Source organism: Oreochromis niloticus, linkage group LG3 (assembly GCF_001858045.2).
Source record: "Oreochromis niloticus isolate F11D_XX linkage group LG3, O_niloticus_UMD_NMBU, whole genome shotgun sequence".
NCBI classification, from domain to species: Eukaryota; Metazoa; Chordata; class Actinopteri; order Cichliformes; family Cichlidae; genus Oreochromis; species Oreochromis niloticus.
In genome coordinates, this window is record NC_031967.2 from 80,199,604 (window position 1) to 80,341,189 (window position 141,586).

General features: G+C 40.6%; 12 protein-coding genes, 1 long non-coding RNA gene and 1 other non-coding gene across 19 annotated transcripts in view; 12 read left to right on the top strand and 2 right to left on the bottom strand.

Moving 5' to 3' along the window:
- Window positions 1–3,198: 3,198 nt before the first annotated feature.
- Window positions 3,199–10,459, bottom strand: LOC100710444 (7SK snRNA methylphosphate capping enzyme). The gene is given in 9 exon segments (XM_003457406.5): window positions 3,199–3,678; window positions 4,386–4,494; window positions 5,667–5,879; window positions 5,951–6,521; window positions 6,604–6,901; window positions 7,369–7,501; window positions 7,504–7,636; window positions 7,757–8,167; window positions 10,035–10,459. Coding segments are annotated over 8 exon segments (1,893 nt in total). The 5' UTR covers window positions 8,140–8,167; window positions 10,035–10,459; the 3' UTR covers window positions 3,199–3,625.
- A 135-nt stretch (window positions 10,460–10,594) lies between these two features.
- On the top strand, window positions 10,595–12,391 carry LOC112846144 (uncharacterized). Of its 2 annotated transcripts, none has more exons than XR_003218989.1 (3): window positions 10,595–11,781; window positions 11,863–11,968; window positions 12,269–12,391. It is a non-coding gene; the product is annotated as an uncharacterized LOC112846144 (long non-coding RNA). The 2 variants fall into 2 exon arrangements; XR_003218988.1 differs by having other exon boundaries at window positions 11,916–11,968.
- A 3,820-nt stretch (window positions 12,392–16,211) lies between these two features.
- On the top strand, window positions 16,212–35,673 carry LOC100710185 (RLA class II histocompatibility antigen, DP alpha-1 chain). 2 transcript variants are annotated; one of them, XM_025905411.1, is made up of 4 exons: window positions 16,212–16,371; window positions 17,015–17,260; window positions 18,358–18,639; window positions 35,392–35,673. In XM_025905411.1, the coding sequence occupies exons 1-4, from the start codon at window positions 16,308–16,310 to the stop codon at window positions 35,505–35,507; spliced, it is 708 nt and encodes a 235-aa protein (XP_025761196.1). In that variant the 5' UTR covers window positions 16,212–16,307; the 3' UTR covers window positions 35,508–35,673. The 2 variants fall into 2 exon arrangements, with proteins under 2 accessions (XP_025761196.1, XP_019212320.1); XM_019356775.1 differs by lacking the exon at window positions 35,392–35,673 and adding an exon at window positions 19,268–19,723.
- LOC109194176 (H-2 class II histocompatibility antigen, E-S beta chain) lies at window positions 21,921–31,336 on the top strand. The gene is made up of 8 exons (XM_005462187.4): window positions 21,921–22,026; window positions 27,988–28,260; window positions 28,622–28,835; window positions 29,408–29,475; window positions 29,558–29,665; window positions 29,985–30,131; window positions 30,502–30,601; window positions 30,798–31,336. Exons 1-8 carry the CDS (start codon window positions 21,972–21,974, stop codon window positions 30,817–30,819), a joined length of 987 nt encoding a protein of 328 aa, XP_005462244.3. The 5' UTR covers window positions 21,921–21,971; the 3' UTR covers window positions 30,820–31,336.
- Window positions 35,674–36,971: 1,298 nt separating the features above from the next.
- On the top strand, window positions 36,972–41,430 carry LOC100709378 (RLA class II histocompatibility antigen, DP alpha-1 chain-like). Its single transcript, XM_019356776.2, has 4 exons — window positions 36,972–37,062; window positions 37,479–37,724; window positions 38,974–39,258; window positions 40,980–41,430. Exons 1-4 carry the CDS (start codon window positions 37,005–37,007, stop codon window positions 41,093–41,095), a joined length of 705 nt encoding a protein of 234 aa, XP_019212321.1. The 5' UTR covers window positions 36,972–37,004; the 3' UTR covers window positions 41,096–41,430.
- Window positions 41,431–44,268: 2,838 nt separating this feature from the next.
- Window positions 44,269–59,649, top strand: LOC100709109 (H-2 class II histocompatibility antigen, E-S beta chain). 4 transcript variants are annotated; one of them, XM_025905409.1, is made up of 9 exons: window positions 44,289–44,404; window positions 45,012–45,084; window positions 45,727–45,999; window positions 46,377–46,590; window positions 58,014–58,081; window positions 58,164–58,271; window positions 58,581–58,727; window positions 59,167–59,272; window positions 59,469–59,649. In XM_025905409.1, exons 2-9 carry the CDS (start codon window positions 45,039–45,041, stop codon window positions 59,488–59,490), a joined length of 984 nt encoding a protein of 327 aa, XP_025761194.1. In that variant the 5' UTR covers window positions 44,289–44,404; window positions 45,012–45,038; the 3' UTR covers window positions 59,491–59,649. The 4 variants fall into 4 exon arrangements, with proteins under 4 accessions (XP_019212318.1, XP_019212319.1, XP_025761194.1 ...); XM_025905410.1 differs by having other exon boundaries at window positions 45,012–45,066; XM_019356773.2 differs by lacking the exon at window positions 45,012–45,084 and having other exon boundaries at window positions 44,269–44,404.
- Window positions 59,650–62,074: 2,425 nt separating this feature from the next.
- Window positions 62,075–75,516, top strand: LOC102081993 (C-type mannose receptor 2-like). The gene is made up of 4 exons (XM_019351535.2): window positions 62,075–63,275; window positions 63,431–63,787; window positions 74,486–74,777; window positions 75,498–75,516. The coding sequence occupies exons 1-4, from the start codon at window positions 62,957–62,959 to the stop codon at window positions 75,514–75,516; spliced, it is 987 nt and encodes a 328-aa protein (XP_019207080.1). The 5' UTR covers window positions 62,075–62,956.
- On the top strand, window positions 68,790–70,508 carry LOC100709920 (uncharacterized). The gene is made up of 5 exons (XM_019356772.2): window positions 68,790–68,942; window positions 69,025–69,132; window positions 69,442–69,588; window positions 70,028–70,133; window positions 70,328–70,508. The coding sequence occupies exons 1-5, from the start codon at window positions 68,897–68,899 to the stop codon at window positions 70,347–70,349; spliced, it is 429 nt and encodes a 142-aa protein (XP_019212317.1). The 5' UTR covers window positions 68,790–68,896; the 3' UTR covers window positions 70,350–70,508.
- Window positions 71,346–73,522, top strand: LOC100705369 (uncharacterized). Its single transcript, XR_002061230.2, has 3 exons — window positions 71,346–72,667; window positions 72,847–72,969; window positions 73,158–73,522. It is a non-coding gene; the product is annotated as an uncharacterized LOC100705369 (transcript).
- A 13,444-nt stretch (window positions 75,517–88,960) lies between the features above and the next one.
- Window positions 88,961–91,511, top strand: LOC109197382 (uncharacterized). Its single transcript, XM_019352371.2, has 2 exons — window positions 88,961–89,901; window positions 90,292–91,511. The coding sequence occupies exons 1-2, from the start codon at window positions 89,077–89,079 to the stop codon at window positions 90,616–90,618; spliced, it is 1,152 nt and encodes a 383-aa protein (XP_019207916.1). The 5' UTR covers window positions 88,961–89,076; the 3' UTR covers window positions 90,619–91,511.
- A 5,819-nt stretch (window positions 91,512–97,330) lies between these two features.
- Window positions 97,331–100,910, top strand: LOC109201202 (macrophage mannose receptor 1-like). The gene is made up of 5 exons (XM_019356771.2): window positions 97,331–97,923; window positions 98,080–98,181; window positions 98,370–98,747; window positions 98,896–99,252; window positions 100,021–100,910. The coding sequence occupies exons 1-5, from the start codon at window positions 97,836–97,838 to the stop codon at window positions 100,365–100,367; spliced, it is 1,272 nt and encodes a 423-aa protein (XP_019212316.1). The 5' UTR covers window positions 97,331–97,835; the 3' UTR covers window positions 100,368–100,910.
- Window positions 100,911–108,730: 7,820 nt separating this feature from the next.
- LOC102081418 (C-type mannose receptor 2) lies at window positions 108,731–111,568 on the top strand. Its single transcript, XM_019356770.2, has 5 exons — window positions 108,731–108,768; window positions 108,907–109,029; window positions 109,218–109,595; window positions 109,756–110,112; window positions 110,737–111,568. The coding sequence occupies exons 1-5, from the start codon at window positions 108,753–108,755 to the stop codon at window positions 111,081–111,083; spliced, it is 1,221 nt and encodes a 406-aa protein (XP_019212315.1). The 5' UTR covers window positions 108,731–108,752; the 3' UTR covers window positions 111,084–111,568.
- Window positions 111,569–117,220: 5,652 nt separating this feature from the next.
- On the top strand, window positions 117,221–121,093 carry LOC102081514 (putative C-type lectin domain family 20 member A). Its single transcript, XM_005462186.4, has 5 exons — window positions 117,221–117,391; window positions 117,546–117,647; window positions 117,836–118,210; window positions 118,365–118,709; window positions 120,369–121,093. Exons 1-5 carry the CDS (start codon window positions 117,304–117,306, stop codon window positions 120,713–120,715), a joined length of 1,257 nt encoding a protein of 418 aa, XP_005462243.3. The 5' UTR covers window positions 117,221–117,303; the 3' UTR covers window positions 120,716–121,093.
- A 14,424-nt stretch (window positions 121,094–135,517) lies between these two features.
- The window catches only part of LOC106096786 (NACHT, LRR and PYD domains-containing protein 12), a 7,074-nt gene continuing 1,005 nt past the window's right edge, over window positions 135,518–141,586 (bottom strand). Inside the window, exons 2-5 of the mRNA XM_025905243.1 lie at window positions 141,059–141,136; window positions 137,470–137,640; window positions 136,150–136,283; window positions 135,518–135,525 (exon numbers count right to left, since the gene is read on the bottom strand). Coding sequence (XP_025761028.1) covers window positions 135,518–135,525; window positions 136,150–136,283; window positions 137,470–137,640; window positions 141,059–141,114 — 369 coding nt within the window. The 5' untranslated portion in view covers window positions 141,115–141,136. The remainder of the gene's footprint in view (window positions 135,526–136,149; window positions 136,284–137,469; window positions 137,641–141,058; window positions 141,137–141,586) is intronic.

A 141,586-nucleotide genomic window follows, 5' to 3' on the forward strand; every position in this document is an offset into this window, starting at 1 on the left:
ATGATAACATTATTTCAACATTACCTAATAAGACTGATTCAGTCCAACATGTTCTTCTACACTGCTGCCCTCTGTTACCTTCTGCTCTGATCTGCTTCAGCTTTCTCTACACCTCTGAAACCTGCTGCTGTCTGTACTCCTCACGGTGTGTTTGCTGTTCTCTCAGAGTGTCGGGTGGAGGTGGAGGAGGGGGCGGAGTCTGTCCAGCTGCCCTTCAAAACCACAGCTCAGCTGCCTGAAGACACTCAGGTGGAGTGGTGGCACCGTCCTGAGAAGCCTGACAAACAGGAGCGGGATTACAGAGACCGAGTGAAGATGAAGGACGAGCGTGTGAAAAGCGGACAGTTCAGCCTGACCCTTGAACGCCCCACAGAGAGAGACAGATACAGCTGTGTGGCCTGGAGCCAGGGAAACATCTGCTACATAACTTTGCACTTTTGCTGTAACAAAACAAATTTCCCACCTGTGGGACTAATAAAGGCCATCTTATCTTATCTTATCATCGGATGGAGAGTCGTGCTGCTCACAGTTACAGGTGTTTGTTCACTTTCTCTTGGTTCTCTCTGCTTTCACTTATTATTTTATGGTGTTTGTGTGTGAAGCTGTCGTGTCTCCTCTGCAGGGAGAGATCAGCACATCAGGAACAGAAGCAGCTCCATTGATCCGACTCCTCTGATGGCTGAAGTTTGATCTGTGTGTTCTTTGATTATTGATCAGTGATGTCAGAGTGGAGTCAGTGTGATGTTATCAATTATACTGGAAACACTTACCTTCATTTTCTCATCAGTTTATGTCTTGACTCTGTACTCATGTCCTGTGTAAAGCTTTGTGAGTGTCGGTGGGCAGTGAGCAGTCTGCATGAGTGGGAGCTGTGGACACTGCTGCAGGAAGGCTGCATGTCATTTATTTGTATGAGTTTAATCCATTAAAGTTAATTAAGAGCTACTCGGATGTTCGTTGTGAGTTTTTCGGGTGATTCTGTTTTCACCTGCAGCTCAGCTGTTACTAAGGCAACAGTATAAAGATGATGAAAGGAGGATTAGACATCAGTCTGTAGCTGCTAACACAGCTAACACACAAACTCCTGCAGCTTCCTCACCGGCTGGTACCAACGAGTCTCACCTGTGATGTGGACTGTTAACACCTCCTCCTCGTCATCTTTCCTTCGCCTCCTCCTGGACCTCAGGGACACAGCAGAACATTCACTCATTATTACGTCTTTAGCTGATCCTATATTAGAAAATGATTTTAATAATGAACGTAGTTGTGAATATGTGTTTAAACCAGCTGGTAGACAAACAGCTTTTTGCAGCTACAGTGAGGGTCAATGACAGGACATCCTCACCTGGAGGTGGGTGAGAGAAACCACAGCAGAGACCTCTGTGTTTAAGAAGTGGACGGTTGAATATTTTGTGGATGATTTTGTGGCTTGATGACTCCTTCCTCTCACTGAATGTGTCAAAAACTAAAGACAGGATTATGGATTTTAGGAAGTCTTAGAAGTCATCACCTACAATTATTAAAGCTGCTGATATTGGGATTGTGGAGAGTTACAAGTATTTAAGGGTTGTTGTTGACCACAAACTGTGTTTTGCACCTCACAATTATGCCACTACCAAAAAGATGGTTGTTTTGAAGGAAAATTAGATCTTGTATTGTCTCATCTGAAATGCTGTCCTTGTTATACAGAAGTTTTATTGAACCTGTTGTCTTTCTGCATCGCTGCCTGGTTTGGCAACATGACTGAAGAACAAGAATTGTTTTGGGACTTTTGGTAAAAACTGCAAGCAAACTCTCGGGGTGATGGCAAGACAGACTTTTGGCCATTTTTAACAAACGTGCTGAGGAAGGCTCATGTTAATTGTTTTAACCATCCACTTCACAGTGAGCTTGACGTGTTGACCTATGGCCATAATTTAAGAGTAGCTGTGAGAACGACCAAAAGACTCCAGGTTTCTTTAATCCCTACTTAAACCCATCTCCTTAATGGCAAATGGCTTTTCATTGTTGTTTTTGTTTATTCTTATTGTTGCCCTTGCTGGTAAACTAAGTTTCCCTTGTGGGACAATAAATATCATTTATAATAAAAAAAAAAAAAGTGATTTGAAGCTGGAGGTGTTGGTGGGCGGGGCCTGACAGGAGGATGGTCAGGCTGGAAGCAGACTGACTGACACTGCAGTCATTTTATATACTCAAAGAAGAAAACACGAGCTGAGAATGAAAAACACACAAGGTTACAGTTTGGTGACAGAAGCTCAGTGGCAACGCACAACTTAACAAATCTGAATGAGTCCTGCAGCCTTCACACACTCACAGTTTAGACAGCCGTCAAACACACACATCCGGTGTTGAGGAGAGGACCCAGTCTGGTTATAAATGTGACGGGCCTCATTCTAGGTCAGGGGTGTCAAACTCCAGGACACGAGGATCACTATGCTGAAACTTTTACACGTGTGCCTGCACAGCACACCTAAATAAAGGAGGTCATTAGCAAGACTGACTGCATACTTGGGTGGAAACCCCCAACCTGAGTCAAGCAAATGTAAATAAATGTAAGTGTTTGGAATAATGTGCTTCGGGCTGGAGTGACATCCCTGCTGTAGGCTGTCTTCTTCTTTACACTCCCCCTGTCATCTTAGTGTAAGAGCTAAAAACCCCAAAACTGACTCTTTAAAGAGAAGCTGCTGAGATCCTGATGCTGTTTCAAGCTGTGAGCGGCGCACGAAGCAGGTTGACGAGGAGCTCCTACAGGAACATGAACTCTGCTGTGTTTGTAGTCCTCGTTCACGTCTGACCACCCAACCATCACTGCACACCTCACTTCTTCTTTGTGCACTGATTATATCTGAGTTTCATGATGTCTTCTTTAGATAAACCTGCTTGCTGCAGACCTCACATGGTGTCACGTTGGACTGCACCAGTGCTGCACTCTGTCACTGTTCATCTTCCTCTGAAGGATGTGTGCTTGATCCTTCAGGAAGAACCTGAAGTAGAGATGGTACTCCTCCACGTTATGATGTTGCAGCTTTCCACAGATCGTCTGAATTTCCAGGTCTCCATCTAACTGCTTATTAGCAGAGAGCATGAAAGAGACAATCTGAGGCAGGTTTAACAAATTTAATGCCAATTGTAAGGAATTCACAATATGTTTTACTTTTATACATAAAACCTGAAAGACAAATGAGCAGCCTTAATTCAGAGATTTTGAGTAATTCGCTTTATTTTGAAAGGGGAAAAAAAAGCAGTGGAAGAAATTTTTTGAAAAACCACTTCCTGTTGGTATCCAGCAGCCAACAGAAACAGTTATTTCTTTGTGCTTTAGTCCCACTAACGGTCTGTTTACAGTCTTATTGATCTGATCAACAACCAGTATAATCCCAGCATCAGACACATGATATCACTTCTGTGTGGGGAAATCTCATTGGCTGGAAAAATCATGTTACTGGTTTAGGTGGACATGGACACCTGTACTCAACCAATCACATCTGCAGGAGTCCTGCTGTCCAATCAGGTTCCAGTTCTCTCTGCTCTGCTGTGCGACATCATCAGAAGCAACCAATCAGCTTGTTCAGTCACAGTTTTAATGCTGTTTCCATAGAAACAGAAGGACGCCAAAGGTGTGAGCTCACTTCTTCTGCACAGAGCCTTTATGGAACAGGTAGATGGGCCGCTGGTTACCTGGAAACACAAGCAGACAGCTCAGATCACACACACACACACACACACACACACACACCTGTACAGTCTGACAGTGTACAGGTAAACGTACGCAGTTATTCACCTGGCCTGCTGCCGTTAACTAACGAGACATCACCAAGTGTGAGCGGCAGGTGTGCTCAGTGAAACTGCAGGATTTTACTGGGATGTTAATCATTAGCAGTAATGCTAACATACAGTCTATGGATACAGCTAGGTAGCATTAGGTGGCTCGCATTCTTATAAGACATTTCAGCATCTCTGTCACCACCCTGTGGTGGTTTCCTGTGTACCTGTATCTACATGCGCTAATCCATCCACTCACACAGGCACAAGTGTCAGGCTAATGTTTAATTTTTCTTTTTTCTGGGTGGAATGAGTGTACGGCAAACATGTTTAATGGTTTATTATTTAACAGCGAGATGATTAAAACTCGAACACAACTCAGTGTTCCAACAGGACAATTATCACAAACACATCAGACCTGGTTTTGGAAGGGATAAAGCAGGCTAAAATTAAACGCCTGGAACGGCATTCCCAAAGCTCTTTTCTTATGGAAAATCTTTGGACAGGTCCATTCCCGGAAACCAACAAATTTAACCAACTCTACCCATCCTGCCAAGACGAGTGGTCAAACATGAGGCAGAATACACCGGAGCCCTGATGGGTGTATATGTGTATGTTGTCACCTGTGTGTGTGATGAGTCTGTAGGAGCTGAAGCCCACGCTGTCCGTCAGGTAGGAGGTGAACTGTTCAGGCCTGAGCCTCAAACTCCTGTAGTGACTGAATGTTGTTTTCTGAAAAACCACAGAAATGAACTTTTTACTGGTCACATGTGCTGCATGCTGCTGAATGTTCTTAGATGTATATACACAGAAGCACAGATATTTACAGACGCTCCCTGCATGTGTGTTTAGTGAACCAGTACCCATGAATAAATTCATTCTTCTGCCAAAAAAGTAGGGCTGTGCGATATGACCAAAATCTCATATCCCGATATTAAAACATCTATCGTCGATATAACGATATAAATTACAAAAATGTAACAGTTCCTGTAAATTCTGTGAATGTCGGGCATCTCGACTTGCGTGAAGTGTTTCCAGCTGGGCGTCGCGTACCTGGAGTCGAGTGTTTTAACTGATGCATGAAACGATATATTTTTAGACTTAAGTTGTAATGGCCGCCGTTTTCTTTGTGAGTATTTATTACACGGCGTGCTGCGGGGAAAAGCCTGTTCTAACGTTTGAGTCTAAGGTTTATTTTTTAGCACCTGGCGGCTCTTTTTTGCTTCTCATCCGTTAATACTCTGCATCTTTCACGTGACTCGTTTTATTTTGAAAAGCCTCAACAGGATCTTGAGCTTTATTGTGAAAGGTTTATGTGGAAAATAAACAAGCGGACACGCCGTGGTTTTACTGTCGTTGTTGCTAACGAAAACGCATAAAAAACAAGCGCTTGTCCTTCCGTAGTGTGGTTATATTAAATATAAGAGAAAGAGAGAACTTTAGGAAATTAATATAGCCACTACAGTGACCATCAAAATGATGAAAAAATATTGCCGTAAACAGTTTATTTTGCGACACCACGAAACAAACGATAGCGTAAAATGAAACGATAGACGTTTTTCTATCGTCATCCGATATATATCGTTATATCGAACAGCCCTACAAAAAAGTGTTGCAAATGAATACACAAGAACACTTTTACTAACAAAGTTAATGCAAAATATCAGACCATAGTTACTCATATCCTTTGATCTTTTAGGAAACCATTACGACTCTAAAGGACCAGACTGTGATACCAGAGACACAGTCTCTTTCTGTTGCTGTTATCTCTATATGTAAAATCTGATCTTTATACGTGTGAATACTTCCTGCTGTCATCGATCACACTGTGTCAGAAGGATGAGTAAAGTTCTCACACACACACAGTAACTGCATATGATTATATTCATGTTGCTAGGCGTTACCGAGGCTCTCTTGCTGTGGCAGTAGCTGCTCCATGGTTGTGGCTCCAGGATGAATATTCCACCTGGCGACAGGCTCTGATAGGCTCGTTTGAATAGTCTAACCACACCTGCGTCACCTGACTGCAGCTGCACCCACTTGGTTACGTTGAGACACATGACGACATCATAATGGCCCCGCCCAGGCCAAGCTTCACGGTCTGAGACGTAGTCGCCCTGTGGGAGGAGTCACAGTGGTGAGCGGTGGCTGGACACCAGCGAGGGGTCTGATGGAGAGTGAGACTCACCTGGATGAAGGTGATGTTGCTGGGGAACCTGGAGGAGGAAGAGGATGGAGGAGAGAGAAGGGGAGGAGCTGAGAGAGGGCCCCGATTCACCCTGAAGGACAGAGGGAAGGAGAGGAGGGAGAGAGCCTGTTGGAACTCCTTCATCAACTCCTCCTGCCCCTCCTCCCCTTCCTGTTGGGGAGGAGGCGGGGCTACCGTGTCTTTCCTCTTCCCTCTGTCCTCCACCACCATGGCATGTGACAGGAAGTGTCTAATGTTTTGTATGGCGGCATGGACCAGCTGCTTGTCTAGCTCCACCCCCAAGATGTGGGTGGGGTTAAATCTCCGGGCAACAGCCAGTGTCATGTGACCAGTGCCGCAGCCCACGTCCAGAACTGTTTTGTCTCTGAACCAATCAGCTTCAAGGACCCGGAGCCGTGGGTCTTCCTCTGCCCCAACCCGCCCCTCCCACTTGTCTCCATAGAAACCTTGGTAGCCATAGTAACGGCTGTGGTTCCCGTACTGGTAGCGGTGTTTGTCCTTCTTCTTCTTCTCTCTGGGGTGAGCGGAACCAGTCTGAGGTCCTCCACACCTGCAGGAGGTGGTACAGATGTCATGAGATAAAGACACCCAATCAGATCACAGTGATTACTCAGTTTAGACGACACACTCACCTGGCAGCTTTAGCCCCTCCCACTAACGGTGTCTGGAATTTGCTTGGCTGAGCTGCAGTCGTTGTGACAATGGTGGTTCCAGCACCATCTGCCGACCTCGTTGAGGTGGTGCGTCGCCGCTTTCGTTGCCGCCCGTCACCCTGGCTCCCAGGCTTGTGGGGGGGGCCTGGTGGAGGGTGGGTGTGCCTCCTGGGCAGGATGGGGGACGGGGCCACGTCGTCTCGGCAGGTGATGGCAGTGTTGAGCTCACAGGGGAGAGGAGATGGAGGAACGCTGCCCTCTTTGTTCAACAACGGTACTGCAGGCAACAAAACAGACACGTCCATGCACAGACTTCACTCAGGTGGACTCCGCAGGTAGAACAGCCGCAGCCAGATACGAGCGAGTGTAAGGACACAGTCCCACCGGTTGTTTTCTCAGTTTGTGTACACACCACACCAGTTCATCCACTAAGTTCAGAGCCGTTGTTACGGTTCATGTATGATTTAAAGCTACAGACTCAAACCAGACATTCACAGGAAAAAGTACAAAAACGATCAGTGCGCTATGCAGATCAATTATTACAGTTATACAGAGGAACCTCGGACTGCGAGTAACCACACATATGTATAACCCGCAAAACGAGCAAAAAACTGAAAAAGAAAATGTAACTCGTAACCTGCTGCATATTGTATTAAATATGAGAAAAAACTGTAAATCTTCTGTCTGAGCTGCTGCAGTTTCCTGCTTGTCCACCTGGTGTCATTAAAGCTGCAGGTGTCTCACCTCTGAATCCACCAGTGTGGGGAAACAGCGGCGCTGCTGCCACCTGCTTGTCTCCTTCGCCATCCCCTCCTCCTACTTTGTGGTGTCGGGTCCTGTGCTTCCTCTTGGACTTCAGTGGGGACAGCAGGACCCCTCGTCCATCCTCCCCCCCTGCCCCCCTCCCTTCAGGTTCAGAGGATCAGTGATGTCACGAGGCACCAGGATCTCTACGGGGTGTTCGCCCCGTGACGGCAGGGGTGAGCACTTTGGTGTCTCCTGATTGGTTGTTCTGAAGAAAAGGGGAAGAGCATAAAGGTGGTGTCACTGTTAAATTCTGACTTTATTACCTGTAACCTGCAGCAGTGACGTTACATTGATCTTTGAATTAATCCTTCAATAACCTCCTCACCTGTTTACTTCCTCATCCAACAGCGAGTTCAGATTCAGCGGGTCAAAGATGTTCCCACCCAACAGGAAGTGACTCGGTAACACAGACTCTGACAGACTGTCGCTGTTGGCGCGGCGTCGGCGCTTGGTCAGTCCCTTGAAGCCCACGCCCATGGAGTAACGCCTCTTCCCGATTCGCTGAGTCGGTGGAGGAGGAGGAGGCGGCGGCGCCGGAAGGGCCGGCTGGCTGTCGTCAGGCGGCTGGAGGCCATTTTTAGCCCGGATGATGGGGAGGGGTTTAGCCAGCTGCGGCTGCTCTGATAGGCTGATGGCAGCGGGGAAGACGGGGCTGAGTCTGATGGGCGCCTCATGGGTGAGGACCGCCTCTTTGTCCAATGACATCATCTTCCGCCGTCTAGCCAATCACAGTGACCTGCAAAAGAAGAAGGGGGTGGAGTCAGATTCAGCAACTTCAGATAAACCATGAGCCATAATTGTATAATAATTACTAAATTATTGATCGTAACCTCATTAATGAACCTCTATTAGAAGAGTGAATACAAACAGAAAAAACCCAGCTGAACGCACCAAAAGTTTTATTATCCGTTAATTGTGTTTTTATCCTCACTCAGGGTTTTATTTCTTTATCCGTTTAGTTTAGTTTTTTGCTTTTCCCATTTTCAGGTATGTTTCAGTAAGTTCTTCTTTATTATTGAGGAAAGATTTTCAAGTAAAGCTAAAAGAAAATTTAAAATGTACCAATATCAGATAAACATCGCAGAAAAAAACCTGACAACCATTGATTTTAAAAACAGCAGCTGAGCAGATTATTGCAAAAACGTTACAATCTAAATATATTATGTTCTTGTGTAAAAGTTACTATGAACACGCTGCACTGTAACAGGCAGTGTTTGATAGTGCAGCAAACTAACCACTCTGCTGCCCGTTTAGCTAACAGTGTTTGTTCCGGGTTTGCTCCTGTCAAACAAAGCGAACTTGTCTCTCTCCCTCCTAAAGTGGGATTCATGTTCATGGTTAAATCTGCGCTGTAAGCACATCGTAACATGACCTCCACCTCTAACTGTTTGGGACAGTCATTTCCCCCTGCACATTCCTGGATCAGCTGGAAGGGAGAAAGCCAAACTGCAGGGATAAACATTCACACACGTGTGAATGCTGGCAGCACCGCCCGTCAAACACCATCTGCAAACAGACCTTAAGCTCATTCTGCATTAACCTGAGCTCCACTCCTGAGGATCCACGGGATCAGATATTTACCCTGAAACACCGGAGGGACGTTTAAACTCAAAAAGTTTTCTAAAAAACTAATTTTAAAATGGATCCTCAGTGCCAGAAAAACACATAGAAGGAGCCCAAACTTCATAACTAAAAGGACTTTAAGTGTAAGTGCCATAAGGAAGTGCATCTTTCAATGAAAGCAGTTTTGAGGAAAATCTGAGCTGAAACTGGGATGAACGACCCTCAGCACTGACTTAAGCTTGAACTTTCTTTTATAACCTGCCTCCATCACACAGCCAATCAGACATCCCTGCCACCTCTGCTTTGCATCCTGATGGTTTCCAGAAATTTTGTATGTAACCTGACAACTTTAGTTTTCTTTGGGCTGACATCCTCCCAATCAGACTGCGATGTGTGCTAACATTAAAACACTGAGCAGCACACAGGAAGCTCTGATCTGTATGACGATAAAAACTCATCGAGCATCTTCTATTTCCCCTGAGGCTGTAATCAGTCAACAATATTGATCAATGAATGACTTGTGAAAAATGTATAAAATCCCACACACCGAGAGGACGAGTTCACGCTCCCTCTGAGGGAAACAAACGTTAAATTCAAACGTCTCTTGCTGAAACCTTATTAGATGGGTGTGTGTTAATGCCCCTCAGCAGGCTTCCGGAGGGCAGCCAAACAGGGACAAAGTTGTCATATTATGGAATGCGCTGAACAAGGCTTTAGTGATAAATGAGCAGAATAAGTAAACTTCAGAGTGGCGAACGAGACAAAAACTGCATCTCAAACGTAACTGCGACCTCCTGAAGGAAGTTCAACATCCTGATGTTTCAAAGTAAAAGCACCTCCATGAATTCTTTCTGATTAGTGCGTCAAAGTGTCACTTTTATTTGTGACTCTTACTTTGAAGAATAATCGAAATAAAAATTCTTACAAATATCGTTAAAGCAGCATTGATTTAATCTGATTACTTTAAAGTTCTTCACTCAAACAAATCAGGCAAACGTCGTCGATCAATAATCAATCACTGACTGATCGATTCTACTCACAGTGTCCTGCAGAGATCACCGCCCGTCCAGACTTCACCCTCCGAGTCTATGAAATATCCTGTTTATGTTTTTGTGAGCGCGTGTGCGTGCGTGCGCCCCCAAATCCCGAGGAAACCCCGTCCTAGCCCCGCCCCCGTCGCTCACTCCGCCAATCCCTGCGAGTCCTCATGAATAATTCAATTGCACTACAAGAAACAAACACAGTTAGCTTCTGAAGCTAGCCGCCTAGCACGGCGCAAACACACACGCCCCTCAAAGATAAACAAGTCCCGAAACACCACCGGAAACCCGCTGTGTGCATGAAGACAAGCCCGCACCCAGCTCCCCGTGCATGTGCCTGTCAGTGTGCGAGTGCTCTGTAACGGCCCGTGACTTCAACTATAACAGCAGACTTCTGCTACGACTAGCTACTAACGGCTAGCTGCCTTCATCGTGCTCAGACACTCGAGCTCGCGCTCTTATACGCCACGACAGGGACCTCGTGCTCGACCGCAAAAGTGACCAATCGCGTGCGAAGTTGAGCCCCAGCCTTCACGGGATCTGCGACGCTGATTGGGCGCCATTCAGGGAGGGCGGGAGAATGGAGCGAGGAGAGAGGTGTCCTGAGCAGTGCCTGACTAGAAAGGCGAGCACAGCGGAAAACAAACGGCGTAACGGTGAAAATTAACGGTTCACCGGGCGGTGTCCGGCAGCTGCACGTGTTAACACAGATAGTTAATGAGTCTAATAAAGTTTCAGCAAGAGACGTTTGAATTGAACGTTTGTTTCCCTCAGAGGGAGCGTGAACTCGTCCCCTTAGTGTGTGGGATTTTATACCCTCAGTGTTGCACTGAAGGAAATATAAACTCCCTATATCCGATCATATCCTCCAGGATGACAGATAAATCCAAATAAATCATTTAGGTGAATGGTGGGGAAGTTTTAGGATCAGTAGAGATGTGACGTTTGTTGGCCTCTCAGAGCAGAAAAGGTCCTGAGAGGTGAAACGAGATCAGTGATGGCTCACGTTTCCTCCCACATACGTGTGGTTTTCATCATGTTATCACTGAGTTCAGACACCAGAAACAGTACTCTCAGTACTATCGTGCTGCAGATCCATCAGAGGTTCTGTGCTTTTAAACTTTTAACGTTAAGTGCTTTTAAAGTTTCTCATCTCAAAGCTGAAGCTGACGTTCTCTAATGTTTGAGGCTTCTCCTAATTTGCAGTCAATTTTTTTTTCGTTATGACCATTTGTCTTTTTGATTGCGATTAATTTTTTATTCTTTTAAGTTTTATTTCCTTCTTCTCTTGATTGCTGAATGAATCTGCCCTGCTTCAGGCTAGCATGGGGATAGGAGCAGAACAATAACACCGCTGTTCTTTCACGGATTAATTTTGGATGCACAGTTTAATTTATTAAGTAAATGAAGTACATCTTTAATGCTGGATCTCAGTTTTTCTTCACTATAAAGTAAAGCTGGTGTAATCACAGGAGCAGTCTGTGATTTGATTATTTGTCTGTAACTCTGTGTGTTACAGATCACAAGCAATGTCTTTATTGGTCAGAAAATTGAAACCTGATAAAAATAAATTGAAAATTTCAGATCCATGCCCCCGTTTCCGGTCGTGTTATCTAAACCGACCCAGTGGGCCATATTGGCCTGTTTGGCCGGTCAGTTCTGGCCCATGTGCCATATGTTTGACACCACTGCCTTTGTAAGGCGAACCATCATGGAGGCCACGCCCCCTGCGGCTTCATATTTGCAGGTTTGTCTTTAACAGCACGAGTGGGTGCGTGATGTAAAAGAAATAAAGATTTTTATGGTGCTTCATGTTTCCCTGTTTCAGAAAGTGAAGCCGCCTGCACGTGACTGAGTTTACATTCATCTGTTTTTATCCAGATTAAGAGAGAGCAACAGACCCACTCATCCACTCATAAACATTTCACAGCACTGTGAGTCTGCAGCTGCACCGCCTCACATTTTAGATTTTAGATTCAAGGACATGAAAAAGTTAAGATGTAATACATGTACCACTGAGGCCAGAGTTTACTACAGTTTAGACAGACTGAGAAGTACTTTTACTTTGAGTACAGTTTTGAGGTACTTTGACTATTGATGCTTTGCATGAAAATTTAAATATATATACTTGAATATTTCCATTTTATGTCACTTCTAAAAATAAAAAAGAGAAATCTACTTAAAAAAAATCTTTTTAAGAAGCTCTATTCTCACTGCTGGTTTCCTTTCCTCAGTTTGTGTTTCCATGTCTACTTCTGCCCACTGACGCAGTGACAGACTCCATAATGAAGGAGGTCGAGATTCTAAAATGTACCAGGAGGACCAAAGAGAGGAGGTACAGAAGAAAGGCAGTCACTGCAGGTAAATAACTACTAATTACTTTAGAAGTATGATTGAATAAAACTAATTTATGAGAATAAACATTTAAACTAAAAACATTTTAATTCAGAAGGATGAAGCTTCAAATAGCTGAACTCCTGGGATCAATAACTCATTGAAAAAGTGATCACAACACCTAATCACATCAGAAAAGCTAAAAGAAAAACCAAGCAGATTTTAATTGAAACTATCAGAAAAACATAAAATGTGTCATCAGCAGGGGTCAAAGTTCACGTGCAGTGATGCAGAGGAAGGATAAATAATAATTTGTAAATATCAATAATCTGTTTTGTGAGATACTTTAGTTTAAGGCTGTGATCAGCTGAGCTGCTGCTGCTCTGTGTGGGTTAAACTGAGGTCGGTAAGATCAAAGCTTGTGTTACCTGACCTCCCATATGGGGCTTATTATAACTGTCAGTATAAAGCTAGTGTAAAGGTGTCATCTGTGAATGCTGAGTGAAAATGAGACTCACCATCATCACTGTAAAATTTAAATGCTGTCCTTCATGTGACATCACACTGGCCATGAACAGCACAGCTGCTCAGCACTGTGAGCACACCTCTTTCAATTTAGCACAATAACCTGAACCCAAGAATGAACTGATTAGAGCTTAAAGGTCAAAGGTCACTGTGGCCTATCATTTCTTAAGGACACGTCATCGCATGAAGAGCAGCTCTGTGGTTGCCCTTTTATTGGGCGCGTGTAGAAAAAAGGAGGATGGGAGCAGAGACACAGCTGCTACAGATTACTCATTACTTTTAAAAAAAGTAATCATTAGACTCGTCCTGTTAGCCCACAACCGGTCACATGAAGAAATGTTAGGCTGTACTGACACAAACCCGGGTCAGCAGGTGACTAAAGAGAGGAAGGAAATAAAAATCAAAGGCTCACCCTCAATGTTCCCTCTAATTTTTCATGTGTCTGAGCGAACACACAAACTCCCTGAGCGTCCCTTGGACCACTGTGAGCAATAGCAGACATGTGCACTGTGGTCACGCCAGCATCTAATCCATCCAAGTTACATGGTTTATTAAGATAATAAAATTACAGCATTTATGTTAGACTACTTTTAATTAACTGCTTTAGCCCACTTACAATGAAAATAAAAAAAAAAAAAATCTTGTTCATGACCTGTGTAGCATGTTAACACTATTGGAAGTAAAAATGACCTGGACTCCAATTTTGAAAACACAACTTTTTTTTATTTATTTATTGCTCTGACTTGTATTATGAGTCTGAGTCTGTGGTCTGGGAGAGAGTCTGTAACTCTCTCCCTGCAAAATACAGTATATAATGACCAATGTTGGGCAATTAATTATAAAGTTACTTCTTCAAAAAAGTAACTGAGTGTTGCAAACAACAAAGTTTTTTGCAGCTGTTTACCTAAAATGCATCCAAGGTGTTTCTTTTAAACAAACATCTCAAACTATTAACAGAACAATCAGCTGTTCTGCATCAAATTTGATGCCACACAAATTATTTTTGCCACTCTAAAAAATAATTTCTGTCCACTATGAGATAAAGGAGAACAACAGCCTGATACCTGCAGGCCTGACAACAGGAGATGTATCACTCCTGTAACATTCAGCAGTCGCCTCATTGTTCTGACACACACAACACAACTATTGACTACACTACACACTAACTACACAAGATTTGCTCTAAACGTCACAAATCTCTCACATCTCAGAACACCGCCATCACTCCTAAAACTTCCCCCTTCCTAAACAACAAAATTTCATGTTGCCATATCAGTTTTTGATCGATCCAGATGGTACATTTTTCGACCAATAGGAAAGGCTGGGGGAATTGGGAGGGGGGCTGTTTTTGCTCACAGGCGGAGAGTGCTTTCCAGCATTTTCCTTATAAAAAGGTGTTTTACCGTGTCTTCCGCAGTAAAAATAAACAACAATAGGAAAAAACCAAACATTGCATACATTTTTTTAATCATAACTCTGGTTTTACATGGTCTATCAACACAATTTAAAAACTGGTATAAAGTCCACACTTTTTCCGTCAGTTGTTCCGTCTGTCCTGCTCACATCTCCAATGGTTGTACACGTTGTCATTAACGTGGCTTCACTCCACATCAGCCACGCCGCTTTGCTAGCTAAAACACCGGTGTCGGCACATAAGGACGCTGTCATAGCCTGTCAACGACGTTGATTGGCTGCGTATATACGAATGTGAATCGCATTATTGGCTGGACTATAGGATAAGGTGGCATCGTTCTAATCCCATACAGGAGCAGCCAGTCACTTACTGACTAACACTGCAAAACAGAATTTTTAAAGGATTAATTTTAATTTCAATTCAGGTTAGATTTGTTTTTGTGCACAATACAGATTTCCTGTGCGCAGAGACCGTGCCCGCAGTGTGCATGCGCGCAGCTTAGAGGGAACATCACTCAACCTTTTCCTGTTTCTTCCTCCTTTATGAATCTAAATGCACCTAAACTTCCAAAAAGAACTTCACAGTGTTTGAATTAAAGAAATAACTTGTATGAATAAATGCATGAATCAAGAGTGACACCATCTAAGAGTGTTGAGCCAAAAGAGCTGAATCTGAGAAACGAGCTGGACCTCCTTCACTAGCTTCTGGTTTCAATAAATATTCTGCAGAAATTAAAAAAACAACATAAAGATCAAGAGCACGAAGTTGTCTGCAGTTATAAAACACTAAGATGAACTAAAACTCCGTAACTGTGTGATTCTGATGGCTTTCAGTGTGAAACTGAAACTGCTTCAGACACATTTGCTCTAACTCCACCCTCACAAACACCCGTCCACAGTCACAGGCCGACCCTCCGCCTACTTGTTCCTGTTTCTTTCAAATTCCAACACGAGTAATAAAAGGAAACTTTTTACACATGATCTGTTTTACACGACCTGCATAAAACAACAGCGTTAAAACACACTGGAGTGAAGTGACATGAACATTTTGTAGTCCGCCTTCTGCAGATTGTAGTTTCTGTTGTGTTACTAGTGTGACGCTGTCATGGAGTCTGAGTGTAGGTGCAGTCGGACCCTCAGTGCACTGCTTATCTCTTGTCCTAAGTCCTTATTTGTTCTCCTTCACACCTGTCCTTCACCTTGTATCGTTTTCCACCAAGATCAAGGAAAAGTGGTTCAGAAAAGCAGATAGGAGTTCATTTTTTTGGACTCTTCAAACGTAAAGCAGGTTTATTTAGGAAACATCTTTATCGCTCCTCAGAGTAAACATTTGTTAGTGTTCATCATATTCCTAATAATATGTCTTAACATCTTTAACAGGCATGAATGATCCTTAGAGACAGCAGTGTCTTCAGAGGAAGCTCTGAGTAAGAATTATGGTTTAAACACAGCCCCAACAAAGATGGCGCTGAAAGGGCTCATAAAGCTCTGTGAGACTTTTATTGGTCAGAATCTAAATGAAGGAGCTTCAGGTATCACCAGATGGTACCCAGAGTTGACTATATTGGGACAGCAGGAACATTGGTTAGACAGACTGAATAAATGAGATGTTACTAATGTTGTTTCCCACAGGTGAGAGGAGAGAGGACGAGAGGAAGTCTTATTCTGAAAGTCTTGACAGCGTTCAGTACTTTGTAGTTTGGTGACAGAGCAGGCCTAGAGCTGGTTCAGCCTCTCAGAGTCTGATGATGTTTCAAACTCCTCCTGGAATTACAGAGATGTCACCAGATCACTTCTGCAGTTCTCCATCCATCCACCAGGTGTCACCAGTGTACCATCTGTCCAGTGTGCGTTTGTATGAGTGTGTGTATGTGTGTCTGCTGCTTGTGTGTGCCTGGTCACTGATGACATCATGTGGTCCCTGCTCTGTGATTGGCTGCTGTGTGTGTTCGAGCTCACAGAGATTCAGAGCGTGTGAGAGCCACAGAGCTGCTGCTGCTGATGAAGATGAAGCTGTGGGTGCTGCTTCTCGTCCTGTCCTCAGTTCTCTGTGTCTCTGCTGATGGTGAGTCTCTGATTCACTCATGAACTCCTGTGTTTTAGCCCTTTTATGCACAATGAACTGATTTACTGATGTGAGACTAATTAGTCTCACAGTAGTTTTTCTTTGGCAGCACAGAACAGATCGGACACCAGTAACCACACGTGTGGCACTGCTTTACTGTAGTTACTAACAGCATGAAAGCGTGGAGCTGGGGTGGAGGTGGGTTGTAAAGGGGCTTGCTGTGTTTGTCTGATGTTACCCAAGTTGCCAGATAGTCTGTGTGTGATGTGTCCAGCGCTGGGCGGCCTGAGTAAAGAGCGAGACTTAAAAATCTGAAATAAATAAATAAAAGCTGTGCGACAGGAAGTTACAAACTTTGGTCAAATATGTAACATGTTCTCATGACACATTGTAAAAAGTCAAACAGCGTCACTTCAGCAACATTTAAACATATATGTTTGTTGTAGACTCATAAATCAAAGGCAATGATTTTCAGCACTGAAATACCAAGGTGTGCTAGTTTAAATGAAACAATTGTGCTTCTATTTGAAGTTTGATGAACTGTCCTGCATGGCAGGGTTTAAGCTCTGATAGGTGAATGGCTCGTATGAACCTGACAGACACTGACTCTGCCCTCTGTTTCTCTCCTCCTAACACCATGAAGCTCTGCATGGGGACAACTGGATCAGCGGCTGTTCAGATACTGATGGCGAGGCCGTGCTGATACTTGATGATGAGGCGGTCTGGTACGCCGACTTTAACAAACAGGAAGGAATCTATCCTCTGCCCCCCTTTGTAGATCCCATTACCTTTCCAGGTCAATATGAACAAGCTGTGGCTAATCAACAGATCTGCAGAGCAAACCTGAAGGTGACTCGTCAGGCTATGAAGGACGTTCCCAAAGAACTGGGTAAACACGAATCACCAGTCCACATGTAAAGAGCAGAAACATTCAGAGAGTGGAGTTCAGTGACACATGCTGAAACATGAAGCATCAGTTTTATGACAGATAAATGAAGATTTAAGAGGCTGACAGGTTAGATCATTAAAGACACTTTAGGTAAACTGCAGCCAACATCAGACTTTTGATTTGTCGATTGTTTGAATTTCAGGATCAAATTCAACCATTTTAAGCTAGCAGTCATGATTGGTCGGACAACATACAGTAATGGTCTTAATTCTTTAAAAGCAGAGAAGCTTCAATATTCACCAGATTTACAGCTTTCAAATAAAATTACACAAAGATGATCTAAGCAGAAAAATTTTCATCACATCTTTGGCAAACTAACAAACGCTGTGACCTTTATTGTCACACTGAATTCCAAGTTTGTATTCATATCAGTATTTCTGTGGAGGTTCAGAATCTACCAGCACAACCTGCAAACATTTATCAGAAATGTTTAAATATCAGGAAACACCACCCAGCACCTGATCTCATCAAGATCATTCACACACGCGGTGCTGCAGTCAGTGTTTCATAAATCTACTCAGGAAACAACAGGTTTTATCCTCAGTGACAACAACAACAGCCATGAAGACCAGAACATGTGAACTCTTAGAGGTAAAACACACAAACAGAACTTCAGCTCCATGTAACAAGCTGCTGAATCAACGACTCAAGAATAGAGACTAAAAACCCTCACAGGAGTGAAACTGGGAACACAGAGATCAAACTTCCTCTTTATTACAAGAGTTTGAGGATCTTCAAACATTCACTTCTCTGTTTATTCAAGTGAAAAAACATCTAACTTCAGCAGAAGCTCAGGTCCATCCAGTGTTTCTGTGCTTTCTCTTCTTGTTTTTAGTAAGCTCATAACAGCAATCACACACTCCTCAAAGTGTTTCACCCTGTGAGTTAAATTCATTTTAGAGAAAAAAACAACAACAACAGCCACAGAGTCAGTGCAGGTCCCATACTTACTGACTCCTCTTTGTTACAATGCTGTTGCATATTCAGTGCAGCCTGTTGAGTGGTGTTGTGAGTAAACTGTACATGTTTGTGCACAGATCCTCCTTCCAGCCTGATCATCTACACAGTACTAAATGTGGAGCTCGGAGTCCCAAACATTCTGATCTGTCATGTGACTGGTTTCTATCCTGCTCCCGTCAATGTCACCTGGACCAAAAACGAACAGGTCACAGAAGGAACGAGCACCAGCGTTCCCTTCCCCAACAAAGATGGTTCCTTCAAACAGACGTCCAGACTGAACTTCATCCCAAAGCAGGGAGACGTCTACAGCTGCACTGTGGAACATGTGGCCCTGACCCAACCAATGACCAAATTCTATGGTGAGAAAATTCAACTCAAAATTCAATTCACATTGTACAATTTCACAACAACAGCAATCTCAAGTTGCTTTATATTCTAAGGTAAAGAGTCAACAATATCAGAGAGAGAAGTTTTATCAAAAAGCAACGTTTTAAGCCTAATCTTAATCTACCAGTACTACTAGTTCATAATCTATTTTTAAATACTTTTGGAACAACAAGTAGGCCTGCAGTGCGAGAGCGAAGTGCTCTAATAGGGTGATATGGTACTACAAGGTCATTCAGATAAGATGGGGCCTGATTATTTAAGACCTTGTATGTGAGGAGCAGGATTTTGAATTCAATTCTGGATTTAACAGGAAGCCAATGAAGGGAAGCCAAAACAGGAGAAATATGCTCTCTCTTTCTAGTCCCTGTCAGGACTCTTGCTGCAGCATTTTGGATTAGCTGAAGGCTTTTCAGCGAGTTTTTACAGCATTAATATATAAGTAAAACTGAGTATCATCTGCACAGTAATGAAAATGGTGCAGTGTTTTCTAATAATATTGCCTGAAATAAAAAGTATAGTTCCCAGCACTGAACCCTGTGGGACTCCATGACTGTTTCCAGATGTGAAGGTTCACATTACTCTCTGTGTTTCTGTCTGCAGCTGTGGAGAACTCTGATCTCATTCTTGGACCTGCCATGTTTTGTGGAGTGGGTCTGACTGTCGGTGTCCTCGGTGTGGCAGCAGGAATCTTCTTACTCATCAGAGCAACCAAGTGACACTGAATGGTCGGGCTGATGTCTTAATAAATCTGAGGAGTTTGTAATCTGATTACACGGAACCTGTCGTTTTACCTCCGGTGCCAGCAGAAAGCATCCTCAGATAAACTGCTGTTCTTTATAGAATTTTTTTTGCATCCCGATATTTTATATGCTTTATTACATATCAAACATCCGGAAGAAACCCTGTTCTTAAAAACAGCAGCAGCAGGTCAGAATGACTGCAGACCTTCCAGTCCTCATCCTCACTTAGACTGAATATTAACAGAGTTTTTGATGACAGAGAACAGTGATGTGAACCAGAAGGCTTGTTGTGTCATTAAAGATTTATTGACAAAGATTTGAGTTCATTTATTTTGATCTCAGTTCCTTCATTTTGTTATCATGTTTTTATTAATTGTTGTAATTATTGATGATAAAATATGATTGTGCAGGCTTTGCTTTAAGATGTTCTCATCTTCTACAACAACCAGTCAGAGTGCAAAGACTCCCTGACTCAGTGTTGTGTCACTGGATGCTGGAACACTGCTGCTGAGCCAGTTTGGTCTGTCTTCAAACTACACTTTATTTAGTCACTTAAATGCCATATCACAGTTAATTATTGGTTTATAAACCCATCAATGTTATGTGAAAAGCCCCACAAACAGCTTCTGAGGGTTACATTTAAATACAAAATTAAACATTCAGGCTGAATGAAGATACATTTGAGCCCTGCTGCAGCTGGTGGATGTTTGAGTGCAAAGTACATTTCACAGGTAAGTTACTGGTTGGGGATTCTGGGGAAAGGTGATCCATTCACCTTCTTTTTTTTCAGACCAGTTTTTTAAGATATTACTTAAAGGTGTGATATGTAGAGAGCTCCTTTATTGTCATTGGCGGAGTATTCCAGTGTTATTGGGGCGTAACAACCCAAGCTTGATGTGGGATTGTGTAATGATGGAGATGAGAAAACAGTCACTTAGGGATAAGTCTAAAAATAGATAAAAACCTGCATTTTGAGCTCCAGTAGATTTTTCTTTTTTATCAGCTGATCGGCAGATTCAACTGAATACAACAAAACATAAGATGATGTTTTATGAGTTATCTGACTGATTTTCAGTTCAGTACAGTTTTATTTCAAACACATACATTCACCAACATTCCATAATATCATTCCATTCAGTTGTTTGAAAAGGAGTAGGCAGAAGTATATACTTATTTAGCTCCACTGCCTTAGGTTTACATCTTAATCATTTCCTCATCATTCTATTTAAGTTTGAACAACAAAAACTTATACAATGCCTTCAACTTAGAACATAACATCACAAAAAATATTTTCTTATACTTATTTAAAATTTCTTTTTTGAGTTTATTTAAACTGGTTTATATCACTGCTGACCTTTACTCCTTCTTTTAACTCATTCTAGAATTTAACTCCCGCTATTGAAATAGACATCCTTTTCAATGTTGTTCTTACTGTTTGTATTGTTAAATTCCACTTCCCTCCAAAATTATGCCTCCATTCTCTCTCTAAGAACCATTTACTCATTTCGAATGAGAGCATCCCTTTCCTTGCCTTATATATTATTTGCACTGTTTTAAACTTCACCAGATCCTGGAATTTTATAGCTTGCGTCTTAATAAAGAGTGTGTTTGTGTGAGCCCTATACCCCTCTTGATTTATTAATCTAATAGCCCTTTTTCTGCATTATGATTATAGTTTGAATATTACTTTCAGCTGTATTTCCCCAAATCTCTACACAATAACTCATATGTGGTGATAGTAAAACACAATATAACATATACAATGTTTTCCTATCCAGAAATTGTTTTGCTTTCTTCAAGATAGCAATGCCCCGTGCTAACTTTCCCTAAGTGATGTGTGATTTCCAACAGGCCTTATGATCAATGATCACACCAAAAAATTTTATGGTATTAAACCTTTGTAGATATCAGAATCAGAAAGGCTTTATTTATCCCCAAGGGGCAATTAAGACCAATTTCAATGTTATTGTTTTTCTTATAGTTTCCAAATAACATAAATTTGTTTTATTTAAATTTAGAGGCAATTTGTTTCTATCAAACCACTTCTTTAATATCTTTAACTCCTGTGCGATCATGTCCAAAACCTGTTGCAATTCAACCATTAGACTCTATAAAGCTAGTGTAAAGGGTCAAATTCAGTCAGTGAATTTACTCAGCATCATTACATCAAATATAAATGTCTGCTTCCCTTATATCTTCACACTGACCATGAACGCCACAGCTGCTCTGTACCTGATCACTGTAAACTTCACCAAATCACTGCTAATAAACCAACAAATTGATAAAACCTCTCAGTAATGACAATAATATGAAATACTTTAACCTATTTGTGAGTTTCTTGTTATAATTGACAACATCCATCAGGCTTCAGGTATCCAAATAGCAACACAGGGTAGCTGGAGGCAGGGCACATCCTGGACTGTCAAAAAAATATAACAAAATATTGTTATATATAGATTTCTTCCTGGTAACAGCTGATGCTGTGGTCATGTGACCCTGCACTCTGGTTTTTACAGCAGCTTTCAGTCAGACTGTGTCAGAGTTGTGCAGCACAACCCAGGAACATGGCTTCAAAGTTTTTATGCTTCACCCTCCTCTTCATCAACATCTGCACAGCAGGTAAGATCAATACACTAATCAAACACCTGATCAGTCACAGATACAGAGTGTTCACTGATCAAAGGAAAGTGAAGGATGAGATGTGATATTATTTTCATTGTGGTTGATGCACTGTAACCTACATCGGTGATGATGCTTGTCTGTCTCTCAGAGCTGAAGTTCACTGCTTCAGCTATCATTAAGCTTTACAGCGTCACAGCTGGATTAATGAATTCATCCATCAGTCTACTTGTTAAACTGCTGAATAAAACAAATAATTTCACGAAGATCAGTTTGCTGCTTTATTTTACTTTGCTCGTATTTAATCAATTATAAAAGTAACCTTCCTGGTCCATCAGCCGTGCCACAGGGATTTGTGTCTCCTCCTGGTCTCACACCAGGAACTATTTATATGTAAAGTAAATGTACATAAATGTTATGTATTTAACATTTAACCCTTATTAATCCAGGAAAAAATCTAATTGAGATTCAAATCTCATTTGGAAGAGAGACCTGGCATCATGGCAGTAAAAGTAAAAACATATACAACACATTACAAGAATTTAAAACAAATACCATATTTCATACAAACAGGTGAAAAACTGCATTAAGAGCAACAATTAAAACCAGTCACACTGACTAAAAGAGTTATTCTCTTGTTCCTTTAAAACTGACTTAAACTCCTACAAGGTAACCATTTCTCACAATTTCAGCTCCTTCTGCAGCATATTTAAAAGCCTTTTTACCTCATTCTTTTCTGATTTTCAGAACAATCAATTGTATCATCTTGTAAGAACAAAGGCTGTATTGGTTATGGTTTTTACCCATATGAACAAAAAGATAAGATGGAATCAGCCCAAGGAGAGATTTATAGATAAAGACCAACCAAAAACCAAAAGAAAGTCTCCTGATATACAGGGATGGACATTTAGCAGCAGCATACAGAAAACAGTGATGTAGTCAGTTTCCACAGCCAGTAATAAAACAGAAAACACCATGGTAGACAGTCCCCAACCTCTTCAAGTACTAAGCAGGGGCATTCATGAAAAGCAGATCACCAGAATAAAGGTAAAAAATAAAGAATAAAGGTAAAAAAAAAAGTTACAAAAAGGTTTTCCTCACCTACCTTTAAATGTGGGTTTTAAATGACAAATTCTAATCTATAATAATATTTATAAGATGTGACCATTTCAATTTCAGCCCATTGAATGGTTTTAATCTTAGGAAACATAGCTAACATTCTTTGCCATTTGAGATTAACATGAGCTTGTATTTATGGGCCTGAACATCATCAAAGGCAGCTTGAGGAAATTAAGAGTTTGTATTACTGAAGTATCAGAACAATAGATCACTGTGTCATCTGCATAAAGATCAAATGCAGCGTTTGATAAATTTTCACAAAGATTTTTTGCAGAGGAAAAAAAAGCGATGGTCTTAATGTGAAATACTGAGTACATGTAGTTTATACAAAGAGATGGGAAGTAAAAATAAAGTCAAGCCACTAGAAACAAATAACTCATGAAACAAAGTGAGAAGTGGTTAACATCTCTTCTTCTTAACTGAACTATACAAACAGTGAGACTCCACAGTTCTCTGTTTTTTTAACTGTACATCTGGCTAATTCCCACATGAATGAAGCTAAATGTCAATTTATATGCAGAAGACACTCTGATCTGTTTCCTTATTCTGCTTATTCCTATTCAGACTCTCCCTACAAACACACGATCCAGTCACACAGAGACTTTTCTGCAACATTGCATTATGACATTAGAACATCACATTTTATTAACCAACAAAAATACATTGTTTTGAAATGTTGCCACAACATACAGGTATGTCTCAAAGACATAAACTTGTCGATCTGTTCTCCTTTATTCAGACAAAGTGATGTTTTCATATTTGAACCTCAGAAAAATTTCAGAAACATGGCATCCAACGAAAAACTGGACAGGATTTTCTCCAGTAACACTGTGAGGACTCTTGACATTTTTAACCAGGATACATCCTTCAATGTGCATATTAACATTTATTTAACCCACGCTGATTTCTCAATTGGCTGGTTGTGTTAAATTCAGAGCCCAATTTAAAATCCTTCTCCTTACGTACAAGGTCTTTAATGATCAGGCCCAACTTTAAGATTAGACTTCAAAATTTTCTTTTTAGTAAAGCATATAGTTGGAGCTGGATCAGGTGACCCTGAATCCTCCCTCAGTTATGCTACAATAGGTGTAGGCTGTTGGGGGGATTCCCATGTGTTTACATCACTGGTGCATTAAATTATGTCTTCCATCTCTGTGTTTTGTCTTGTGTCTCTGTGCTCTTTTTTTGTTCTTCAATAACACAACCTGTCATGGCAGTGCTTCTTCCTGATCCTGGTTCTGTTGGTTGTAATTGTCTTTAAAAAGGTTTTTCTTTTCAAATGTTGCCAACTTTACTCATCTTAAGATTGTTGGGGTTACCTCTCTAATATTATAGGGCAGGGATCTCGAGGGCCGGTGCCCTACAGGTTTTAGATGTGTCCTCGATCTAACATTGCTGATTTAAATGGCTGAATTACTTCCTCAACATAGCTGTGTCCCAAAACGTAGGCTGCATCCTTTGGTGGCTGCATTTGAAGGTCAATTACATCACGGCCAGGTGACGAAGGCTGTCCCAATTCATCGACTCCTTAAAATGCAGCCGACAAATGCGTCCTCCTTTTCCCCGAATTTGAAGAATGGGTCGGATGTGTCCTTCGTGGCCCACCATATCCCAGAATTCATAGCGCGACCCAGCCAATTCGAGTTTCCAACAATGGCGGCTACTACTAAGTTTTAATATTACTCATATTACTCTTTCTGGGTCACAAAATAAGCTTTTAACATATTTTCAGGCGAGAATGTGGGTGTATGAATGTTACGCCCCAGTCTAGGGGTACAGGAACGCAACATAAGTTTGAAAAGATGGCCCCGCCCTGGTCCCCAAAACCATACACAGAGGGAAAACCAATTTCTTAGTGAATAGTGGTTTACTTTTCTACACTGAAAAATGAAGCTCTGGGGTGAACAAAGACCAAAATAACAAACAAAACAAGCTAAGTCAGGAGGAGGTGCTATCTAAACCCTATGCAAAATTAAAAACCAGACAAAAGACAAGCGCTACACCTAACTCCCTAACTGAGATAAACAGGAGAAAACAGTGCAAGGAAAAACAATAAGGCAGCTCACCCCTTCTGTTCCAGTTGTATTTACAATGTGCTATTTACAATGAAAACTAATGTACACACTATATACAGAACTGAAAAAGTCGCAAAAGTCACAGGCACAAACGTCATGGGTTTTGGAGGCCAGGGTCAGGTCTGCTGCTGCTGTCAGTGGCTGCCCCGGGACAACTGCTGGTGAGGGATTTTGAATGCGACCACATGTACATACGATAATTTTTAATCCCACAACTGTTTATAACTTACATAGTTCACATTCTGTATAACTGTATAACTGTATATCTCAGATTTCTGTATAGTTTTTATTTCATATTTATATCCTGTTCATAGCCTGTACATAGCTTGTACTCACTACAGCCTGTACATACTTATAGTTATAGAATATTCATAACATACTTCACACTGTGTACATTATAACATACCATAATAGACCCATTTCTGTAATATACTTACACATCTCTATTATTGCTAATTTATATTGTAATATATCTATATCACGACTAAAGCACTTTCTGGATGGATGCAAACTGCATTTCGTTGCCCTGTACCTGTGCATGTGCAATGACAATAAAGTTGAATTCTATTCTATTCTATTCTATGATCAGGGGACCAATCAGCAGCCGCCAGCTCATCCAATCAGAGACCTGCAAAGACTTAAGGACACAGACAAAGAAAACAGTCACCAAAACAGATTATGGCCAAGGCCATAACACCCCCTTTCCTAAGACCAAACATCTCTGCTATAGATGTTTGGCACCTAGGAGTTCAGGAAACCTTGCGACAGTGCATCTACCATTACATTCTCGGTTCCCTTTTTGTAATGGATCTCCAGATCGAAATCCTGCACTAGGAGGGACCATCTCATGAGCCTCTGGTTAGAATTTTGCATCCTAGTCAAAAACACGAGGGGGTTGTGATCAGTGTAAACAATGACAGGTGATGAACTAGAGCCGACATAAACTTTGAAATGCCCCTGCCACATTCCAACGCCTTATGCACCTTGTCTTAGGTGATGTCACAAACTGTGAAGTGGACTTAGACGACATTGTAGCCTATTCAGAGACTTGGTCAGAACACCTTGGAACACTCACTGAGATTTTTGAAAGATTAAAAGAGGCATGCCTTACCCTAAATCTTGCCAAATGTGACTTTGGTAAGGCCACTGTGACTTATCTAGGGAAGCAGGTGGGTCAGGGACAGGTGCGCCCCCTTCTGGCCAAAATCCAGGCTATCCTAGATTTCCCTGTGCCTCGCACTAGATGTGAACTTCGCCAGTTCCTTGGGATGGCCGGCTATTATCGTGGCTTCTGTAAGAATTTTGCAGATGTAGTTACACCTCTCACCAGTCTCACAAGTGTGTCAAAACCATTCGTATGGTCGCCCACATGCCAGAATGCTTTTGAGTCTGCCAAAGCTCTCCTCTGCAGCACTCCAGTACTTGCCGATCCTGATTTCACACTTCATTTAAACTCGAGGTGGATGCCAGCGCCAACGGTGCAGGTGCGGTGTTAGTGCAGGAGGACAAGCAGGGTGTCGATCACCCAATTGGTTATTTTTCAAAGAAGTTCAACGTTCGCCAGCAAAAATACAGCACTATCGAGAAAGAAGCTCTTTCTCTGTTGCTTGCTCTACAGCATTTCAAAGTTTATGTCGGCTCTAGTTCATCACCTGTCAGCTTTCTCAGGAACAGCTTCAGAACATAGAAAAGAGTCAGACAAGTCAACATCACCGTATTTGCGCTTGTGAGCGCGCGTGACAACACAGGCAGGAAAAACAGAGGGCAGACTGTCAGCAGCCGCCAGCTCATCCAATCAGGGACCTGCAAAGACTTAAGGACACAGACAAAGAAAACAGCCACCAAAACAGATTATGGCCAAGGCCATAACAATGAACTTCTCAAGACATCGCATATTTGCAAAAGTGCTCTGACGTATTCGGAGACGTCTGTTACCCACCAGCTCAATAGCTAGCCAGGGGGTTCAATGGTCACTTGAGCCGGCTTCATCATTTTCAGACCCTTGCTGTCTTTCGCTACTCTGGTTAAACATGATATATAGGTCACTCGGAAAACTTAAAAATGTAATTGTTTGCCGTTTTTCAGTGTTTTGTTTGTTCTGGAGTAAATCGGTTTGGCTGAGATCAAAGTTATTAGATTAGATTAGGTTAAATAAAACTTTATTAATCCCCCAGGTGGGTTCCTCCGGGATTTTCACACAGTTGAATAAAGTCAAGCAGAAAACTGATTAAACAGAAGTGTGAGGCAGTCGAGAATTTACACCAGTGTCCTGTAATATTTTAGATAGCAAGGAGCAGTTTATTAAACTCCACCGACACAGCGGTGATGCAAATCTGAAGGCTAGACCGTCCAATTTCACAACCTCGCATTTCCAGCCTTCTCGATCTTCGAAGGACCCGGCCCACGTAGACCACGAAGGCCAGTTCCTTCAAAGGATGCGGCCTACGTTTTGGGACACAGCCCATATCTTGAACTTCTCCAGAGGCCTGGTAATGAACTAATCATTTGATTCAGGTGTGTTGACACAGGATAATTTCTAAAACCTGCAGGACACCGGCCCTCGAGGCCTGGAGTTCAAGACCCTTGCTATAGGGTCTGCCGTATTTTTGTGAATTGTTGTTATATATATGAAATTTAACTGATACTGTTTGTAAGCTTAATGATCTAAATAAGGTGAAGCTATCATGATCATATCATTCCAACAACATGTTCTAAAAGGTTTCCCAAACTACTATAGGAGAGTGATTCTCTGATCTTTGTGTTTCAGATGGATATGAGTGTTACTCTTCAACTCGCTGCCTGTTTAACTCCACTGAGCTGAAGGACATCGAGTTCATCACCTCGTACTATTACAACAAGATAGAGTATGTCAGGTTCAGCAGTGATGTGGGGAAGTTTGTTGGATACACTGAGTATGGTGTGAAGAATGCAGAATACTGGAACAAAAATCAGGCATTGCTTGCTCAAATGAGAGCTCAGAAGGAGACGTACTGCCAACCCAACATTGGGATCTGGTACGCAGATGTTCTTTCTAAGTCAGGTGAGTCAGTGATTCTGTGACATCATCAGGTCATCATATAAACTTCATCACACTGATGTCCTGACTGAACTCTCTGCACTTAGTTTACAGTTACCACTGCTGAAGGTTTAATCTGACACATTGAGTTAAAGCTACATGTTAGAGACTTAGAGACTTGTGCAGTCATTGTGCAGTTTCTTGCACAGCGAAATTGGTTAGCTGGACCACAAAGGTGCAATTGTTCTCTGTAGTTCTGGTAGTTTTACAGGAACAGTCTGACCATTTCAGGCTTGTTCTATTTATAAAGTCACTTCAGCTTTATTGTGTTGCAGTTTTAACTTTGAATAAAGTAAAAACATTTCCCCTCTTCCTGATGTTCCAGTGACACCATCAGTCAGACTTCACTCCACGATGGCTCCTGGTTGTCACCATCCTGCCATGTTGGTCTGCAGCGTCTATGACTTCTACCCCAAACAGATCAAAGTGAGCTGGTTGAGAAATGGACAGGAAATAACCTCTGACATCACTTCCACTGAAGAGTTTGCAAATGGTGATTGGCTCTACCAGGTCCACTCCCACTTGGAGTACATGCCCAGGTGAGTCCAGATCAAATCTGGAACCAGGACTCTTTGTTTGCCTGGACAGTCTGACCACGTGTGCTCTCTCCAGGATAATTCCACTGTCAGCACCAAACTCCTTCAATGGTGATGTTTGAAGGGTCTGATCCTTCAGCTGTTAACTCTGATCTTTGTCCAAGTTTTCTTCTGTGGCTCCAGCTCACTGACTTTAGTTTGAATAACCACAACATCCCATATTCACAGCTCAGCCTGTGAAACCTGTTCCCTCTTCTCCTTCCTCATTCCTGCTAAAACTGAATCCATCCGACGTTCCAGTTTCTGCAGAGACGAGTGTTTCAGCAGGAACTGTCTGAAAATTCAGATCGAAAACAGGAAGTCCCCAAGATTGTTTTTAATATTGTTGAAAGTTTAAAACAGGACATTTGCTGATTCAGTTATGTGAACATTTCCATAATTTCTCTTTTCCACATCTTTGTGAGTCAAGTCCATCATATAAAATGTGTTGCAGGTGATCAGGTAACCATCAGCTGATCACACAAATCAGATAAACACATAAATATCAGTGATGTTGGTTTGTGTTTGTGTTGAAGGTCTGGAGAGAAGATCTCCTGTGTGGTGGAGCACGCCAGCCTGGAGAAACCACTGATTATTAACTGGGGTAAATACCAGTCTGTATCGACACACCTGTACACCGCCTGTGTGTCTGTTCACCTGTGTGACTCTCACCTGTGTGTCTTCAGTGCCACCCATGCCTGAAACAGAGAGACTGATCATCGTTGGAGTCGTAGGACTGATCCTGGGTCTGATCTTGTTTCTGGCTGGAGTCATCTACAGGAGGAGGAGTGGAGGTCAGACCAACACTCACTGAAACACCAGTTTAAATGAGAATAAAACCAGTTCAAATCAGACTAAAACCAGATTCGATCAGACTAAAATTAATTAACACCAGAATAAAGTTGCAGCAAAGAAAAGAGAAGCTTTGACTTCCAGAAGCTGATGGAGCTTCTGAACGGCTTCAGCTCGTCCAGAGTCAGGATAACTTGGACTGATTGGATCAGTTGGATCGTTGGGTTTAAGTGTTAGGCAAAAAAACATCAGAACTGTGACGTGTCAGTTCAGCCTGAGTCGTCACTCTTTGACCTTTGACCCTTGTTCTCTGTGTTGCAGATGCATCTTTGGCTCACAGGTTCAGTGAGAAACAGGCAGAGGACTGGAGCAAAGATGCTGCAGCTCTGAGCTTGTGGAGACCTCAGAAGGAGAAGTTCTTCAAACCCGACTCTGAGCTCTGCTTCACAAATGTTCTGCCTAAGTCAGGTGACTCAGTGTTTCTGTGACATCATCAGCTCATCACATGAAAGCTCAGGTCCTCACTGATGGATCAGCTCCTGACTGAACACACTGCTGATGGTTTCATCTTTCTGTAAAACTAGTGTCGTCTGGAGTTCTGCTCCTTTCGCAGTACAGCAGGGAATCTCACACACAGCCCACTGGAAAAAATGATTCATAATTCAACTTCATCAGTGAGACATTAAAACTGTGTGAGGGAACCAGGTGTTTCTAGATCTCAGTGAGATGTTGGTCTCATGGAGAATAACGCATCCGGGTGTACATGTGGAGGTTTTATAAAAGCACTTGTCAAAGTTTCCCTTCTGTGTTCAGACCTTCTTTATTTTTTATGTTCCAGTGATGCCATTGCTTCACTCCATGACGCCCCCTGGTGGTCGTCATCCTGCCTTGGCGCTCTGCAGAGTCTACGACTTCTTCCCCAAGCAGGCCAAAACCAGGTGTTGCTCCAGGCTGCTTTGATTTATCCTCATGATTTATTTGAATAGATCATAAAAGATTTCTAGTCTTTGTGCCGGCGCATCTGCTGCTACACACCAGCAGACTGTGGGGACCAGTGTGGAGCTGTTGGTTAAAGCAGTACAGGTCCTGTTCTAACGATGAGCCATCTCCTTGTTTTCTCTGTCTGTGCCCCAGGACTGATGCTGGTTCCCAGTAGTTGATCCTGATTGTGGACCTGGAACTGGTTCTGCTTCTGTCTGATAGCTGGGAGCAAAAGCAGCAGCAGCTGGCAGCTCTGTGTTTGATCCAGGCTTTTAGAGTCAGGCTGAATGTGAACCGAGGTGTGTCTGCTGGAGCCTCAATGGTGGAGTCATCATATGTGCAGAGTGTTCTTAGAGTCTTTACAGCTGTCTGACAGCAAAAACTGCTCAGGCCCAACCAGGTGAGCTGCTTCCAGGATGGACCTGAGCTGGAGGACAGCCAGGTGTGTGCTGTGTGTCTGATTGCTTTCTTTAGCTGTAAGGCTGGAGGGTGCGGAGTTCTGCGGGTGTTTGTGTGTGTGTGTGTGTGTGTGTTTGATAACACTGGAAAGTGTCACACACACACACACACACACACACACACACACACACACGGGTTTAAAGATGAAACCACACTCTGAGAATCACACTGTCAGCTGTTTGTTGTATTTGTACTTCCTGATTCTTTTCTCAATAAATCACTTTCCACAGTCATGTGATCTCTGTCTCGTTTCATATGTGGTAAACAGAGAGAGAGCAGTTTTCACTCTTCAGTGTGTCTTTGTGTTAACTGACAGACTTTTTAGTTTAGATCATGTGACTCTTCTTCCAATGCAAATGATCCCTCTGAGTGGCGGTTTGTTGTTTAAATAAATTTGATTGGTTGAACCGGTGTTCTGTTTCTCCTGCAGTCTAAACGAGTGTCAGTGTCAGATCAGAATCACTCAACATTTAGTCAGTTCCTAACTCACCAAATAAACACATGCACCTTCAATGAGAATGAGACACAGTTTAGGCTTCATTCAGCTGTGTTAGTAACAAGCTGCACATATAAAACCTCTTCCACAGCAGAGAATCGATATGACACTGAAGCCATGTTGTGAATAAAATTAGTGAACACGCAATACTTCCAGCTGATTTTTGTCTCAACTCAACAATGAACTCAGTAGAATTTGGCAGTCAAGGGTCAAAGGTCACTATGATCTAGAATTCTGGTGAAATGCTTGGTCATAGTGACCTTTGACCTTTTAACAAGAGCACTGAGAGAGTGCCGCTTCCCCTAAAGGACAAGAGCTCTACTTAAACTTTGATGTTTTATTCTGATTTTATTAGAATGTGATGATGTCAGCAGTTTGTGCTGATGTCAGCACTGACAGACAGACTGATTACATCCTTCGAGAGAAGATCACAATAAAGTTTCATATGATGATTTCGACCTCCTCCACCCTGTGAGGTAGTGATGCAGCTGCCTTTGGGATCTGCACGTTTGGCTGTTATTCTGAAAGTCCTGGAAGGTTCAGTAATTTGTAGTTTGGAAACAGAGCAGGATGGATTATGGACCCTGATGATGACCTCACAGCAGAAGGATGAAGCCACCTCCCACCCCCAAAAACCTTGTCCTGGACTCAAAGGCTACGTTCACATTGCAGGCATGGTATGACAGTGTGAACGGCACAAATCCGATATTTTCAAGTCCGATCTGGGTCACTTTCGTATGTGGTACTGAATCCGATACGTATCCGATGTTTTAGAAAGTGACTGCTGTTTGAACGGTCAAGTCGCATTAAATCCGTCTTTTACGTCACTGACACAAGACAGACGCCAATTATCAGCGCCGGAGAAGCGCCCGATAAGACTTCGCGAACGCTTCCTGGCCATCCAGTGTAGATGTCAGTGAAACTGTTGGGAAGACAACGTGAACATTTTATTTGTACTGTATAATCTGCAAATTCTGACAGAAATCTGCAACTATCCTTTGAAGCACCGCTCCTCTAAAACAGCAATAAGGATCATTATTAGGTTATTTACATTATTATGTAAATAACAAAATAACTTAAAGCAAAAATTGGGAAACGTAAAGTCCGAAGTCTTTATATTAAGGGCCATCAGTCAAACAATACTGTTTGCTCTGGGTCTAAACAGAGCGCGTTGTGTGTGACATCTTCTTTTGCGCATGCGGGCCGCTTTGAGCGTTCACACTAGAGCGCGTTTGATGTCGCATTTTATTTGTAGTGTGAACAAACAGACCAAAAAAGTCGGATTTGATCAAAAAATTGGAATTGAGCATTAAGACCTGCAGTGTGAACGTAGACAAAGAGGTGTCACCAGATCACTCATTTCCACTACTGATGGGTGCCACCAAAATACTGAGGAGGTCTGCTAGTTTAGATGAAAGTTGAAGTTTGATGAATTATCCAGCCCTGCATGAAAGGGTTAAAGCTCTAATTGGTGATTGGTTCATATGAAACTGATAGACACCGACTCCGTCCTCTGTTTCTCCTCTCCTAACACTATGAAGTTCTGCATGGGGACAACTGGATCACTGGCTGTTCAGATACTGATGGAGAGGCTGTGGTGATACTGGACGATGAGGCGGTCTGGTACGCTGTCTTTAACAAACACACAGGAGTCGATTCTCTGCCAGCCTTTGCAGATCCAATAAGTTCTCCAGGTCAATATGAACAAGCTGTGGCTAATATGCAGATCTGCAGACAAAACCTGAAGACGACTCGCCAGGCTATGAAGGAGGTCCCCAAAGAACTGGGTAAACATGAATCATCAGTCCACATGTAAAGAGCAGAAACATTCAGAGAGTGGAGTACAGTGACACATGCTGAAACATGAAGCGTCAGTTTTATGCCAGATAAATGAAGATTTCAGAGTTTGACAGGTTAGATCATTAAAGACGCTTTAGTGGATTGTTTGAATTAAAGGATCAAATCCAACCATTTTTTAAGGTTTTAAGTGTCCGTTAGCTCCTCCAGATCCTTCAGCCAGCGTTTTAAGCTAACGGTCATGATCTGCTTCATCCTGTTCACATACATTTTGTTGTCATCATACCAACAGTAGATACTGTGTTCTCTCAGCTGTTGGACAACATCCACTGATGGTGTTACTAATAACAGCGGTTCTCTGAGAGAAAGCTTCAATATTCACCAGATTCCCAGCTTTCAAATAAAATTACACAAAGATGATCTGAGCAGAAACATTTTCATCACGTCTTTGGTGAGCTAACAAACGCTGTGACCTTTATTGTCACAGAGTTCCACGTTTGTATTCATATCAGTACTTCTCTTTATTCAGTGTCCAGAATCTACCAGCATAAACCTGCAAACATTTATCAGAAGTATTTTAATATCAGGAACAACTTTCCCGCACTTGATCTTATCAACGTCATTCACACATGAGGTGCTGGGGTTGGAGTTCAATAAATTTACTCAGGAAACAACATTTATCAGTGTTTTAACGTTTTATCCTCAGTGACAAAACTGAACCTGCAACAGCAGCCATGAAGACCTGATGACACAAACACACAGAACATGTGAACTCTTAGAGGACCAGAAACACACAAACAGAACTTCAGCTTCATGTAACAACACCAAAGACTCAAAAGCCTCTGACACACAGGAGTGAAACAGGGGCCACAGAGATCAAACTTTCTATTTATCACATGGCTTTGAGGATCTTCAAACATTAAGTTCTCTGTTTGTTCAGATAAAAACACACCTCACTTTAGCAGAAGCTCAGGTCCATCCAGTGTTTCTGTACTTTCTCTTCTTGTTTTTAGTATGCTCATAACCGCAACTGTTCAAAGTGTTTCACCCTTAGAGAAAAAAACTGCCACAGAGTCAGTGCAGGTCCTGTACATACTGAATACTCTTTGTTGCAATGCCGTTGCATATTCGGCCTGGTGAGGCGTGTTGTGAGTAACCTGTACATGTTTGTGAACAGATCCTCCTTCCAGCCTGATCATCTACACAGTACTAAATGTGGAGCTCGGAGTCCAAAACTTTCTGATCTGTCATGTGACTGGTTTCTATCCTGCTCCCGTCAATGTCACCTGGACCAAAAACGAACAGAAGGTGACAGAAGGAACAAACACCAGCGTTCCCTTCCCCAACAAGGATGGTTCCTTCAAACAGACGTCCCGGCTGGACTTCATCCCAAAGCAGGGAGACGTCTACAGCTGCACTGTGGAACATGTGGCCCTGATACAACCAATGACCAAGTTCTATGGTGAGAAGGTTCAACTCAAAATTCAATTCAAATTGTACAATTTCACAACAACAGAAATCTCAAGTTGCTTTATATTAAAGACTCAACAATATCAGAGAGAGAAGTTTTATACTTTTTTATCAAAAGGTAACCCAAAATAGTACGCCTAAATAAAAACACTGAAGCTGCAACTTCTCCAAGGTTCCTCACAGTGTTACTGGAGGCCAAGGTAATGCCATCCAGGGTAAGAATGTGGTTAGATACCATATTTCTAAGATTTTCAGGGCTGAGTACAATAACCTCAGTTGTATTTGAATTAAGAAGCAGAAAGTTAGAAGCCATCCAGGACTTTATCTCTTTTAGACATTACTGTTGTCTCATCTGCTTTCATAGATAAATATAACTGAGTATCATAGTAATGAAAATGATGCAGTGTTTTCAAACAGTATTGCCTGAAATAAAAAAAATATAGTTCTCAGCACTGAACCCTGTGGGACTCCATGACTGTTTTCAGATGTGAAGGTTCACATCACTCTCTGTGTTTCTGTCTGCAGCTGTGGTGAACTCTGATCTCATTCTTGGACCTGCCATGTTTTGTGGAGTGGGTCTGACTGTCGGTGTCCTCGGTGTGGCAGCAGGAATCTTCTTACTCATCAGAGCAACCGAGTGACTGATGTTTTATTAACTCTGAGCAGTTTGTAATTTGATTACATGTAAGTTTTGTTTCTGGTGCAGCTAGACAGTCTGATGAACTGCGGCTCTTCATTGAGTTTACAGGTGTGTGTGTTATAAACTAAAAAATCAGTGAGAAGACCAACAGGTGATGTGGCAGCATGTCAGAATGATTTCAGACCATCCTCAGTGTGACTGATTATTGATTACAGAGAACTATATTCAGAAAGTTTCTCATGCCAATAAAGATTCACTAGTGAAAAACTTGAAATATATATATTCCCTTCAGTTTGTTATCTAAATGTTTTTGTCTTTTTATGTGCTTGACAAAGAATGATCTCATAACTTTTTAATTGAATACACAGAATCTTTGTTCTGATTTCAAACTCTAAAGTAGAGCAGGGCGATATGACCAAAAGTATTTATCACGATATCCATTTGAAAATTTGCGATAACGATATAACTGACGATACAATTGACACTAGAAAAAACACTTTACAACTCCACAATTTTATTAGTGCACAGCACAATAATCCTCCTTCATACCTGTCCTTCACCTTGTATCGTTTTCCACCAAGATCAAGGAAAAGTGGTAGGATAGATAGAAGGTCATTTTTTTTGGATTCTTTAGACGTAAAACAGGTTTATTTTGGAAACATCTTTATCTCTCCTCATAATTAAAGTTAGTTAGTGTTCATCATGTTCCTGATAATATATCTTAACATCTGTAACAGGCATGAATAATCCTTAGAGATAGGAGTGTCCTCAGAGGAAGCTCATGGTGGGAATTATTGTTCAAACAGAGCTCCAACAAAGATGTTGCTTAAAGGACTCATAAAGATCTGTAAGACAGAGTCATAATCTAAATAAAGTTATCGAGGAGCTTCAGGTACTGTGAAAGCAAAAGCACCAGTTCGTCCATAGAGTTGGCTCATACTGGGACAGCAGGGACATTGGTTAGACAGTCTGAATAAATGACCTGTTACTAATGTCGATTCTGAGAGGCTCAGAGAGGAAGTCTTATTCTGAAAGTCTTGACAGTGTTCAGTACTTTGTAGTTTGGAGACAGAACAGGACTAGAGCTGGTTCAGTTTCTCACAGTCTGATGATGCTTCAGCATCAAACCTCCCCTGGCTTTACGGAGATGTCGCCAGATCACCTCTGCAGTTCTCCATTTGTCCACCAGGTGTCCTCAGTGTATCTGCAGTCCCAGATCACTGTAGTCACTTTATTCCGTGTTTTTTTTTTTTATAAGGTCTTTGTTTTCTACACCTGTGATCATCATCAGGCTCTGATAAAAATGAGTTTTATATGAAAATGATTATTGATCTCAGTTGTGTTTGTGTCTCTGTGAGTGTGTGTATGCGTGTCTGCTGCTTGTGTGTGCCTGGTCACTGATGACATCATGTGGGCCCTGCTCTGTGATTGGCTGCTGCGCATGTGCGAGCTCACAGACATTCAGATAGCCACAGAGCTGCTGCTGCTGCTGATAAAGATGAAGGTGTGGGTGCTGCTCCTCATCCTTTCCTTGGTCCCCTGTGTCTCTGCTGATGGTGAGTCTCTAATTTACTCATGAACTCTTGTATTTGAAACCTTTCATGCACGAGTTATTAAGAAATTATGGTGAGAGCGTCGAAGTGAAACCAAAGGAACTCTTAAAGCACAAAACAGATCAGACATCAGTAAGTAACTACACGTGCGATTTCGTTACTAACAGCATGAAAACATGAAAAGGAGCTGAGAGGGAGGTGGGTTGCAAAGGGCTTCTCTGATGTTACCCAAGTTGCCAGATTGTGTGCGTGTGTGAAAATATCATTCTGAGCATTGTGCTGCAGTGTGATTGCTGCAAAGAGACTAAGTGCAACGTACACAAACCATTATAGTCAAATTACAGTTTTAATTCATTTTATTTCACTTAAGTGACACAAAGGCACTGATGGCACTGAATCAGCCCTCTTATTCTCCTCAGATGCTCATGGGAGCAACTTCATCATCGGCTGTTCAGATGCTGATGGAGAGAACGTTCTGATCCTGGATGATGAGGCAGTCTGGTACGCCGACTTCAACAAACAGACAGGAGTCAATGCTCTGCCTGCCTTTGTAGATCCAATAAGCTTTCCAGGTTTCTATGAAGAAGCTGTGGCTGATCAACAGATATGCAAACAAAACCTGATGGTGACTCGTAAGGCTATGAAGGACTTTCCCAAAGAACTCGGTAAACACAAACCCTTAACCACACAGTCCGTATGTAAAGGGCAGAAAAACATTCAGAGACCGGAGGTAAATAAAACGTGTTGTTGTGTTAAAGAGCATTTTTCAGAGGCTGACAGGTTAGATCATTGGAGATGCTTTCAGTTATGTACATTCAACATCCATTGATTTGTTTGAATTTTTAGATAAAATCGGATTGTGTTTCGGGGTTTAAATGTCCGTTAATTCCTCCAGATTCTATGGGCTGATTCCAGTACCTCAGCCAATATTACCAAATCACTTTATCAGTCAATGTTTTAAACTAACAGTTGTGATTGGCTTCTTCATGTTCAACTCAACTATGTTGTCATCATACTGACACTCAGATAAACAGATATTTTGTTTTCTCAGCTGTTGACAACATACAGAGCTCTTTAAATGGAGAGAAAGCACCAATATTGGCCATATTTACAGATTTCAAATATAATTCACAAAGATGATCTGAGCAGAAACATTTTCATCACGTCTTTGGTGAGCTAACAAACACGGTGACCTTTATTGTCACAGAGTTCCAAGTTTGTATTCATATCAGTACTTCTCTTTATTCAGTGTCCAGAATCTACCAGCATAAACCTGCAAACATTTATCAGAAATATTTAAATATCAGGAAACACTTTCCTGCATCTGATCTCATCAAGATCATTCACACATGAGGTGCTGCAGTTGGAGTTTAATGAATCTACTCAAGAAACAACATTCATCAGGCTTTATCCTCAGTGACAAAACCGCACCTGCAGCAACAGCCATGAAGACCTGATGACACAAACACAGAGAACATGCAAACTTTCAGAGGTGAAACACACAAACAGAACTTGAGCTTCATGTAACTAATGAAAGACACAACAGTAGAGACTCAAAAACCTCAGACGCACAGGAGTGAAACTGGGAACACCAAGATCAAATTTCCTCTTTATTACAAGAGTTTGAGGATCTTCAAACATTAAGTTCTCTGTTTGTTCAGGTGAAAACTCATCTCACTTCAACAGAAGCTCAGGTCCATCCAGTGTTTCTGTGCTTTCTCTTCTTGTTTTTAGTAAGCTCATAACCGCAATCTCACACTCCTCAAAGTGTTTCGCTCTGTGAGTTAAATTCATTTGGGAGAAAAAACTGCCACAGAGTCAGTGCAGGTCCTGTACATACTGAATACTCCTTGTTGCAATTCAGTGTGTCCTGGTGAGTGGTGTTGTGAGTAAACTGTACATGTTTGTCCACAGATCCTCCTTCGAGCCTGATCATCTACACTGTACTAAATGTGGAACTCGGAGTCCAAAACACTCTGATCTGTCATGTGACTGGTTTCTATCCTGCTCCCGTCAATGTCACCTGGACCAAAAACGAGCAGAAAGTGACAGAAGGAACGAACACCAGCGTTCCCTTCCCCAACAAAGATGGTTCCTTCAAACAGACGTCCAGACTTCAGTTCATCCCAAAGCAGGGAGACGTCTACAGCTGCACTGTGGAACATGTGGCCCTGATACAACCAATGACCAAATTCTATGGTGAGAAAATTCAACTCAGTTTGTTTTACATTATACAGTTTCACAACAACAGTGATCTCAAGTTGCTTTATATTCTAAGGTAAATCAACAATATCAGAGAGAAAACATTAAAATAAAGGAAAGTTTTAAGCCTAATCTTCATCTACTAGTACTACTAGTTGATAATCTAATTTTAAATACTCTAGGTTGTGTTAAATTTGTTTAGATCACAGGAATAGGAAAGGATTTGTCTGTGTGTTTCAGTTTGGTTTAGCTATAGGCCTGAGAGTGTGTGTAATTGTTTAGAGAGAAAGGAATTTATGGACACTGGGGGTCTGCTGTCATAAAAGGATACAGGAAGCTACAGTTGGGGGGTTGCTGATGCTGATGCTTGTACCTTTAATAAAAGTTCATAATTGCCATAACTTGGAAGTAGGTTTGCAGGAGACTCTCCACCTGCTTATCTGTAAATGTAAGACAACAAGATGTAATATGTTAACTCTGTTTCTATGTTGCGTAGAAGAATTTGGGATAGCTTGGGTGAGAGGGTTACTTTTATGACCCCCAGGAAGTCACGTATACAGAGACAGTGCTTTAACTGTTACGCACCCACACCCGCATGCACGCTCACTCACATGCACACACATACACACAGGTACGCGTATACAGTCACTCACGTGCACTCACACATACACACAGGTACGCGCAGACACAGGCACTCACGTGCTCATGCATACACACACAGACACAGAGTTTGCAGCACACCATGGGGGTTTTATGATGGGGTCGCTTCTACAAAACTGCGTTTCACAGACAAAGGAGTGAAGATTTTGCAGAGGGACACCGGCCTGGCACATCTTCCCTTCTAGAAGATGCATGCTTAAATGAAGACGAATAAAGATGAATAAAGGTTTTGTGAAATACTGAGTTCCGGTGCCATCTCTGGATCCCAGAGGAATCAAAAGAACCGCGGTGAAACTGATTTCGTAACATACTACAAGGTCATTAAGATAAGATGGGGCCTGATTATTTAAGACCTTGTATGTGAGGAGCAGGATTTTGAATTCAATTCTGGATTTAACAGGAAGCCAATGAAGGGAAGCCAAAACAGGAGAAATATGCTCTCTCTTTCTAGTCCCTGTCAGTACCCTTGCTGCAGCATTTTGGATTAACTGAAGGTTTTTCAGTGAGTTTTTAGAACATCCTGATAATAAAGAATTACAGTAGTCCAGCCTGGAAGTAATAAATGCATGAACTAGTTTTTCAGCGTCACTCTGAGACAGGATATTTCTAATTTTAGAGATGTTGCGCAAATGGAAGAAAGCAGTCTTACATATTTGTTTAATATGTGCGTTGAAGGACATGTCCTGGTCAAAAATGACTCCAAGGTTCCTCACAGTGTTACTGGAGGCCAAGGTAACGCCATCCAGAGTAAGAATCTGCTTAGATACCATATTTCTAAGACTTTCAGGGCCGAGTACAATAACCTCAGTTTTATCTGAATTAAGAAGCAGAATATTAGAAGTCATCCAGGTCTTTATGTCTTTAAGACATTCCTGTTGTCTCATCTGTTTTCATAGACAAATATAACTGAATATCATCTACATAGTAATAAAATGAGGCAGTGCTTTCAAATAGTATTGCCTGAAATATTAAGTATAGTTCCCAGCACTGAAGTCCCAGGGACTCCATCAGTTTTCAGATGTGAAGGTTCACATTACTCTCTGTGTTTCTGTCTGCAGCTGTGGTGAACTCTGATCTCATTCTTGGACCTGCCATGTTTTGTGGAGTGGGTCTGACTGTCGGTGTCCTCGGTGTGGCAGCAGGAATCTTCTTACTCATCAGAGCAACCGAGTGACTCTGAATGGTCGGGGTTGATGTTTTAATAAATTGAGCACTTTGCAATCTAATTACACAGAAACTGAAGTTTTACCTCTGGTGCCAGCAGACAGCATCTTCAGATTAACTGCTGCTCTTGAATTTTTTTACATCCCGATATTTTACATGCTTTATTGCATATTAAACATCTGGAAGAAACTCTGTCCTTAAAAACAGCGGCAGGAGGCCAGAATGATCACAGACATTTCAGTCCTCATCCTCACTTAGACTGAATGTTAACAGTGTTTTTGATGGCAGAGAACAGTGATGTGAACCAGAAGATTTTTTGTTTCATTAAAGATTTATTGACAAAGATTTGAGTTCATTTTAGAGATGGCACGATACCACTTTTTTATGTCCGATACCGATACCGATATCATAAATTTGGATATCTGCCGATACCGATATGAATCCGATATAGTGTGTTTTTTAATCAATAAAACTGTTTTTTTAATATATTGCTGCATTTTGTATAAGTTCATACTTAAGTTTAAATAAACAATAACACTAAAGCTATTCTGATATACCTGTATGTAAAAAATACACTGCACCCAAAATATTTCATAGTTCAGGAACACTGATCAATCTAATAAACTTAAACCTACTCCATCCTCCCTATTCTGGTATTTTAAAGAGTACTTAGCAGAAATATTAAGCAACCTAACTAATAGGGTTGCAAACTCCCAGCAAAAAAAAATAGGGAACCACCCCCCACCCTCCACCTCATGATGCTTAATCGATGTAATCAACTTTAATTTGATGCAGGGTGAAAAAAAAAAATGCACAGAAATAAATTATTTTTCAAGAATAATTAAATCGATTCAAGATCTTTCTTCAACAGAATTGCAGAATTCACAGATGGTACCTTCTCAAAGAAAAAAGTACTATAGCTTACTAGGGTATATTAGACTTAACAGTTACTATATACAGTAATGGACTTCTATACATTTTACATCAGATTAAAACTTTGGGTGTAAGATTCAGATAATTATTTATTAAAAGCTAGGCATTTTAAATGAGAATAAGAAAGAAAAGTATGTCTTTGTGCCCCCTTTTCCCTGTTAATGCCCTATCAGCCCCCCTGGCTAAACTTTGCTAGATCCGCCCCTGCACAGTTACCAGCCGTCAGCTGCGTAGAAAACGCTCCTGGTGTAGAAAGTAATATTAAATAAATTCTAAAAACAGCTTATCAAGCTTAAACGTGCTGCTGTTGTTCCGCCGCTGGTTTCCTCTTTCTGGTGCAAAGTGGGCCAAAAACAAAGAAGAGAGACGGACTCGCGACAGAAAAGCCGATCAGCTGATCATTAAGCAGTTTCACGATTGAAGTAGCGCAGGAAGGTGAGGGAGAGAGAGAGGCAGTCGCTCCATATATCGGTTGTTAAGCTTAACATGGGTACGCTTTACAAACATTCAGAGATGAACTTACACACTTGCTTTACTTCTCTCTGGGATAACTTCCTCGGAGATGAAATGCTGGTTTGGTAGCGAGGCTACAAATACACACAGCCGCTCTATCATGTGACACATACTGCTCCGACTTGCTACGGTTATGAGGCCAGTTACGCCGTGTCGCAAGTTTTGTGAGGTGTTTTTTTTTTATATTTAATGGATCGGATTACATTTTTTATTTCTCGCCGATATCCGATCCAGTAATTTAGGTCAGTATCAGACCGATACCGATACGTAATATCGGATCGGTCCATCTCTAGTTCATTTATTTTCATCTCAGTTCCTTTCAGGGCAGGGATAGCTCAGTAGGTAGAGTGGTCGCCCCATGATCGGAAGGTCGGGGGTTCGAATCCACTGAACGGCTACCCTGAGGCACCCCTGAGCAAGGTACCTACACACTGCTCCCCAGTGCTTAGTGGCTGCCCACTGCTTCACTGAGTGAATGGGTCAAATACAGAGAAAAACAAGTAATTTCCCCACGGGGATCAATAAAGTATACATTATTATTCATTTTGTTATCATGTTTTTATTTATTGTTGTAATTATTGATGATAAAATGTGATTGCTCAGGCTTTACTATAAGATGTTCTTCTACAAAAACCAGTCAGAGTGCAAAGACTCCCTGATTCAGTGTTGTGTCACTGAGTGCTGGAACAGAAGGCACTTTGGTCTGTCTGAGCTCAGATGAAGGAAATAGTGAACAGCCCTATTTTTGACTTCATACTGACAGCTCAGAATAAGTCTTCAGCTTTCAAACTACACTTTATTTAGTCACGTAAATGCCATATCACTCCATCAACGTTATGTGAAAAAAGCCCAAAACAGCTTCCAAGTATTACATTTAAATACAAAATGAAACATTCAAACTGACTGAAGATGCATTTGAGCTCTGCTACTGGTGGTGGATGTTTGAGCGCAGAGTTCATTTCACAGGTAAGTTACTGGTTGGGGAGTCTGGGGGAAGGTGGTCCATTCTTTCTTTCTTTATCTTTTTTTTAAGATATTCCCTAAAGGTGTGATACGTAGAGAGGTCCTTTATTGTCATTGGTGAACTAGTCCAGTGTTATTGGAGCCTAACAACCAAAGGTGGATGTGAGATCATGTGTAATGGTGGAGATAAGAAAAAGTCACTTAGAGATAAGTCACATAAAAACCTGCATTTTGAGCTCCAGTAGATTTTTCTTCTTCATCAGCTGATCAGCTGATTCAACTGAATACAACAAGGCATAAGCTGATGCTTCACAGGTTATCTGACTGATATTCAACCACTAGACTCTATAAAGCTAGTGTAAAAGGTCAAATTCAGTGAGTGAATTTACTCAGCATCATCACATCAAATATAAATGTCTGCTGCCTTTCATGTAACTTCACACTGACCATGAACACCACAGCTGCTCTGTACCAGTCCAACATAGCTGATCACTGTAAACTTTACCAAATCACAGCAAATCAGCAAACCCCCAGCAAACTCTCAGTAATCAAAATAATGTCAAATAGCTTCTGATTTATAATTAACAAATTCCATCCATTCTCTTCAGCTTATCCAAATAGCAATGCAGGGTAGCTGGAGCCTATTGAAAGTTCACATCCTGGACTGTCAGAACAATATAACAAATATTTGTTTGTTTTTTGCATAATATTATAAAAACCTAATAAAATATTTAAGCAATTTCTTCCTGGTAACAGCTGATGCTGAGGTCATGTGACCCTGCACTCTGGTTTCTACAGCAGCTCTCAGTCAGACACAGTCTGACTGAGAGCTGCTTGCCAGGAGAACTCAGGAACATGGCTTCAATGTTTTTATGCCTCACGCTTCTCTTCATCACCATCTGCACAACAGGTAAGATCAATATACTAATCAAGCACATGATCAGTCACAGATACAGAGTGTTCAATGATTAGAGGAAAGTGAAGGATGAGATGTGATATTATTTTTATTGTGGTTGATGCACAGCAGCATTTTTATTTGTAATCTTCATCTATGATGATGCTCATCTGCCTCTCAGAGCTGGAGTTTACTGTTTCAGCTATCATTAAGTTTTACAGCGTTGTTTTTCTAGAGAAAAAAAGCAATGTGGAATACTGAGTAAATGTAGTTTATACAAGGAGAGGGGAAGTAAAAATAAAGACAAGGCACTAGAAACAAATGACTCATGAAATAAAGTGAGAAGTGGTTAACACCTCTTCTTCTTAACTGTACTTATACAAACAGTGAGACTCCACAGTTCTCTGTTTTTTAACTGTCCATCTGGATAATTCCCACGTAAATGAAGGTAAATGTCAGTTTATATGCAGAAGATGTATGTCCTTATTCAGGCTCTCCCTACAAACACACTATTTAATATCCAGTCACACTGAGAGTTTTCTGCAATATTGCATTTACACATTGGAACATCACGTGTGACTAATCAAATTACATTGTTTTGAAATGTTGGCACAACATACAGGTATGTCTTAAAGACATAAACACCTGGATGTGTTCTCCTACATTCAGACAGATTGGTATGGACTCAAATTGTGGTAAATATTTTGTACTTGTAAATCAAATGTGTAGTTGTGAACTGAGTTTTTTAACCTTGTAAACCAAAATATGTGAAAGTTTTATGTATGTGCATCTAGAGATAAAAGATTTGTGTTTGTAAATTTGTTTTTTACACAAGTTACAATTTTTTTTTTAGGTCTGTTTACAGATACAAAGTAAAAAGCTACGTGCAAATCTCTGCGCTCAGGTTCCCTGGCTGTGTGTGACTCTCAACTTACACGTACAAATTTTGACCCGATTTTTCTTCCTTTCAGCTGATTGGTCGATGTCAAGTCAATCACAAATTTAACAATCCAATCAGAGAATAGATGGGATTGGCTGTCGGAGGGGTTGTTAAATTTGTGATTGACAAGAAATTGACCAATCAGCTGAAAGGAAGAAAAATCGGGTCAAAATTTGTATGTGTAAGTTGAGAGTCACACACAGCCAGGGAACCTCTCTAATATTAGGGTCTGTTTTGTTAATCGTTGTTATATATATCAAATTGAATTGATACTTTGTTGGAATCATATCATCATGATATCTTCACCTTATTTAGATTATTAAGCTTAACAACAATCTGCTCTTAAAGGTTTCCCAGATTACTATAGGAGAGTGATTCTCTAATCTTTGTGTTTCAGATGGATATGAACTTTACAATTCAGATCGCTGCTTGTTTAACTCCACTGAGCTGCAAGATGTCGAGTTCATCAGATCTTGCTATTACAACAAGATAGAGTTTGTCAGGTTCAGCAGTGATGTGGGGAAGTTTGTTGGATACACTGATTTTGGTATGAAGAATGCAGAGATGTGGAACAAAGATCAGGGATACCTTGCTGCAATGAGAGCTCAGAAAGAGACGTACTGCAAACACAACATTGACCTCTGGTACACAAATGTTCTTTCTAAGTCAGGTGAGTCTGTGTTTCTATGACATCATCAGATCATCAAATAAACCTCATCACACTGATGCATCATCATCAACACAACTCCTGACTGGACTCCTCTTCTGTATCGGGCTTCCGTCTACACTGCTGCAGCTCGTATGTTGATTTGTTGTTGTTGTTAGTTTACAACAACAACAACAGCACTTAGTTTACAGCAAACACTGCTGAAGGTTTAATCTGACACATTCAGTTAAAGCTACACATTCTCTGTAGTTCTGGTAGTTTTACAGGAACAGTCTGACCATTTCAGGCTTGTTCTATTTATAAAGTCACTTCAGCTTTATTGTGTTGCAGTTTTAACTTTGAACAAAGTAAAAACATTTCTCCTCTTTCTGATGTTCCAGTGACACCATCAGTCAGACTTCACTCCACGATGGCTCCTGGTTGTCACCATCCTGCCATGTTGGTCTGCAGCGTCTATGACTTCTACCCCAAACTGATCAAAGTGAGCTGGTTGAGAAATGGACAGGAAATAACCTCTGACATCACTTCCACTGAAGAGTTTGCAAATGGTGATTGGCTCTACCAGGTCCACTCCCACTTGGAGTACATACCCAGGTGAGTCCAGGTCAAACCTGGAACCAGGACTCTTTGTTTGCCTGGACAGTCTGACCACGTGTGCCCTCTCCAGGATAATTCCACTGTCAGCACCAAACTCCTTCAATGGTGATGTTTGAAGGGTCTGATCCTTCAGCTCAGGCTGTTAACTCTGATCTTTGTCCAAGTTTTCTTCTGTGGCTCCAGCTCACTGACTTCAGTTTGAATAACCACAACATCCCATATTCACAGCTCAGCCTGTGAAACCTGTTCCCTCTTCTTCTTCCTCATTCCTGGTAAAACTGAACCCATCCGACGTTCCAGTTTCTGCAGAGCCGAGTGTTTCAGCAGGAACTGTCTGAAAATTCAGATCGAAAACAGGAAGTCCCCAAGATTGTTTTTAATATTGTTAAAAGTTTAAAACAGGACGTTTGCTGATTCAGTTATTTTAACATCTCCATAATTTCTCTTTTCCACATCTTTGTGAGTCAAGTCCATCATATAAAATGTGTTGCAAGTGATCAGGTAACCATCAGCTGATCACACAAATCAGATCAATCAGATAAATATCAGTGATGTTGGTTTGTGTTTGTGTTGAAGGTCTGGAGAGAAGATCTCCTGTGTGGTGGAGCACGCCAGCATGGAGAAACCACTGATTATTAACTGGGGTAAATACCTGTCTGTATCGACACACCTGTACACCGCCTGTGTGTCTGTTCACCTGTGTGACTCTCACCTGTGTGTCTTTAGTCCCTCCCATGCCTGAAACAGAGAGACTGATCATCGTTGGAGCCGTAGGACTGATCCTGGGTCTGATCTTATTTCTGGCTGGAGTCATCTACAGGAGGAAGAGTGGAGGTCAGACCAGCACTCAGTCAAACACCAGTTTAAACCAGACTAAAACCAGATTCAATCAGACTAAAATTAATTAACACCAGAATAAAGTTGCAGCAAAGAAAAGAGAAGCTTTGACTTCCAGAAGCTGATGGAGCTTCTGAACAGCTTCAGTTTGTCCAAAGTAAAGATAACTTGGATCAGTTGGATCTTTGGGTTTAAGTTTTAGGCAAAAAACATCAGAACTGTGACGTGTCAGTTCAGCCTGAGTCGTCACTCTTTGACCTTTGACCCTCGTTCTCTGTGTTGCAGATACATCTTTGGCTCACAGGTTCAGTGAGAAACAGGCAGAGGACTGGAGCAAAGATGCTGCAGCTCTGAGCTTGTGGAGACCTCAGAAGGAGAAGTTCTTCAAACCCGACTCTGAGCTCTGCTCCACAAATGTTCTGCCTAAGTCAGGTGACTCAGTGTTTCTGTGACATCATCAGATCATCACATGAAAGCTCAGGTCCTCACTGAGGGATCAGCTCCTGACTGAACACACTGCTGATGGTTTCATCTTTATTTAAAACTAGTGTCGTCTGGAGTTCTGCTCCTTTCACAGTAAAGCCTGGTGTCTCACACACAGCCCACTGGAAAAAATGATTCATAATTCAACTTCATCAGTGAGACATTAAAACTGTGTGAGGGCACCAGGTGTTTCTAGATGTTAGTGAGATGTTGGTCTCATGGAGAATAATGTGTTCGGGTACATGTGGAGGTTTTATAAAAGCACTTTAAATGAAGATGTCTCAGCTTCTTCTTCATGTGTTCATGAACAGCTGCCAACAGCTGGCACTTTATTACGTGTCAAAGTTTCCCTTCTGTGTTCAGACCTTTTTTATTTTTTATGTTCCAGTGATGCCATTGGTCAGGCTTCACTCCATGCCACCCTCTGGTGGTCGTCATCCTGCCTTGGCGCTCTGCAGAGTCTACGACTTCTTCCCCAAGCAGCTCAAAACCAGGTGTTGCTCCAGGCTGCTTTGATTTATCCTCATGATTTATTTGAATAGATCATAAAAGATTTATAGTTTTTGTGCCGGCACATCTGCTGCTACACACCAGCAGACTGTGGGGACCAGTGTGGAGCTGTTGGTTAAAGCAGTACAGGTCCTGTTCTAACGATGAGTCATCTCCTTGTTTTCTCTGTCTGTGCCCCAGGACTGATGCTGGTTCCCAGTAGTTGTTCCTGACTGTGGACCTGGAGCTGGTTCTGCTTCTGTCTGATAGCTGGAAGCAAAAGCAGCAGCAGCTGGCAGCTCTGTGTTTGATCCAGGCTGTTAGAGTCAGGCTGAATGTGGACCGAGGTGTGTCTGCTGGAGCCTCAGTGGTGGAGTCATCATATGTGTGTGCAGAGTGTTCTCAGAGTCTTTACAGCTGTCTGACAGCAGGAACTGCTCAGGCCCAACCAGGTGAGCTGCCTCCAGGATGGACCTGAGCTGGAGGACAGCGAGGTGTGTGCTGTGTGCTTTGTTTGGCTGTAAGGCTGGAGGGGGCGGAGTTCTGCGGGTGTTTGTGTGTGTGTGACACTTTCCAGTGTTATCAAACACACACACACACACACACACACACACACACACACACACACACACACACACACACAACCCCGTTCAGCTATCTTAGTGAGGACCCTCATTGACATAATGGTTTCCCTAGCCCCTTACACTAACCCTAACCCTTACCCTAAACCTAACCATAACCTAATTGTAACCCTGACACTAAAACCACGTTTTGAGCCTCAAAAATGGCTTTAAATGCCTTCAAAAATGTGAGGACCGGGTTGTGTGTCCTCACAAGTGACTGCTGGTTCTCACAAGTATAGTAGAATGCAGATTTCGGTCCTCACAAAGATAGCTAGACAAGAACACACACACACACACACACAGAGATGGATGGAAAGATGAAACCACACTCTGAGCTGTCAGCTGTTTGTTGTATTTTCACTTCCTGATCCTTTCCTAAATAAAGCAGTTTCCACAGTCACTGTAAAAGATGAGGGAAAGTAGTTTTCACTTTTCGTTGTGTGTCTGTGTTTACTTTCTGTTAACAAAGTTAAGCAGCTCAAAAAGAAGCACAATGTGTATCTTCTTGACGGTGTTGCTCCTGGATCATCAAACTGATGGCGGTCCAAGTGACCAATCACATTGTGGTGATATTACAGTTTTGCAGTGTGTAAACACCATCACACAACACATCAAACTCTAATCCCAAAACCACCCTACAGCTCTGTAACCATAATAACAATCACATCCTAACCCCCAACCCTGACCATAAATCCCCCTTTTCCTGAGTGGACAAGTTTTTTTTCTTAATTGTAAAACATGACTAGTTTCTTAGTCATGTTACTTGCAATGCTGAACATGGACCAGCTTTAAGTAATTATGATGATCCAAAAAAAACCCCAGCGTGGTACTTATCTTTGTGAAAGGTTAAAAATGTAGTTTTAAGACATAATTATGGATTGAAATAATAGTTAAAAAGTCAGGAGATATAAAAACGGTGCATAAGTTATGGGGATTACAGTTCAGTTCATATTTTAAACCAAGTTAAAAAATGGACACCCCAGTAATATTTTTTGTTCAGATTCAGTTTTTATCTAATTACACTTGAAGTTTTATCAAACTGGATTCCCTAAAGATGCCACAATGCTCTCAGGAAGAATGTATACTGCCTTATAGGGAAGCCTGCAGAATAAATCCTGTAGTTGAAGCTTTAAACAAAGTCGTGATCTGTGCCTCTTTATTTTATTACCCAGGTGGAGTAATTGTCCTCAAAATGACTCCTATGTTAAACAGTAAAAATGATAAGACTGTTGTAAACATGTTAAAGTAAAGCATAACTTTGGAAACTGTTTAAAAGTAATCAAAGTTGGTAGCAGGTAAAGTGAGCTTCAAGTACAGTAGCTTTGCTAATGAAGCACAAATGGTATTTGTGGCAGTAAGGTTAATCAGGCTCATACATCTTTTCAATTTTAAATGTTTTTTATGTGTGTTGTTGAGGTGAGAGGAGCTGCAAATGCAATTACCAATGAACACATTGTTTAATAATGGGCTTTATATAAACGGTTACATACTAGTTGCTTGATGTGAGTTCTAGTTTATGATATTATGTGTATTGTGCGTATGTCAGTGTGAGCAAATGTTCAGATTAGAGTGATTACTTTAGTTTTCGTGTAATCTAATAAGAAATACTTTTGTCTTATTAACAAACAATAATAAATATTCAAAAAGAATGAACTGTTCATTTGTTTCTATTTTTAATATTGCAGTTTTTAAAATGTAACTCCATACAACATTTGTCGAAAAAACAAACAACTAAAACATTTTCTTGTTTATGTGCCATGTTCAAGTTTAACTTTTTTAAAGAAAACATTTTCTTAACTGCAAAAATATATAAATAATCTCAAGTCAAAGGCCAAAGTCAACTAAAAATAGATTTAGACACAATCTCCCCAACCGGTCGCAGCAGATGGCCCCGCCCTCCCTGAGCCTGGTTCTGCCGGAGGTTTCTTCCTGTTAAAAGGGAGTTTTTCCTTCCCACTGTCGCCAAAGTGCTTTATAGCGGGTCATATGGTTATTTGGTTTTTCGCTGCATGCATTACTGTAAGGTCTGCGTTACAATATAAAGCACCTTGCGGCAACCGTTGTGGTGATTTTATATAAAGAAAATTGAATTCAAACCAGTGTAGCCGCTTAATTTTAAAAAGCTGGTTTTGGGCTTGTGAGGTCATATAGATTCCTGTGAGCATGAGTGGAGTGTGTCACTGTCACAGGGTGGTGATGTGTGTTGGTGTACCTCTGCTGTCATAGCCCTACTCTGCACCCCCCACATCAAGAAAATGTTAAACAAACAAGGAAGTCATTTTTAGAAATTAGAATAAAACTTCCTGTTTCTGCTTGCTGGACAGTCCACAGGTGTGGTGTTTTCTGTCCATTTTCCACAGCTTAATGTAAACAAGTCAATTCATAAGCCATATCTACACTGTGTCTTTGTGTCAGGGGGGAAATTTGTATCTTAATATTCAAATGCTGAGTACAAAGAGAGTGTGTGTTAGTACAGATCATTATTTACTGCAGAGCTGTCTGCATGAACACCAGAGAAGAACCAGATTCAAACCTGCAGGCTCATTTCATGTCTGTGTACAGAGGTGCTGTGTGGACCACATTTGAACTGTTGCTTTTGTCTTCATGGACAATTTTAAATAGATGATCATTTATTAAGAATAATCATATATTTCTTACAGCAGTGTGTGATAAACTAGATATCTGTGTTTAATATAAAGTGCTGCGTGTCCATCAAACAGTGAAGAGCTGCTGGATTCATTGTTTCCTCCAAATGAAAGAAAAGTCATTTTCCTGTGACAGAGCGACGATGCAGTGGAGTCTGTTTCTGCTTCTTCTGATGCGTGAGTGATCATTTTACCAGGGCTCCTGATTGTTTCCACCTAAAATCCTTTAGTTTGATCAGGACTCATTAAACAAATGAACTCTGACTGAGAAAATCAAGGATTCACCTGTAAACTGGACAGTTTGATGGGAACATGAGTTTCCTGCTTGTATCAGCAGATATTCAACAGTATTTCTTCTGTTTTAGGTCAGTGTGTCTTCATCACATGTCACCTGTATGAGTACCACTTTATTAAAGAAGAGATGAGCTGGGATGAAGCACGGGCATACTGCAGAGAGAACTACACAGACCTGGCCAAAGTGTTTGACCTGACAGACATGAGAAGACTTCAAGACTCTGCACAGAATCAAACAGAAGCCTGGATTGGACTGTACAGCGAGCCAGGAAGAGACAACAGGAGGTGGCACTGGTCTCTGCCGGGGAAGGAATACACTGAAAATAAGACCTGTTGGACAGCTGGAGAACCTAATGATGGAGCATATCCGGAGAACTGTGTGAGGACAGGAGACAAGTGGGAAGATGAACCATGTAGTCGCACGCATCCGTTCATCTGTTATGACAGTAAGAATATGTGGACAGTAATATGATAATACAATATTTTAATAATGTTATAATCTAGTTTATAATCTGTGTTACATCATATGTTCCTGAAAGAGACAGTTTTAGGAATGACACAAATTAGTTGATAAAGACTTTCTTTTCTGTTGATTTGACAGAAACATTGAAAGACAATAAAACCTTTCATTTGAATGAGACGTCTGTGAACTGGACTCAGGCTCAGAACTACTGCAGACAGCATCACACCGACCTGGCCAGTGGACTCGATCAGATATACAGTGAAGAGTTTAAGAAGCTACAGAAGTCTAAAGACCCTAAGGTGAACTTGTGGATCGGCCTGTTCAGAGACAGCTGGAGGTGGTCAGATGGGAGTAACTTCTCTTTCAGATACTGGGACATGGACTCATTTAATGATGGACTAAACAACAGGACATGTGCTACGACTCTGTTAGAGAGATCAGGAAGATGGAGCTCTGCTGGATGTGACCAAAGAAAGCCTTTCTTCTGCTATGATGGTGAGTTTACACAGATTTATCTCAGCTGTTTGTCCAATAGATGAACAGCTGGAGTCACTCAAAGGATTTAGGTCAGTATGTTTCTTCAGCCACTTATTTCTGCATGAATGTTGAACTTCTGTCAGAGGTGAAGATGTTTAGCTGATGGTTGGAACAGAGATTTCTCTGTAGAGCAACTGATTCATCTGAAAAATCACTGAAATGTTTTTTCTTTGTTCTTTGTCTAAAACTGGACCTAGCATGTGTCTTTGTCCGGGTTTTGTGTTTATTATGGTTTTATGACTTGTTCTTTTGGATTTCAGGGATTTGCATATTCTAGCTTTGTATGAGTTCTTTAATTGTATATTTCCTTGTGCTTTTCAGTTTTCAGTATTTACATTTTTAGTTCTATATTTTTAGTTTTTCATATTTGTTCCCATCATTTCCAGTCAGTTCAAGTTTTTACTCAGTGTTGTTATTGTTTCAGTCCCTGTCTGTTCTCTTTGTGTTCTGTGTCCATGGCTGTTTATGCTTTTAGTCCCATCCCTGTGTTTTCTGCCTGTGCTGACTTCAGTTTTGCTTCCTCTATCCCAGTGCTCTGCCATCTTGCTTTGTATATCTGTTTTACCTCGAATCTTTCAAGTTTTCTAATTTTTTGCTTTGTTTGTTTAGTATTTTGTTTGACATATTTTGTTACAACAAATAAAGCTGTTTCTTTCAAAGCTCATTTTCATGTTTTCTGTGATTTTATGGCAGATAAGTTGATTCTGATCAGGGAAAACAAAACCTGGGAGGAAGCCTTGAATTACTGCAGACAGAAACACCATGACCTGGTTTCAATCAGCAACCCTGAGGAGCAGCGATGGGTCCAGGAAAGAGCCAAAAACGCCTCGACTCCTTTCGTGTGGCTGGGACTGCGCTACGGCTGCGCTGCACGTTTGTGGCTTTGGGTCACTGATTATGTAGTGTGCTATGAGAGGTGGGCTTCAGGGGAAGGACTGAAGACTGTGACATGTCTGCAGCCATGACCACAGGAGGGCAGCACGAGTGGGTCAGTCAGAGGAAAAATGAGACGTTTAATTTTATTTGTTTAAAACACTAAGGTTTAAAACTAAAGTCACTTCTTAGCTGCACATGTAGATTTTCTGGGGTGAACTCTGTGTTTCTGCTCAGTGTTTACAGTCTCTGGGTTTGAAATGGGAGAAAAATGACCAACAGATTATTACCTGCAGGTTAGATATGTGCAGAGAGCAGTCTGTGTTTCATTTCCTCTCCTTTACCAGAGTCAGGAACATCTTGGTTTCTTCCTTCGCTGTTGCTGGATTGGTTCATCATTAAACTGTTGCAGGATATTTGTTTTGATTGAGTTCAAATATGTTGATGGTTTGAATGTTTCTGCTTCATGTGCTGTAAATCTTTGTATCACACTATTGTATCCTCAGCTTGAATTACAAAGCCTGTCACTAAAAGCAGGTAAAACCATGTTTGTGTCATGATTCCATATGAGCTCTATAATCTGATCATGTGTTCATGAAGCCAAATAAACCTTCATTTAACCAAGTCTGTCACTGTTACAGCTTTCGCAGAAAAAATACAAACAGCGCCTCCTAATGATGAGACCAGTTAACAGCAAAGTCAACATGATGTGTTTCTAAAGCTGGTTTCAAGCCAGTTACAGCAAATGTGCATCCAGCACATGTAATACCACAACTACCTGGATTTACAGGTACACACTACATATGTCACAGTAATACGCAATTAGCTGCAGTTAATGTAATGATGACATTTATCTTGTGTTGCACACGGGGGGGGGGGGTCCAAATGAAGCCTGTGTTGAGGCCCGTATCATTCTTTAGAATATCCATAAAGACAAATGAGGCCCTGCTTCTTTGAAGTGATGTCACTGCCATGTTATGTGGTTCGAACTGTTAATAAGAGACTGAAATTAGTTTTTTGTGTGAACTTGATCCGAGGTGATTCTGGGGATAGTCATCATGATGCATGATGATTGGAGGCACATTATGGAGCCACCAAAAGGCAAAAAACATCAGCACTTTGGAACATTGTGACGTACTGTCACCCAATAATAACACAAGTCTTAAATGTATGACCTAAAATGTGTTCGTTGTGGACATCTTTTCAACATCAACCTTATACTTGTACGTTGTTTTTATAATATAGGCTGTATATTATAAGAGAACTACACACTTCCTCTCACAATCATGAGCAATAAAGCAGGAGACTTGTACAAATGAACCATACATAATTCAAACGCTCTTTTAAACTTGTTAAACACATGTTACTCCTTTTAAAATGAATTTCAAAATTCATCTAAATAATTTGAACATTATTATTTTATGTTTTAACATGGTTTCAACATTTTCAATATTTCAACAGATTTAAATGAATCACAGTTTTAATCTGGTAACAAACAAATAAGGTGATGAATTAAAATAAATAAATAAGTCAAAAACAGGAACATGTATTGAATAAATCAGTAGGCCAACATATAATGAATCATTTATGTTTATAAATCATCTGTATTCATTTGTGTCATGTTGACATTTGTAAAAACCCACAAATAAACATTATATTTATAATCATGTCAGTTTCCTGCACCTGTCACAGACGTCCAATTGACGTACAAAAAATTACTCAGTCCAAAGTTCAAGTGTTAAACGTCGTGTTAACTTCCAGGTTGGGTCATGGTTGGACGTCATTTGAATGTTGTACTGGCAGATTTCATTTCTTATGTATCGATCACATATTTTAACCATGTCACTGTAGTAATAGTAGTATCACTTTGTTACTTGGGTTAGCTTCACAAATGTGTCTTATGCTCTATCACATATGGTCTACACACACACACACACACACGCACACACACACACACACACACACACACACACACACACACACACACAGTGGGGCCATTGTAAGTTCATGGGAGACGTTAAACAGATAGTGAGACTCCCTCTGCTTATCAGGGATGCAAATCTCTCATTGACGCTAAGCAGTAAAAGGTCATAATTCTCTCTCTGTGAGGGAGAAGGTTTTAGGGATGGGGCTGTACCACTGTACAGCCCCATCCCGTGACGTGGGCCAACACGTAAGGATGGCAGCCATGAGCAGAAATCACCCTGGTGTTTGGCTGGGATGTTTCTCTCCACATTGCAATGTGTTTATTAAGCTCACTTCAAAAGATGCTCACTGGGGGTTTTGCAGGTTATTATTAAAATTTCCATAACAATATGGCGTTGTCAAATAGGATTCCTCGGCTGAGTTTTGCTGAATTACGGGGATCCAGTGACTAGCCATCCTGAGGGAAAATGACCTCAGTCCCTCCTTTCTTTTTTTAATTTAAGAAAAAAGTAGAAAAGGGGGAACTGCAAAACTTACTTCAGCAACTCACACATGCAGATAGTTAAAGAGCCAAGAGGGGAAGAGAAAAAGAGAGAAACGGTGAGCAGGTTTTGAATTGGGGAGAGAGTCTTCAACCAGACGACAAGGGGCGCATGCCCAAGAGAGCACGACTGATAGTCCGACGCTGGGGTGCGCAGATCCATGATCCGACACTGCAAAATTGCGCAAATTTAGTACTGGCGAAGTTTTATTTTAGACACTCAACAAGTTGGGTTTCAGTTGACAGAAGACCCTTAATTGAGTGCGTGATCCTGTGACCTCAGCGAGCTGAGGTGCTCTGTTTTGGTCCTTACACTCCTTACACCAGCACCAAGCAACAGAAGAGGAGGCCGCAAGCAGGACGCTCCTGTTGCGAAAATGACTTGAGCTCAACCCCATGGAAAAGGAGTCATGGATGGGATGGCCCATAGTCTGGGTGGAAACTCCATTTCTGATTGTGATGAAATGTGGGAAAGTGTGCATGAAGTATGTTGTGTGAGAAAAACAGAAATGTCAAGACAGAAAAGAGTTAATTCAGCTGATGTGTGTAGGATGAATGATGGAAAGAGATGTGTTAAATAGTGAATGAAAGAATCAGAGAATGAAAGTGGTAATAAGTAGTGATGAAAATGAAATGTAATAAATGTCTTAGTGTGTCAATTGCAGGTGACCACAGACCTTGATCAGCCTCCTCCACGAGCACAGCGGTCAGAGTAAAGTGATAGATTAACATAATAACACCCAACACAAGGCTTTAGCCTGTCTCTCTCAACCACCCAGGTTAGGAGGGAACTGAGGAGGATTAAAGCCAAGAAGGCAGCGGGTCCAGATGGCATCAGCTCAAGGGTCATCAGGTCCTGCGCAGAGCAACTGTGTGGGGTGATGGAGCACCTCTTCAACCTGAGCCTGAGGCTGGGAAGAGTCCCACAGCTCTGGATAACCTCCTGTGTTGTTCCAGTGCCAAAGACTTCACGCCCCAAGGACCTCAACAGCTAAAGGCCGGTGGCTCTGACATCCCACCTGATGAAGACCCTGGAGCGGCTGGTCCTGGCTCAGCTTCGGCGCCTTGTGAGCTCATCATTAGACCCACTTCAGTTTGCCTACCAGCCTGGCATTGGAGCGGATGATGCCGTCATTCACCTCATGCATCAACACTATTCTTCCCACGGTCCTGAAGGACAAGCTGGAGAACTCTGTGTGCCCTCTCCAGGATAATTCCACTGTCAGCACCAAACTCCTTCAATGGTGATGTTTGAAGGGTCTGATCCTTCAGCTGTTAACTCTGATCTTTGTCCAAGTTTTCTTCTGTGGCTCCAGCTCACTGACTTTAGTTTGAATAACCACAACATCCCATATTCACAGCTCAGCCTGTGAAACCTGTTCCCTCTTCTTCTTCCTCATTCCTGCTAAAACTGAACCCATCCGACGTTCCAGTTTCTGCAGAGCCGAGTGTTTCAGCAGGAACTGTCCGAAAATTCAGATCGAAAACAGGAAGTCCCCAAGATTGTTTTTAATATTGTTGAAAGTTTAAAACAGGACATTTGCTGATTCAGTTATTTTAACATCTCCATAATTTCTCTTTTCCACATCTTTGTGAGTCAAGTCCATCATATAAAATGTGTTGCAGGTGATCAGGTAACCATCAGCTGATCACACAAATCAGATAAATCAGATAAATATCAGTGATGTTGGTTTGTGTTTGTGTTGAAGGTCTGGAGAGAAGATCTCCTGTATGGTGGAGCACGCCAGCCTGGAGAAACCATTGATTATTAACTGGGGTAAATACCAGTCTGTATCGACACACCTGTACACCACCTGTGTGTCTGTTCACCTGTGTGACTCTCACCTGTGTGTCTTCAGTCCCTCCCATGCCTGAAACAGAGAGACTGATCATCGTTGGAGCCGTAGGACTGATCCTGGGTCTGATCTTGTTTCTGGCTGGAGTCATCTACAGGAGGAAGAGTGGAGGTCAGACCAACACTCACTGAAACACCAGTTTAAACGAGAATAAAACCAGTTCAAATCAGACTAAAACCAGATTCGATCAGACTAAAATTAATTAACACCAGAATAAAGTTGCAGCAAAGAAAAGAGAAGCTTTGACTTCCAGAAGCTGATGGAGCTTCTGAACAGCTTCAGTTTGTCCAAAGTAAAGATAACTTGGATCAGTTGGATCTTTGGGTTTAAGTTTTAGGCAAAAAACATCAGAACTGTGACGTGTCAGTTCAGCCTGAGTCGTCACTCTTTGACCTTTGACCCTCGTTCTCTGTGTTGCAGATACATCTTTGGCTCACAGGTTCAGTGAGAAACAGGCAGAGGACTGGAGCAAAGATGCTGCAGCTCTGAGCTTGTGGAGACCTCAGAAGGAGAAGTTCTTCAAACCCGACTCTGAGCTCTGCTTCACAAATGTTCTGCCTAAGTCAGGTGACTCAGTGTTTCTGTGACATCATCAGATCATCACATGAAAGCTCAGGTCCTCACTGAGGGATCAGCTCCTGACTGAACACACAGCTGATGGTTTCATCTTTATTTAAAACTAGTGTCGTCTGGAGTTCTGCTCCTTTCACAGTAAAGCCTGGTGTCTCACACACAGCCCACTGGAAAAAATGATTCATAATTCAACTTCATCAGTGAGACATTAAAACTGTGTGAGGGCACCAGGTGTTTCTAGATGTTAGTGAGATGTTGGTCTCATGGAGAATAATGTGTTCGGGTACATGTGGAGGTTTTATAAAAGCACTTTAAATGAAGATGTCTCAGCTTCTTCTTCATGTGTTCATGAACAGCTGCCAACAGCTGGCACTTTATTACGTGTCAAAGTTTCCCTTCTGTGTTCAGACCTTTTTTATTTTTTATGTTCCAGTGATGCCATTGGTCAGGCTTCACTCCATGCCACCCTCTGGTGGTCGTCATCCTGCCTTGGCGCTCTGCAGAGTCTACGACTTCTTCCCCAAGCAGCTCAAAACCAGGTGTTGCTCCAGGCTGCTTTGATTTATCCTCATGATTTATTTGAATAGATCATAAAAGATTTATAGTTTTTGTGCCGGCACATCTGCTGCTACACACCAGCAGACTGTGGGGACCAGTGTGGAGCTGTTGGTTAAAGCAGTACAGGTCCTGTTCTAACGATGAGTCATCTCCTTGTTTTCTCTGTCTGTGCCCCAGGACTGATGCTGGTTCCCAGTAGTTGTTCCTGACTGTGGACCTGGAGCTGGTTCTGCTTCTGTCTGATAGCTGGAAGCAAAAGCAGCAGCAGCTGGCAGCTCTGTGTTTGATCCAGGCTGTTAGAGTCAGGCTGAATGTGGACCGAGGTGTGTCTGCTGGAGCCTCAGTGGTGGAGTCATCATATGTGTGTGCAGAGTGTTCTCAGAGTCTTTACAGCTGTCTGACAGCAGGAACTGCTCAGGCCCAACCAGGTGAGCTGCCTCCAGGATGGACCTGAGCTGGAGGACAGCGAGGTGTGTGCTGTGTGCTTTGTTTGGCTGTAAGGCTGGAGGGGGCGGAGTTCTGCGGGTGTTTGTGTGTGTGTGACACTTTCCAGTGTTATCAAACACACACACACACACACACACACACACACACACACACACACACACACACACACAACCCCGTTCAGCTATCTTAGTGAGGACCCTCATTGACATAATGGTTTCCCTAGCCCCTTACACTAACCCTAACCCTTACCCTAAACCTAACCATAACCTAATTGTAACCCTGACACTAAAACCACGTTTTGAGCCTCAAAAATGGCTTTAAATGCCTTCAAAAATGTGAGGACCGGGTTGTGTGTCCTCACAAGTGACTGCTGGTTCTCACAAGTATAGTAGAATGCAGATTTCGGTCCTCACAAAGATAGCTAGACAAGAACACACACACACACACACACAGAGATGGATGGAAAGATGAAACCACACTCTGAGCTGTCAGCTGTTTGTTGTATTTTCACTTCCTGATCCTTTCCTAAATAAAGCAGTTTCCACAGTCACTGTAAAAGATGAGGGAAAGTAGTTTTCACTTTTCGTTGTGTGTCTGTGTTTACTTTCTGTTAACAAAGTTAAGCAGCTCAAAAAGAAGCACAATGTGTATCTTCTTGACGGTGTTGCTCCTGGATCATCAAACTGATGGCGGTCCAAGTGACCAATCACATTGTGGTGATATTACAGTTTTGCAGTGTGTAAACACCATCACACAACACATCAAACTCTAATCCCAAAACCACCCTACAGCTCTGTAACCATAATAACAATCACATCCTAACCCCCAACCCTGACCATAAATCCCCCTTTTCCTGAGTGGACAAGTTTTTTTTCTTAATTGTAAAACATGACTAGTTTCTTAGTCATGTTACTTGCAATGCTGAACATGGACCAGCTTTAAGTAATTATGATGATCCAAAAAAAACCCCAGCGTGGTACTTATCTTTGTGAAAGGTTAAAAATGTAGTTTTAAGACATAATTATGGATTGAAATAATAGTTAAAAAGTCAGGAGATATAAAAACGGTGCATAAGTTATGGGGATTACAGTTCAGTTCATATTTTAAACCAAGTTAAAAAATGGACACCCCAGTAATATTTTTTGTTCAGATTCAGTTTTTATCTAATTACACTTGAAGTTTTATCAAACTGGATTCCCTAAAGATGCCACAATGCTCTCAGGAAGAATGTATACTGCCTTATAGGGAAGCCTGCAGAATAAATCCTGTAGTTGAAGCTTTAAACAAAGTCGTGATCTGTGCCTCTTTATTTTATTACCCAGGTGGAGTAATTGTCCTCAAAATGACTCCTATGTTAAACAGTAAAAATGATAAGACTGTTGTAAACATGTTAAAGTAAAGCATAACTTTGGAAACTGTTTAAAAGTAATCAAAGTTGGTAGCAGGTAAAGTGAGCTTCAAGTACAGTAGCTTTGCTAATGAAGCACAAATGGTATTTGTGGCAGTAAGGTTAATCAGGCTCATACATCTTTTCAATTTTAAATGTTTTTTATGTGTGTTGTTGAGGTGAGAGGAGCTGCAAATGCAATTACCAATGAACACATTGTTTAATAATGGGCTTTATATAAACGGTTACATACTAGTTGCTTGATGTGAGTTCTAGTTTATGATATTATGTGTATTGTGCGTATGTCAGTGTGAGCAAATGTTCAGATTAGAGTGATTACTTTAGTTTTCGTGTAATCTAATAAGAAATACTTTTGTCTTATTAACAAACAATAATAAATATTCAAAAAAGAATGAACTGTTCATTTGTTTCTATTTTTAATATTGCAGTTTTTAAAATGTAACTCCATACAACATTTGTCGAAAAAACAAACAACTAAAACATTTTCTTGTTTATGTGCCATGTTCAAGTTTAACTTTTTTAAAGAAAACATTTTCTTAACTGCAAAAATATATAAATAATCTCAAGTCAAAGGCCAAAGTCAACTAAAAATAGATTTAGACACAATCTCCCCAACCGGTCGCAGCAGATGGCCCCGCCCCTCCCTGAGCCTGGTTCTGCCGGAGGTTTCTTCCTGTTAAAAGGGAGTTTTTCCTTCCCACTGTCGCCAAAGTGCTTTATAGCGGGTCATATGGTTATTTGGTTTTTCGCTGCATGCATTACTGTAAGGTCTGCGTTACAATATAAAGCACCTTGCGGCAACCGTTGTGGTGATTTTATATAAAGAAAATTGAATTCAAACCAGTGTAGCCGCTTAATTTTAAAAAGCTGGTTTTGGGCTTGTGAGGTCATATAGATTCCTGTGAGCATGAGTGGAGTGTGTCACTGTCACAGGGTGGTGATGTGTGTTGGTGTACCTCTGCTGTCATAGCCCTACTCTGCACCCCCCACATCAAGAAAATGTTAAACAAACAAGGAAGTCATTTTTAGAAATTAGAATAAAACTTCCTGTTTCTGCTTGCTGGACAGTCCACAGGTGTGGTGTTTTCTGTCCATTTTCCACAGCTTAATGTAAACAAGTCAATTCATAAGCCATATCTACACTGTGTCTTTGTGTCAGGGGGGAAATTTGTATCTTAATATTCAAATGCTGAGTACAAAGAGAGTGTGTGTTAGTACAGATCATTATTTACTGCAGAGCTGTCTGCATGAACACCAGAGAAGAACCAGATTCAAACCTGCAGGCTCATTTCATGTCTGTGTACAGAGGTGCTGTGTGGACCACATTTGAACTGTTGCTTTTGTCTTCATGGACAATTTTAAATAGATGATCATTTATTAAGAATAATCATATATTTCTTACAGCAGTGTGTGATAAACTAGATATCTGTGTTTAATATAAAGTGCTGCGTGTCCATCAAACAGTGAAGAGCTGCTGGATTCATTGTTTCCTCCAAATGAAAGAAAAGTCATTTTCCTGTGACAGAGCGACGATGCAGTGGAGTCTGTTTCTGCTTCTTCTGATGCGTGAGTGATCATTTTACCAGGGCTCCTGATTGTTTCCACCTAAAATCCTTTAGTTTGATCAGGACTCATTAAACAAATGAACTCTGACTGAGAAAATCAAGGATTCACCTGTAAACTGGACAGTTTGATGGGAACATGAGTTTCCTGCTTGTATCAGCAGATATTCAACAGTATTTCTTCTGTTTTAGGTCAGTGTGTCTTCATCACATGTCACCTGTATGAGTACCACTTTATTAAAGAAGAGATGAGCTGGGATGAAGCACGGGCATACTGCAGAGAGAACTACACAGACCTGGCCAAAGTGTTTGACCTGACAGACATGAGAAGACTTCAAGACTCTGCACAGAATCAAACAGAAGCCTGGATTGGACTGTACAGCGAGCCAGGAAGAGACAACAGGAGGTGGCACTGGTCTCTGCCGGGGAAGGAATACACTGAAAATAAGACCTGTTGGACAGCTGGAGAACCTAATGATGGAGCATATCCGGAGAACTGTGTGAGGACAGGAGACAAGTGGGAAGATGAACCATGTAGTCGCACGCATCCGTTCATCTGTTATGACAGTAAGAATATGTGGACAGTAATATGATAATACAATATTTTAATAATGTTATAATCTAGTTTATAATCTGTGTTACATCATATGTTCCTGAAAGAGACAGTTTTAGGAATGACACAAATTAGTTGATAAAGACTTTCTTTTCTGTTGATTTGACAGAAACATTGAAAGACAATAAAACCTTTCATTTGAATGAGACGTCTGTGAACTGGACTCAGGCTCAGAACTACTGCAGACAGCATCACACCGACCTGGCCAGTGGACTCGATCAGATATACAGTGAAGAGTTTAAGAAGCTACAGAAGTCTAAAGACCCTAAGGTGAACTTGTGGATCGGCCTGTTCAGAGACAGCTGGAGGTGGTCAGATGGGAGTAACTTCTCTTTCAGATACTGGGACATGGACTCATTTAATGATGGACTAAACAACAGGACATGTGCTACGACTCTGTTAGAGAGATCAGGAAGATGGAGCTCTGCTGGATGTGACCAAAGAAAGCCTTTCTTCTGCTATGATGGTGAGTTTACACAGATTTATCTCAGCTGTTTGTCCAATAGATGAACAGCTGGAGTCACTCAAAGGATTTAGGTCAGTATGTTTCTTCAGCCACTTATTTCTGCATGAATGTTGAACTTCTGTCAGAGGTGAAGATGTTTAGCTGATGGTTGGAACAGAGATTTCTCTGTAGAGCAACTGATTCATCTGAAAAATCACTGAAATGTTTTTTCTTTGTTCTTTGTCTAAAACTGGACCTAGCATGTGTCTTTGTCCGGGTTTTGTGTTTATTATGGTTTTATGACTTGTTCTTTTGGATTTCAGGGATTTGCATATTCTAGCTTTGTATGAGTTCTTTAATTGTATATTTCCTTGTGCTTTCAGTTTTCAGTATTTACATTTTAGTTCTATATTTTTAGTTTTTCATATTTGTTCCCATCATTTCCAGTCAGTTCAAGTTTTTACTCAGTGTTGTTATTGTTTCAGTCCCTGTCTGTTCTCTTTGTGTTCTGTGTCCATGGCTGTTTATGCTTTTAGTCCCATCCCTGTGTTTTCTGCCTGTGCTGACTTCAGTTTTGCTTCCTCTATCCCAGTGCTCTGCCATCTTGCTTTGTATATCTGTTTTACCTCGAATCTTTCAAGTTTTCTAATTTTTTGCTTTGTTTGTTTAGTATTTTGTTTGACATATTTTGTTACAACAAATAAAGCTGTTTCTTTCAAAGCTCATTTTCATGTTTTCTGTGATTTTATGGCAGATAAGTTGATTCTGATCAGGGAAAACAAAACCTGGGAGGAAGCCTTGAATTACTGCAGACAGAAACACCATGACCTGGTTTCAATCAGCAACCCTGAGGAGCAGCGATGGGTCCAGGAAAGAGCCAAAAACGCCTCGACTCCTTTCGTGTGGCTGGGACTGCGCTACGGCTGCGCTGCACGTTTGTGGCTTTGGGTCACTGATTATGTAGTGTGCTATGAGAGGTGGGCTTCAGGGGGAAGGACTGAAGACTGTGACATGTCTGCAGCCATGACCACAGGAGGGCAGCACGAGTGGGTCAGTCAGAGGAAAAATGAGACGTTTAATTTTATTTGTTTAAAACACTAAGGTTTAAAACTAAAGTCACTTCTTAGCTGCACATGTAGATTTTCTGGGGTGAACTCTGTGTTTCTGCTCAGTGTTTACAGTCTCTGGGTTTGAAATGGGAGAAAAATGACCAACAGATTATTACCTGCAGGTTAGATATGTGCAGAGAGCAGTCTGTGTTTCATTTCCTCTCCTTTACCAGAGTCAGGAACATCTTGGTTTCTTCCTTCGCTGTTGCTGGATTGGTTCATCATTAAACTGTTGCAGGATATTTGTTTTGATTGAGTTCAAATATGTTGATGGTTTGAATGTTTCTGCTTCATGTGCTGTAAATCTTTGTATCACACTATTGTATCCTCAGCTTGAATTACAAAGCCTGTCACTAAAAGCAGGTAAAACCATGTTTGTGTCATGATTCCATATGAGCTCTATAATCTGATCATGTGTTCATGAAGCCAAATAAACCTTCATTTAACCAAGTCTGTCACTGTTACAGCTTTCGCAGAAAAAATACAAACAGCGCCTCCTAATGATGAGACCAGTTAACAGCAAAGTCAACATGATGTGTTTCTAAAGCTGGTTTCAAGCCAGTTACAGCAAATGTGCATCCAGCACATGTAATACCACAACTACCTGGATTTACAGGTACACACTACATATGTCACAGTAATACGCAATTAGCTGCAGTTAATGTAATGATGACATTTATCTTGTGTTGCACACGGGGGGGGGGTCCAAATGAAGCCTGTGTTGAGGCCCGTATCATTCTTTAGAATATCCATAAAGACAAATGAGGCCCTGCTTCTTTGAAGTGATGTCACTGCCATGTTATGTGGTTCGAACTGTTAATAAGAGACTGAAATTAGTTTTTTGTGTGAACTTGATCCGAGGTGATTCTGGGGATAGTCATCATGATGCATGATGATTGGAGGCACATTATGGAGCCACCAAAAGGCAAAAACATCAGCACTTTGGAACATTGTGACGTACTGTCACCCAATAATAACACAAGTCTTAAATGTATGACCTAAAATGTGTTCGTTGTGGACATCTTTTCAACATCAACCTTATACTTGTACGTTGTTTTTATAATATAGGCTGTATATTATAAGAGAACTACACACTTCCTCTCACAATCATGAGCAATAAAGCAGGAGACTTGTACAAATGAACCATACATAATTCAAACGCTCTTTTAAACTTGTTAAACACATGTTACTCCTTTTAAAATGAATTTCAAAATTCATCTAAATAATTTGAACATTATTATTTTATGTTTTAACATGGTTTCAACATTTTCAATATTTCAACAGATTTAAATGAATCACAGTTTTAATCTGGTAACAAACAAATAAGGTGATGAATTAAAATAAATAAATAAGTCAAAAACAGGAACATGTATTGAATAAATCAGTAGGCCAACATATAATGAATCATTTATGTTTATAATCATCTGTATTCATTTGTGTCATGTTGACATTTGTAAAAACCCACAAATAAACATTATATTTATAATCATGTCAGTTTCCTGCACCTGTCACAGACGTCCAATTGACGTACAAAAAATTACTCAGTCCAAAGTTCAAGTGTTAAACGTCGTGTTAACTTCCAGGTTGGGTCATGGTTGGACGTCATTTGAATGTTGTACTGGCAGATTTCATTTCTTATGTATCGATCACATATTTTAACCATGTCACTGTAGTAATAGTAGTATCACTTTGTTACTTGGGTTAGCTTCACAAATGTGTCTTATGCTCTATCACATATGGTCTACACACACACACACACACACGCACACACACACACACACACACACACACACACACACACACACACACACAGTGGGGCCATTGTAAGTTCATGGGAGACGTTAAACAGATAGTGAGACTCCCTCTGCTTATCAGGGATGCAAATCTCTCATTGACGCTAAGCAGTAAAAGGTCATAATTCTCTCTCTGTGAGGGAGAAGGTTTTAGGGATGGGGCTGTACCACTGTACAGCCCCATCCCGTGACGTGGGCCAACACGTAAGGATGGCAGCCATGAGCAGAAATCACCCTGGTGTTTGGCTGGGATGTTTCTCTCCACATTGCAATGTGTTTATTAAGCTCACTTCAAAAGATGCTCACTGGGGGTTTTGCAGGTTATTATTAAAATTTCCATAACAATATGGCGTTGTCAAATAGGATTCCTCGGCTGAGTTTTGCTGAATTACGGGGATCCAGTGACTAGCCATCCTGAGGGAAAATGACCTCAGTCCCTCCTTTCTTTTTTAATTTAAGAAAAAAGTAGAAAAGGGGGAACTGCAAAACTTACTTCAGCAACTCACACATGCAGATAGTTAAAGAGCCAAGAGGGGAAGAGAAAAAGAGAGAAACGGTGAGCAGGTTTTGAATTGGGGGAGAGAGTCTTCAACCAGACGACAAGGGGCGCATGCCCAAGAGAGCACGACTGATAGTCCGACGCTGGGGTGCGCAGATCCATGATCCGACACTGCAAAATTGCGCAAATTTAGTACTGGCGAAGTTTTATTTTAGACACTCAACAAGTTGGGTTTCAGTTGACAGAAGACCCTTAATTGAGTGCGTGATCCTGTGACCTCAGCGAGCTGAGGTGCTCTGTTTGGTCCTTACACTCCTTACACCAGCACCAAGCAACAGAAGAGGAGGCCGCAAGCAGGACGCTCCTGTTGCGAAAATGACTTGAGCTCAACCCCATGGAAAAGGAGTCATGGATGGGATGGCCCATAGTCTGGGTGGAAACTCCATTTCTGATTGTGATGAAATGTGGGAAAGTGTGCATGAAGTATGTTGTGTGAGAAAAACAGAAATGTCAAGACAGAAAAGAGTTAATTCAGCTGATGTGTGTAGGATGAATGATGGAAAGAGATGTGTTAAATAGTGAATGAAAGAATCAGAGAATGAAAGTGGTAATAAGTAGTGATGAAAATGAAATGTAATAAATGTCTTAGTGTGTCAATTGCAGGTGACCACAGACCTTGATCAGCCTCCTCCACGAGCACAGCGGTCAGAGTAAAGTGATAGATTAACATAATAACACCCAACACAAGGCTTTAGCCTGTCTCTCTCAACCACCCAGGTTAGGAGGGAACTGAGGAGGATTAAAGCCAAGAAGGCAGCGGGTCCAGATGGCATCAGCTCAAGGGTCATCAGGTCCTGCGCAGAGCAACTGTGTGGGGTGATGGAGCACCTCTTCAACCTGAGCCTGAGGCTGGGAAGAGTCCCACAGCTCTGGATAACCTCCTGTGTTGTTCCAGTGCCAAAGACTTCACGCCCCAAGGACCTCAACAGCTAAAGGCCGGTGGCTCTGACATCCCACCTGATGAAGACCCTGGAGCGGCTGGTCCTGGCTCAGCTTCGGCGCCTTGTGAGCTCATCATTAGACCCACTTCAGTTTGCCTACCAGCCTGGCATTGGAGCGGATGATGCCGTCATTCACCTCATGCATCAACACTATTCTTCCCACGGTCCTGAAGGACAAGCTGGAGAACTCTGTGTGCCCTCTCCAGGATAATTCCACTGTCAGCACCAAACTCCTTCAATGGTGATGTTTGAAGGGTCTGATCCTTCAGCTGTTAACTCTGATCTTTGTCCAAGTTTTCTTCTGTGGCTCCAGCTCACTGACTTTAGTTTGAATAACCACAACATCCCATATTCACAGCTCAGCCTGTGAAACCTGTTCCCTCTTCTTCTTCCTCATTCCTGCTAAAACTGAACCCATCCGACGTTCCAGTTTCTGCAGAGCCGAGTGTTTCAGCAGGAACTGTCCGAAAATTCAGATCGAAAACAGGAAGTCCCCAAGATTGTTTTTAATATTGTTGAAAGTTTAAAACAGGACATTTGCTGATTCAGTTATTTTAACATCTCCATAATTTCTCTTTTCCACATCTTTGTGAGTCAAGTCCATCATATAAAATGTGTTGCAGGTGATCAGGTAACCATCAGCTGATCACACAAATCAGATAAATCAGATAAATATCAGTGATGTTGGTTTGTGTTTGTGTTGAAGGTCTGGAGAGAAGATCTCCTGTATGGTGGAGCACGCCAGCCTGGAGAAACCATTGATTATTAACTGGGGTAAATACCAGTCTGTATCGACACACCTGTACACCACCTGTGTGTCTGTTCACCTGTGTGACTCTCACCTGTGTGTCTTCAGTCCCTCCCATGCCTGAAACAGAGAGACTGATCATCGTTGGAGCCGTAGGACTGATCCTGGGTCTGATCTTGTTTCTGGCTGGAGTCATCTACAGGAGGAAGAGTGGAGGTCAGACCAACACTCACTGAAACACCAGTTTAAACGAGAATAAAACCAGTTCAAATCAGACTAAAACCAGATTCGATCAGACTAAAATTAATTAACACCAGAATAAAGTTGCAGCAAAGAAAAGAGAAGCTTTGACTTCCAGAAGCTGATGGAGCTTCTGAACAGCTTCAGTTTGTCCAAAGTAAAGATAACTTGGATCAGTTGGATCTTTGGGTTTAAGTTTTAGGCAAAAAACATCAGAACTGTGACGTGTCAGTTCAGCCTGAGTCGTCACTCTTTGACCTTTGACCCTCGTTCTCTGTGTTGCAGATACATCTTTGGCTCACAGGTTCAGTGAGAAACAGGCAGAGGACTGGAGCAAAGATGCTGCAGCTCTGAGCTTGTGGAGACCTCAGAAGGAGAAGTTCTTCAAACCCGACTCTGAGCTCTGCTTCACAAATGTTCTGCCTAAGTCAGGTGACTCAGTGTTTCTGTGACATCATCAGATCATCACATGAAAGCTCAGGTCCTCACTGAGGGATCAGCTCCTGACTGAACACACTGCTGATGGTTTCATCTTTATTTAAAACTAGTGTCGTCTGGAGTTCTGCTCCTTTCACAGTAAAGCCTGGTGTCTCACACACAGCCCACTGGAAAAAATGATTCATAATTCAACTTCATCAGTGAGACATTAAAACTGTGTGAGGGCACCAGGTGTTTCTAGATCTCAGTGAGATGTTGGTCTCATGGAGAATAATGTGTTCGGGTACATGTGGAGGTTTTATAAAAGCACTTTAAATGAAGATGTCTCAGCTTCTTCTTCATGTGTTCATGAACAGCTGCCAACAGCTGGCACTTTATTACGTGTCAAAGTTTCCCTTCTGTGTTCAGACCTTTTTTATTTTTTATGTTCCAGTGATGCCATTGGTCAGGCTTCACTCCATGCCACCCTCTGGTGGTCGTCATCCTGCCTTGGCGCTCTGCAGAGTCTACGACTTCTTCCCCAAGCAGCTCAAAACCAGGTGTTGCTCCAGGCTGCTTTGATTTATCCTCATGATTTATTTGAATAGATCATAAAAGATTTATAGTTTTTGTGCCGGCACATCTGCTGCAACACACCAGCAGACTGTGGGGACCAGTGTGGAGCTGTTGGTTAAAGCAGTCAGACCTGTTCTAACGATGAGCCGTCACCTTGTTTTCTCTGTCTGTGCCCCAGGACTGATGCTGGTTCCCAGTAGTTGTTCCTGACTGTGGACCTGGAGCTGGATCTGCTTCTGTCTGATAGCTGGAAGCAAAAGCAGCAGCAGCTGGCAGCTCTGTGTTTGATCCAGGCTGTTAGAGTCAGGCTGAATGTGGACCGAGGTGTGTCTGCTGGAGCCTCAGTGGTGGAGCCATCATATGTGTGTGCAGAGTGTTCTCAGAGTCTTTACAGCTGTCTGACAGCAGGAACTGCTCAGGTGAGCTGCCTCCAGGATGGACCTGGTCTGTGCTGGCTGGAGGACAGCGAGGTGTGTGCTTGGAAACTGAGTGTCTGGTTGCTTTGTTTGGATGTAAGGCTGGACGGGGCAGAGCTCTGTGGGTGTTTGTGTGTTTGACTTTCCAGTGTCACACACACAGACACACAGATGGATGTAAAGATGAAACCACACTCTGAGCTGTCAGCTGTTTGTTGTATTTTCACTTCCTGATCCTTTCCTAAATAAAGCAGTTTCCACAGTCACTGTAAAAGACGAGGGAAAGTAGTTTTCACTCTTCGTTGTGTGTCTGTGTTTACTTTCTGTTAACAAAGTTAAGTTGCTCAAAAAGAAGCACAGTGTGTATCTTCTTGATGGTGTTGCTCCTGGATCATCAAACTGATGGCGGTCCAAGTGACCAATCACATTGTGGTGATATTACAGTTTTGCAGTGTGTAAACACCATCACACAACACATCAAACTCTAATCCCAAAACCGCCCTACAGCTCTGTAACCATAATAACGATCACATCCTAACCCCCAACCCTGACCATAAATCCCCCTTTTCCTGAGTGGACAAGTTTTTTTTCTTAATTGTAAAACATGACTAGTTTTTTAGTCATGATTAGTTACTTGCAATGCTGAACATGGACCAGCTTTAAGTAATTATGATCCAAAAAAAACCCAGTGTGGTACTTATGCCACATAGTCTTTGTGAAAGGTTAAAAATGTAGTTTTAAGACATAAATATGGATTAAAATAATAGTTAAAATAATAGTTAAAAAGTCAGGAGATATAAAAACGGTGCATAAATTATGGGGATTACAGTTCAGTTCATATTTTAAAGCAAGTTAAAAAAGGGACACCCCAGTAATATTTTTTGTTCAGATTCAGTTTTTATCTAATTACACTTGAAGTTTTATCAAACTGGATTCCCTAAAGATGCCACAATGCTCTCAGGAAGAATGTATACTGCCTTATAGGGAAGCCTGCAGAATAAATCCTGTAGTTGAAGCTTTAAACAAAGTCGTGATCTGTGCCTCTTTATTTTATTACCCAGGTGGAGTAATTGTCCTCAAAATGACTCCTATGTAAAACAGTAAAAATGATAAGACTGTTGTAAACATGTTAAAGTAAAGCATAACTTTGGAAACTGTTTAAAAGTAATCAAAGTTGGTAGCAGGTAAAGTGAGCTTCAAGTACAGTAGCTTTGCTAATGAAGCACAAATGGTATTTGTGACAGTAAGGTTAATCAGGCTCATACATCTTTTCAATTTACAATGTTTTTTATGTGTGTTGTTGAGGTGAGAGGAGCTGCAAATGCAATTACCAATGAACACATTGTTTAATAATGGGCTTTATATAAACGGTTATACACTAGCTGCTTGATGAGTTCTAGTTTATGATATTGTGTGTATTGTGCGTATGTCAGTGTGAGCAAATGTTCAGATTAGAGTGATTACGCCCCTCCCTGAGCCTGGTTCTGCCGGAGGTTTCTTCCTGTTAAAAGGGAGTTTTTCCTTCCCACTGTCACCAAAGTGCTTTATACGGGGTCATATGGTTATTTGGTTTTTTGCTGCATGTATTACTATAAGGTCTATGTTAATGTTGTGGTGATTTGGCACTATATAAAGAAAATTGAATTCAAACCAGTGCGGCCGTTTAATTTTAAAAAGCTGGTTTTGGGCTTGAAATCCTATATTGTAGATTTGGCCTGTGAGGTCATATAGATTCATGTGAGCATGAGTGGAGTGTGTCACTGTCACAGGGTGGTGATGTGTGTAGGTGTACCTCTGCTGTCATAGCCCTACCCTGCACCCCCCACATCAAGAAAATGTTAAACAAACAAGGAAGTCATTTTTAGAAATTAGAATAAAACTTCCTGTTTCTGCTTGCTGGATAGTCCACAGTGAGGTGCTTTGTGTCCTTTTTCCATAGCTTAATGTAAACAAGTCCATTCATAAGCCATATCTACACTGTGTCTTTGTGTCAGGGGGGAAATTTGTATCTTAATATTGAAATACTGAGTACAGAGTGTGTGTTAGTACAGATGGTTATTCACTGCAGAGCTGTCTGCATGAACACCAGAGAAGAACCAGATGTGAGTCTCAAACCTGCAGGCTCATTTCATGTCTGTGTACAGAGGTGCTGTGTGGACCACATTTGAACAATTGCTTTTGTCTTCATGGACAATTTTAAACAGATGATTATTTATTAAGAATAATCATATATTTCTTACAGCAGTGTGTGATAAATTAGATATCTGTGTTTAATATAAAGTGCTGTGTGTCCATCAAACAGTGAAGAGCTGCTGGATTCATTGTTTCCTCCAAATGAAAGAAAAGTCATTTTCATGTGACAGAGCGACGATGCAGTGGAGTCTGTTTCTGCTTCTTCTGATGGGTGAGTGATCATTTTACCAGGGCTCCTGATTGTTTCCACCTAAAATCCTTTAGTTTGATCAGGACTCATTAAACAAATGAACTCTTACTGAGAAAATCAAGGATTCACCTGTAAACTGGACAGTTTGATGGGAACATGAGTTTCCTGCTTGTATCAGCAGATATTCAACAGTATTTCTTCTGTTTTAGGTCAGTGTGTCTTCATCACATGTCACCTGTATGAGTACCACTTTATTAAAGAACAGATGAGCTGGGATGAAGCACGGGCATACTGCAGAGAGAACTACACAGACCTGGCCAAAGTGTTTGACCTGACAGACATGAGAAGACTTCAAGACTCTGCACAGAATCAAACAGAAGCCTGGATTGGACTGTACAACATCACAGGAGGAGACAACAGGACGTGGCACTGGTCTCTGCCGGGGGAGGAATACACTGAAAATAATACCTGTTGGGGAAATACAGAGCCAAATGATGGAGCATATCCTGAGAACTGTGTGATGACAGGAGACAAGTGGGCAGATTATCCATGTACCCACACATTTCAGTTCATCTGCTATGATGGTGAGAATATGTGAACAGTAATATGATGAAACAATATTTAATTATGTTATAATCTAGTTTATAATTTATGTTATATCATATGTTCCTGATAGAGACAGTTTGAAGAATGAGACAAATTAGTTGATAAAGATGTTTTTGTGTTTTTCTGTTGATTTGACAGAAACAATGAAAGACAACAAAACCTTTCATTTGATTAAGACGCCTGTGACCTGGACTCAGGCTCAGAACTACTGCAGACAGCATCACACCGACCTGGCTAGTGGACTCGATCAGATATACAGTGAAGAGTTTAAGAAGCTGCCGAAGTCTGAAGGCTTGTGGATCGGCCTGTTCAGAGACAGCTGGAGGTGGTCAGATGGGAGTAACTTCTCTTTCAGATACTGGGACATGGACTCATTTAATGATGGACTAAACAACAGGACATGTGCTACGACTGTGTTAGAGAGATCAGGAAGATGGAGCTCTGCTGGATGTGACCACAGAAAGCCTTTCTTCTGCTATGATGGTGAGTTTACACAGATTTATCTCAGCTGTTTGTCCAATAGATGAACTGCTGGAGTCACTGAGAGGATTTAGATCAGTTTTCTTTTTGTATCTCGGTTGGCTCCCTCTGAGATGTACAATTTAACCACACTGTTTATTAGAACTGTGGACAACCTTTAATTATTAACTGCAAAACAAATGTACTGCATGTGTACAGTGAGTCTTACTCAGTGCAGACCTACTGATATTTTATATATTTAAACCTCTTCCTTCCTAACAAAGCTCTCTGTCATTTTCTCATCTTTACTATATAAATGTTCATTAGAGCTGTTCACCTACACAGTCACAGGTGTAACTGTCCTAATGTTTGTGCCTGTCTGTCTTGTTTCTGTAAGTGTGGACTGTTCATGTCTGTCATTGTTCATAAAGCACAGCAAAGACTCAGAGCTCTTTGGGTTTTGTGGTGACAGATAACATGATCCTGATCCATGAAGAGAAAACTTGGGAGGAAGCCCTTTATTACTGCAGAGAGAAACACCATGACCTGGTTTCCATCACCAACCTGCATGAGCAGCAGTGGTTTCAGGAAAATGCCAGAAACGCCTCCACTCCTTTTGTCTGGCTGGGGCTGCGCTACACCTGCACTCTGGGCTTCTGGTTCTGGGTCACTGATGATGTCATTGGATATAATAACTGGGACTCTAAAAGCACAGATGATGTCTGTGGCATGTCTGGAGCCATAAATAGATCAGGAGAGCAGAAGTGGGTCAGTAAGCCTGATAATAATAAGTTTAATTTCTTCTGTTCAAAACATTAAAAGCACTGTAAACAACAGCTTCTTATCTCCTCAGCTGGTTTTTGGTTGTGTTTTGTGAAGGGATTCTTTAGAGGGATTATGGGAGATGTAGTTTTTCACAGTGACGTTTTAGGTTTTATTTAGCACACTTTTTATTTTCCTACATCAACAAAAACTTAATTTTGTTATTGAAAAAGAATCTATTGACACAGAAACTATACAATGTGTAGGTTTTATTATATTGATGTTGTGGTTAAAATCTGGTGATGGTTTTATATAAATTAATAATACAAAAAGGTTATGAAGTGTTGTTAATTGAATTCACTGTTGATGAATAAACTGTTAAACCACAGTTGTTGTTTTTAATAATCAGAAGACTTTATAAAACTACATATCCCCACATCCCTGTTTTAATCTTCTTATAAATCTTTTAGTTTAAATTCACAAAAAATTTGGATGGGATGGATTTTGTTCATATTTGTGACTCGTGGTTTGTTGTTTATACTTATATTTGTGATATGTATTCTTTGGGGTGTTTAGTTTTGAACCTTGTTCTCAGGTGTCTTACAGTTAATTCCACTCTTAGTGTTCAGCCCTTTCGTGTCCTCTGTATGTCGTCCATTCACGTTTGGCTTCCTTTGTCTTGTCTGCTGTCATTTTGTCCACCTGTGTCTCATTCTCTTCAGGTGTCTCCACTTTCCCTGATCGCACTTCTCTGTATATGTATGTATATATGTATGTCAACAACTAAACAGCTAGATTTTTATACCTCAGTCAGCTTCTGCATATCTGCACATGGCTCTTCATAAGTGAGACAGCCATAGTCTCTCTCTCTCTCTCTCTCTCTCTTTCTCTCTCTCACACACACACACACAGTTAGAGTCAAATTGTTGAATGTTGTCATTGTGTTTCCTAAATTGTAAAGTCTTGGTTCAAACTGTGTGATCAAAGACATTACACCTCCCCAGCCTGTCGAGGTTTTGGGGGAAAGCTGTAGTGTTTTATCACAGACCCATCCCATGTGAAGGTTCTGTTTCTTGTGTTGTAAGCTTTCTGCTTTTTTGATTCTTTTGGTGAGCAGGAGGTCACACAAACACACCCCCATGACACACACACACACACACACACACACACACACACACACACACACACACCACTAATGAGCCCACCATTTGAAACATGATATCAGTTTTAACTGAAGAAACAGCATCAGTGAAGAAAAACCAGAGACCAGGTAAACACATCAAATAAATACAGACGATAACAAGGCAAATTATATTAAATAATAGAAAATAATTCAAATAGAGTAAGCAGAGCAGTTGTTGAGAAGAGAGTTTTGGTTAATGATACAGTGGCAGATCCCAAATTAGCCAACAAAACAGCACAATGTCAGGAACATCACCGCTCATCGTCTGCAGCATGACTTGCCGCTGCAGTCGAGGGGTGCACACAAAGTTTTGTGTTGTTGGTCAGTTCACTCTGAAGTCTGACTATTAACCAATGAGAACCCACAGAGTCACAGGTGCCACATCCCTTTAAGCTCTGAGAAAAGTTCCTTTTAAAGTTTTAACCATGACTTTTAACTAATGAAATCAACAAGTGACATGTACTGAACATCCTGATGCAGTCATGTGACAAGTAAGTGACTCTGGGAACTCATGACATCATTTCCAAAATGGCAGCACACCCGGGCAGTTCATGTTCCCACTTAGCCAATTTTAGAAATCTAGTTTTCTCTTAACAAAAGTAAGTTTGAACCCACTCAGCATTCTTATCCTTTAATGTGTGGTTGATTTATCTCCATGGCTGGAAACTAGGTTTGCAAAACCTGCTGAAACAAAGAAGCTTCCACACAGATGTTGGCACTAGTCTGATGCCTTTGGCTGAACAGCATTAAGAACTGACAACAATAATATGAACATGGTATTGATGATGCATAATGTTATTTTCTCTTCTCTTCTTGCACTTTTCTTGACATATGTGTATGTCTTTACTAGTTTATTACAGAAATCTGGTCTGTTTCCTGCAGCTGCAGTAGGTTGTTGAAAATACCTCTAATATAAAGCAGGATTTTTTTTAGTATGCACATTTGTGTGATGTAAAACAAAGCTGTCAAATAATTTGTTGTTAAACCAATCCAGCAAATGTATGATGATCATGTGTTATGGAAATCCAAATAAGAACTAAATTCTGTGTTAATAAGCAAAGGCCTGTCTGGCAGATTCATTTCCAAATAAGGAATAAACAAAGTAGAAATGTTACTGGGTTCTTATGTGTTAATAGTTGTGATTGCCAAACGTTGAAGCTTGTATTGAAAAACGGTTCATCACTCGAAGCTTTTCAGCACAGTCCTCTCTGGTGACATCTGGTGGCCAGAAATATGAAGAACAGGTTGAAACTACAAAATAAAATGACCTTCTTCATTATGAGTGTCCACTATACAGAGTGGAGTTCACAACTCTGTCTGATATTGGGTCACCGTTGTGTTGCTTTGAACATTAATTTTCTGGGGTGAAAAAATTATGTTTATTTTTCTAACAAATAAATGTCATCAATAACCTTTCCTTATTTAAACATGTGCCATGGTGTGGTGTTTTTTTGCTTGTGCCACCGTGATGCATGTAAATACAATAGATGAAAAATACATATAATATCAATATAATAATGTACAACACATTATGGAGTACGCTTCTACTCTGAGATCCTGCCTCCATGTACTTATGGAATTAACCACTGGACAGCTGGACAGGTATGTTTATAAATAGTATTATATTAGGTCAAATTTTTTATACGTATTTTAGACCTGGAGGTAGAATTGATTGTGAACTTGTAAAGTAAAAATGGCCAAGTCTGCATGTTTTCATGGAGACAATTTCTCCTGCCTTAGAGAAAATCCTCTTGCATGGAACAGAAGAGGCTGGAATGCACAGAAACTGGTAGAGATGCAGGTTTACAGTCTTCCTGGGTCCCACAGACTATCAGCTAAAAAGAATAAACAAATTCAATTGTTGCACATTTTGTAGAATAAAGATTTAAGATTATTTAAAAAAATAATATATTTTTTGTTAAATTTAAAGAGTCAAATATTTTTATCATGAAAAGCAGATTTTTGTTAAGCTATTTGAAGTTTTTTTTACGTTATCAGATCCAATAAACAAACAAAAAGACAAAGCAAACAACAAGAGCAGAAAGCTGTCAAACCCAACCGACTGACCAAAATCAACTCAATAGACTCCCACACATGGCATGACCGCAGAGCTGTAGCAGAAGAAAAACAAGGTATGCACATGGACTTGAATCAGGACACAGGAAAACTACCAGCAGCTCACATGGACTATGATAGTAACTGTAAACTCAATGAGTGTTTTAAATCAGACATATTTCACATTGGCTATTTTGATATCAAATACCAGTTACATGTCTTTTTTTTTCCTGTTGGCCAGCTGCTGTGACACATGTTTGTGCTCTGATGCAGTCATTAAAATAAGAAAAAACAACCATTAAAGAGAGCTTGCTATTCGCTGGAACGTTCAAGACAATTCTACTACACAGCAAAGCAAAACACGATTAGGCAAAGTTCTTTGTTTCTCGGATACGAGGAAGACCAACTCGACAAACGCTGTTCCTTCGCTTGTTGCTCTCGTCCGCTCCCTCGTAACACTGCTCTTTTATTGAGGTTCTATGAATATACATGGGTTCATTAACATATGACGTCTTACATAAGTATACATACAAACAAAGAGTACCTTGTCTGTGTGTGTATGTGTGTGTTGGGGGGGGGGGGGGTGTCAGAGTTTGACCCCATAGGCGACTTCCCTAAACCTGCTGGTCTGGTAGTCCAGCAGTTCATCTAAACAAAAGGCGCTTATACTTAAACAGATACTTAAACTATACCATATATCAGAAGAGAAGATACAACCTTGCTCATGATCCCAAGAGGTGTGTGATCTATGCCAGAACACTCTGTAGAGGAGTGAACGCACCCTCCTCTTCATGCTACACAGAGTTGTTCCAGACCTCTGTTAAAATCTCCCAATTCTTTTAATCTTTGGGCTGAAGGAAGGACAATACTTGGTGTATAAATGCTCAATCAACAATATTTTATTTCCATACAATTCAACACTTAAGAGCATAAGAACCATCATGATGGGGAGACCTGCCTGCAGAGGGTCACAGCAAGTCTCAAAATGGTGACGGGTTAGTCAGCTTCTTATAGCCTCTAGTAGCCCCCACCTAGTCATAAAAGCCTAAACATGCACATTCTTTCTCTCACACGGCGCCTAAGTTATGACCTCGGCTCCCTGTCTTTCTGCTCTCTGTAAAGGTGGGGGTATGGAATGTAGTCTGTTTCTCCCATTTATCAGTACAAGGCCCTCTGCACCCAACATTCTCTTCATGATTCAGCAGTATGAAATGTCAAGAAACAGTGTAACACATTCAACAGTGTCGAGTAATGCAGGTCAATCCAATAGATCTAATGATTTTCACACTCTTCTAAGTCAGAAGTATAATGCAAACTAAAACTACATACTGATCACACACTCTATATTAAGGGGTATAATATGATCTACAGCAGTATCATAATTCAACTACTTTGATTACAGATATAAGGTAACATATGATAACAGAATAATCTCACAATTCCCCCTTTTGATCTCTTTTTTAAGAGATCACTTATAACATACACTCCAGCGTTACAAGGTCCAGCTCTTCTTGGTCCTGAGGCCCTCTGTCCCCCTTTATGGGTCGACCATATGTGGGATGACCTCTGTGTTTGCACAGTTCAGATGCAAGAAAAATTAGATTTACAACAATAACAGCAGTTACAGATGACACTCCCATCACTCCCCAATTCTCCCACAGCTTTATTTTGGTGCTCCAGTTTCCCACTCCCATTATTGGTGCCACCTTATACCTTTCAAACGTACTCAGACTAGAACCTCTGTCTAAGGAGCTTTTAACCTTTATTTTATTGCTGCAGCTACCAGTATCTCCCAGTCGGGTGATTCTCAGCTTCTCTTCTTTCTTCGACCTCAGGGGTTAGACCACCCTTTAGTCGGTGCACAGATCAGGGGATTATTCTGCCCCGAGTTCAAACAAAGATCTGTGTATTTTGGGGTCACAGCCGTGTCCCCTTTTTTGCCAAGAGCCTCTCGAACCTCGTTGGTCTGGTGTGCCTAGATTTTCGCCAACCCCTTCATGGTTATTGCTGTGTTTATGGGATCCATCTTCTCAAGGAGCCCAAACGCCATGACACTTGACCCCAGTTGCTGTCTCGGCAGTCCCTACATCTGTCTCTGCTGTGAAGGGTCCTCATATCTCCGTGTCCCCGTCTGGTGTCTGTTCCTTTCTCTGTAAGAGACAGAAAACCAAAACACCTCTCTCCCCAGCCTTGATAATCTAATGTTGTTATCCATTGTTTTTCTAGTGATTCAAAAACAAATTAACTATTTTTATTCTAACACTATAAGCTTAAGTTTTACCATACCTAAATTATTAAACACACAAATAAAGTCATAAAATGTTCATAAAACCATTGTTTGATGTTAAAACTCAACTTCCCCCTTTTTGACACACTCCCATGTGTCAATCCATCGGAGCTAGAAAATTAAAAGAGAAGGTTAGTGACACCATATCTCAGAACTCAAACCTAGCAACCAACGGGTTAAATCTGCAGTTCCACACTCTCATGTGAAGCTACCGTCTCCTCCTCCGGTCTCTCTTATCCTCCTGCTCCTGCAAGAACAAAACAAAGCGAAGCATCCACCCTTCTCTTGCCAGCTGGGTGAATTGTTTGTTGGCATTTACTAATCCTAAAGTTGGTGAAGTCTTTGTCTCAGTATCAAGTCAGTCAAAACTTTTAGTCCGTCCATCACAGTCCAGTCACATGCATTCATTCACACCCATTCATACCAGATGTTGCTGATAATGGAGTCTCACGCGCGACCTATTCGAGCATCCATCACCAGCAAGATGACGTCATCATTTTAAAGGAAAACAATTCCTTGTTTTTTGGACTGGATTGACTCGCTGCAATCCTTTTAGACTCAGGACTTCTCACGTGATCAGTGTCCCCTATAAGTGAATTTCTCTCAAGCCAATTACAATCATGGAGAAGCACACTTTGCAACTGTTTACAGTAATAATATTTTATAGCGCTTTAAATCTCAATCTTTCAGGCCTGGTTTAAAGAGCTGATTGTTAAATCATGAACTCACAAAATATCACCATCGGTGGATCACACCTCTCAGATGTTTTTCCTCAGTGCACTGTAACAAAAACAAAAACAGATGTAACCAACAAAATACTAATAAAAATAACACAAACTAGGGCCCGTTGCAGACATGTCCAAGCATAAAACTATCTCTCTCTCAGTTACGAGAAAGAACACAAGCCAAAGCTCACTGATAAAATCAAGCTAGCGCTAAGCAAAACCAAAAAAATCAACCAGAAATTCACAGGAACGTTTTGCTTCCTGCCGGGACAATATTGTGTGGGAATGAGAACCTCAGGTACCGTAGCACCTTGTGTTCCTCCTTGAATTAAATTTCAATCACAGAAAATGCCATACTCCGACCTAAAACTTCATCATTTCCACTCTGTGCCTCTGTTCCTCACCAGGCTGTGTGAAGCACAGCAAAGAATTCAGTCAAGGCCTTGAGCCATAAACAGACATCACGGACAGACATTGTTTTCATAACCAAACCGTTTTAGACCTTATTCCTTAACTCTACATAAATGCCCTTTGGGTGACATAAAACACATTCTAAGTAATCAATAGTAATCAATGGCTCCTCATAAAAATTATGTATTGGGATATTTGTGTGCAGCATTTTGCATATCAGCATAAGCATTTGTTAGCAAAGCATTCTTCATTGCATCAGCGTGTGTGTGTGTGTGTATGTGTGTGGATCACTTCTCAGTGAATCAGCATTTCAACGTGTGTGTGTGTCATTTTTCACTCAATCAACGAGTGCACATCTGTTCATGTGTGTGTTTCTTTTCATCAGTGTATGTAGACGTGTATGTTTGTGTGTGTGTGTGTTACGACCCGGCTCAAGGCCGCAACAAAAAAAAAGATGAATACCAGGTTGTGGGTGAGAAGAGGCTTTATCTTAAAATGGACAACCAGGTTGGCTAGAAATGGCTGGTGCCACTAAGGCAAACACAACAAAAGAGATGGACAAAATGGTGAACGGAGAACTAAACTATACTGGGAAAAACTAAACTACTGACCCTGAACAGAAACACAAACCTGAACACAAATAACCGCGAGCAGAAAACAGATGACGGTTGGGCAGCAGGGAAAACACACGGATGAGACATGGTGGATACACAGACGGGCCAGCCAAACTACAAAGACAGAGGACGCGACTTAAATACACACAGGGAAACACAGGGAGATTGCACACAGGTGGGGAACACAGCTGGGAATAATCAACAAGACGAGACAGAGGTAAAACTGAACACACTCACATGAGACGCAGACCTTCACAATAAAACAGGAAACGAGAACAAATCCTTAAACATAACACAAAACAAAACACTGACAACATTAAATCGTAACAGTGTGTTCATCACTTTCCTGTTCTGGCGTCTTGGGTAAACCACAGCCTGAAGCGTGCCCTGGGGTCCTGCCCTCCTCCTTTTCAGTCTGTTTGCGACCATTGCTGCTGCTGCTGCTCAAAGTTCAGTCCGTCCTGGTTCTGACCCCAATTGGGGCAGTCCTTTCTCCAATGTCCATGCTCACTGCAGGTGAAACCTGCATCTTCTTCTTCTGTGTTTTTTGTCCATTCTGAGGTGCCTTTTGACCTCAGTTACTCCTCCTGTCTCTGTCGCGCCCTTTTTGCTGCCCGATCATCCGTGTTGGTCCATCACTGTCCTGCACAGTGTTAATGCAGAGTTGTTAAGGTCAGCATTCCTTTGCTCGGCCTCACTTTTCATTCGGGCTTGGCGGGCGTCTCGTCACAGCTCTGTCAGCTGACGCAGTCTGGAAATTTTCCCCCGTGTAGTGAAATGGGCCTTAGGTTTAGTGCTCTCCGTCTCTGCTGCATGAGATCGCATTCCTGCAGCACTTGTTGACATTTTCAGGTTGTTGTTGTGGGTCCAGCTGTTGCAGCATTTGGTCAGGGTCACGTAGAGGGGAGAGCAGGAGTCCAGGTCAGCCTCGGCTTTCAGGGCCGGCAAAGCAGCCTGTAATTAAACATCAAGAGAAAAAACAAAAAACAAAACAAAACAAAACAAAAACAAACAGAAGTGTACGAACAGGAAAATGATGTTGTGTTGGCTGTGTTACAACGAGAGGGGAGAAACACCGGGCCAGGCCCTGTGTCAGCCTTCTCTCCCTCTTTTTTTCTTTTTTTTCTTTCTCACAATATAATTAACTCATAACCCACCAAGTTGACAGGACAACATGCACATGTTCAACTTCCTAAGATCATGTTTAAACTCACAAAAGAGAAATTTTCTTTCCGTCAGTAATCACTTGTGTTGTTCAATCATCAGAAAACATCTCACAATTTGACTCTTAACCACTAAATTTGTTATTTCATCACTGGTTGGTCATACCAGTCTCTTTATTTTCTTTTTTCTTTCAAGCTAAATTGTTGTCCTGCAACCCAGAGGGTTTATTTGTTAGTAATGGATAAACTTCACCATTTAACAACAGAAGTATGTTAATTTTTTGCTGCTTTAACCTTGCTGGAAAATCTTCACATGTTCATGAGTGTAAGCTGTTTTTTCATTGCATGTGTGTGCATTTGTAGGCAGGTTAATTTTAACTTTTTCTCAAACTAGGCGTTACCTTAAAAGGAGCCTTTCTCTCACATTTCTCTGCTTGTGTGTGTTTTTGTTTCACCTTTTGTTGTGATGCTCCGGACGCCTTCCCAACCTCCACAAGTCCGTTGGCCCCAAAATTCAACCCAATTTCATGTGCTCTTAAAACCTTCATTTCTCCTCTAATTCTCTCCTCGCTGCTGTCTTTTCCACAGCTGCTGATTCTTGCTGGGTGTGGTTCCCCTTACTATAATTTTGCTTCGGCCGCTGTGCTTGTGGGGGCAGTTGGTCCAGGTCCGTAGCTTCCTGTATTAACACACTAAGAGATTTATTTAATATCATTTTCATCACTGTTAAATAGATAAGCAGGCAACACGCCCACCTTGACAGCACAAACTGCACGTCAGTCTCCCAACACATTCCTCTCTCTGCTTCTCAATAATTCTCCACTACGCACCTCTTACTCTCTCTCTCTCCTTTTTTTATTATTTTTTATTACACCACAGAGTAATACACCCAATTATGCCCGTCTATCTCTATGTGGCTCCAAATTCCCTCTTTATTTAATTTCACACTCGTCAGGGGACAGGCACACAACAATTTCAACCACTGAATCAAGGACTTTCAAACTTTTATCTTTTGACTAATATAGAACTCAACCTTAGATGTCAAAGCATTTTCTTGTTCTATTCCAGAATAAATGTGAACCCGTGATTACACGGCCGTTCCAGTGTTATTCTGTTATCGTTTGAGGGCCCTCAGCTCTCAGGTGATAAGCCTGGACCTCCAGACGCCGCTGGTCCATACGCCGCGTCCAACGTACGGTGGGGGAGCCAACCCCAGGGCAAAATTAATTTCCACAGGTACACTAGGCGTCAACCTTTGATCTTAAAGCATTTTCTTCGCACTAATGTCCTCCTATTCACACATCAACCGTCACTGTCACTGTGTTCACGCTTCACACCCAGAGCGCGCCTCACACACAAAACTCCCAGAGCGCGCCTCACCAGCCGTGAGACCCACAGAGAGCGCTTTTCACCAGCGGAAATTTACACAGAAACCTCTAAGCTCAACTGTTAGAACTCTTCCGAAGCACAACCGCACCATATACCAGGTACCCCTTTCACTGCGCTTATGGCCGCCACCACGGGGCAAAATCGCATCGTAAAAGTGATGCATACGTCCCCGAGGCTCAAAACCGACACCATAAACCAGCGTCTGCTTTACCTTTAATCGGGGTGAAGTAAATATTTTACTTATAATTTTATGACCGCAGCCCTCGAGGCTCAAAACCGACACCATAAACCACCGTCTAACCTCTATTCAATGTGCTGAAACCAGCAACCCCTCACTACTGCACTTACGGCCGCATCACCAGAACACGGCCGCATCATAAACCAAAACCTGCGGACGCGTTTCGCATTACGCGTTGCTGGCGCTCAACCGCACCGTAAGCCAGCATCTGCTTAACCTTAATTTTATACTAATTTCATGGCCGCATCAACGAGGACTCAACCGACACCATAAACCAACTTCAAAACCTCTATTCAATGTACTGGACTTATGGCCGCGTCTCCAAAAGATTCTAATGTATTATTGCTACAGAAGCCAGTCTTAGACAAAGTTAAATGTGGAAGGTAAAGTGGGCTGCAACTAGCTCAACGTAGTATATTATTAGTTTCTTGGTAGAAGCAGTTTATCTAACACACTGGAATTCGGCCTCAACTTATGTTGTTAGTATCTCGTGCCAAAAACCAGACACCGACAAATTTAATGTGAAAATACGTGTAACTCAGCGAACAGATTAATTTGGAAAGCCCAATATGCACATTTGGTATTTCTAATACAACAGGCTGTGCTTACCTTTTTATTCTGTTAGACCGGTCTTCTGTTCGCCTTGCCCCACGATCTCACCACAGGCCAAATCTGCCCCTCCTCAGCACACCAAAGATCCGGGTCACCAGGCACCAAGTTGTTAAAATCTCCCAATTCTTTTAATCTTTGGGCTGAAGGAAGGACAATACTCGGTGTATAAATGCTCAATCAACAATATTTTATTTCCATATAATTCAACACTTAAGAGCATAAGAACCATCATGATGGGGAGACCTGCCTGCAGAGGGTCACAGCAAGTCTCAAAATGGTGACGGGTTACTCAGCCTTTTATAGCCTCTAGTAGCCCCCACCTAGTCATAAAACCCTAAACATTCACATTCTTTCTCTCACACGGCGCCTAAGTTATGACCTCGGCTCCCTGTCTTTCTGCTCTCTGTGAAGGTGGGGGTATGGAATGTGGTCCGTCTCTTCTATTCTAGACACAAGGTCTCCTGCACACAACATTCTCTTCATGATTCAGCAGTATGAAATGTCAAGAAACAGTGTAACACATTCAACAGTGTTGAGTAAAGCAGGTCAATCCAATAGATCTAATGATTTTCACACTCTTTTAAGTCAGAAGTATAATGCAAACTAAAACTACATACTGATCACACACTCTATATTAAGGGGTATAATATGATCTACAGCAGTATCATAATTCAACTACTTTGATTACATATATAAGGTAACATATGATAACCGAATAATCTCACACCTCCTAGGATGAGACATTCTTTCAATCTACAAATGATTATATACTTCTACGCATATATAAATATATATTTCTAAGCATAAAGTCTAAACAGTCTCCCTGATTCATACGGTGAGTCAGTGAAGTGGTCTGAAGTGTAGACTTGTAGTCAAGACCGCCTAATCAGAGACCAAGACAAGACCAAGACCGAGACAAAAAAAGTCTTTAAACTGCAGCCAGATGCTGCTTCGTTTACGGGTGTCAGGCATATTTTTGTGTTTTTGCTTTCGCACAGCCCTCCTCACCGCTGTCTACTGTCTCACTCACTTACTGAGAGGACAGACGCACGATCCACTTGACTGTCGCGTCTCTCACCCTCTCTGTTTTTCACATAATGATATTATCCTATATCCTCGCATGTGATTGGCCACAATATGGAGGGATTGGAGCATAACTGAGCCACTGTGTGAGAGCTGAGCAGCGAAAGGAAATTAAGTGAGGGTAGAATATGACTGTAAGATTAATAGGCTCTGTTTTGAGTTTTGTTCAAAAAAGAATGACTTCATATAGGAAAATAAATATCACATATGCAGGACACCTTAAACTAGTTTTTTAATTAAGCAGCAAGGCAGAACAAAGTTGGGCCTGTATCAAGACACGAGGACTAAACCCCAGTTCAACCAGACCCAGAACTGATCCAGAATTAAAACAGGACTACAACAGTTCAAAATCAGGACTATTTAGGACTTAACCAAGACAGAACCAGAATCAAAACTACATGATAGTAAAAATCATCATAGACCTGCACTACACTTATTTTTTAATTCTACCAAAGTACACTATTTAGATTCAGAAAAGTTTATATAATTATTTAGCCGTCATAAGCCTGCATAACTTAATAAATATAGAATTTGAAAAGTAACAAATGGTATCTAAAAAGATTCACTAGGTACTAGATACATGTTCTGATGAGTTTTGGCAAACAACCATTTGACTAACATGTGTGTCTCACCTGCTTTTTGTTCCATCTCTGTTCTGCCCTCATTCTCCCTCTCTCTCTCCCTCTCTGCTCCTCTCTCTCCCTCTTTGTGCTGACAATCAAACCAAACCAACATCATCAAATATACAGTGGAAACCAGATATTTACAAACTCTTCAGATAAAAACACAAACACTTTTTTTAATTGTAACATCAAATCAGACTAAATGTTTATTTTTTTTAGATTGATAAATATAAAAAACATATTTGTTAACTTTTGTATTTTGTATTCAACATTGAGCCACACTTATGGAGCTCCACAATTCTTTTCCTGGTGTTTTGTTGACATCTCTTGATTTTCCCATGTCAAAGAAACAGGCTCTGTGTTTTGCCTTATATGCATCCACAGCTGTGCCACCAATTTACTCACATGGACTCTACTAACCTATCAGAAGCTTCTTCAGCTCAGAATGGAATCGTCTGGAGTTTTCTTATTAATTAACAATAAACTTAGTGTATATGTACTCCTAAATTTGATGAAAGTGATTAAAATAGACAGCTCCCTCTTTTTATTCTGACATTTAACTAATTCAAAAGATATTTCAACATTTATTTATCTAAAACAAAAGTTTACTCTAAATTGATGTTTAACAGTAAAAAATAGTTCTTATGTTTTCTACCTAAAGTGTCTGTAAATATCTGGTTTCATCTGTGAATAAACTGCTCTGTATTGGAATTCCTCTTGTTTTGCATAGATATACTGAACAACATACAAAGCATAATATATAAAATAACATCTACCTGAGTTTTTTCTTTGAAAGAAGCTCCTTATGTCCATTGTTGTGTTCATCAGTACACAATTGAAACCGATTTAGAGAGTTTGTTTAGCCGTGGAGGGTAACAACTGAAAATATGAAATGTAAGCTAAGACTCTCTAAAAAATCAGCATTGTTGTTCGGCTTTTTATTTATCCATTTGTTGATTCACTAGAAGAGCAAGTAACGCAACCAAGTGATCAGTTTGATATCAATCTTTTGTGATACACCGTCATATTTACATTATTAGTTCAGTATGAATGATTTGCTTTGGTACCTGGTCAAACTTAAGCTCTCCTCTGTCTGCAGCAAACTCGCAGGCAGCAGCTTCTCCCCCCTCGCTCACATGCGTGCTGTGCTCAGTCGCCCAGTGCCTGAGCTCGGATCATACCAAAATTAGGGGGAATTTACGACGGTGCGCTCTGTGCTTCGTGTGTTGTTTTTGTTTTATACAGTTGTCAGTCAGGAATCTAACTAACAAATTACACACCAAAAGACCCCATGCTTCTGAAAAAATGACCCGGGCTTAAGCCCAGTAAGCCACCCCCCCGCTCCGCTGATGGTTGACTCCAAATCTCCCGAACACTATGTCGATTTGAGAACGGAAGATCGAGACCAAGACCACATAAAAGTGGTAAGACCGGTCTCGAGACATCCAACTCTACTGAAGCGTACGACAAATCAAATATTCATTCATCATAAGGCTCTGGCTACGGAAGCGTAGAGCTGCCACCCGGGCAAAAGAAAAATAGAAGTATATGACGTTATAACGTGAAAACTTTATTGTTCTAACAAGATACTTTTCATGTTCGTACAATATACTATCATGTTTGTACAATATACTTTTCACGTTTGAACAACATAATATCACGTTATTACAATATACATAATTATCACGTTCGTACAATATAAATATTATATTGTACGAACGTGATAATTATATTGTACGAACAATAAAGTTATCACGTTATTACAATATACATAATTATCACGTTCGTACAATATAAATATTATATTGTACGAACGTGATAAAGTTTTCACGTTATAACATATCTTTTATTGTTCGAGCATGATATATTGCCGTAAAACATAGTGAAGTGGTGACAGTACAGATCAGAGTGCGAGAAAATGGCACGTTTATTGGAATTAATTAAGTTCTATTTTATGCTTGGATTGAGGCATGGGGAGATTTTGCTGTTATTGAGCAGTTTGGACAGTATTGTGATAAGCATGCGGACACTTAGAAGAAACCTAAAACGCGGACTGTACAGGAGAAAGAATGAGTCCGATCCGATTGAGGTGGCAGGATTTCTTATTGATCAACTGGAGGGACACGGGAGGCTCCATGGATACAAACTACACCACCTGAACTGCATTCAGGCAGGTTATGTTGTCACGCAGAGTACTGTGAGACATTTACTGAAATATCTTGACCCTTACGGTGTTGAGCAACGACGCAGAAATCGCCTAATGCGACGCACGTATGTAAATCCTGGACCAAATTTCATGTGGCATGTTGACTCCTATGACAAACTCAAGCCTTTTGGAATCTGTATAAATGGAGCTATTGATGGCTTTTCGAGAGTTATGATTTGGCTTCATGCCTATTCAACAAACAATGATCCCAAAGTCATTGCTGCATATTTCATAGCAGAAGTTGAAAAGAGGATGGGAACACCTGCTAGGATTCGCTCTGATTTGGGAACAGAAAATGTCATAATGGCGGAGATGCAACGATTCTTGCGATGGACTATGGATCCGAACGTCAGAAACTGTTTTATTACTGGATCCAGCAATCACAATCAGCGTATTGAAGGCTGGTGGGCCTTTCTGAGACGACATCATGCTCAGCACTGGATAAATCGTCTCCAGGAACTAAAAGACCATGACTGCTTTTCTGGATGTTTTTTGGACAAGCAGCTCATATTGTTTACGTGCCTGAACGTCATCGAGGTATGTAACCATGTTTATATTCTTTTAATGAGTCATTGTGTGTGTGTGTGTGTGTGTGTGTGTGTGTGTGTGTGTTAGAGAGAAAGAGAGACACGGAGAGAGAATAAAAAGTTTGCTTTAACACCCATCATGCACCATCCCTATTATCACTGTGTTCAGGATATGAAAAAATGCATATTTCACTGACCAGAAACATAAAATCACACTGTCTAAACCAATTCACGTTTAATAACTTGTATCACGTGTCTATCACTGTTATTCTTGTTGAGTATTTTTGATAAACTCTGTTTTTCTGACTGTCACTGTGTGGTGTTTTTGGGTAACATGTTGAGCCAAGAGAAATGTGTTCTTTTACTGATATGAGATTTTTTAATTTTTAATATTTAATAGGAAGAGCTGCAGCAAGTTGCACATATGTGGAACACCCACATAATACGCAGAAGCAGAAATGCAGTTGCTCCAAGTGGACGTCCGATTCTCATGTACACCATCCCTCATCTCTTTGGAGGACAGGATCATCTGAAAGAGGTTTCTCGGGAGGCAGTGGATGCTTGTAAGCAAGAATGCCAACAGAGAGGACCTTATACCTGTGATGAAACCGTTTTCAGCTTGTGTTGCCTTATAATGTCAGAGAACTTCTTACTTCCACCAAGCACAGCAGATGAATCCATTGAACTGTATCTCTTCCTGAGAGCCTATATACTGAAGGACTTATAAACCTTAATATAATTGGGTTTGGGACTTTTTACGCACATATTTTTTGGTACAATGTTTTATTTGTGCAATAAACAATAGAAAAGACAATCATTATTATTTTGTTTGGATTTTTGGTTCAAGATAGTAGCAAGCAAGCATGTCTAAATATATTTAACCAAATCTGTGTACTCCAGTGAAGAATCAAAATTAAAGCAGGTCCTTGTATTAGTATTGCATTTCTTTTTTTAATATTTTGACTGAGACATTTATGCAAAAAACAGGTGTTTGCTTCCCATCTAAAGAAAACATTTGACACCTGTTTATTAATGAGAACGTTGAAGTAAATGCTTGAATACGCAAAATGTTTTAAAAATAAATCAGCAGAAAGACGTGCATTGAATAATCTCAACCTTTTGGCATTTCCAATTATTTTTTAACTGAATTTCTATTATATCTGATTTCTGTTTTAAGACTGTTGAAAAAACATTTTTTAAACTGCTGATCCTATACATTCTCATTCATGAAATATTGTTTTCAATTTTACTGAAAACATTGTGCAACTGTTATTCACCCACGAACAGTTTCTTGTAAACTGGCAAATATAAAAATTCTGCATTATGTAATAATTACCAAACACTGTTAGATGTTAACCTCCCTTTTATTTGTGTTCAAGGAGAAGAAAACACGGACTCTTGATAAACACTACAAAACTTAACTTATGTGCCAATTTTCTGTCTTTTATCCCAGTCAACTATTGCATCAAACACACTGCCTTCCAAAGTTATTCCCTTAAAATATGTTCTAAACAAATGACTTGTGGAAAGGTAAAAAAAAAAAAAAGATACTTGAAAATAATTAATATTAAATCTTTTGAATTATTACTAAACAAAACATCCCCTCTAGCAGACATCTTGTATCCTACAAAAGGACCTTGACACATGATAAGAACTAATAATAAGCATAGTTCACCTCTTGCTGGTAACCATATGAACTTATTAAACATAATTAGTTAACATTTAAACTAGTAAAACTTTTAAGTATGAAAACTTAAACTGAAATTTACATTTTTCATGGTGGAAACAAATTGATGTTATCCACAATTTTTGAAAATAAATTCAAATATAAAAAAAAAAAAGTTTTTTGGGGGGTTACTAATAAAACACTTCCCTGAAATCTAATCACTTCCCTGAAATCTAAGCTCTTTTTTTTTTATACAGCTATAAAGTTTGGTTAAACCCACAAACAGGGAACACCCCTGTTTGTGGGTTTAACCAAACTTTATAGCTTCATAGCCCCTCATTGTTATTGCAAACCTTTCATTATTTGGTTTAAACATGATGGACTTTAATCAAGCTATGCTGAACTCATAAGAGCTTTTAGCAGCCAAAACATTGTCCAGTTCATTTCGTAGTTCTGGGTAGGACGTGTATGTCCATGGTAGTTCCAGAAGAGGGCCGCATGTGTGTGCCACAGGTCGTCGTGCCAGTCCATCCACAGGCGTGAACAGTACCTCAACCTTGTCAACACAGATGACATCTGACCCAGTAAGAAACCTGAACATCCTTCTCAGTCCTGTATCGTCAAGTCCTCTGATGTACTGGTGCAGAAATCTGAAGCTCTGCTTCTCTGCTTGAGTGGTGGGAGAGGCAGTAAGCAACTTCAAAAGCTTTCTCGTTGTTGGCTTTTTATCTTCATACATTTGTAGGACATCTTGTGGGCTTTGAAAAGCTTCTTTTAGGAAGTGGCTTGCAACTAAGGACATTTTCTCTGCGGCATATGCTGGTTTTTGGATTAATTGTTTGTGTGCGACTTTCAGAAGAAGGCCTTTTAAGTTCTCTTTGGTTGGAAGCACTGATACATCCAGGCGATCCATGAGATCCAGCACTTCATCCCTGTCTTCATCTGAAAGATCTTCTTTTAGAGCCCTTGTTATCAGATCCCTATCTGATTGACTTAGGTAAAAGAGAAGACTTTCAAACAGCAGATCATCTGATACTTGATTCTCACCGAAGATGAGTGCCACTGTGAAAACAGGAGCAAGGCGACAAGGGAAATATCCATGGTCTTGAAATCCCTTCAGTAAAATTCTACCCATGGATTTCCACTCTTCTTCCTGCCATTTAGGTGACAGTGATGGCACTCTGAACTCCTCTCCTTCAGCTGTGTTGTCCACAAACTCTGACCAAAATGCAGCATACACATCTCTTGATACACCGTCTGCATCAGCTCCTTTTTCATCAATGTAGGTGTATTTTAGAGGGTGTATGAGGAGTGCTGGATCTTTGAACTGGCTGATCATCTCCTCCAGAATAGTAACCCTGTGAAGTTTGATGGTAATGCAGACAACATCATATGATCCTGCAGAGCTTATTGCTTCATTGCTTGTACCTGGACTACTGACTGCTGTGTTTGTTGGAGGAAGTGTAATGGATGTGATGACCAGATCATCTTCCTCAAACTGCAGGAATGGTTCATCTATTACAGTGTCATCAAGTTGACAAGGCAGAGGCTCTCCAAGGTAGGGTCCAATCATTACCTCAGATGTGTCTAATAATACATCTTCATCAGCATTCCTAGATTCTGATGATGAGATCACAACAGTGTGGAAAGCTTCTTCATCTCCTTGATGTGAGTCAGTCAGTTGTGTAACATTGTTTACATGTGTTTTCCCTCTATCATAAACTTCTTCATCATCTTCATCATTGGAAAATCTTCTTGTGCACAAGTAAAATCTCAATATTCCCATTTTAAGTGCTGAGTAGAGTTCTCCAACTGTGACATCTTCATCAAATACAGCCTCTTCCTGATAGTCTAATATATCATGACTGAACACCTCCCATCTTCCAAATTTGCTTTTTCCACTTGGAAAGAAAAGATCTTTAGCATACTGTAATATGTCAGCTTTTTTGGAGTCTTTGGGCACATCAAAGGTCCTTGTTCCTCCTCCTCTGCGCTTTCTCACTTGCTTACCTTCATGGATCCACCCTAACTCAATTTTTCGAGTCTTTTTCTCAGCCCATCTGTTGTTTTTTGCATATGTTCTTTTTCTCTTAGAAACAAATGCCTCCTCATGATCAGGTTTCTTCTCATTTTCATTGATTCCCATCTTTTCCTTCAATTTCTCGAGCAATGAGTTTTTTCTTGATTCCTTAGTACTTGCACCACTGTTTTCCAAGCAGAACCGTCTGGCAGCTATTCGATCACCATATGTTGGGATGTAACCAGACAGGGTCTTGTCATCCATGAAATCAATCACTGTGGCATCAATCTGTAATAACAGAGATATTTATTACCATACAGAAGTACAAGGTATACCTGCTGCCACACCACATGAGGTACCTCACTAAAAAAATGTATGTACATTTCACATGTGTTTGTGTAATTGTCTGTTATTATTTTAGTGGCAGCCATCAATATTTAGCATTTATTCTTTTTCTCTCTCTATGCCAGCAACATTAATCAGATTCCCTAACACAGAGGTTCCCAAAGTGTGGGGCCCGCCCCCTAGGGGGGGCGCAGAGCCATTGCAGGGGGGGCGCGGTATGAAAAGAAAAGAAAAAAAAGAGCGCTTGGACACTGTGGACAGGTTTTTGACGGGGCTCCCACACAAACGCAAAGCAGGAGATGAAGCATTGCTGAATATGTTTCCAAACCAACTTCCTTCCAAGCCAAAGACAGGAAAATATGGTGAAGCATATCTTCCCTTTGGCTTCACCTGCACAAGTGCCAAGGTAGGTCTCCCCTGCAAAATTAGTTTTCCCTGCGTCGGGAGCAGCGCTGGGCTCTCCAAATCACGGACAAACAGGATCCCACATTCTTGATTTTTAGTTCACAAACACTTCTTGTAATAACTAACTACTCCTGACATTTTGGACATGTTAGCTCTTTATGCAGTAAAGTTACAGCGGGATACAAATAATATCAGGCTGATCCTGCCACAATTTGTTCCCCCGGTTCAAATCACGGACAAACAGTATCCCACAGCTGTTTTTGTTTTTGAACCCATTTTGCACAGAGAGGCATTTTTTGAAAAATGTATTGATAGCAATGTTGAATATTATTACACAGGAAAAAAAACAACTACACTAAAATAATCACACCGTGACGCCTCTGCCTTTGTAAATGGAGGGACAGTAACTGCGTGTGTATATGTAAGTGTGTAAAACCTGCAGATAGTCAGATTAACAGTATTTTGTCTCTATCTGCCATTCTGCAATTCATCTCATGTAAACAATAACGTGGCGCACAGCGTGACGTGAAAAGAGGCACATACCTTTGTCGTGGCGTGACGAACTCTGTAATCCTCGTCCACACGTAAACGCAAAAAAGGAGTTTTAAATAATCTCCGTTTTCGGTGAATCGAAACGCCGTTTACGTGTTGACGAAAAGCCCAAACGCATAGAAACAGCTGAGTTTTCAAAAATACCCGTGTAGGTGTGGACGCAGCGTAAAAGAGTTAGTAGTTTATTTTATTACTACCTGTAATTTATTGCAGTTTACTTGTATTTGCTTAATTGTTTACTAAATGTTTGAGGTGTGAAATAAACCGCAATGAAGTTTGTAAACAAAATATGGGTGTGTGTGTTTGGAGGATGTGTTTGTGCGGGGGGGTTGGGTGGGGTTAGGTGGTGGGGGGGCGCGAACATTTTTCTTGTAAAAAAGGGGGGCCTGGCAAAAAAAGTTTGGGAACCACTGCCCTAACATGTCATCAATAGAAATATTACAGTATATACAACATTTGAAAAAGTAAATTAGTATTCACGTATCTTTCATTTGCACAGTGCACAAAGGGTTGAACTCATTGGTTTTTAAAATTGAAGCCAAATATCAATATAAACACAGTTTAATTCATTTGTTTTTAGATAAACAAGGAAACATTGTGCATCACATAATATAGTGATATATTTAAGAAACCTGGAATCTGCAATTAGTAACATTTAATAACTGTGGTCATAACAACGACTCAGTTTTATACAGCGGGTTAATTTGTTTTACATTCTCGATTCCATATAGATCCACACCAATGCAGCCTACCGTTACGTCCTTACGCAGTCAAAGCGAGAGAAGCGAAAACCGCTGTGGTTGCTAACTTAGCAATATGTCACATTTTTAGACGCTGTAACTTCGTAAAAAGCGAGTTTAACAAATTTCCCCCTCAAGAGAGCACTTACGCGTTCTTGTAGCATTCGTAAGAGACAGTCCTCAGGTACACCACGATTCCGAAGAAATCTCAGAAGTGGGCTATCAGTGTTTGTGTCCATGTTGAAAGCAGGGCATTGAAAGTTAAGTGCCAGTTCTGAAGAGCATGCGTTCTCCACACCTACCATAGATTTGGGTTTCCGAACGCAAGACGTTTTACGTTCTTACAATAAAAAATGTTATTCTAATGGTATTTTTTTTTACGTTTGTACAATATATGATCACGTTCGTACAATATAATATTTATATTGTACGAACGTGATAATTATGTATATTGTAATAACGTGATAACTTTATTGTTCGTACAATATAATTATCACGTTCGTACAATATAATATTTATATTGTACGAACGTGATATTTATATTGTACGAACGTGATAATTATATTGTACGAACGTGATAATTATGCATATTGTAATAACGTGATATTATATTGTTCAAACGTGAAAAGTATATTGTACAAACATGATAGTATATTGTACAAACATGAAAAGTATCTTGTTAGAACAATAAACTTTTCACGTTATAACGTCATATACTTCTATTTTTCTTTTGCCTGGGTGGCAGCTCTACGCTTCCGTATCTGGCAGTGGTTATTATTAGAAACTGTTTTATATTAATGCAGTTTAAAAGATGTCACAGTATTTTACATTTGTGGGAACAGCAAGGTGATGTGTAGAGTGCATTCACAGTATTTTTCCTTGTTTAGTGCTTTAAAAGATTTTGGCTGGTGACGAGAATGAACTATTCCTCACAAACTAAATTAAATGATTATAAAAACAATCACATGTTTGAAACCTCACCTTTAATACAGAAACGTTTTACAATGCAGTTTGTGAGCTGAACTGAAGGCATAAAAATGACTATTCTACAGTTGCATCACAAAAATCTTAAATAAAGAAATACAAAAGGCTCTGAACATGCAATGCTGAGATTTACTGGAAGTCCAGAACATTTAATTATTTACTATTTAAAGGGACAGCAGCAACAAATGTAACCATATAAGAACGAGATCATTATGAACAAGTCAAAGTGTTCACAGCAAAAGTGTTTATGCCTCTTTCCCTTTTCTACATTTATCATGTTACCACGGCAACCTTAAATGTGTTTTGGGAGATTTCCCAGGACTGTAAAGTGGTAGGAAATTATCCATGGATTTCAAAAGTTTTTACGAATAAAGATCTGAAGTGTGTGTCATGCATTTACAGTCAGTCCTCTTTACAGAAGGTGGTCTTCTCAGACCCAAACTAAACTCTATGGCCTTCATGCAATTCTCTATACTTTGGTTTGGAGCAGGCCTCTCTTTATTGTCTCCAGTTGGTCCAAAGTGCAGCTGCTCGTCTGCTTACTGGCACAAAACAGAAGGAGCATATTACCTCAGTCTGGGCCTCTCTACACTGGATTCCTGTTCCTGAACAAAATCAGCATCAGCTCAAATTAAATTAATTAGATTTAGATAATTCGGGTCATTTCTTATACTGTGATGTTTATTTCCTTTTGTTCTGGTTTTAATAGCTGTCTTAGGGTGAGAGGCATGGTACACCCTGGACAGGTCATGAGTCTGTCGCAGGGCTAACGCAGACAACAATTTGCACCCACACTCATGTCTAAGTATCCAATTAACCAGTACATCCAGTAATGTAAATTAAGAAGTAAAAGGTTGATCATTTAGGTATTTCTTCAGAATTTACTGGAGCAAACAAAACACGATATTCACACCGCCTTTTCATGGACGAGTAGGTACTGGTGTTTAAACCTGGGATGTAAAATCGAGTCGTAGCTTCTATCACAGCTCTCCCCTGCACCAGCATCACATTAAAAAGTCTGTACAAACAGTAGGAAGTTATATTTAGATATTATATTTACACTTCCTCTTCCATCTTAATAGACAGTCCAAGGTTCAGTGGTTTCTTTTTCCATAGCGAAATAAAAACAAGTCCTTATATAACTCACATCTACACTGTGTCTTTGTGTCAGTGGGGAAGTCTGTATCTTAATATTGAAATGCTGAGTACAAAGAGAGTGTGTGTTAGTACAGATGGTTATTTACTGCAGAGCTGTCTGCATGAACACCAGAGAAGAACCAGATTCAAACCTGCAGGCTCATTTCATGTCTGTGTACAGAGGTGCTGTGTGGACCACATTTGAACTATTGCTTTTTTCTTCATGGACAATTTTACATAGATGATCATTTATTAAGAATAATCATATATTTCTTACAGCAGTGTGTGATAAACTAGATATCTGTGTTTAATATAAAGTGCTGTGTGTCCATCAAACAGTGAAGAGCTGCTGGATTCATTGTTTCCTCCAAATGAAAGAAAAGTCATTTTCATGTGACAGAGCGACGATGCAGTGGAGTCTGTTTCTGCTTCTTCTGATGGGTGAGTGATCATTTTACCAGGGCTCCTGATTGTTTCCACCTAAAATCCTTTAGTTTGATCAGGACTCATTAAACAAATGAACTCTGACTGAGAAAATCCAGGATTCACCTGTAAACTGGACAGTTTGATGGGAACATGAGTTTCCTGCTTGTATCAGCAGATATTCAACAGTGTTTCTTCTGTTTTAGGTCAGTGTGTCTTCATCACATGTCAGCTGTATGAGTACCACTTTATTAAAGAACAGATGAGCTGGGATGCAGCACGGGCATACTGCAGAGAGAACCACACAGACCTGGCCAAAGTGTTTGACCTGACAGACATGACAAGACTTCAAGACTCTGCACAGAGTCAAACAGAAGCCTGGATTGGACTGTACAACATCACAGGAGGAGACAACAGGAGGTGGCACTGGTCTCTGCCGGGGGAGGAATACACTGAAAATAAGACCTGTTGGAGAGCTGGACAGCCGAATGATTATAGTGCAAACCCTGAGAACTGTGTGATGACAGGAGACACGTGGGAAGATTATCCATGTAGTGACAAATTTCAGTTCATCTGCTATGACGGTGAGAATATGTGGACATTAATGTGGCGATATAATATTTAATAATGTTATAATCTGTGTTATATCATATGTTGCTGAAAGAGACAGTTTGAAGAATGAAACAAATTAGTTGATAAAGATGTTTTTTTGTTTTTCTGTTGATTTGACAGAAACGATGAAAGACAATAAAACCTTTCATTTGATTGAGACGTCTGTGACCTGGACTCAGGCTCAGAACTACTGCAGACAGCATCACACCGACCTGGCCAGTGGACTCAATCAGATATACAGTGAAAAGTTTAAGAATCTGCAGAACTCTAAAGCCTCTAAGGTGAACTTGTGGATCGGCCTGTTCAGAGACAGCTGGAGGTGGTCAGATGGGAGTAACTTCTCTTTCAGATACTGGGACATGGACTCATTTAATGATGGACTAAACAACAGGAAATGTGCTACGACTCTGTTAGAGAGATCAGGAAGATGGAGCTCTGCTGGATGTGACCAAAGAAAGCCTTTCTTCTGCTATGATGGTGAGTTTACACAGATTTATCTCAGCTGTTTGTCCAATAGATGAACTGCTGGAATCACTCAAAGGATTTTGGGTCAGTAGGTTTCTTCAGCCACTTATTTCTGCATGTATGTTGAACTCTGTCAGAGGTGAAGATGTTTAGCTGATGGTTGGAACAGAGATTTCTCTGTAGAGCGACCGATTCATCTGAAAAATCACTGAAATGTTTTTTCTTTGTTCTTTGTCTAAAACTGGACCTAGCATGTGTCTTTGTCCGGGTTTTGTGTTTATTATGGTTTTATGACTTGTTCTTTTGGACTTCAGGGATTTGCATATTCTAGCTTTGTATGAGTTCTTTAATTGTATATTTCCTTGTGCTTTTGAGTTTTCAGTATTTACATTTTTAGTTCTATATTTCTTATTGTTCATGTTTGTTCCCATCATTTCCAGTCGGTTCAAGTTTTTACTCAGTGTTGTTATTCTTTCAGTCCCTGTCTGTTCTCTTTGTGTTCTGTGTCCATGGCTGTTTACACTGTTAGTCCCATCCCTGTGTTTTCTGCCTGTGCTGACTTCAGTTTTGGTTCCTCTATCCCAGTGCTCTGCCATCTTGCTTTGTATATCTGTTTTACCTCGGATCTTTCAAGTTTCCTAGTTTTTCCTTTGTTTGTTTAGTATTTTGTTTGACATATGTTGTTACAACAAATAAAGCTGTTTCTTTCGAAGCTGCCTCAGAGTGCACAATAGCATTCAGCTTTAACTCATTTTCATGTTTTCTGTGATTTTATGGCAGATAAACTGATTCTGATCAGGGAAAACAAAACCTGGGAGGAAGCCTTGAATTACTGCAGACAGAAACACCATGACCTGGTTTCAATCAGCAACTCTGAGGAGCAGCGATGGGTCCAGGAAAGAGCCAAAAACGCCTCGACTCCTTTCGTGTGGCTGGGACTGCGCTACTCCTGCTCTCTGGGTTTGTGGTTCTGGGTCAGTGACAAGCTAGTGTGCTATGAGAGGTGGGCTTCAGGGGGAAAGACTGAAGACTTTAATATGTCTGCAGCCATGACCACAGGAGGGCAGCACGAGTGGGTCAGTCAGAGGGAAAATGAGACATTTAATTTTATTTGTATAAAACACTGAGGTTTAAACTTAAAGTCACTTCTTAGCTGCACATGTAGATTTTCTGGGGTGAACTCTGTGTTTCTGCTCAGTGTTTACAGTCTCTGGGTTTGAAATGGGAGAAAAATGACCAACAGATTATTACCTGCAGGTTAGATATGTGCAGAGAGCAGTCTGTGTTTCATTTCCTCTCCTTTACCAGAGTCAGGAACATCTTGGTTTCTTCCTTCACTGTTGCTGGATTGGTTCATTATTAAACTGTAGCAGGATATTTGTTTTGATTTAGTTCAGATATGGTGATGGTTTTAATGTTTCTGCTTCATGTGCTGTAAATCTTTGTATCACATCATTGTATCCTCAGCTTGAATTACAAAGCCTGTCACTAAAAGCAGGTAAAACCATGTTTGTGTCATGATTCCATATGAGCTCTATAATCTGATCATGTGTTCATGAAGCCAAATAAACCACTGTGTAAATGCAAGAATCTAAATGACTTTTACACCTTAATTTAACCAAGTCTGTCACTGTTTCAGCTTTCACAAGAGCTAATACAAACAGCGCCTCCTAATGATGAGACCAGTTAACAGCAAAGTCAACATGATGTGTTTCTAAAGCTGGTTTCAAGCCAGTTACAACAAATGTGCATCCAGTACATGCAATACCACAACTACCTGGATTTACAGGTACACACTACATATGTCACAGTAATATGCAATTCGCTGCAGTTAATGTAATGATGACATTTATCTTGTGTTGCACAAGTGTGTCCAAATGAAGCCTGTGTTGAGGCCCGTATCATTCTTTAGAATATCCATAAAGACAAATGAGGCCCTGCTTCTTTGAAGTGATGTCACTGCCATGTTATGTGGTTCGAGGTGTTAATAAGACACTGAAATTAGTTTTTTGTGTGAACTTGATCCGAGGTGATTCTGGGGATAGTCATCATGATGCATGATGACTGGAGGCACATTATGGAGCCACCAAAAGGCAAAAAACATCAGCACTTTGGAACATTGTGACGTACTGTCACCCAATAATAACACAAGTCTTAAATGTATGACCTAAAATGTGTTCGTTGTGGACATCTTTTCAACATCAACCTTATACTTGTACACGTTGTTTTTATAATATAGGCTATATATTATAAGAGAACTACACACTTCCTCTCACAATCATGAGCAATAAAGCAGGAGACTTGTACAAATGAACCATACATAATTCAAACGCTCTCTTAAACTTGTTAAACACATTTTACTCCTTTTAAAATGAATTTTAAAATTCATCTAAATAATTTGAACATTATTATTTTATGTTTTAACATGGTTTCAACATTTTCAATATTTCAACAGATTTAAATGAATCACAGTTTTAATCTGGTAACAAACAAATAAGGTGATGAATTAAAATAAATAAACAGTTAAAAACAGGAACATGTATTGAATAAATCAGTAGGCCAACATATAATGAATCATTTATGTTTATAAATCATCTGTATTCATTTGTGTCATGTTGACATTTGTAAAAAAAAAAAAAAACCCACAAATAAACATTATATTTACTAATCATGTCAGTTTCCTGCACCTGTCACAGACGTCCAATTGACGTACAAAAAATTACTCAGTCCAAAGTCCAAGTGTTAAACGACGTGTTAACTTCCAGGTTGGGTCATGGTTGGACATCATTTGAATGTTGTACTGGCAGATTTCATTTCTTACGTATCGATCACATATTTTAACCATATCACTGTAGTAACAGTAGTATCACTTTGTTACTTGGGTTAGCTTCACAAATGTGTCTTATGCTCTATCACATGTGGTCTACACACACACACACACACACAGTGGGGCCATTGTAAGTTCATGGGAGACGTTAAACAGATAGTGAGACTCCCTCTGCTTATCAGGGATGCAAATCTCTCATTGACGCTAAGCAGGAAAAAGTCATAATTCTCTCTCTGTGAGGGAGAAGGTTTTAGGGACGTGACGTGGGCCAACACATAAGAGTTGTGGAATGCCTTTGTCTGTGTGTGTATGTGAGAGTTCAGGATGGCAGCCATGAGCAGAAATCACCCTGGTGTTTGGCTGGGATGTTTCTCTCCACATTGCAATGTGTTTATTAAGCTCACTTCAAAAGATGCTCACTGGGGGTTTTGCAGGTTATTGTTAAAATTTCCATAACAATATGGCGTTGTCAAATAGGATTCCTCGGCTGAGTTTTGCTGAATTACGGGGATCCAATGACTAGCCATCCTGAGGGAAAATGACCTCAGTCCCTCCTTTCTTTTTTTAATTTAAGAAAAAAGTAGAAAAGGGGGAACTGCAAAACTTACTTCAGCAACTCACACATGCAGATAGTTAAAGAGCCAAGAGGGCAAGAGAAGAAGAGAGAAACGGTGAGCAGGTTTTGAATTGGGGGAGAGAGTCTTCAACCAGACGACAAGGGGCGCATGCCCAAGAGAGCACGACTGATAGTCCGATGCTGGGGTGCGCAGATCCATGATCCGACACTGGAAAATTGCGCAAATTTTGTACTGGCGAAGTTTTATTTTAGACACTCAACAAGTTGGGTTTCAGTTGACAGAAGAACCTTAATTGAGTGCGCGATCCTGTGACCTCAGCGAGCTGAGTGCTCTGTTTCGGTCCTTACACTCCTTACACCAGCACCAAGCAACAGAAGAGGAGGCCGCAAGCAGGACGCTCCTGTTGCGAAAATGATTGAGCTCAACCCCATGGCAAAGGAGTCATGGATGGGATGGCCCATAGTCTGGGTGGAAACTCCATTTCTGATTGTGATGAAATGTGGGAAAGTGTGCATGAAGTATGTTGTGTGAGAAAAACAGAAATGTCAAGACAGAAAAGAGTTAATTCAGCTGATGTGTGTAGGATGAATGATGGAAAGAGATGTGTTAAATAGTGAATGAAAGAATCAGAGAATGAAAGTGGTAATAAGTAGTGATGAAAATGAAATGTAATAAATGTCTTAGTGTGTCAGTTGCAGGTGACCACAGACCTTGATCAGCCTCCTCCACGAGCACAGCGGTCAGAGTAAAGTGATAGATTAACATAATAACACCCAACACAAGGCTTTAGCCTGTCTCGCTCAACCACCCAGGTTAGGAGGGAACTGAGGAGGATTAAAGCCAAGAAGGCAGCGGGTCCAGATGGCATCAGCTCGAGGGTCATCAGGTCCTGCGCAGAGCAACTCTGTGGGGTGATGGAGCACCTCTTCAACCTGAGCCTGAGGCTGGGGAGAGTCCCACAGCTCTGGAAAATCTCCTGTGTTGTACCAGTGCCAAAGACTTCACGCCCCAAGGACCTCAACAGCTAAAGGCCGGTGGCTCTGGCATCCCACCTGATGAAGACCCTGGAGCGGCTGGTCCTGGCTCAGCTTCGGCGCTTGGTGAGCTCATCACTAGACCCACTTCAGTTTGCCTACCAACCTGGCATTGGAGCGGATGATGCCGTCATTCACCTCATGCATCAACACTATTCTTCCCACGGTCATGAAGGACAAGCTGGAGAACTCTGGAGTGGACCATCACCTCACTACCTGGATTTTGGACTACCTCACCGACCGACCGCAGTATGTGAGGACTCAGGGCTGTGTGTCGGACAGGGTCGTCTGCAGTACGGGGGCCCCACAGGGAACGGTTTTGGCACTCTTCCTCTTCACCATCTACACTGCAGACTTCTCCCACAACTCCACCCAGTGCTTCCTGCAGAAGTTCTCTGATGACTCTGCAATAGTCGGCCTCATCACTGATGGGGACGACAAGGAGTACAGAGGACTGACTCAAGACTTTGTGGACTGGTGCCAGCTGAACTACCTCCAGATCAATGCCAGTAAAACCAAGGAGCTGGTGGTAGACTTCCGCAGGCACAAACATCCTCCACTGCAACCACTGAACATCCAAGGTATGGACATCGAGGCTGTGGACAGCTACAGGTACCTTGGTGTTCATCTGAACAGCAAACTGGACTGGACTCATAATTCAGACGCCCTCTACAGGAAAGGGCAGAGCAGGCTGTACCTGCTGCGGAGACTCAGGTCGTTTGGAGTAGAGGGCCCACTCCTGAAGACCTTCTATGACTCTGTGGTGGCCTCAGCCATCTTTTATGGTGTGGTCTGCTGGGGCGGCAGCATCTCTGCTGGGGACAGGAAGAGACTGAACAGGCTGATCTGCAGGGCCAGCTCTGTTCTAGGATGCCCTCTGGACCCAGTGGAGGTGGTGAGTGACAGGAGAATGGTGGCTAAGCTGTCATCCCTGTTGGACAACATCTCCCACCCCATGCATGAGACTGTGACAGCACTGAGCAGCTCCTTCAGTGGGAGACTGAGGCACCCACGGTGTGGGACGGAGAGATTACGCAGGTCTTTCCTCCCCACTGCTGTCAGACTCCACAACAAAGACTTTAACTGATCTAACACACACATCCACACATGTGCAATAGCAATAACAATAAGTGCAAGTGCAAGTCTTTTCTGGCATCGTTGTATTATACTCAATTGTATATAGCATTTGTATTCTATTTTATTTTATTTTATTCTATTCTATTGTGTACAGTATCTATTGATATCTTATTCCAGTGTTTTTCTTTTTCTAATTCTCCATGTAACTTTACACTGTCCAAATTTCCCACAGGTGGGACTAATAAAGGTTATCTTATCTTATCTTATCTTATCTTAATTGGAATCATACCCATCCCGTGTTTTGGCTGAAGAATTAACAGCTTCGCCTGCATTTACATCTTATCCTGAAAAAGAAGCTTCGAGGACAACCAACCTCTCCCTGAAGACAAAATGAAGTTCAAGAATCAACAGCAGGTGAACAGACAGCTGCACTGCCCTAAATCTTGAACATGTACAAATACACATGCACAAAATGATCCTGGTGTTATTTGTCTCATAACTTCCCTTCAACTCATTCATGTCGCCTAAAAGGTAAACCTGTTTCTCCATCACCTGTTCAACTCTGATGATTCAGTAAGGACATCTCCTGGTTTCATCTTCAGGTTTCCCTCTCACCAGATATATCGGTTATATATCGGATATCGGTTTGGATACCAGCACCTTTACGGCTGTGGCTCCAGCAAACATCAGCTGATACTAGAAAGTGATATTAAATAAATTCTAACAACAGCTGATCAAGCTTAAACGTGCTGCTGTTGTTTATCTGCTGGTTTCTTCTTTCTGGCACAAAGTGGGCGATAAATAAACAAGAGAGAAAAGCCGATCAGCTGATCATTGATCAGTTTCATGATCGAAGTAGAAACAGGAGAGGGAGGGGGAGAGAGTGAGAGAAGAAGAGCCAGTAAAGATGCAGAGTAACTCGAGCTTTGTGTCTTTTTCCATTCTAGCTAAAGTACGAGACTAGAAATTTTTGACTTGTTCCATTGGCAGATTTTTGCAATTATATCAAGCAAAAATATCATGTATTAAGTGCAAAAATCTTCCAATGGAGCAAGTCAAAGTTTTCTAGTTTCAAGATTCACTCTCTTAAAACAAATTTATATATCTTACTAAAATGTTATTTTTTAGCTGATTTTATCTTATTTTTAAGTGCAATGAGATATTTTTGACTAGAAATAAGACAAACATATTTGATAAGATTTCGAGTCTTTGCAGTGCAGTGTCCGAGTCAGTCAAAGTGTTCCTGTTTACACTGTCAAAATGTGCCAATATATGTGAATGTAAACAAACTGCGGCAGACCTGATGGCGTTTTCATGCTTTTCAGCATTTCTTTGTTACTAACACACATGGTTACTGTACAAAACGTAGCTGCAGCTCTCTGCTCACAGCTCAACATACCAACAACAACAACAAAATTCTAATGACAGTAAAGAAGTGTGTGAGGCATGATTGCGGATGCTGTGCAGGTGAGTCCATCTCCGCTGCAGCGGCACCGCAGACCACAGCCCGCCACACTGAACAAAGCTCATTTAACTCTAATAAAGACTTGAACTTTGCAAGCATGTCATGAATGGAAAGTGAGTATGAGAAGTCTGCGAGTCATGCAGATTTGACTGTTTCTGCTTTCAGCACGTCAATAATTTGTTTGTTGATGTAAAATACATAAGCCATAACCATCATGGTTCAATCAACCAGCTGCGATTCACTAGACTGCCACTTACTGACCGTCTCTTCTCATTATAGTGACTCTGTGTACCTCCACCCAGGCAACTCCACCTTTTTCCCTTCCCAGGATCTGTTCTTAAACTCTTGCATCTAGTCATAGCGCACAGAGTTTCACTTTTCATAGTTCTGGCCTCATTGTTCACAGTTCATTGTTCACAGTTCATTGTTCACAGTTCATAGTTCACAGTTCATAGCCTTCATAGTTTCCTGCACTGTAATTAAACTAGGCACTGTAAATAAAGCACTGTATTCACGTCTTCTTGCTTCTCTCTGTGTCTGCATTTGAGTCCACACACACACAGTCTGGCCCTCTCAGCCATAACAAGGTTCTTAGATTTAACAGTTTATGTACTTTTAAATGGCAGATAAATTGATTCTGATCAGCAAAATCATGTATCATCTAATTAAGGTGGGTAGAAAACCAAGAAAATTTGAAAGTGATCCAGTCAGAAGTAATCTGCTTGTACAGTAATGTTAGACGGGCTCATTTGATCTGCTGCAGACAAACAGGGTGGGACTCTGCTCATTTGTGATGAAAACATAACAAAATGTTGACACTTCAGAGGAAGAGACCAGAAATATGGAACATAAGACTCTTAGTAAACTGTGTGGAGCAACTCTCACCAGTAAAAACACAGCAAACTTTTACTATTCATATTGTAGTCACTGAATCAACTTCACATTTAGTCTACCGTGATCTTAATGTGATAAGTGGCTGGAGGATTGCCAGGATTTCTACATTGGGGGAAACCAAACAACCCCTGCCGAAGCAGTTGGCACAACACAGAAGAGCCACCTCGTCAGGCCAGAACCCTGCGGTGTATTTACACCTACAGGCCAGTGGACACTCTTTCAATAATGAGGATGTAACATCCTGGACAGGGAAGAACGCTGGTTTGAGCGCGGAGTCAAGGAGGCCATTTACGTGAAAAGGGAAAGACCATCTCTGAATCGAAGAGGGGGCCTAAGGTCATTGATCAGTGTGCTTTGATCAGTGGTTGTTGATCAGTGGTCATGAGAGTATTAATGATCATAAACTGACCTCCCAGCCCATTGTTAATTCAGTGGGCTGGTTTCAGTTACTGTGCTGATATGCTGAGGAAACCTGCAGTCAGCTGAGACTGAAGAAGTCGGTTGGATGAGTGACAAAATGTTTCTTCCACTGAAAATGCTACTTGTATGAAAGCATACAAGACTGAAAACAGATATAAGATCCCTAGAAAAATTATATAAATGAAACTTTTATGTTTTGGATACTTACTAAAACAATATATGAATGTGGCCTTCATGAGTCTTCATGAGTAAGCCTTATATGATTCACTATATGAAGTAGGCCACATTTGATGCAAGTCTTTTATAAGTTTTTACTATTTCTTTTCCATGTGGGTAACCTGGACAGGTAGCCAGTCTGTCGCAGGGCTTACACATCGGCACAGACAACAATTCACATTCACATCTATGGGCAATTTAGAATCAAGTCAAGTACAGTACAGAGTGAACAGAGCCTTTTCAGAGACTCTGGTACTAGATATGACATAGAACGGACAAACATGGGACTATGTAAAGTGCAATGTGCAAAGATTACAAAAGAACAAGACAAGGCAGTGCAACACTAGACAGAACAGGTTGATTCAGACACGAGACAGGGCAAAGGAAATGTGCAAAATACTGGCTACTGTGCAAAAAGTAACTTAGTGTCTGTAGGTGTGTATGTGAGAGATACTGCAGAGAAGTGCTTGGTAGTAACGTGTGTGAAGGTGTGCGCATGTACGTCATTCCAAGTTTCCAATTAACCAGTACACCCGGTATTATGAAGTAAGAAGGAAAGGTTGATAATTAACACGTTTCTTCAGAATTTACTGGAGAAAACCAAACATGATATTCACATCCCCTTTTCATGCAGGAGTACATACTGGTGTTTAAAACCTGAGATATAAAATCGAGTCATAACCTCTCTCACAGCTCTCTCCTGCAACAGCATCACATTAAAAAAGGTTGTGTAAACAGATAATATGTTTAAACTTCCTCTTTCATCTTGATAGACAGTCCAAGGTTCAGTGGTTTCTTTTTCCATAGGGAAATAAAAACAAGTCCTTATATAACTCACATCTACACTGTGACTTTGCGTCACGGGGAAGTCTCTATCTTAATATTGAAATGCTGAGTACATAGAGAGTGTGTGTTAGTGCAGATGATTATTTACTGCAGAGCTGTCTGCATGAACACCAGAGAAGAACCAGATGTGAGTTTCAAACCTGCAGGCTCATTTCATGTCTGTGTACAGAGGTGCTGTGTGGACCACATTTGAACTGTTGCTTTATCTTCATGGACAATTTTAAATAGATGATTATTTATTAAGAATAATGATATATTTATTACAGCAGTGTGTGATAAACTAGATATCTATCTGTGTTTAATTTAAAGTGCTGCGTGTCCATCAAACACTGAAGAGCTGCTGGATTCATTGTTTCCTCCAAATGAAAGAAAAGTCATTTTCATGTGACAGAGCGACGATGCAGTGGAGTCTGTTTCTGCTTCTTCTGATGGGTGAGTGATCATTTTACCAGGGCTCCTGATTGTTTCCACCTAAAATCCTTTAGTTTGATCAGGACTCATTAAACAAATGAACTCTGACTGAGAAAATCAAGGATTCACCTGTAAACTGGACAGTTTGATGGGAACATGAGTTTCCTGCTTGTATCAGCAGATATTCAACAGTATTTCTTCTGTTTTAGGTCAGTGTGTCTTCATCACATGTCACCTGTATGAGTACCACTTTATTAAAGAACAGATGAGCTGGGATGAAGCACGGGCATACTGCAGAGAGAACTACACAGACCTGGCCAAAGTGTTTGACCTGACAGACATGACAAGACTTCAAGACTCTGCACAGAATCAAACAGAAGCCTGGATTGGACTGTACAACATCACAGGAGGAGACAACAGGAGGTGGCACTGGTCTCTGCCGGGGGAGGAATACACTGAAAATAAGACCTGTTGGGGAGCTGGACAGCCAAATGATTATAGTGCAAACCCTGAGAACTGTGTGGTGACAGGAGACAAGTGGGAAGATTATCCATGTAGTGACAAATTTCAGTTCATCTGCTATGATGGTGAGAAAATGTTGACAGTAATATTCTAAAACAATATTTAATAATGTTATAATCTAGTTTATAATCTGTGTTATATCGTATGTTCCTGAAAGAGACAGTTTGAAGAATGAGACAAATTAGTTGATAAAGATGTTTTTATGTTTTTATGTTGATTTGACAGAAACGATGAAAGACAATAAAACCTTTCATTTGATTGAGACATCTGTGACCTGGACTCAGGCTCAGAACTACTGCAGACAGCATCACACTGACCTGGCCAGTGGACTCGATCAGATATACAGTGAAGAGTTTAAGAAGCTGCAGAACTCTAAAGCCTCTAAGGTGAACTTGTGGATCGGCCTGTTCAGAGACAGCTGGAGGTGGTCAGATGGGAGTAACTTCTCTTTCAGATACTGGGACATGGACTCATTTAATGATGGAGTAAACAACAGGAAATGTGCTACGACTCTGTTAGAGAGATCAGGAAGATGGAGCTCTGCTGGATGTGACCAAAGAAAGCCTTTCTTCTGCTATGATGGTGAGTTTACACAGATTTATCTCAGCTGTTTGTCTAATAAATGAACTGCTGGAGTCACTGAGAGGATTTAGGTCAGTAATGTAATATGTGCATATTTTTGGCTGATAGTTGTTCCAGCTCCATGAAGAACAGCTTTAACCACAGAAATCTTGACGGTTATATGTCTGAAGTAAATTAATTCCTTAAATGTTTACTTACATTTTCTACCAATAATATGCTGTTATTATGACCATTTTTATAATCACAATAAATTATTTAACTCCTTTTATGAGGCTCTGCTCTTGGTTGGCTTCCTCTGAGCTGTACAATTTAACTACACCATTTATTAAAAAAGAGGAAAACCTTTAATTACAGATATTTTATAAATGTAAACTGTCTTCTTCATCCACATCATGAACTTCCTCCGTTCTCACAAAGCTCTCTCTCTTTTCTCATTGTTCTTCCTCAAATGTTCATTAGAGCTGTGCACCTAACACACCCTACACAGCACTACACAGTCACAGGTGTAACTGTCCAAATGTTTGTGCCTGTCTGTCTTGTTTCTGTAAGTGTGGACTGTTCATGTCTGTCATTGTTCATAAAGCACAGCAAAGACTCAGAGCTCTTTGGGTTTTGTGGTGACAGATAACATGATCCTGATCCATGAAGAGAAAACCTGGGAGGAAGCCCTTTATTACTGCAGAGAGAAACACCATGACCTGGTTTCCATCACCAACCGCCAGGAGCAGGCGTGGCTTCAGGAAAAGGCCAAAAACGCCTCCACTCCTTTTGTCTGGCTGGGGCTGCGCTACACCTGCACTCTGGGCTTCTGGTTCTGGGTCACTGATGAGGTCGCTGAGTATAATAACTGGGACTCTAACAGCACAGATGATGTCTGTGACGTGTCTGGAGCCATGGACACAGCAGGAGAGCAGAAGTGGGTCAGTAAGGCTGATAATAATAAGTTTAATTTCTTCTGTTCTAAACATTAAAATCACTGTAAACAGCACCAACAGCTGCTTATCTCCTCAGCTGGTTTTTGGTTGTGTTTTGTGAAGGGATTCTTTAGAGGGATTGTGAGAGATGTACTTTTTCACAGTGATGTTTTAGGTTTTATCTAGCACACTTTTTATCAACAAAAACTTAATTTTGTTATTGAAAAAGAATCTATTCACACAGAAACTATACAATGTGTAGGTTTTATTATATTGATGTTGTGGTTAAAATCTGGTGATGGTTTTATATAAATTAATAATACAAAAAGGTTATGAAGTGTTAATTGAATTCACTGTTGATGAATAAACTGTTAAACCACAGTTGTTGTTTTTAATAATCAAATTACATCATGAAACAAAGTGTTAAAGTACTTTGAGTGATCAGGAAGACTTTATAAAACTACATATCCCCCCATCCCTGTTTTAATCTTCTTATAAATCTTTTAGTTTAAATTCACAAATAAATTCAGATTTGGATGGGATGGATTTTGTTCATATTTGTGACTCATGGTTTGTTTAATGTTTATACTTATATTTGTGATATGTATTCTTTGTGGTGTTTAGTTTTGAAACTTGTTCTCAGGTGTCTTACAGTTAATTCCACTCTTAGTGTTCAGCCCTTTCGTGTCCCCTGTATGTCGTCGATTCATGTTTGGCTTCCTTTTTCTTGTCTGCCTTCATTTTGCCCACTTGTGTTTCATTCTCCTCAGGTGTCTCCACTTTCCCCAATCGCACTTCTCTGTATGTGTATGTATATGTAACTAAACAGCTAGATTTTTATACCTCAGGCAGCTTCTGCATATCTGCACGTGGCTTTTCATAAGTGAGATGGCCATAGTGTCTCTCTCTCTCTCTCTCTGTCTCACACACACACACACACACACACGCACACGCACACACCAACACACACACACACACACACACACACACACACACACACACACACACAGACAAGGTACTCTTTGTTTGTATGTATACCTTTGTAAGATGTCATATGTATATTCATATAACCTCAATAAAAGAGCAGTGTCATGAGGGAGCGGACGAGAGCAACAAGCGAAGGAACAGCGTTTGTCGAGTTGGTCTTCCTCGTATCCGAGAAACAAAGAACTTTGCCTACTCGTGTTTTGCTTTGCTGTGTAGTAGAATTGTCTTGAACGTTCCAGCGAATAGCGAGCTCTCTTTAATGGTTGTTTTTTCTTATTTTAATGACTGCATCAGAGCACAAACATGTGTCACAGCAGCTGGCCAACAGGAAAAAAAAAAGACATGTAACTGGTATTTGATATCAAAATAGCCAATGTGAAATATGTCTGATTTAAAACACTCATTGAGTTTACAGTTACTATCATAGTCCATGTGAGCTGCTGGTAGTTTTCCTGTGTCCTGATTCAAGTCCATGTGCATCCCTTGTTTTTCTTCTGCTACAGCTCTGCGGTCATGCCATGTGTGGGAGTCTTTTGAGTTGATTTTGGTCAGTCGGTTGGGTTTGACAGCTTTCTGCTCTTGTTGTTTGCTTTGTCTTTTTGCTTGTTTATTGGATTTGATAACGTAAAAAACTTCAAATAGCTTAACAAAAATCTGCTTTTCATGATAAAAATATTTGACTCTTTAAATTTAACAAAAAATATATTATTTTTTTAAATAATCTTAAATTTTTATTCTACAAAATGTGCAACAATTGAATTTGTTTATTCTTTTTAGCTGATAGTCTGTGGGACCCAGGAAGACTGTAAACCTGCATCTCTACCAGTTTCTGTGCATTCCAGCCTCTTCTGTTCCATGCAAGAGGATTTTCTCTAAGGCAGGAGAAATTGTCTCCATGAAAACATGCAGACTTGGCCATTTTTACTTTACAAGTTCACAATCAATTCTACCTCCAGGTCACATATAAAGAATTTGACCTAATATAATACTATTTATAAACATACCTGTCCAGCTGTCCAGTGGTTAATTCCATAAGTACATGGAGGCAGGATCTCAGAGTAGAAGCGTACTCCATAATGTGTTGTACATTATTATATTGATATTATATGTATTTTTCATCTATTGTATTTACCAGCATCACGGTGGCACAAGCAAAAAAACACCACACCATGGCACATGTTTAAATAAGGAAAGGTTGTTGATGACATTTATTTGTTAGGAAAATAAACATAATTTTTTCACCCCAGAAAATTAATGTTGAAAGCAACACAATGGTGGCCCAATATCAGACAGAGTTGTGAACTCCACTCTGTGTAGTGGACATTCATAATGAAGAAGGTCATTTTATTTTGTAGATTCAAGCTGGTCTTCATATTTTTGGCCACCAGATGTCACCAGAGAGGACTGTGTTGAAAAGCTTCGAGTAATGAACCGTTTTTCAATACAAGCTTCAACGTTTGGCAATCACAACTATTAACACATAAGAACCCAGTAACATTTCTACTTTGTTTATTCCTTATTTGGAAATGAATCTGCCAGACAGGCCTTTGCTTATTAACACAGAATTTAGTTCTTATTTGGATTTCCATAACACATGATCATCAAACATTTGCTGGATTGGTTTAACAACAAATTATTTGACAGCTTTGTTTTACATCACACAAATGTGCATGCTAAAAAACAAATCTTGCTTTATATTAGAGGTATTTTCAACAACCTACTGCAGGGAACAGACCAGATTTCTGTAATAAACTAGTAAAGACATACACATATGTCAAGAAAAGTGCAAGAAGAGAACAGAAAATAACATTATGTATCATCAATACCATGTTCATATTATTGTTGTCAGTTCTTAATGGTGTTCAGCCAAAGCCATCAGACTAGTGCCAACATCTGTGTGGAAGCTTCTTTGTTTCAGCAGGTTTTGGAAACCAGGTTTCCAGCCATGGAGATAAATCAACCACACATTAAAGGATAAGAATGCTGAGTGGGTTCAAACTTACTTTTGTTAAGAGAAAACTAGATTTCTAGAATTGGCTAAGTGGGAACATGAACTGCCCGGGTGTGCTGCCATTTTGGAAATGATGTCATGAGTTCCCAGAGTCACTTACTTGTCATATGACTGCATCAGGATGTTCAGTACATGTCACTTGTTGATTTCATTAGTTAAAAGTCATGGTTAAAACTTTAAAAGGAACTTTTCTCAGAGCTTAAAGGGGCGTGGCACCTGTGAGTCTGTGGGTTCTCATTGGTTAATAGTCAGACTTCAGAGTGAACTGACCAACAACACAAAACTTTGTGTGCGCCCCTCGACTGCAGCGGCAAGTCATGCTGCAGACGATGAGAGGTGATGTTCCTGACATTGTGCTGTTTTGTTGGCTAATTTGGGATCATCAGTCAGATCTGCCACTGTATCATTAACCAAAACTCTCTTCTCAACAACTGCTCTGCTTACACTATTTGAATTAATTTCTATTATTTAATATAATTTGCCTTGTTATCTTTTGTATTTATTTGATGTGTTTACCTGGTCTCTGGTTTTTCTTCACTGATGATGTTTCTTCAGTTAAAACTGATATCATGTTTCAAATGGTGGGCTCATTGGTGTGTGTGTGTGTTTGTGTGACCTCCTGCTCACCAAAACACAAGAAACAGAACCTTCACATGGGATGCGTCTGTGATAAAACACTACAGCTTTCCCCCAAAACCTCGACAGGCTGGGGAGGGGCAATGTCTTTGATCACACAGTTTGAACCAAGACTTTACAAATTTAGGAAACACAATGACAACATTCAACAATTTGACTCTAACAGTGTGTGTGTGTGTGTTAGGGATGGGTATCGAAAACCGGTTCTTGCTGAGAACCGGTTCCCACTGTTTCAATTCCTTGGTATTGTTTGCCATTTTTGCAAACGATCCCCTTATCGATTCCAGTCGCCCCGAATGACGTCACCACGTTGCGGAGCGTCATTTACCTGGCAGGGGCCCTAAGCGGCTCAAACGCTCAAAAGTTTGGTTATACTTTATGAGAATGGATGACAACGGGGCAACTTGCAATACTTGCAAAGTAGATATTTCATTTAAAGGAGGAAACACTACGAATATGCAAAAGCATTTGCTCACAAAACACGCGATGACCTTAAATGAATGTCGTGTTTTTAATTCCGTTCCGGACTCGTGAATCTCAACCCAGCAGCAGCAGTAACGTTTGCACGTCCTCTCCCGTTAATGCAGCAGGTAAATAATCAACTAACAGTGCATATTATGTTAGCGCGATCTGCCTTATTACAAAACCTGCTATTACTGTGCATTTAGGTGACCATGATGAGAGAGACAGACAGAGTCTGGCTGGCAGTTCTCGCTGCAGTCTACCGGTAGCGTCTCCTTTCAGGCGAATGTCACCGAGCAGTGACTAAGTTTGTGGGGGGTCGGCGGGTCGGCAGAGTTTGACCCCATAAACGACTTCCCTAAACCTGCTGGTCTGGTAGTCCAGCAGTTCATCTAAACAAAGGGCACTTATATTTAAACAGATATACGTGTGTTTGCTATACCGTATATCAGAAGAGAAGATACAACCTTGCTCACGATCCCAAGAGGTGTGTGATCTATGCCAGAACACTCTGGAGAGGAGTGAACGCACTCCCCTCTTCATGCTACACAGAGTTGTTACAGACCTCCTAGGATGAGACATTCTTTCAATCTACAAATGATTATATACTTCTACGCATATATAAATATATATTTCTAAGCATAAAGTCTAAACAGTCTCCCTGATTCATACGGTGAGACAGTGAAGTGGTCTGAAGTGTACGACAAATCAAATATACATTCATCATAAGGCTCTGGCAGTGGTTATTATTAGAAACTGCTTTATATTAATGCAGTTTAAAAGATGTCACATTATTTTACATTTGTGGGAACAGCAGGGTGATGTGTAGCGTGCATTCACAGTATTTTTCCTTGTTTAGTGCTTTAAAAGATTTTGGCTGGTGACGAGAATGAACTATTCCTCACAAACTAAATAAAATGATTATAAAAACAATCACATGTTTGAAACCTCACCTTTAATACAGAAACGTTTTACAATGCAGTTTGTGAGCTGAACTGAAGGCATAAAAATGACTATTCTACAGTTGCATCACAAAAATCTTAAATAAAGAAATACAAAAGGCTCTGAACATGCAATGCTGAGATTTACTGGAAGTCCAGAACATTTAATTATTTACTATTTAAAGGGACAGCAGCAACAAATGTAACCATATAAGAACGAGATCATTATGAACAAGTCAAAGTGTTCACAGCAAAAGTGTTTATGCCTCTTTCCCTTTTCTACATTTATCATGTTACCACGGCAACCTTAAATGTGTTTGGGGAGATTTCCCAGGACTGTAAAGTGGTAGGAAATTATCCATGGATTTCAAAAGTTTTTACGAATAAAGATCTGGAGTGTGTGTCATGCATTTACAGTCAGTCCTCTTTACAGAAGGTGGTCTTCTCAGACCCAAACTAAACTCTATGGCCTTCATGCAATTCTCTGTACTTTTGGTTTGGAGCAGGCCTCTCTTTATTGTCTCCAGTTGGTCCAAAATGCAGCTGCTCGTCTGCTTACTGGCACAAAACAGAAGGAGCATATTACCTCAGTCTGGGCCTCTCTACACTGGATTACTGTTCCTGAACAAAATCAGCATCAGCTCAAATTAGATTAATTAGATTTAGATAATTCAGGTCATTTCTTATACTGTGATGTTTATTTCCTTTTGTTCTGGTTTTAATAGCTGTCTTAGGGTGAGAGGCATGGTACACCCTGGACAGGTCATGAGTCTGTCGCAGGGCTAACGCAGACAACAATTTGCACCCACACTCATGTCTAAGTATCCAATTAACCAGTACATCCAGTAATGTAAATTAAGAAGTAAAAGGTTGATCATTTAGGTATTTCTTCAGAATTTACTGGAGCAAACAAAACATGATATTCACACCGCCTTTTCATGGACGAGTAGGTACTGGTGTTTAAACCTGGGATGTAAAATCGAGTCATAGCTTCTATCACAGTTCTCCCCTGCACCAGCATCACATTAAAAAGTCTGTACAAACAATAGGAAGTTATATTTAGATATTATATTTGCACTTCCTCTTCCATCTTAATAGACCGTTGAAAGTTTCTTTTTCCATAGCGAAATAAAAACAAGTCCTTTCATGACTCATATCTACACTGTGTCTTTGTGTCAGTGGGGAAGTCTGTATCTTAATATTGAAATGCAGAGTACATAGAGAGTGTGTGTTAGTACAGATGATTATTTACTGCAGAGCTGTCTGCATGAACACCAGAGAAGAACCAGATTCAAACCTGCAGGCTCATTTCATGTCTGTGTACAGAGGTGCTGTGTGGACCACATTTGAACTATTGCTTTGTCTTCATGGTCAATTTTAAATAGATGATCATTTATTAAGAATAATGATATATTTCTTACAGCAGTGTGTGATAAACTAGATATCTGTGTTTAATATAAAGTGCTGGTGTCCATCAAACAGTGAAGAGCTGCTGGATTCATTGTTTCCTCCAAATGAAAGAAAAGTCATTTTCCTGTGACAGAGCGACGATGCAGTGGAGTCTGTTTCTGCTTCTTCTGATGGGTGAGTGATCATTTTACCAGGGCTCCTGATGGTTTCCACCTAAAATCCTTTAGTTTGATCAGGACTCATTAAACAAATGAACTCTTACTGAGAAAATCAAGGATTCACCTGTAAACTGGACAGTTTGATGGGAACATGAGTTTCCTGCTTGTATCAGCAGATATTCAACAGTATTTCTTCTGTTTTAGGTCAGTGTGTCTTCATCACATGTCACCTGTATGAGTACCACTTTATTAAAGAACAGATGAGCTGGGATGCAGCACGGGCATACTGCAGAGAGAACTACACAGACCTGGCCAAAGTGTTTGACCTGACAGACATGAGAAAACTTAATGACTCTGCACAGAATCAAACAGAAGCCTGGATTGGACTGTACAGCGAGCCAGGAAGAGACAACAGGACGTGGCACTGGTCTCTGCCGGGGGAGGAATACACTGAAAATAAGACCTGTTGGACAGCTGGAGAGCCAAATGATGGAGCATACCCGGAGAACTGTGTGATGACAAACAGGACATGGACAGATGAACCATGTAGTCGCACGTATCCGTTCATCTGCTATAACGGTGAGATTATGTGGACAGTAATGTAATAATACAATATTTAATAAAGTTATAATTTAGTTTATAATCTGTGTTATGTCATATGTTCCTGAAAGAGACAGTTTTAGGAATGAGACAAATTAGTTGATAAAGACGTTCTTTTCTGTTGATTTGACAGAAACATTGAAAGACAATAAAACCTTTCATTTGATTGAGACGTCTGTGACCTGGACTCAGGCTCAGAACTACTGCAGACAGCATCACACCAACCTGGCCAGTGGACTCGATCAGATATACAGTGAAGAGTTTAAGAAGCTGCAGAACTCTACAGCTTTGTGGATCGGCCTGTTCAGAGACACCTGGAGGTGGTCAGATGGGAGTAACTTCTCTTTCAGATACTGGGACATGGACTCATTTAATGATGGACTAAACAGCAGGACATGTGGTACGACTCTGTTAGAGAGATCAGGAAGATGGAGCTCTGCTGGATGTGACCAAAGAAAGCCTTTCTTCTGCTATGATGGTGAGTTTACACAGATTTATCTCAGCTGTTTGTCCAATAGATGAACCGCTGGAATCACTGAGAGGATTTAGGTCATTTATGTTTTTGTATCTCAGTTGGCTCTCTCTGAGCTGTACAATTTAACCACACTGTTTATTAGAACTGAGGAAAATCTTTAATTATTAACTGCAGAACCAGTGACATTGACTCAGTGCACACTTACAGATTTTTTATATATGTAAACTGTCTTCTTCATCCACATCATTAACTTCCTCCCCCCTATCAAAGCTCTCTGTCATTTCTCATCTTTACTATATAAATGTTCATTAGAGCTGTTCACCTAATGCACCCTACACAGCACTACACAGTCACAGGTGTAACTGTCCTAATGTTTGTGCCTGTCTGTCTTGTTTCTGTAAGTGTGGACTGTTCATGTTTGTCATTGTTCATAAAGCACAGCACAGACTCAGAGCTCTTTGGGTTTTGTGGTGACAGAAAACGTGATCCTGATCCATGAAGAGAAAACCTGGGAATTCTACTCCGCTTATTTCTGAGTTATTCAGTAGCTTGTGGAGATTTCATGCCCTATGACTTCTTTATGACGTCTGTATGACCTCTGTTTCTTAAGGTTTACTATGTCATTGTTTCGAAGATCAGCAGGTGTCTGTCCCTGCGTGAACCTGTGGTGAGAACAAAGTTAGAAAGTTCACTATTTTAATATTCAAATACAGCAAATATATTCCTTATGCAAAAATCATTCTAACAGAACGTTTCCTGCAACAACACACAGCCATACACAGTATGACACGAGGTGAAATGCTTGTAGCTGTGCAGTGCCCAACCATTAAATGACAGTAGCTTTACAGTAAGATATACAAATTTACAGGTTACTACAAAATTTACAGCTTTAACTTAGAAATTTACAGAAAAAATGTGCAAATACCAGTTTACGTAAGAGATTATTAGTCAAAAGAAAAGAAAAGATAAATTATAGGAAGTGTGCAAGAAGAAAAACCAGAGTGCGTGTGATGATGTGATGTGTGGCAGAGTCCAGTCCTATACCTGGTTCAGGGCTGGAATAGCCCGGGGGAAGAAGCTCCTCCTCATTCTCTCTGTTTTAGCCTTAAGGGAGCAGAAGCGCTTCCCAGACCTCAACAGTGAGAAGAGTCTATTGTTGGGATGGGAGAGGTCCATCGCAATCTTCCTGGAAACTGTCCACTCTCTCCACTGGCGTGCCACTGATGATGAGGGGCTTGTGATTCCTCGCCTGCTTTGTAGTGAAGGGTTAGGGTTTATGTTATGTATTCTTATGGTGTATAGTTTTGCTTCTTGTTGTCAGTTTTCTTACAGTTAATTCCCCCCCTTAGTGTTCATCCTCTCGTGTCCTCTGTATGTAGTGCACACTTACAGATTTTTTATATATGTAAACTGTCTTCTTCATCCACATCATTAACTTCCTCCCTCCTATCAAAGCTCTCTGTCATTTCTCATCTTTACTATATAAATGTTCATTAGAGCTGTTCACCTAATGCACCCTACACAGCACTACACAGTCACAGGTGTAACCGTCCTAATGTTTTGGCCTGTTTGTCTTGTTTCTGTAAGTGTGGACTGTTCATGTCTGTCATTGTTCATAAAGCACAGCAAAGACTCAGAGCTCTTTGGGTTTTGTGGTGACAGAAAACGTGATCCTGATCCATGAAGAGAAAACCTGGGAGGAAGCCCTTTATTACTGCAGAGAGAAACACCATGACCTGGTTTCCATCACCAGCCTTCGAGAGCAGGCGTGGCTCCAGGAAAAGGCCAAAAATGCCTCCACTCCTTTTGTCTGGCTGGGGCTGCGCTACACCTGCACTCTGGGCTTCTGGTTCTGGGTCACTGATGACGTCATTGGATATAATAACTGGGACTCTAACAGGAAAGTCGATGTCTGTGACATGTCTGGAGCCATGGATACAGCAGGAGAGCAGAAGTGGGTCAGTAAGCCTGATAATAATAAGTTTAATTTCTTCTGTTCTAAACATTAAAAGCACTGTAAACAGCACCAACAGCTTCTTATCTCCTCAGCTGGTTTTTGGTTGTGTTTTGTGAAGGGATTCTTTAGAGGGATTGTGAGAGATATAGTTTTTCACAGTGACGTTTTAGGTTTTATTTAGTGTATTTTTTATTTTCCTACATAAACAAAAAGTTAATTTCTCTATAGAAAAAATGATGTATGCATGCACCTGTACCTTTACAACTATACAATGTGTAAGTTTTATTATATTGATGTTGTGGTTAAAATCTGGTGACGGCTATATGAAGTAACAATACAGAGAAGCTATGAAGTTTTGTTAATGGAATTCACTGTGTTTGAATAAACTTTTAAACCAAATAGTTGTTTTTAATAATAAAAGCACAACATGAAAAAATGTGACTAATAGTTAAAGTACTTTGAGTGGTCAGTAAGACTATGTAACACCCTCATCCATCTCTTAATGTCTGTATAGTTCTCAGTTAATTTAATCTCAGAATAAATAGATTCTACTCCGCTTATTTCTGAGTTATTCAGTAGCTGGTGCAAATTTCATGCCCTACGACGTCTTTATGACGTCTGTATGACCTCTGTTTCTTAAGGTTTACTATGTCATTGTTTCAAAGATCAGCAGGTGTCTGTCCCTGAGTGAACCTGTGGTGAGAACAAAGTTAGAAAGTTCACTATTTTAATATTCAAATACAGCAAATATATTCCTTATGCAAAAATCATTCTAACAGAACGTTTCCTGCAACAACACACACCCATACACAGTATGACATGAGGTGAAATGCTTGTAGTGAAGGGTTAGGGTTTATGTTATGTATTCTTTAGGGTGTATAGTTTTGCTTCTTGTTGTCAGTTTTCTCACAGTTAATTCCCCCCCTTAGTGTTCACCCTCTCGTGTCCTCTGTATGTAGTCCATTCGTGTTTGGCTTCCTTTGTTTTACCCTACCTACAGAGTTCAGGTAAAAACATTAAATAACTACAGAAGATTACAAAGCAAATAACATAAATAAAACACTAAATATTTAAAACAGGGTGTGTCAGCAGAGCAGTTGTTGAGAAGAGAAGAGAGTGATACTGATTAGCAACATATTACAAACTTAAAAAAGCACAATGCCAGGAACATCACCTTTCATCATCTACAGTATGACTTGCTGCTCCAGTTGAAGTGAACACACAGTGTTGTGTTGTTGGTCAGTTCACTCTGAAGTCTGACTATTAACCAATAAGAACCCACAGAGACACATGTGCCACGCCCCATTAAGCACTGAGAAATGAAATGAAGAAGTGACATCTACTGAACATTCTGATGCAGTCATGTGACAAGTAAGTGACTCTGGGAACCCATGACATCATTTCCAAAATGGCAGCACACCTGGGCAGTTCATGTTCCCACTTAGCTAGAAATCTAATTTTCTTTTACCAAGGGTAAGTTTGAACCCACTCAGCAATTTGTATCCTTATCCCTTTTGCGTAACTATTTTTAAAGTCTGCTAAAATTGCAACCACATAAGCTAGCGCAATAATTATTATTATTATTATTTTTGCATATGAAACTGGAGGAGTTGTACTAATATCTTATGCATTCATCTTGTCCTAGGTAATGGTTTCCTTACACATATAGTTTTGCAAAAATTGCAGAAAAACTACTTGCAGCAATAAAAACATAATATTCCAGAAACACGCTTTGCCAATCCGATCAGCTATTCATAACACTTCCTATGTTGGAATAGACGTCAGCATGATCTGATGTCCTCCATTACCTGCCCGAAACAGGAAGTGATGTCATTTTCCCGGAAAATATATATTTTTTCCTGTAGGGCATTTACAAAGATATGCTGGTGTTTTTAAAATTCATGTTTGAGTTCATGCCTTTCTGTATAGTTTCAGAGATACTTAAAACTCAAATTACACTTTTGGAAATAGTTTATTTTGTTTTTGGGGTAATTTGCATAATAATATTTATTTTCATTTTTCATTTTTTAAATAACTTAGCCTACTGGTGAGAGGAATGTTGCTAGCTGGCAGTTTTTTCAAGCGATTTTGAAATTTCCGCATTCCAACACTTCAAATGCTTCAGGAGCTCTCCGCTCATGGCAGCATCAGCACCACGGAAATATACGGATACATCCGTAGACTCGAGACAGAATTCACAATCTGTTTTCAGGACTTTCAGGTGCATGGACCAATGTTTTCTTTTCTGATTAAACCAGAAAGCTTTAATGAGCATCTGGATTTGTCTCGCATTAACTGGCTGAGTTAATGCCAGTTAATGCGAACTCGAAATGCAGCTGATTGAAGTAAAAACCTCGACTCTGTGGGGGTCAAAGTTTGCAGAACTACGAACGCAGCTGGCATCCATAGCTGTGCTTGTTCATGGAGCTTGCACGTTTGAATGTCCATAATTGTGGACATTCACTTTTTAACACCTTTGAGAAAGCTGTCTTACAACAAGAGGCAGGGTAGGCCCTGGACATGTAACAAGTCTGTCGCAGGGCTAACAGAGACACAGGCAACAATTTGCATTCACATTCACATCTGTGGGCAATTTAGAGTTTCCAATTGACCAGTACACCCAGTAATATAAATTAAGAACAAAAAGGTTTATAATTTAGATATTTCTTCAGAGTTTACTGGAGAAAACCAAACATGGAATTCACATCCCCTTTTCATCCAAGAGTAGGTACTGGTGTTCAAAGCTTGGCTCACAGCTCTCTCCTGCACCAGTATCATGTTGAAAAAGTGAGGTGTTTCCTGTCCTTTTTCTATGGGTTAATGTAAGCAAGTAATTTCATAACTGATATCTACACTGTTTCTTTATGTCATGAAATCTGTATCTTAATATTGACATGCTGAGTACAAAGAGAATGTGTACTAGTACAGATGATTATTTACTGCAGAGCTGTGTCCATGAACACGAGAGAAAAAGAAGATGTAAGTTTCAAACTTGCAGGATCATTTCATGTTTGTGGGTACAGAGGTGCTGTGTGGACCACATTTGAACTATTGATTTTTTTCTTCATGGCCAATCTTAAATAGATGATCGTTTATATTATATGGCATATATTTCTTATAGCAGTGCATGATAAACTAGATAGCTGTGTTTAATATAAAGAGCTGATGTGTGTGTCCATCAAACAGTGAAGAGCTGCTGGATTCATTGTTTCCTCCAAATGAAAGAAAAGTCACTTTCATGTGACAGAGCGACGATGCAGTGGAGTCTGTTTCTGCTTCTTCTGATGGGTGAGTGATCATTTTACCAGGGCTCCTGATTGTTTCCACCTAAAATCCTTTAGTTTGATCAGGACTCATTAAACAAATGAACCCTTACTGATAAAAATCAAGGATTCACCTGTAAACTGGACAGTTTGATGGGAACATGAGTTTCCTGCTTGTATCAGCAGATATTCAACAGTATTGGTTCACCATTAAACTGTAGCAGGATATTTGTTTTGATTTAGTTCAGATATGGTGATGGGTTTAATATTTCTTCTTTATGTGCTGTAAATCTGTATCACATCGTTGTATCCTCAGCTTGAAATCCAATGCCTGTCACTAAAAGCACGTAAAACCATGTGTTAGGTGTAATGCATGTGTTGTAGGATGCCATTTATAAAGCTAGAATGCTTCTGTTTTCTCTCTATGTAACCCACGCATGTGAGTACGTGCAAGACCTCGATAAGGGGAACAAGCAGCCTTGAGAAGAACAGATTCTACCGACAACATCCTGGGAGGGCTGCACTCCCATCATATAACCATACACATTGTATACCCATGCTTGCACAATTACACTTTGTAACCAGATATAGCAATTTCTCTTAGGTAATACAGCAACAAGCTTTATGAATAATAATGTGTGTAACCAATAAAAACAACCTGCAGGGGGAAAGCAAGTTGAAGTGTTTTGGAGACAACTGCTTCCCTCTCGCGAGTGAAAACTTGAGCTCTGTGACCTCGTTCCTGAGTGAGCTTCTGTTTATACAGCAGTATCAAGGGTAAAACTCTGACACCATGTTTGTGTCATGATTCCATATGAGTTCTGTAATCTGATCATGTGTTCATGATGCCAAATAAACCACTGTGTAAGTGCATATTTTCATAAATTTCAAAAGTCAACAGGACAACAAACATTAATGTTCAGAATATTTTGTCAAATCTGATGAAAAAATCTCCTCTGATATCATGACTTAACAGCTTTTCCCCTGATAGTTCAACGTCCACCATGACATTTATGTCTAAAAAGAAAGTGCAATGTCACTTTCCTAAAATGCTTCTGCTGCTACACAGGCAGCTTCAGTTTAACTTGCACTTGCTACCCAGTGTAAACTTTGAATGATATACATTTATTATGATTTCATATATTTTCAGAAACATTTTAAAATATATAACATTCAGAAAACCTCTTCATGTCCAGTATCTGATTAAATATGTGAGTAGTTGAATGTTTAGTTCTCATATTTGATAAATGTGACGGTTGAATGTTAACTAGATTTAGAACATGTCTGTGAAGGTTCTCAATCATGCAGGTCATCGTAGTCTAAGGAGCTTGGAAAGAAAAGCATCTGGAGTTCTTTAAAAGAAAGAAGTACAGACGCTTTTCTTTCCAAGCTCCTTAGACTAGATTTAGAACATAGAAGATTTAATATGTAAACATGAGGATGATGCAATATTTGAAGTATTCATTTAAACCTTAAATAATACATTTGATGTATAGACTGAATATAATGTAAATTATATGACCTTGGTTATAGGTCAGGTTTTTTTTGGAAAGGATAGGAACGCACCAGGACCAGGATGAGATTATGGTCATGACAGATAGCGAGCCAACCACGTTGTGGAAATTCACCACAAAAAAGATACACACAACACACATCAGTCTGCAGCACTGACAATCATCTGCACTTCTTTACAATCCTCTGTTAGTCAGTGCTGGATGAAGCTCTCCTCTCCACTCCACCTCCCAGTAACATGGCCCAGTCAGAGCGTCTCTACACTGCTGCTTCAACCTCTCTGGATCACCAGGACACAGCTCATCCTCTCTCAGCACACACACTGTCCTGTTTACCATGACCTCCACCTGCAGAGAGAAGAAGGAAAAGCAGAGGATATAAGTGTTTAAGTTCATGAAAATGTTTTTCACTCCTAGCTTTAGTTTGGACTTTCATTCATTAGAATAACCTTGGTTTGTCCACTCTGAGCTCTTTAGGAACCCCAAAACAACCCCAACAATCCAGATGTAATGGCTCCTGCTGTTCACTGAAGGAATTGCATCCAAACATCTGGTCTCACTAAATTCTTCATCACCTACAGACTGTGTTCTTCACTGCTTTAAACTTGGAAATGAATGCAGTCATTGGTCTGCATGCTGGTTTTTTCAGAGAGCTGATTGGCTGTTGACAGTGTTTGATCAGAGCATGTGTGACCATAAAGGTAGGAAGGTCAGGCGGAAACAGGAAGTGTTTGTGTCCAATCCTGAAGCCTGTCACCATTCTCCTCTCACAGCTTCACTGAGAAGCTGCAGCTTTACAGAAAAAACTGGATCTTTGTTTAATGCTGACTGTGTTTAGTACAATACTGCAGAAGCACCACAAACTCAATCCAACACTTTACTGACCACAGCACCTCGAGTCTGCAGTCTGGACCCTCCTTAAGCTCACACAGCTGCTTCACATCTGGTTCCTGCAGGTTGTAGTTTCCACTCATGTCCAGCTCTCTCAGATGGGAGGGGTTGGACTTCAGCGCTGCTACCAGATAATCACAGCTGATCTCTGACAAACCACAGTCCTTCAATCTGTATAAAGAATGAAAGATGTAAGCATATTAGACAAAGTGTGTTCTTGGAATGATTCAATGTTTCATAATCTGTTCAGAGCTGAAGAAGGTTCAGAATGTAGAAGCTTAGAAAATGGAAAATGCAAACAGCTGAAGCCAACAGGAAGCAGATTCAAATAAACACATGAGAAAAAACTCTGAGTTTTTCACATTAAAGTTGTGCATTTATCATAAAAAACACGAACAAGACTTTAAAAAGTAGTTTTTTTATTCAAGGAACCACATGGCTTCACTTTTAAAAGTTGTAAAGTCGGCTGAGGGTCCTCAGGAAGTGCATCATGGCAGACAGGGAGAGGCTTCACAGAATAGTCAAGGCACCACAGAAGATCATTGGCTGCCCTCTCCCCTCCCTGTTGGACATCTATTCCTCCAACTGCCACAGCAGAGCTACAAACATCATCAAGGATAGCTCCCACCCTGGTTCTGACCTGTTCAACCTGGCTACAGATGCATGAGCACATAGACAGACAGACTCAAAAATAGTTTCTTCCCAAAAGCCACAACAACTCTGAACTCTCAAATGCACTCCATTAACAGACTGCACAACCTCCACAACCACCAACACCACTGTGCAATACCTAATGTTATTCTATTATTTATTCTATTCTAATTACTGTGTGCCGTGACTTTTGACCTGCTTAAGAAAGTAAACTGCGGAATATTCATTGTTGTGTCTGATACTTAGAACTGTGAGGAAGAACAGTTCCCAGTTAATCTGAATTAGGAAAGCTTGGTAGCCCGGTTGGCACCTTGTGGAGGGCCGCTGGCCATACGTTGAGTTTCACTGCTTGGAATGTGAACATTCTTCTGCTACAGTCAATGGACTAACCCAGAGAAGTAGAAAGCAGAACAGAAGATCCTCAGTGTGAATCAATATAATATCAGCCTTATGTCTGCAGTCAGCAAAACTTTTACTTCATATTCATCTCAGCACAACTAAATCATGGTGACTGACCTCAGAGTTTCAAGTCCACATCCTAGACTCTCCAGAAAACCACACAGCTGCTTCACTCCTGAATCCTGCAGGTTGTTGTTACTCAGGTCCAGCTCTCTCAGATGGGAGGGGTTGGACTTCAGCGATGCTGCCAGATAATCACAACTCCTCTCTGACAGACCACAGCGCCACAATCTGTATAAAGAATCAAAGATATACGTTTGATAGACAAGTGTGTGCTTGAAATCATTCAGTGTTTCATAATCTGTTCAGAGTTGAGAAGGTTCAGAATGTAGAAGTTTAGGAGGTTTATTTACAGTCTGGTGGCACAAACAGAAACACAGCAAGCAAAACAAAACCTAAAGGTGACCTAAACTGGTAATGACTAACAAAACTAAGCTGAACGGAAGACTTCGGGAGAAAGCGCAGGGAAGAAACAAACGGACTAGTGATGAACATGAGAGAACACACACTATGGCTGTGTCCCAATTAAGAGACTGCATGCTTGAAGTACGCACACTACGCGTACTACGTACGGTGTGTACTATAAGTACGAGAAGTGCGGAAGTGAGAGGCTTGTGAAATGGGACGGTCTAGCCTTCGTCGCGCTGTTCAGGTTGCCTAGCAACCATCATACTAACCGCGAGAAACGTCACATACAGCATTGTGTGACAGAAATAAAGGAGAAAAAATGTTTTGTTCCTCATTCATTTTTGTCATGACATCACTTTGATTAGTTGAGTATCTGAGGCTGAGACCACAGGACTGTAAAACATGATAGTTGGGGTTCATTTCTGTACTGAACAGTCATTTTAAAATTAGTAAATAACAATTGTTGTTCACGAGACTAAAATCATCTCACTGTGGTAATGGAAATATAATATGGCCAATATTATATGCATTGTCAGATTATTACAATATATATATATATACATACATACATACACACACACACACACACACACACACACACACACACACATATTTACAGGATATTACAGCAGCAAGCTTGAACACTGGGTCAGATATTCAAGTTGCAGTTATTTATATTTCCTATCACCTTAAATCTTCACTCAAAGACAAGTATCTTTGACAGTGTATATATAGATGTATTATATATAAGAGACAAATATTGTTCGTTTAATATGTTGGCATTACATTACATTTTGCTCAATGTTTACATATATGTGTAAAAACAAAATGTACGAGCTATGATAACTGTTTCTGATAGAATGAAGAGTAGACTGATATATGAAATATTCCTTTATTGGGTGAGAAAATCAGACCATGTCATAACTGCTTTAAGTCATACAGAATAGATATCAGAGCCTTAAACAGGCTGACTTCTGCTAAATGGGTACCGAGCAGCATCACTGACTATCAGCCTGTTGTGTTTGTGGATATATGACTGACTTTAATTATCCATAAAATCATCATATTCTCTGTAGGATTAAGGTCAGCTATTGAACGGTGTATATTTTAAAGGCTTTAAAACCAAGTGAGTACAAACATCACTAATGTCACTTAACTTTGCCGACATGTGGCCAACAGTAATGTTTTAATGTTCTTCGTTATTAAACATTCGCACATAAATAAGTGACATAATATTCAGTACTTACTTTTGACAGTTCACTCTTCGGCTGCTCCCTTCTGCCGTATTTTGCGGTAAAATTATCCACACCCACCGCCGCGCTATGAATCGTGGCATATATGGGACCACGAAGCGTGCACCGGACCACGCTTGATATTTGGGGAAATCAACGGCGCATTTGGAGTATGCATTTGAAGTACACTTCGAATTGGGAAAGAAGTCGTCGCGTGGCGGTGACCTATTCGCACTCAAAATGCATACTTCAAGCATGCGGTCTCTTAATTGGGACACAGCCTATAAATACACTGTTGGGAACGAGGAAACTACACACAGGAGGGAGGCAGAGCTGATTCTGATTGACAAGACGAGACAGAGGAAACACAATTTGAACACACTGGCATAAGACACAGACTTTCACAATAAAACAGGAAATTCAAGATACACGTGAAGATGCAGACTCAGAGACACAGGCTTTACACAGAGACCTGACTACATTAGAAGGGATACACAGGCAAGAAAAACACAGAACAGAGGGAGCACAGAATTTACACTGGGAAGCCAAATAACAAAACCTGAAAATCTGAACTCAGGAAGTACCACAAAACTAGGGAGCTAGAAACACTATGAGAGAAAAAAAACAAACAAACAAACAAAAAAACAATAGTCACAATCTGTCTGTGAAGGTTCTCAGTCATCCAGGTCATCGTAGTCAAAGGAGTTTGCAAAGAAAAGCGTCTGGACTTCTTTAAGTTGCTTGAAGACGTTTCACCTCTCATCCGAGAAGCTTCTTCAGTTCTAAGGTCAAATGGCCGAGAGTCCCAGATTTAAACCCAGTGGGAGTATCCCCCCAAGGAGGGACAAAGGACCCCCTGGTGATCCTCTAATCACATGCGCCAAGGTGTGAAAGCGGGTGTGGGACTCTCGGCCATTTGACCTTAGAACTGAAGAAGCTTCTCGGATGAGAGGTGAAACGTCTTCAAGCAACTTAAAGAAGTCCAGACGCTTTTCTTTGCCAACTCCTTTGAATAGTCACAATCCATGATGAAATCAAAAGTAAAAATACAAAAAACACTGGGTCACCGACAATGTTCCCTCTAATTTTTCATGTGTCTGAGTGAACACACAAACTCCCTGAGCGATCCCTTGGACCACTGTGAGCGACATTAGACGTGTGCACTGTGGTCACGCCAGCATTGAATCCATCCAAGTTACATGGTTTATTAAAATAATCAAATTACAGCATTTACATTTATGTTAGACTACTTTTAATTAACTGCTTTATCCCACCTGCAATGAAAATTAAAAAAAAAATCTTGTTCATGACCTGTGTAGCATGTCAACACTATTGGAAGTAAAAATAACTTGAACTCTGATTCGGAAAACACAACTTTGTTTTCTTTTTTAAATAAAGCTCTGACTTGTATTATGAGTATGAGTCTGTGGTCTGGGAGAGAGTCTCTAACTCTCTGTCTGCAAAATACAGTAAATAATGACCAATGTTGGATAAAATAATTATATAGTTACTTCTTCAAAAAAGTATCTGAGTTATGCAAACAACAACGTTTTTTGCAGCTGTTTACCTAAAAATGCAGCCAAGGCAGTTTTTAAAATAAACATCTCAAACTATTTACAGAACAATCAGCTGTTCTGCATCAAATTTGATGCCACACAAATTATTTGTGCCACTCCAAAAAAATATTTCTGTCCACTATGAGATAAAGGAGAACAACAGCCTGATACCTGCAGGCCTGACAACAGGAGATGTATCACTCCTGTAACACCTGTAACATTCAGCAGTCGCCTCATTGTTCTGACACACCAACAAAACTATTGACTACACTACACACTAACTACACAAGATTTGCGCTAAACATCTCAAATCTCTCACATCTCAAAACACCGCCGTCACTGCTAAAACGTCCCCCTTCCTAAACAACTAAATGTCATGTTGCCATATCGTTTTTTGATTCGTCGACATGGTACATTTTTCCACCAACAGGAAAGGGTGGGGTTTTTTGGTTTTATTTTTGCTCACAGGCGGAGAGCGCTTTTGAGCGCTTTCCTTATAAAACAGTGTTTTTACAGTTTCTTCCCGCAGTAAATATAAACAACGATATAGTATTCAGGAAAAACAAAACAAAATCATTGCATATATTTTCATCATAACTCTGGTTTTACGTGGCCTATCAACACAATTTGAAAATTGGTATAAAGTCCACACTTTTTCCGTAAATTGTAAACATGGAGACTGACCTCAGAGTTTCAAGTCCACATCCTGGACTCTCCAGAAAACCACAAAGCTGTTCCACTCCTGAATCCTGCAGGCTGTTGTTGCTCAGGTCCAGCTCTCTTAGATGGGAGGGGTTGGACTTCAGAGCTGCTGCCAGATAATCACAGCTGATCTCTGACAAACCACAACTCCCCAATCTGTATAAAGAATTTAAGATATACGTTTAATAGACAAGTGTGTGCTTGAAATCATTCAATGTTTCATAATTAATTTTAATTCAATTGTATTTATTAAGTGCCAAATCACAACAACCGTCAGCTCAGGACACTTTATTTTGTAAGGTAGACCCTAAAAGAATACATAAACAGAAAAACAGTCGTATGACCCCCTATGAGCAAGTTCTTTGGTGCCAGCAAGAAGGAAAAACTCCCGTTTAACAGCTAGAAATCTCCAGCAGAACCAGGGTCAGGGAGGGGCGGCCATCTACCGTGACCAGCTGGTGTAAAAGGAAGACCGGACAAATGACATTTGGTGGAAGAGAGCCACAGAAATAATAATAAGTATGATTCCCTGCAGAGAGGTCTATTAACAAATTGTGAGTGAGAAAGGTGACTGAAGAAGAAACGGCGCATCATGGGAATCTCCCAGCAGCCTACACCTATTGCAGCATAACTAAGGGAAGATTCAGAGTCACTTGATCCAGCCCTAACTTAAATGCTTTTGCAAAATGCCTAATCTTAAAAGTAGATATAATGTCCGTCTCCTGTATCCAACTGGAAGCTGATTCAATAGATGAGAGCTCTGAAAACTGAAGGCTCTGCCTCCCATTCGTTTATGCTACGATTCAGCACAGGAGGGAGGGGGTGAGTGAATCCTGAGTGATTCGTTCATGCTATGATTCGTTCATGCTACGTAAATATGTAATAAAAATTGTGTATGTTTCTGTTCTGTGTCCTGTGTACTGTTTGTTTGTATGTGTGTCTTTTTGGCTGCTGTTACAACCAAATTTCCCCTTGTGGGACAATTAAAGGATTATTCTATTCTATTCTTCTATTCTATTCAGCACAGGAAGGGAGGGGGTGAGTAGCTAAAATGTGCTGTTAGCATATTAGCAGAGCGATGCTGCTGTGAACCGAGGAGCTATTGTCTTGATGTGAGCTTCTACTCAGGGTTTTTTCTTCCAGTTCAGAGCAGAAATGTTTTTGTTAAGAAACTGGCTGTTGTTTTTTCTCCCAGAATTTGAATTATAAGCTAGATATATTTCTACTAATGAAAGTGGTTTGCTAACAGCAACAGGGATGAGTCAGTGAGTCAGTTGGGCTTGTGAATCACGATTCAAGAGTCTGTAAAGTGATTCTCGAGTATTGAACAATTCGTTCATGATTCGTGCATCACTATGTCACTCTCACACAGGATATTTCAAATTTCAGAGATATTGTGCAAATGGAAGAAAGCAGTCTTACATATGTGTTTAATATGTGCATTGAAGGACATATGCTCTTTATGACTCCAAGGTTCCTCACAGTGTTAGTAGGGGCCAAGGTAATGCCATCCAGAGTAAGAATCTGGTTAGATACCATATTTCTAAGATTTTCAGGGCCGAGTACAATAACCTCAGTTTTGTACTTGAATGGAGCCTTACTTAGGCCCCATCCAAGCCTCCATCTTCATTTTCATCACCAGCATCTAGACCAGGGGTGCCGAACTCCAGGCCAGGAGGGCCGGTGTTCTGCAGGTTTTAGATGTGTTCTTCATCCAACACAGCTGATTCAAATGGCTAAATGACATCCTCAGCATGTCTTGAAGTTCTGCAGAGGCCTGTTAATGAACAGGTGTGCTGACACAGGGTGATCTCTAAAACATGCAGGACACCGGCCCTCGAGGCCTGTAGTTGGCCATCCCTGATCTAGACTAATCCCTATCACTGCTGGGAATCCATTCAGCCATCATTGGCTATCAGAGTCCAATCACCAAACAGGTTGACTGAATTCTGTTCATATATGAATAATGTTCAGTTCATAATAATAATCCCGCTTATTTGTTAGACTGGATATCTTTGGGATGGTTTGATAGCTCTTTCAAGGACAGGGACTCCAGTTGGAGAGTAGGCACAGAGAGTTAGTTCCAAATAAATACTAATGACTCTTAATTGGTGTTACGGCCCTGGCCCTTGGATGGAGTGAGACTGCTTTTTAGTGGTTCATGCAAATCAAAGTTTGCTGAGACTTGTGGATGATTGGTTACTGGGAGACCCATGCGAGCCCTCTTTTATGCAGATTGAAGTGTGCCAGACCATGCGGATGATTGGGTGCCTGAAGATCCCATGACACTCCAATTAGATAAATAGGGGCAGCGGCTAAAACTTGGTTAAAGAAACTGGATGTTATCCAAGCTCATGTGCTGAGGATTTGTTTAGGGGCGGTTAAAACAACGCCAGTATGTGCTCTTCAGGTGGAAGCTGGAGAAATGCCTCTGCATATTAGAAGGCAGCACTTGATGGCTAATTGTGGGGTTAATTAGAATGGTCACAACAACAATCATCCTGTTAAGAAGGTGTTGAAAATTTTTTGGGAGAGAGGTAAGGAATTTAAAAATAGCTTTGGATGGGTTGGGGATGAGAGGGCAAGAGCAGTTAAGGTCTATAACAAGGAATTCAGCTAGACAGTGTTGTGGCCTATAAGGCCCACTTGGGCATGGGATTTCATTAAAGTGGATTGAACGTTAGTGGATATTAAAAAGAGGGACGTCACAACAGATCTTTGTCAAGAATCTTATAGTAGATTGGAGGGCAAGTACAGTAGCTATGTGCAGGTGTACACAGATGGATCGAGAGATCCAGATAGTGTAGCAACTTGTTTGGCAGTGGTAGTTCCGGAATTAAATATCAAGTTTGGGAAAAGAACATCAAACTTTTTGAGTGTTTAAGCAGTAGAGCTCTATGCCATATTGATGGCATTAGAATGGGTGGAAGACAGCAGAGTTCCAAAAGTAATAATATGCACTGATTCATTGTGAGCTGTGTTAAGTATAGAAAATGGGAATACAAGTAGTAATCAGACCATTCTGTATGAAGTTATATTATGTGTTCTAACCACAGAGTGTGTGAACAGGGCAAACGTGTAGTAATAATGTGGACACCAGCTCATATAGGCATTATGGGGAATGAAAGAGCAGATAGAATGGCTAAGGAAGTTGTTAAAAGAGTAGACATAGAGGTACAGATACCATTATCTAAATCTGAGGGAAGGTATATTGTTTGGAGTGAAAGTAATAAGTTATGGAAAATGGTGTGGGATAATGAAACTAGAGGGAGACAATTGCATAGTACAAAATACAGTAGAAGTTAAAAGAAATAAAGGAATGGACAGGCGGGAGGAGATTGTTATGTGTAGAATAAGAACAGGGCATTGTTACCTGAATGGCACTCTTTTTAGGATGGGGAAACATTTAAATTGAGCATGTATTTATTAACTGCAGAAGGTATGGTAACCACAGAAGAATGATGAGGGTAGAATTGGGAATTAGGGGGGAACTCAGGTTTGAAAAGCTGGTTGACTTGCTAGGATGTCATGAAAGGAAAGGAGTGGTTCTTCGGTTTCTGAGAAGAATGGGATTGTTTAAGAGGATTTAAAGAGCTAAGTGCAGTCTAGGTAACACCAGAGGGTGGCAGTAATGCATCTTCGATGGATGCAAGCTGCTGTTAAACTGGAGGGAAGAAGAAGAATAAGCACTATGGGGACTGCTGCTCAGAAGTGAACATGCAGTGTCCTCCTCTTCTGCCTTGCTTTTGAACTTTGTTTGCTAAACCTGTTTGCAGTGTTGCATGTTGTCTGTTAAACTCGGTATACTGCTGAACTTGGTTTTAGTAGAGCTTTGTGATGCCAGTCTGCCTTAGTTAACCCTTAGCTTTTAATCTTCACTTTTTTTTTCTGTTAATTGTTTGCCCAGTGGTCTGATGAACAGCCCTGCTGGTTTTCTGTTTAAAGTTTGCAATAAAACCTTTTACTTTACTCAGTTTTCCTGTGGGTCTTGTGTATGTTACTCTCCTCCTGTCGCCTAGCAGAAGGGGTCGTAACAATTTAGTAAATAACATACCAGCTAGAGGTAGTGGACTGTGATCACACAATTACCCTGAGACATGCTGAACCATCTTCTGAAGGTGAACAACCTTGGGATCCAATGATAACTTTATTTATTTCACAGAGCAGTGGTGGCAGCTTCCTCAACACACTGAGGAGGATAGAAGGAATCCCGACTCATGGACAAATTTTGATTGCACATTAGTTAGCTCCTTGTCTCCAATTTATAATGATCAACACAAACTTCAGCAGAGACAAGTCCCAGTTTAACATTACTAAGTATTGCCCAGCATGCCATGCAGCAGTGTCAGTTTGCAAATGTGCAGTGATTCCTGGTCCAATCTCTTTCACTTTCACAGATTGCTGTGTGTCGTGACCTTTGACCTGCTAAGGAAAGTCCACTGTGGATTATTCATTGTTGTGTCTGATACTTAGAACTGTGAGGAAGAACGGTACACAGTTAATCAGGGTCCCCTCATTCTGAATTAGGAAAGCTCGGTAGGCCGGTTGGCGCCCTGTGTAGGGCCACGGCCATGCATTGAGTATAAGTGCTTGAAATGTGAACATTCTTCTGCTATAGTCAATGGACCAACTCAGAAAAGAAGAAAACAGACTTTACCATGAAGATCCTCAGTATGGATCAGTATAATATCAGTCTAATGTCTACAGTTTAGTGTCAGCACAACGTTCACATCATATTCATCTCAGCACAACTAAAACATGGTGACTGACCTCAGAGTTTCAAGTCCACATCCTGGACTCTCTAGAAAACCACACAGATGCTTCACTCTTGAATCCTGCAGCTTGTTGTTCAACCTCAGGTCCAGCTCTCTCAGATAGGAGGGGTTGGACTTCAGTGCTGCTGCCAGATAATCACAGCTGATCTCTGACAGACCACAGCTCACCAATCTGTGTAAAGAATTAAAGTTGTAAGTTTATTAGACAAAGTCTGTGCTTGAAATCATTCAGTGATTCATAATCAGTCCAGAGCTGAAGAAGGTTCAAAATGTTATAGTTTAGAAAATGGAAACTCCAAACAGCCAACAGGAAGCAGCTTGAAACAAACACAAGAGGAAACCATTTTTCATATTAAACTAGTACATTTCTAACAGGAGTATTTTAAAGACAGTGTCACTGATGATCAACTTCTCTTCACTAAAAGTTTGAGTAATAGATGCACGATAGACTGGACCTTGTACGCATGCTTTCCAGCATACATTTATTATTACAGTTGCTGCTACATACAAATGGCTGCAGCTCGCAAACACACACTAAAAGCAACAACACCACCACTCAGGACCCAGTACAGCCTTTAAATACTGGTATGGGGTGATTGCTTATACCGCATAGGTATACTGGCTCATTTGACAAATTTCTGCTTGCAAAGACACTTTGAAACTCTAATCAGTATGTTTCCTGTCCTACTAGGAGGGATCAAACTCTAGACCTTTGTTCATTTGGTCAGTGAAGGATGCTTTTCCACCTGAAGAAAGACCAGCACCTTACTCAAGGCAGGGACATCAGCACTTCCACAGGAGAGCAACACTGCACAAACATAGACGCAGCACAGCCACTGAAGTACAAGGACAAAGAAAAGGCAAGGGAGAAGACCCTGGTGGTGTGGATGGACCCTTTAGGGGCTCCAAGACTGAGGAAGAAACTTCCATGCTAAGGATGCTGCAGTGATCTGGGGAACTCGGTCCATTCTGAGGCCACACCATGTGAACTAAATGGACCACAATTTCTTTACAGACTTCAGCCCAATGAACATCTCCAACAGTGCACAAGCTGCAAGCAATCAGCTGTTTAATCATATAATCACAGATTCTTTCATCAGCTGTAATGTGAGTGTACTGATTGTCAAACATCTCCCTATCACCACTCCACTGTCAGCCTTTAAATAAACCCTGCTCAAGTCTGTGACTTCTTTTTGAAGTCGAAAGGAAAAACTGTTGTTCCGTCGTTTGGAAAGACTTTAAGCACTCAAAATTCTTCACATTTGTCTTCAGACATTTCCTGAACAATTATGAACTAAAGAATTCAATCAAAGATCTGAAATATAAATAACGATAAGAGCTGCAATTAGTGAACTCACCCTAGAGTTTCCAGTCGACAGTTTGGATTCTCCAGTCCAGCACACAGAAGCTTCACTGCTGAATCCTGCAGGGTGTTTCCACTCATGTCCAGCTCTGTTAGATGTGAGGGGCTGGACAGAGATGAGGCCATAACTTCACAGTGAGTTTCTGAGAATCCCGAACTAGTCTGTCTTTGATTATAGAAAATAAAATGTGTTATTATAAAAGCAGAAAATCTGCATCATAAACACAGACCGAATGTATATGAAGACAAAAAGAGTGACATCATAATCTGATTAACATCTACTCTTCGCATCTGTGCTTTAGCTTCTTACTGTGTTTGACATGACAGAATGATTTATTCTCTCTCTGACCTGCAGACTTTTAATGACTATCTTTGTTTAGTTTTAATCTGCAGATGAAGGAGGGAAGATGGCGTCACATTTAGGGTTCCATAATGTCCACAGTCTGTCAGTGAGATCTGATCCAGACTATTATCCAGATTTATAAAATAAGTCTCCATGAGCACTTGTTTATCCACATTGTTTGTTCTCAGATGTAATAATTAAGTTTGCCTATGCAATATATCATATCAAATTTATTTGTATAGCACATTTAAAGACCAAAGTACACAAAAGTGCTTACCAGTAAAAACACAGCTAGATAGATAGATAGATAGATAGATATAAACTAATTACATAAAGTAAATGCAGAGCTGGATGAAAATCACCCTAATTAGCCTAGAATGTTAGATTAAACAAGTAAGTTTTCAGACTTGATTTAAAAGATTGAATAGAATCAGATGTGCGAATGTCAAGAGGAAGATTATTCCATAATTTGGGTGTGGCAATGGCAAAGGCATGACTTTCTCTAGTATTCAGCCGAGACCTATGTAGCACTAAGAGCAGTTGACCGGATGATCTTAGTGCTCTCTTAGGGCTATACAGAGGAGATCAGCTAAGTAGTTAGGCACTATATTATTTTGAATTTTATAAGTAAACAATAAAATTTTAAACTCAATTTGATATTTAATAGGAAACCAATGTAAGTTGGCAAGAACTGGGGTGATGGAATCATATCTTCTAGTGCTGGTTAAGAGACATGCTGCACCATTTTGTACCAAATGCAATGGCTAAAGGAGGGAAAATTGGAGGCCCAAGTAAAGTGAGTTAAAATAGTCTTGAAGTGATGAATGCATGAATACGTTTCTCTAGATCTTTACGTGGTATATAAGGTTTAGCCTTAGAAATTTGGCATAGTTGATGGAAGCTACTTTTTTACCACAGTAGACACCTGTATATCTATTTGAAGGAACTATCCATAAAAACTCCAAGATTCTTAGCAGCATCAGTGAGGTGATTAGCAACACGCCCGGGTGTACTAGTTAGTTGTCCCAGAGCAATATGTCTATTAAAAAAAAACAATAATTTCCGTCTTCATTTCATTTAGGGTAAGAGAGTTACATGATAACCAGTCTTTGACATCCCTCAAACAATCAAACAGAGGATGTTGTGAAGAGAAACACCCCCAGTCCACCAAGGACTGAGTTTGATCTAACCCTTTGTCTTCATGGCTTAATTAAATTTGTTCCAATTCCTGTTTGTCATTGTTCTGTTATGACAGCAAGAGAAGTAGCAAACCTACTGCTTTTAGATATAAATGGTGCCTTTGATGTTTTTGAAGCCATCTTTTCTTTTGTGTTTTGACTCTCTCCAAAAACAGGATCTTGTGCAGCTCGTTTGCTTTTCAAGAAAATCAAGAAGTTCTTTGAGTCTCGCTCGTGATTGCATTTCTCTCTTATATCAACAACTATCATTCCCCATTTATTGTCTAAAAGGTAACTTTGAAACAAGAATCCTGATATTGGTTGAATTTTCCATCTCATCAGTAAACCTGGCTTCATCCATTGTGTTGAAGCAGCTTCTCAAAAAGAATGTGTAAGCTCATAATGCTGAAGGACCATCAGATTTTAAAACTGACCAATTCAGAGCCTTATCTATAAATGCAGATTTTAGTTTTGCCCTGTTATCAAAGTTTGACTCAAGCTGCTTTTTTCCTTCAACATAAGCTTCTGTGGACTCATGTGCATGCACCTTCTCACTAAAGTTCTCAGTGGACTGTGGTAAACGGTTCTAAATAATAAAGCCCTGGAATGCAGACTCTGCTGATTCTGAACAGAAGTGAAAATTTGCATTTTTGCATCTACCATACCCAACTTAGTTCTTAAAGCCAATGCTTCTTTTGCTTTTAATTGAACTTCTTCCAGTTTGGGCGCATATTTTTCTTGCAATGCGTCCAACTTTGTCTTCAAAGTTATTCTTTCCACCTCAGTTTCCATCAGCACCATTAAAGCTGCTCGGGAGATTTTACTGGCTTAGACTATAGGCTTTACTAATATTACTGAATGAACTTTGTGCATCCTTTTTCAGCCAATTCTGTGACGATCCAATCATCCAAGTCCAACCATCCAGTCTTCCAAGTTCCCCCAAATTCCAAGGTGACATCCAATTCAAATGATTTTTTAAATTAAATGTCATGGCCTTTTAAGTTTGAAAAAAGAAAATGGTCCAAGGAAAGGCTGAGGGTGGAAATGGATGGATTGTTTCAGAACTCACTTCTAAATTAAATCTTTGAAAAATATATGGTATTTATTTTGTGGATAAATATAAACCAAAATTCAACACAATAATTTCTTACAACCTAAACATAAACAAAAATTAATCTAATCTGATTCCACAAGTTCAAAAAGTGATAAAAAAAACAAAAAAACTTTCTAAACCTTCCCATTCCCCCCCTTGACATTTGACAAACAAATAATAATGATAAACAAACAAAAAAAATAACATTACCACCACATCTCACAGCGTGCTCTGTAGGTGTGGTCCTTAATAAGTGGGATTGTCCAAATTTAACCAAACTAATCACAATTTTTCCAAAAGTAAATTTGATTAAAGATTTACATAGCAAAGCTAGGGAAATATATTCTTACAGTTTTAAAGAAAAAAAACTTACTTTTGGTAATATAATGTACAGTTGCACTGAATTTAATTTATTGATTTCCATGAACACCACCGTTTGCTCAGTGTTGTCCTGATGGAGGTTTCATTAACAGCAACCAGTATGATCCAGGCTTTAGCTGCTTAGAAATTACCCTGGGTGTCTTTGTGACCTCTCAGACCGTTTAAGGTGTGTGAATGTGTGTGTGAATGGGTGAATGACTGGATATGTAAAGCGCTTTGGGGTCCTTAGGGACCATAAAGGCGCTATATAAATACAGGCCATTTACCATTTACCATTTAACAGATCAAACACAAAGACATGAGAATCAGAGACCGAGCAGCTCTGTTCTTTAAAGACAAACATGGAACCCGCTCAGTACAGACTTTCCCCACAGATATCATCATCAAAGCAGCTTTTTCCTATGAGCAAGAGTCCTCTTACATTAGATTACAGCTTTTTACAGGAAAACTGGACAAAACTGATTTTTTTATAAATTCATTTTCATTTCTTCTCAGGACACAAACCCAGTCAAAATCAACCACACTCAACAGTAATTATAATGTCAGTTTAGAATTATTACTGTTAACTCAGTGAGTTCAGTTCTCTGACCTCGTTGGTCTAGGTTCACCGGACTCTGCTCTGTTCTCCTCTTTGTCCATCATCATCCTCTTGTGGATGTCAGTCAGTCTAAAAGGTAAACCACAAACAGGTGAGTTCATATGCAAATCTCAGTCCCACATCAGCTCTGCTGAATAATCTATGTTCCTATGACATCAGGAATCAAACGCTGTCATGAACACACCTCCATGTTTCTGTCATGTTTCTCTGACAGATTGAATTCAAACAGTTTGAGGAAAAAAGGATGACCTTTATTGGATATTAGGAGAACGTAATAAATCATAAAATCATTAAATCATAAAGGCAGCTAGAGCTAAACAGCAGAATGAGATAACAGTCTTTATACACCATATCTACTATTTTATGTACTTTGCTGTTATATGTATGTATATGCAATAGTATTGCATTGTATGACACTTTTTTCTTTTTTTATTTGCTTAAACTTTTGAAACCCATGTATCACTTTCATACCACTTCACAATGTGCTACTTTGTGGAGGTTGACAGGAAATCTCAATAA

Excerpts from the sequence above, each read along its gene's own strand:
- LOC100710185 (XM_025905411.1), top strand. The coding sequence starts at position 16,308 with ATGAAGATGAAGCTGTGGGTGCTGCTTCTCGTCCTGTCCTCAGTTCTC. Across the intron at positions 17,261-18,357 it reads GGACGTTCCCAAAGAACTGG|ATCCTCCTTCCAGCCTGATC; the intron begins GTAAACACGAAT and ends GTTTGTGCACAG. Across the intron at positions 18,640-35,391 it reads ACCAATGACCAAATTCTATG|CTGTGGTGAACTCTGATCTC; the intron begins GTGAGAAAATTC and ends TTCTGTCTGCAG.
- LOC109194176 (XM_005462187.4), top strand. The coding sequence starts at position 21,972 with ATGGCTTCAAAGTTTTTATGCTTCACCCTCCTCTTCATCAACATCTGC. Across the intron at positions 28,261-28,621 it reads AGATGTTCTTTCTAAGTCAG|TGACACCATCAGTCAGACTT; the intron begins GTGAGTCAGTGA and ends CTGATGTTCCAG. Across the intron at positions 29,666-29,984 it reads CTACAGGAGGAGGAGTGGAG|ATGCATCTTTGGCTCACAGG; the intron begins GTCAGACCAACA and ends TCTGTGTTGCAG.
- LOC100709378 (XM_019356776.2), top strand. The coding sequence starts at position 37,005 with ATGAAGGTGTGGGTGCTGCTCCTCATCCTTTCCTTGGTCCCCTGTGTC. Across the intron at positions 37,725-38,973 it reads GGACTTTCCCAAAGAACTCG|ATCCTCCTTCGAGCCTGATC; the intron begins GTAAACACAAAC and ends GTTTGTCCACAG. Across the intron at positions 39,259-40,979 it reads ACCAATGACCAAATTCTATG|CTGTGGTGAACTCTGATCTC; the intron begins GTGAGAAAATTC and ends TTCTGTCTGCAG.
- LOC100709109 (XM_019356773.2), top strand. The coding sequence starts at position 44,350 with ATGGCTTCAATGTTTTTATGCCTCACGCTTCTCTTCATCACCATCTGC. Across the intron at positions 46,000-46,376 it reads AAATGTTCTTTCTAAGTCAG|TGACACCATCAGTCAGACTT; the intron begins GTGAGTCTGTGT and ends CTGATGTTCCAG. Across the intron at positions 58,082-58,163 it reads ACCATTGATTATTAACTGGG|TCCCTCCCATGCCTGAAACA; the intron begins GTAAATACCAGT and ends GTGTGTCTTCAG.
- LOC102081993 (XM_019351535.2), top strand. The coding sequence starts at position 62,957 with ATGAGCTGGGATGAAGCACGGGCATACTGCAGAGAGAACTACACAGAC. Across the intron at positions 63,276-63,430 it reads TCCGTTCATCTGTTATGACA|AAACATTGAAAGACAATAAA; the intron begins GTAAGAATATGT and ends TTGATTTGACAG. Across the intron at positions 63,788-74,485 it reads GCCTTTCTTCTGCTATGATG|ATAACATGATCCTGATCCAT; the intron begins GTGAGTTTACAC and ends TTGTGGTGACAG.
- LOC100709920 (XM_019356772.2), top strand. The coding sequence starts at position 68,897 with ATGGTGGAGCACGCCAGCCTGGAGAAACCATTGATTATTAACTGGG. Across the intron at positions 69,133-69,441 it reads CTACAGGAGGAAGAGTGGAG|ATACATCTTTGGCTCACAGG; the intron begins GTCAGACCAACA and ends TCTGTGTTGCAG. Across the intron at positions 69,589-70,027 it reads AAATGTTCTGCCTAAGTCAG|TGATGCCATTGGTCAGGCTT; the intron begins GTGACTCAGTGT and ends TTTATGTTCCAG.
- LOC109197382 (XM_019352371.2), top strand. The coding sequence starts at position 89,077 with ATGGCACGTTTATTGGAATTAATTAAGTTCTATTTTATGCTTGGATTG. Across the intron at positions 89,902-90,291 it reads CGTGCCTGAACGTCATCGAG|GAAGAGCTGCAGCAAGTTGC; the intron begins GTATGTAACCAT and ends AATATTTAATAG.
- LOC109201202 (XM_019356771.2), top strand. The coding sequence starts at position 97,836 with ATGGTTATTTACTGCAGAGCTGTCTGCATGAACACCAGAGAAGAACCA. Across the intron at positions 98,748-98,895 it reads TCAGTTCATCTGCTATGACG|AAACGATGAAAGACAATAAA; the intron begins GTGAGAATATGT and ends TTGATTTGACAG. Across the intron at positions 99,253-100,020 it reads GCCTTTCTTCTGCTATGATG|ATAAACTGATTCTGATCAGG; the intron begins GTGAGTTTACAC and ends ATTTTATGGCAG.
- LOC102081418 (XM_019356770.2), top strand. Across the intron at positions 109,596-109,755 it reads TCAGTTCATCTGCTATGATG|AAACGATGAAAGACAATAAA; the intron begins GTGAGAAAATGT and ends TTGATTTGACAG. Across the intron at positions 110,113-110,736 it reads GCCTTTCTTCTGCTATGATG|ATAACATGATCCTGATCCAT; the intron begins GTGAGTTTACAC and ends TTGTGGTGACAG.
- LOC102081514 (XM_005462186.4), top strand. The coding sequence starts at position 117,304 with ATGATTATTTACTGCAGAGCTGTCTGCATGAACACCAGAGAAGAACCA. Across the intron at positions 117,392-117,545 it reads TTTCATGTCTGTGTACAGAG|TGAAGAGCTGCTGGATTCAT; the intron begins GTGCTGTGTGGA and ends TCCATCAAACAG. Across the intron at positions 117,648-117,835 it reads GTTTCTGCTTCTTCTGATGG|GTCAGTGTGTCTTCATCACA; the intron begins GTGAGTGATCAT and ends CTTCTGTTTTAG.